The 144,179-nt window shown below is 44.7% G+C and overlaps 1 protein-coding gene across 7 annotated transcripts; it reads left to right on the forward strand.

Moving 5' to 3' along the window:
- The first annotated feature begins 17,268 nt into the window (after positions 1–17,268).
- On the forward strand, positions 17,269–110,753 carry TNC (tenascin C). Of its 7 annotated transcripts, none has more exons than XM_053921293.1 (27): positions 17,269–17,517; positions 49,764–50,357; positions 52,813–54,222; positions 55,476–55,739; positions 56,741–56,856; positions 57,762–57,918; positions 61,312–61,581; positions 62,356–62,541; positions 62,772–62,861; positions 64,540–64,803; positions 70,941–71,213; positions 71,756–72,028; positions 72,619–72,891; positions 75,910–76,182; positions 78,508–78,780; positions 87,896–88,168; positions 93,045–93,167; positions 94,270–94,413; positions 96,528–96,647; positions 98,393–98,536; positions 99,275–99,405; positions 102,635–102,767; positions 104,358–104,509; positions 105,408–105,504; positions 106,345–106,506; positions 108,733–108,896; positions 110,028–110,753. In XM_053921293.1, the coding sequence occupies exons 2-27, from the start codon at positions 49,901–49,903 to the stop codon at positions 110,136–110,138; spliced, it is 6,333 nt and encodes a 2,110-aa protein (XP_053777268.1). In that variant the 5' UTR covers positions 17,269–17,517; positions 49,764–49,900; the 3' UTR covers positions 110,139–110,753. The 7 variants fall into 7 exon arrangements, with proteins under 7 accessions (XP_053777268.1, XP_053777276.1, XP_053777271.1 ...); XM_053921310.1 differs by lacking the exon at positions 17,269–17,517 and adding an exon at positions 86,101–86,373 and having other exon boundaries at positions 49,799–50,357; XM_053921301.1 differs by lacking the exon at positions 78,508–78,780 and having other exon boundaries at positions 17,270–17,517.
- The last annotated feature ends 33,426 nt before the right edge of the window (positions 110,754–144,179 follow it).

Here is a 144,179-nt window from a genome sequence, read left to right on the forward strand (position 1 = left end):
TCAGGTGGGACTCTCTCTAGCAAGCTTCCCCCCACCCCCCGCCCACCTCTCTAGGTCCTCTACTCACTGTATGATGGCACTTGTCCCATTGGACTGTAATCATCACTTTACTTGTCTGTCTTCTCTTCTGGGCTATAGGCCTCAGCAGGGCAAGCTTCCTAGTTCATCCAAATTCCTCACTGCCCTGAACAGTGCTAAGCACGTGTGATCAGTAAATATGTATTAAATAAATGAATAAATATCCTCAATATTATCTTCATCTCATAATGGAGGCAATATATGTTCTCATAATAGATGCTGTGTGTTTGCAAACAAACTGATTATAAAGTTAAATAAACTTGAACATTGTCATTAACTCTTCAGGGCCACCCCAGCCTCCATCTCCCAAGGATGGTAAAGATGGCTCCATCTACCTTATGGGACCACATTCCCTTCCAGAGGGGAACCAGTTCATCCAACTAATTGGAAACAGGAGCTAACAAACTCCCTCTGCAGCTTTAAAGGTCTGAACAGGCCTCCTGACCATGTATGAGAACATGATGAATTTTTCATGCAGCTTTTCCAAAAACAGAAAGGAATCCACTCCAAGCTCTGCAAAAGAAGAGCTCTTGTAACATTTCCTTTTGGGGGGGAGTGGATTTTCCAATACAGTGGGCCCCAGACTATTGAGTGGAAACCATTCCCTCACTCTCTTATTCTTCTCCTTAATACACACACAGATATGCACACTTAAAAGCAGATGTTTGAAGACCTTCTGAAATCAGGGATTGATCCCCAAGAAAAGGTTGTGTTTCATAAGATGTTTCAAAGGAAAGAGACATTGGGCTTACTAAAGGTCAAGAAAGAAGATGAAAAGGGCAGATGCCCAGGCCCTTCCCACATTGTGACATATGGCCATCTGGGAGAAGTTTTGCAAATCTGATCCTGAAATATGTGCGGACGTCACTGTTCATTCTTTCTCTCAGGATGAAGCACAGAACAATACAAGTCCTACGGCAAATGCCTATGGCAGAATACCAAGCTATTTAATGCTGTGGCTCCTTGGTTACGTCACTGAGGAGCTTTCCTATGGTTTTATTTCTTATACGTAAAATGAGCCTTGGATGAATACTGCATTCCTTGGAGAGGGCAGAAAAGAATTCCAAAGATTTCCAAAAAACTTATTTTGTTTCTGCCGTTTTCAGGGAATGATTATGTCATGCTGGTGGAGTACATGGAGCTAGACAAAGGCACATTTTTTAAGCCCGCCAGGAGCTTAACATCTAGGAATTTTTATTAACTCACTTTTAATATGGAACTAGTAACATCTGCCCCCAGTCAGTTTGAGAAGATTCCATGAAATAGAATGTGTAAGATGGTTATAATCCTGTGCCTGGCACATGTAGGCTCCTAATAAATACCATTCGCTTTATACTCTCATGATACAGGCACATATGGAAGCAATTACTTAAGACCCAAGGCAAAGAGGGCAATCAAGAAAGAGAGATGCAAGTAAAATAAAGAGAGGCATTCTGAGCTAAATATTGAGGAATGAGCAGGTGGCATTTGGGTTGAGCATGAGAAGATGAAGTGGCATTTTAGATAAGATGAGAAGGCTATTTTCCCAGAAGTCTGTGTAACTGGAGTGTATCACTTGAGTGTGGAGGGAAACGCTTCCTGGCTCAGCTAGTTACTATTGTGTCATTTGTTAACATTATCAAATCTTTTCCATGTGGCTCTGCTTCCTATCCAAAAATAGATCACAAACGAGAAACTGAGATTCTAGTTCCCAGCACATCCTCATAGTTTGTCTCTTTTTCACACTTGACTGTAAGCTCTTCAAGAGCAGGGACTGGCTTCTTAGGTGCCCCCTGACTAGCATTATATACAGTATTCTCAAATAAATTATGTGAAACAGATAAATCAATGAATTGCTTGCAACATTGGCGGATTCACATAGACCAGTTATCTCTTACCTCAGGGGCTAACTGGGCCTTCTTCCCAAAGAGTTCTATTTTTATTCTACAAATTGGATGACCTAGCCCAGCGCCCAGGAGAGTACTGCTCAGTGCCTTGTCCCTAGCTCCTCATTGTCAGTAGGAGGGAGGTCTTTAGGTAGAAAGAATTGGTCATCAACTGAAAGGTGAGATCTGAGAAACACAGCTAGATCTGATACCCACCAAAATTTTCCTCCAATCTCTGACCATCTCCTCCAAATGCAAGAACAAGCTTCAGAGATCTCCAATGTGGCAGGGACTGTCTAGCTATTCATAAAACTCATCTTCTCACTTCCTAAGGCACCCAGATAAACATATTTCCCAGCTTTCCTTGCAGTAAAGTGTGACTGTGCAATTGGGTTCCAGCCAGTGGAATGTCACCGCTACATTTATCCACATCCCACCCATGCAATTCTCCTTGCTCTCTGCGTCTGCTGGTTTTCTGCAGGTAAATCCAGTCTCTATAGAATCCAAGATGGTAGAGCCATCAGATGGAATGATTCTGGTATCATTGGTTGAAGGAGAGCCAACCTCCTACCAAGGCTTTCTGTGAGCAAGATATAATCTATTCTGTTATGCCGCCAAAATTTTGCATGTGTATTTTCTATTACAGCAACTGTTGCTACCCCAATAAATATACCTTCTATTTTCACATGTGTCACTTGACCCCCTGACACTATTCACTGGGTAACCAGAAGAGCAAGGATCCTGAGAGGATGGCCACAACGAGGACAGATAACATCCATAACATCCGGAGCTTGAGACAGAAGGTGGCAACAGCATGGCCAGGTGAGAAATGCCTGCCCAGGTGAGAGATAGGAGGCACTAGGAACTAATTTCACCTGTCTGCTAAAGAACAATGCTAAGAGAAGATTTAGATCCTTCCATCGCTGCTCCATGCCTGGGAGGTCTTAGATTACCCGTGCTTTCCGCAAAAGATTAGCCCTCTCATCTCTGGTGAGAGGTGTCTAGATTAGTGGGAAAGACCCAGACCTCAAAGAGAGTGAGACATGGGTTGGAATCCTGGCTTTGCCACTCAGCAGCTCTTGCCCTCGGGTGATCCAGCTTTGCTCACCCTCTATTATATCAGCTCTCATGTGGAGATGCTAATCTACATATCACTGTTTTAGAGTTACTGAGATAGTACTTGTTAAACACACACCACACCACTTTAATACTATACTTGTTAAATACACAACACACTAATAATATAACCATTCAGTAATCAGTACCTATTCTTACTCTCTCATGTGACATATTACAAACACCCTCAAGATCTCTATCATTTATATGTTTCCTTTTTAAAAAATTACTGAACACTTGACATGATAAGCAGAAGAAATACACAAACAAAAACATCTAGTCCCTGCCCTCAAAAGAAGATACCAACATCCTTTTGGATGTTTTCTATTTCTCAGCTTTCTTAGAACTGCAAATGAACCCCACTCCTGGCCTGTCCTGAGATGAGTTTGGGTTCTGGAAGGTGAAAGGCCAGCCCAGAGAGCACCAGGCAACTGCGGGTCCCTCAGAGCCGGAGCTGCTGTCTGTGTAATTGGATCTGACCACAGAGAATGTGACTAAGCGAAACCCCATCTGCTGTGAGGTTTCCCTGTATTCCCAGGAGGGACTAGAGCAGGATATGAGGCGGCGGCGATGGCGAGGTGATGGTCTGCACGGAAATGGTGAGATCCCCCATGTGTAATGTGTCTCACCGCAGACCTGTGTGGGTCTCCCCCAGCATGACATCATCCTGGAGCTCACCCGAGCTCAGGTCTGCCCACACTCCTCCCTCCATGTGGCAGGGAACTTGGGCAGTACATGTGTGCAAGAATGTGTGTGTGGTGTGCATGTGTGTACATGTGTGTGTGTGCTGGAAGATATAAACCAGGGCTTCTTAGTCTCAGCACTACTGACATATACGTGCTGAATAATCCCTTGCTATGGGAGCTGTCCTGTGCATTACAGGATATTCCACAGGATATTATGGGAGCTGGGATTTTAACCCTGGCCTCTCCCTGCTAGTTACCTGTAGCACCTTCTCCCCTACCAAGTTGTGACAGCCAAAAGTGATTCTTGTCATTTCCAAATCCCCCAAGGGAGCAACATCACCACCTCCCCCAACATTGAGAACCACTGGCATAAACCCCAAGTGAAATGAATGAAACCTCTTTTTATTAAAGGCAGGGGAGATAATTCAGGAGAAAAATAAAATACATTAATTCTCCAACTCCTTATCTAGTTTGAGAAATGAAGCAAAAGCTGGAGATGTAGTTTGTTTGATCATTTGGATGACATTTGTTCAATTAACAGGAAAATCTATAAGTAATAATCATACCAACTATGTGGCACTTTCTACATCCTAAGTACAGTACTGTTTTATCTCGCTGACCCCTAACAGACCTGAACGTAGGTGTTCCATTCCCTGTTTCACAGACGAAGACACTGAGGGTTATGGAGGCAAACAGTCGTGCTCAGGAGTATGCAGCTCATAAGTAGCTGGGCTGGGATTTTAACCCAAGTTTACACAAGTTCAAGTCCAAACTCAGAGCCACTGGGTTATGTTAGTCCATTATTTTGGAGTTTATATGAAACATCATAAAAATTTCTAAGTCTATGATTTCAACCAATGACTATTTAACGAGACTACATTCAACAACAGCCTAGACAGAAGGTAGGAGGATTTGTGTGGAAGAATCAGACTTTCCGTGCCATTGGTCAAACAAAACTCACTCACCTTTATAAATTAACATGAGACAGTACACAATTAACCCCTAAGTTTGTGAGACGTGTTAAAGACGTCTCAAGTACATGGTATGCTGAAGAGAAAGACTATAGTTTAATGACTGCATTTCTAATCACCTGGCCCTGAATAGGGTGGTCGAAATACCATGAGGTTCCTCAGTGAGGACTTGGAATTGAAAGCATGCACTTGACATTGGGTGGTCCTGGATTCTAATCCCAGCTCTGACACTTGCCAGCTCTGTGGCTTTCAGCAAAGCACCTTGCAGTTGAGAGCTCCTGCTAACCCTCCGCAAAATGGAGAGGTAAATACTCCCCAGGTAGTGGGAACCAAAGCAGAGCATCTCACAGCCATGTGGCTGTTCTTCCATCACACCCATCCCTGTTTGTGATGTATGCTTATTTGTGTATTTATGCATTTAAATGATGTCTCACCCATGAGTCTGAAAGTCCTATGAGACTGGAGACTGCATCTCTTTCATTCATTGCCTGACATAGCTTGACAAAGCACTTGGCACATAGTAGATACTCATTTAAAACACGCTGAGTGAATATTTCCCACCCACCCCACCCCCCGGCATTTTCTTCTAAAGTAATGAGTTTCCTGACACTGGACTATTCAAGCAATGGAAAAATTAGACTTGCTATCCCTCTGTGTTTCTATCACATTGTCCTCTCTCACGGAGACTTTTACTACAGCACACACCCCCTTATTTTACAATTGCCTGTTTCTGTGTCTGTCTCCCCTATGGCACTATAAACTCCTTCTGACCTGATAAATCACCTTTTAATCCCTGTGATTTGGTCCCATTACCTGTACCCAAGGTGTGATACAAGTCTGAGTCCAATAAATATTTGTAAAGACATGATGCCTTAGAGGGCACGCACGGACCAAATTAGAACTCAGACAGAATTGCCACCCTGATATCTTCCAACCTATCAGATCTGGGCTTCAGCATCTAATTGCTGCCAGTTCTGCTCACACAACTTTTAACAACCAGAAACAAAAGATCACGGTTGTTATTTTTATTGCTCCAGACAAGCACGGACAACCCATAATTCTGAATTGAATTAAATTGGCTGCTTATAAAAAGAAAAATTGTGAACCAGATTTTTCATATCCGTGCTTGCACTTGAAAGATGATTAGGATCAACCATTCACAAAACCAGTACCTATAGAGTGCTTACTATGTGCCAGCCGTAGTAATATGCAGCTGTGTTCCCAGCATCTGCTGGTACAGAATCTGTGTACCCTACCCGTATTTATGGAATGAAGAAATGAATAAACTGTTGAGTGAAAGAGTTAGTCAGTGAAAGTATCACCATGCCCTTTTCCTTGCCCACCACCCCCCTTTATTAAACAAGGAAAGCAAAGTGGTACAACGTGCTCTTCCAGAAAACACGGTGAAGAGGATCCTGCGCAAAATGAAAAGAGGTCTGGGTTCTAGCCCACCGATGATACCAGGCCTCATTTGAGAGTAATAATATCAATAGTATCTATCCATAGGTTTGTTATGAAGGTTAAGTGAAGTTAGTATGCATAGTATTATAAGTATGGTATCCAATACACAGTAAATGCTCAATGAACATTAGCAATCACCATTTATAGGAGGTCCCCAGTGGCAGAAATAAAACTCTCCTCTATGAAGGGCCCTTTAGAAAGCAACCCTCCACTCACATGCTTTCCCAGATGTGAACTCAAGAACACCATCCCTTTATCCATACTTCCTGCTCACCTCTCTGGCTCTCCCTGAGCATCAGTCCGCACTATGATAGTCAATATCAGTTTATGACATCTCCTTAGTGGGTGTCTTCCTGACATACCTAGATTCACACATAGCTGTAATATCAGCAGAATACCCACAGAAGGGAGAAAGGGACCCATTGTTCAACCATGGTTCCCAGAACTACAGGACTGGGCTACTTCACTGACCTTCACAAAGACCCTCCCTCACACCAACCTGGCCAGTCTTTCCACTGCAAGAGTAACAGTGGGTGAAGCTGCTTTATATTTAGCCAAGGTTTGGTCTGGAGTTTATCTTCGTCACAGCTTCAGTGATAGTGCTTGGAATGTACTAAGTTGAATTAATATGTAATTGCCATTTTTGTAGGTCAAGTGTAGTCAGTTATCAGCAATTTCATATTAATCACCTATTAGGTTAACTGTGCAAACAAAATTGCAACTTGCTAAAGAGCTAAAGTACTGCCACTTCTTTTAAAATCAATCATTTCCTGCTGATTTCCGCTCATTAAACCAGGCTCCCGGAAGATCTCTCATTGGCAATACTATACTAGCTTACAGGAGTTACTGGCAGAATATACTTCAAAGTGAGCACCCCACAGCTGGTCTTCTACAATGCAGCTGTCTCACTGATTCATCCTGGCCCCTACCCCCTCCTGTCCACGGGGATTATCAAGGCTTCACCATCATTTCCTTATAAAGTATTTCCACGGGGTGGGGGGAAGTCGCCTGTCATGTGCCTCAAATAATGAGTCATGCATCTATACTGAGAGTGCTCCCCATACACCATTCATCTGCAAGTTGAGTCCAATCCTGGCGTGGGCAGGTGTTCGAAAGAATTTAGAAAGCTTTTGAACTTCCCCTACAGAGGCCATTCTCCGAGACAATGTCTGAAGACTTGCTTGGCGGCTCACTATGGGGCTCCTTGGGTCCCCAGATACCACAGCTCCATCTGATGAGATCAGAGAGCAAAAAGGAAACCAAAAGAAAGCTAAAAAGAGACAGGACCTGTGGATCTTGCACAGAAGCTGTGAGGGTGTGGGGAGCCTGGCATGTGTCTGCTTACTCTTCTCTGTCACCTTTTCGTGTCTGTTCTAAGTAGAAGAACTTCAATCTGCATGAAGGATTTTCTGAGCAACAAACTCCTCTGATTCTGTGGGTCTTACAGAAATCTAGACAAATTGCTTCCTCCATGTGAAACATTGTTACAAGAATAAGTGGAGCTGGAGTCTAGCCTCAGCAGGCCACAATTTTCAGTGTGTGGGCAAAGCAGGCAGCTGCTCTGAGCCTCCTTTGCTTATCTCTCACTTGAGCAAGATGGTCAATTAGTTCTTTTCACTTGACAAAGTGTGCCTGGATAAATCTTTGGAGTTAGAGATGAGCAGCTACCCAGATAAGCCTGACACATTATGGTCAGGTTGACTGCGGAATGATAAGGATGTAATGTTGAAGTCCAGTTTTACTCCTCTCTCTGGGCTGCATCACTCAACACTGCAAAGCTCCCACACCAAGAGGCCGCTTCAAAACTGTCAGGCAAATGGTGGAGGTTGCAGCTCCCTCTAATTTCCCATTCTTTCCCTGTCTTCCAGCAATACCTAAAGTCATATTAAAGAACCTTCAACAAGAAGGTATTTGGAAATCTAATGAGATAAAATTACCATGTTAAGGCCCTGTTATACACAAGATGAAGACATCATCACGTTGTTTTTCTTGTATTAGTTTTCCTGTAACAAATTACCACAAACTCGGTGGCTTAAAACAACAGAAAATTATTCTCTTACAGTTCCAAAGGGCAGAATCTGAAATGAGTTTTATTGGGTTAAATTCAAGTTGTCTCCTAGGCTGCTCCCTTCTGAAGACTCCAGGGGAGAATTTGTTCTTTGCCTCTTTCATCTTCTGCTAACTGCCAGCACTCCTTGGCTTGTGGCCACATCACTTCAATCTCTGTTCCCTAATCACAGTGCCTTCTCCTCTTCTGCAGTGAAGTCTCCTTCTGCTCCCTCTTATAAGGTCACTTGTCATCGTACCTAGGATGATCTCCCCATGTCACAGTCCTTAACTTATCACATTTGAAAAGTCTCTTTTGCCACATAAGGTATCGATAGATTCTGAGGAATTGGGATATGGCTAGTTGTGTTGGGGGGGGGGCGGTTATTATTCAGCCTACCACAGTCCTGTCAACTCTATGAAGTGAATTTGCTCATTTTCATTATACAGAAGGAATTTGAAACATTTCACACACTCATAAATAGTATTGCTGGAATTAAACCCAAGTCTGTCTAGTTGCAAATCACAGGCTTCTTTTTTTACACCATTGTAGCCCATAACACTAACAAAATAACAACCTTTATAAATGGTTTCTTCAGTGGAAGCCGAATAGCCCAGTATTTGACATGTGGAGACTTTCTGTCAAACCATGCCCTGGTTATATGACTCTATGCAAGTCCCTTGACCTCTCCTCGCCTCAGTTTCCTCACCTGTAATACAGGCATAGCCTAAGGTGTGGACTAAAATAATATTCATGCTTTGTAATGTCTTTACTGATTATAAGTATTATATTTGCCACCCTGATTTTGCAAGGCTGTGGGTAGGGAAGGAGTAGAGGTAAGCCTGCCCAGTCAGGACCGAGGCCAGCCCAGGGGTGCTTCCCAAGGAGCAAAGTGATCCTCATGCCTCTGTGGTACCAGTCAATCTCTAGGCCCTGTTGGGGGAGACCCTAAGTCTGTGGCAAGTAGTACAATCAAGCTGACTCTGAATAGGAGAGAAATTTCTAGCATCACCTGAAGAAACAGAATATGTAAAGGCTTGGAAAACAGTGGAAGAACAGAATCCTGAGAGCCTGTTATTGAATGAATAGGCAAATGTATTTCTACTTTTCAAAGGAAGTTACTACAATTTCTTCCAGATAAATAATCTTTCAACACTAAACAGTCCTTGAGGAAAATATACATTTCAGTGAGCTTGTGCTTTGGAGGTGAAGGGGAGGGACATCATGTGCATACCAGGATGGAGGGTAGGAGATTTATGAAGGTTATTTGAGAAAATAGAATAATCAGTACACTCAGTTCCCTCAACCTGTGAATCTCATGGCTGGTAACAAAAGCAGCTATATATTTGTTATCTGCTTATGTGCTTTTTAACCCTTCTTATTTTAGTGAGAATATTTCTAAAACATATCTGAGATTTTCTCTTTTCCATCATTTAAAGATGAGAAAATAAACACCCAGAGCAGAATACGTGACCACCATTTTGAGATTACTTAAATGTGACAAGTATAAACATTTGACTAAACGTATTTTCTTTAACCCCAAGAAGGACTCCAAGAAGTATTAGTTATTATTGCACCCATTTTAGAAATGAGGACCTATGACAGAGAAGTTAAGTCATTTGCCTAAGGTCCCATTCCTTTTCATAACCAGTTAGTGGTTGAATTAGAATGCAAACCGCATCCATGCCAGACAGCTTCACAGTCCCAGTGTTAGCACAGACAGACATGGCCATTGCACTAACCCCTGCGGACGTACTGCCCAAAGATGCAAAACCAGAGCCTTTCTTGCCTCAGTAGATATTTATGTACAAATTCCATAATCATTCAGTGCAGTCTATCTGAGTCCAAAAATGCCATCTTTGTCTTCGGATCATTGTTGAGTTAAATACATAAGGAAGCACCCGCCATAATAGGAAGTGGGGTCTGGAGTCTACAACATGGGTTTGGGTCCTCTCGCTGCCTTTTATTAATCATGTGTCTAGGACAATTTACTTAGTCTCTCTATGTCTCACCACCCCCCGTCTTAAAAATGGGAATAATACATGGTATAGTGTCCACCCAATGGGCTCATGCAAACTACTTAATGTGAGCCACTGTTATCTGTCATTGTTCACAAAAGAAATCTAAGAAAAACCAAGGAGAGAAATCAGGAAAAGGATAAATTAAACTTCCTCACAAGCATCTAACTCAGCTGTGGCAAATCAGTCAAAGAAATTCAATCTTTGAATTCAATTCAATTGGCTTCAAAGCTATGTGTTCCCTCTGTGACCTGCATCGAGCCCAAGATTTGGCTCACTCATATTCATCAATGCAGACCAGTAAATATGACCAAAACCACTTTCTCAAGTGGAGTTGTGGGGAACACACAACTCCAGACCTTCTCATGTAGCATTGGCCAGTGCTGGTCTTTTGAACTCCCTTTCTTCCCCTTGGCCTTGACAGATAAGAAGCAGTCTTTAGAAAGTATTAACAGACAAGACAGCCAGGTGGCTTCAACTTCCTTCTCTCCCATTATCCCTACAGAGCCCAGAAATACTTTACATAGAAGCTGGGACTCCTGCTTTCATAAGCACAAAATGGCTATGCAAAGCATGAGCTTTCAGCTGAGATTTAAGAGGGAAATCATAATTTATTATTTTAAAAATCTTGATAGGGCATCAAGTTTGCTGAGCACTTTCTCTTCCAACTCTCACTTGGTCTTACACCAACTCCAGGTGATATTAGAGATAGGGATTTTTATCTGGTTCATCATGAGAAATCTGAGTTTCAGAGAAGGGACATGATTTTCTCAAGGTAATTGACTTTATAATGGCCAAGCTAATTAAACCCAAAACTACTTATGCCTATATTATACTTTTCCACCTTTTCCACCATCCAGCCAATCAGTTGGTCAGTCAGTCATTTCATGGGAACACTAATTGACTTCCCAGTGCTTTGGGATAGAAAGTACAGCTCTTGTCCTTAAGGAGCACTCATGGTCCCATTGGGGAAGTGGATGAGTAAATCAGTGATAACAATAAATGCTCTAGTCATCTAATAAATAGTTTCAAGAAAGTTTTATTGTTTGCCTCAAACATAGATGTAGGCCATCCTAAAATCCATGATATGCAGAAATGCTACTCAAAGTAATTAACAAGTGGCATGTGAAGAAACAGATAAAAAAGCACAGTGCCTACCCTCAAAGTGTTCACGGTCTAATGAGGTAAACAGGCAGTTTATGCAATGTGCTAAAAATGAAAGTCTGGTACCCTGGCTGGGCGGCTCAGTTGGGTGGAGCACCATGCCATACACCAAAAGTTTGCAGGTTCAATCCCTGGTCAGGGCACATACCTAGATTGTAGAAATAATTGATGCTGTCTCTCACATCGATGTCTCTCTCTCTCTCTCTCTCTCTCTCTCTCTCTTTCTCTCTCTCTCTCTCTCTCTCTCTCTCTCTCCCCCCCTTCCCCTCTCTTTAAAATCAATAAAAAACATAACCTAGGGTGAGGATTTAAAAAAAAATGAAAGTCTGGATAAGCATGGAGGAGAAGCCCTTGTCTCTGCATGTAAGGTCATGGAAACTTTCTTAGAACTGCTCTGAAGTAAATCTTGAAAAATAATATAGGAATTAGCCATGTGGATGAATTGGGGGGAGGGTTATTTTAAAGACAGGGCATTAAAGGTGCAAAGCCTCAGAGGCCTCTGAATTACTTCTTTGAATTTTTTACTTAAAATGTTTAAGTTGCTAAGATCCTTACAGATTGTTCAATTGGTAACCAGGACACTGAGAGCCAGAGAAGGGGATGATTTGACTGAAGTCAAACAGTCCATTGATTCAGCATCAGGACTCAACCCAACTTGAAACCAAAGCTCTTTCCATTCTGCCATACTGACCAGGAAATCTAATTATTGGTTGATTACACAGCTGATTTGCTCTACTCCATCAGACAGGGAAGCTCTCCTGTCTCTCACCACTCATTCAATGACCACTGTCCTCTTTGAGGGTTTTGGTTTTTTTTTTTGGTCCAAGGAAAAGTGAGAAGAGATGGAGAAAAAGAGCACTGAAGAAAAACTGGGGGAATCTTCATTCTAAAAAATGCATCTGATTGAGTGACTAGCCCATTGTGTTAGACCAGAGCTCCTTAACAGCTTTGGGAGAGATTTCTGGCCAAGACAGAGTCACGTGGGACTTTTGGATGGGCGTTAGCACTACATGAGTTCAAAGAAGAAGAGGAGGAGGAGGAGGAGGTTGGAAACAGTAAGGGAGTAGGTAAGCAGAGATGGGAAGCAAGGGGTCCTGTAAGAAGTGAATGACAGACTTCTCAAAGAAATAGACACTCAGCTTCCTCAGATAGTATGAGTTCTGGCCAACATTCCACTCACCAACTGATCTATCTGGGGAAAAAATGTATGACTTTTAACAGACCTTCAAGGAAATGGAAATGATCTCACCTGAGGTGAACCCCCATACTCCCTCTGGCCTCCAAACCACAGCCTCCACTAGCAACCTGTGAATGAGGATTGCAAACAAGCAACAACAAAATCAGTCTTTGGCTGAGAACTCCGTGCAGAGGTGGTGTTTACAAGCATTTACTCTGCTCTCTTACGTGGAAAAACGCCCTTACAATACTAAGAAGGATGCAAAGTAAGAGATGGGAGCCAAGGCATGTGGCCTCTGCCAAACAGGAGGATAAATGGGTATTAATCTCATAAATATCCTTCACTGTAATGTCTACTATGATTGGCTTGCTCATTTCTGACTGTGGTGACCGTCTGCATGGGAAGCAGCCATGGTGGCTTTGGGTAAGTCACCTCTCTGGGCCCCCTTTCCTCATCAGTGCAATGGATGTGTTGGGTACAATAATCTAAATTCCTTTTTATGTTCTGTGGGTAAAAAGAAAAGATTTAATTATAAAACACACCATGTCAAACATTCTTCTCTTCCTCAGTTACTTCATTCATTTGATAAACATTTACTGAGCCTCTATAATGCCCAAGGCTCTGTGCTAGGCACGGACAAAGCGGGTGTGGTCACTGTCCTCTGGAAGCCTAGAGTGGAGGAGGAAAAACTAGACATTCATAGACAATTTTACCATCCAGAGGCAATGAATGTCCTAACAGAGTTACAAAATGCTGGAGTGCATGGAAGTGTTCCTCGTGTAAGAAACATAAGGAGCTCCGTGGTGAGGTCAGATCGGAATTGGATGATTAGGCAGAGGTGGAGGTGAGGATTTTGGGTAAGTACAGCATTAGCAAAGGTTCAGGTACTGCAGAACACAAGGTGGATGCAGACCCATTTGCCCAGGACAGAGGCTGCAAAAGGGCCAGGGATGGATGGAAACAAGTCCTTGTCTGGGACCCCTTCCTCAAAAGCCAAAGTAGGACTTAAGATTCCACAGAAGTTTTAGAGAAAACTCTTTTTATAAGTAGCCTCTTTTAAAGACACCTAAGTAAAGCTAGTCATCTCTTATGTACTTTATTGAAATATACATTTATAATAGTTAATGCTTAGCTATATTCTTGTTTATTTGTTCTATTGGCCTGTTTCCTGCCTTGGAGGCCCGGCTGATCATATTTGGCTTTGTTTTCCCTATGATTGACTAAGGCCTTGTAGTAGGCCCCGATCAGTGATTGTGGAATACTACAAGGGTGCAGGGTCCAGGTTGGGACATTCCCAGAAGAAGCTATATTTACCACACAAGTTGTCCAACATGCTTTTTATATCATTTAAAACATACATAGTTGTAAAGATATATTGATTGTATATTATGTTTAAATGTAATCTATGTGCCATGTATATAAACACAGTTTATATGCTATTTATAATAATTTATTATCATTGTATTTTTCCATTATCATTTATCCCCCTTAAACCATCTTCCACCTCCACTCATCCCCCTCTCCCCCTGCAATCACCACACTACTGTCCCTGTCCATGAGTCCTTTTTTTTTTTACTTGATCCCCCCACTGTCCCCAAACAACCCCTCCAGAGCTGTCAGCCTGCTCTCTATTTGTGAGTCTGTCTCTATTTTGCTTGTTGGTTCAGTTTGTTCATTAGATTCCACATATGAGTGAAATCATATGGTATTTGTCTTTCTCTGACTGGCTTACTTCACTTAGCATAATGTTTTCCCAGTCCATCCTCCCTCCAGGGCCACTCTGCCTTCCCTCCACCAGAGCTGAGGGGAGTGGCTATGAGTGAAATTTTGTGCTTTATTCCTTTAAGAAGTTGTCTGCATCTCTAACCATTTCTACTTGGGGGACAGAAATCCCATTGCTTTTCACCACTGGATGTTATGTGGGTTTCTTTCCCAGTTCCAGTACTACAAGCTAGCGAGCCCAGCTTGGGGTTTAGACCCCACACTTCTCAGAGGGATCCCCCCCACCCCAGCCACTGAAATATCCCTCCGGGACTTCAGCCGCCACCTTTGTGGGAACCCAGGCAGCCCTCTTGCACCTCTTCCGTAAGTCCTCAGTTATAAGGCTTCTTTCCAGCTAGTCTTCAGTTGATTATTCAGGATGATTTTTCTATAATTTAGTTGTGATTCCAGTTGGTCCTGCGAGGAGGTTAGTGTAGCTTCCACCTATTCCGCCACCATCTTGAACCTACATATACTATTCCAGTATTTTATTCCCTAACCCAGGAGACCAGCTTGCTAGACTCTGGAAAGCCGAGAGGCATTCACTACTGGTCGAAAGACACAGCCTTGTGCTACTGCAATATGTTTTGGCTAAAACACAGAATTAAAAACTTCCAAAACAAATAGCATTGGAATTAGCCAAAATGGTTCAAAAGTTCAAATGAGCTCTTTTTATGACATGACTATTTATGGGCTTTCTTGCTGTCTGGGATGGTCACTTAAGCAGAGAAGCCTAGAACGCCAGCGCCGGCACCGCCACAGGGGGAATCGTGTCCTGCTTTTTTCAGACGGGGAAACTGAGGTCCCCAGCATCTAAAAATCACAGGTGTGGAGATGATATCATTCAGTATTTAAAATAGGTGGCTAACAGAAGGGTCTCTGAATTTGCTCTATGGAACAAAGAAACATCTTCCATATTCAAATATGGCAGTGATTTTTATACAAGCAGTGTTATAATCCAATAGGGCATTAAAACATCATTTAAGTATCAGCTTACTGAGTTCTTGGGCATTGATGTGTAACAATAGGAATTAAGGAGCCCAGCCCTGGCTGGTGTGGCTCAGTGGATTGAGCATTGGCCTATGAACCAAAAGGTCACTGGTTTGATTCCTGGGCAGGGCACATGCCTGGTTGCAGGCCAGTCCCTAGTCGAGGGAGTACAAGAGGCAACCAGTTGATGTTTCCCTCCCTCCCTTTCTCCCCCCTTCCCCTCTCTCTAAAAATAAAATCTTTTAAAAAATTAGGGAGCCCATTGTTACAATATGACTGCTACCCAGAAGCATTCTCTTAGCAGAGTTATGTTACTTCTCTGAACCTCAGTTTCTTCATCTGTGAAAAGTGTCAGACAGCTCTTGTGCCTCTCTGGTGATTGGGAGGGTGTCATGAAACAGTGTCAATAAGGCACCTTGTACAGCACCTAACATAGACCTAACAAAGGAGGGCCCCAGGGCAGCTACAGGTCCCATGATGCCTCATTTCCCTCCACTGTCACAAAACTACTATGTGCTGTGACAACCTCAAGCATGGGTGCTGTGCCCTCACTTCTTCCCCACTCCCTCAAACGCCTGTGTGCGCCCTGAGGATACTCAGCATGCTAACCACCAGACTCACGGTGACTCACCGCCTGAAAGCAATCCACAGGAGGGAGCAAACGTGCAGCGTACATCTCCGAGGTTAAGTTGTTCCTGCGGGGAAGTGGATTTTGCCACCCAAAATATGTCTCTGTGGCATGAGGAATATTTTAGGCTGATTATTTTTAAGAAACAAAAGATTCTGGGAGGGCTTTCTTTTTTAACCTCCCCCTTAACCGTCTAAAAGAATTTAAAGGACCTGGCCGAGGATGAACACTATCACCAGAGATATCTACAAAGAATATGGGGGCAGGGCTTGGAGACCAAAGTTCTCTCTGTGTCCCATTGTCTCTGGGTGTCCCAGCAAATATTTGTACTTTCATGTCCCTGTGATTTGCTTCCCTCCCTTTGGAAACCCCACTCCTGGCCCTTCTCCTTGGTTCAGAATGGCACAGACTCCCCACGGCCTGACCATGTGTGGGACTCAAACCCCCATGCATACAAAATTAAATTTTATATTCTCCTGGTAATCCAGCTCATGTCAATTTAATTCTTAAATCAGGCAGAAACACGAGGGGGTGGAGAGAAATTTTTCCTCCCCCGGCATAACTTTCCCCCTCCCCCCCATGTGGTGGACACCTTTCAGCACTGAGAATAAGCCTGGGAGAACTTCCCCCAGGAAATGCAGCTTAGAAGCAGGACCAGACACTGGGCACGAACAAGGCCAAAAAGCTGCTGCCCCCAGGGCACTGGGAGCTAGGACAAAGCAGCCTCCAGGCAGCTGGGCTTGGGTGGCTGGCTGTCTCCCACAGGCGAGGAGAGGGACCAATCTGTGCTCCCCGCACTGTCCCCACCTGCTGAGAACTAAGCCTGGGTTATCTGCCTGCTGGCCCAGAGAAACCCAAAACTCCCCAGGCTTTTGAAGGGCTTTATCTCCTCTTTCCAGGAACTCATTTGCTTTCTCAGAGGTGCCACTGAGCAGCTGCTGCCCAGAGCCCCGGCGAGCCCCCGGTCACGTTTCCAGGCTGCTGAGGTGCAGAGCCAGCCCCCCTGATCCCGCTGCCGCTCCCTCCTTGGGCTTCTGTCTCATAGTTAGAAAATCCATTTGGAGAGCAAAGCAAAAAAAAAAAAAAAATCACACATCACTAACAGCTGTTCTGAGTCGGGAGCAGGAGGGAGGGGAGCGGGAATTCCTACTTTCGCCATAAATTGTATGCAAATGGGTTCTTTTCCTGGAAGAGAGCAGGCAGTGAGAGCGTCTTTCATGAGCTAACCCTGTTCCTCCGCTGGGAGGGCTGTTCCTTTAATTCGCCAACTGAAAAAGTGGGAAAGGATGTCTGGAGGCGAGGCGTCCCATTACAGAGGAAGGAGCTCCCTATATAAGCCAGCCAAAGCTGGCTGCACTGGCCACAGCCTGCCTACTGTCCCACGCTCTCCCGCGCAGACACACACGCCGCCCCTCCTCCGCATACAGACAGCGTGGGGTGGCGTGTCTCTGAGAGGCAGCGCACCTGGGAGTCCCGCGGCTGCTGCTCACTTCCAGGTAGTGATTCCATGGAGCTGGTTCCTGCAAGGATCTAGGTCTTTCCCAACTCCGGAAAGGTAAGTCTGTTTCACCTCGATCGCCAGATATCATTATGACATACTGTGCGCCGTCCTAGTACCAAATGGGTTGCATTTTCATAAGCACGAACTTTTCCTTTACCTGCGCCGCTAGGAGCTGGGTGTACCTGGTCTGTTTCCTCTTTGCTCCCTTCCAGTCTTACTGTAGACTTTTGTCTGTTTGTTCTAGTTCTATGACTAGTTACATATGGAAGGAACTTTTGTATAAAGACAACAACAAAAAAGTTTTTATCTGTACTGCTCTTCAAAGGAAAAATAACATTCGCTTCACTCCCTGCCTGGCTGATTTCACCTGTGAATCTTTTTTGTGAGGGTTAGGGAAGTGGAGTGTGCTCGGAGCCTCACGCTGGGTGGGATGGGGGAGAATGACAGGGGATTGTCTTGGACAGAACAATAAAAACTTACATCTAAACAGCCCTTCCCTTACAGTTTTCAGCGTTGTATCTATCCCCTCACTTCACAACACCCACCCCGAGGTCAGACAGGGAAAGGGATGAGGGCTGCGCAGCCACAGGGTGATTCCTAGGCTCAGGTGAGCAGCTGCAGGCTGCGAGGCCAGTGCTGGACACCAGCTTCTGTTCTGAAGGGTGGGGGACTCCCTGTGGAGGCCTCCTGATTTGCTGACCTTTGGACTGGGTACCCGGACATGTCTGGAGTGCTTAGAGCCAGCAGGATTCCTTATTTTTCTAGAGTCACCTTAAGCTCCTCACCTCTCATCACAGAAAGCCCTGAGAATCCAATTCTCCAGCGGATGGGAATTCTAAATCCCCTGGCTGGCTGTGGAAGGAACACAGGGGCTCCTCTCCTTCATTGGTGTGGTAGGGGCTTAAGGGTTCAGGTTTTGAAGCTGGGAATCCCTTTAATATCCCCACTGCCACCACCAAACCTGTGACCCTGATGAAAATGCATAATCTCTGTGAGCCTCAGTTTCTACTTCTCCTAAACGGGCACAGTAACTTCTGCTGTCTTTATAAGAGAAAACGAGTGATTGCTCAACAACTGAAAGTGTGGATCATTATTGGCACTGGCAAAAACTGCCATCACCTTGGAAGTAAAAAGGGGCACTTAGCCAACCTCCAATCATTTCGTGTGCGATCCTCACCCACCTGTCCCCACTCCCTGTTGTTGTATCTTGCCAGGTCTGAGGTGTCTCACCAGGCTGGCAGGTGGGAGTCTTGGCTGTATGTTGCAAGCAGGCGGTTGTGTTGGCACAGGTCGGGAGAGAAGGGAGCTGCCTGGGGCTGGATGTAAATGCCTGGGTTCTGATTCCAGAATGCACGAGGTTTTGAGTTTGGGCATCTGCAGATTCTAAAGCTGTCAGCTGTAACATACGATGCTGCCGGAGAGGGAGGGGGGGCCTCTTTGGAAATGCTTTCCATCCAAAGTGAGACCAGGACCGAGCACCCCACTTGAAGAATGAATACTTCTTTCTCAGGTATTTGTGGACCACCCCCCCTTGCTTTTTATGGTGCTTTTCCATCTGTGCTTTAGAAATGCAACCTGCTGCCCACCCCAGCCAGCTTTCTGCCTTGTCCTGCAATAGGACAAGCCCAGCACAGGGTAGAGAAACCTGCAGCAAGTTTGCTGGCACAAGGTGTATTCGAGTCCTTTGCGGTAGATGTGAGTGAGTGAGCTTTGACCCTGTGAGTTGCAGGAAGGTGACAGTGTTTGGGGGAAGAAGAGGGTGCACACAATGAATATTCTCTGATTTTCTCAGTCTGAATTGGATAAAGATTGAAAGGGGTGCCGCCAAACTTAACAGTTGCTAAAGTTTTTTTATGCTGCATTTGAAAAACCTAGTTTCCCTATCTTATTTCCCACTAACTGTCTCCCTAACCCCCAAGAAGTTACTGACTTTTAGCCCTCAGTGTTGTCATCCATTTAAGAGAGTGACTATCTTAATCTCATACAGCTCTGTGACGCTCAGATGAGATAATATATGGCAAAATGTTGGCACAGTACCTGGCACATAGTAAGAGCTCATTAAATTGGAGGCTTCTCTTGGTTTTATTGCTTATCAATTTACAAGGGCTGGCCCAAGACCAATTAATGTTCTAAGATGTTCAAAGGGTGCTTTGCAAACCCTTTTAGCAGTGAAAATATCCATCAAATGGATAAATTGAGGGCAAAACCCCAATATATGACAGGTAAATGTGGGGCTGACTGGTTTCAAATGGGGGTGGGGGATCAAAAACTCACGCTACACTCCCCAGCCTCTGGAACATTGCCACAGAATCTTGAACTCACCAAACACAGTGAAACATCATGAAGCCAGGTGGTGCGTATTTAGGGTGCAATTCCACACTTTGACAAGGACCCATGCCCCTCCGAATCCCCACCTCTAATGGAAGTCCGAGAAATTCCCCAAGTGGTACAGTCGACCAGAATGTATGTGGGACGTTTAAAATACTAAATGAAAGATGATTATTTTAATTAACTTAATGATAACAATAGCCAAAACCCTATTGTTATCATTATGAAGATAACAATGAAGACCCTACTCTCTAACATACAGGCAGGCCCTTTGTGTATATCATCTCACTAAATAGTCACGTATCTCTGAGAAATGGACCATACCTATTAGACAAAGACATAGCTTGAAAAGCAAAGAGAATGCGTGAATTTTCCTGAGTTTCAGAGGGATGGAGCCAATTTTCAGACCCATGTTCCTCTGGTCCCCAAATCAGAAGCATATTTCGCCACATACCTGCCGAACGCAGCTGTTTCTTGAACTACCTTTAGAAGGAATAAACTTCCTTTCCGACTAAATCTGCCCCTCCAGCCAGACTGTGGCCACCCATAAATACAGCGGTAGCCTGATCATATAACCAGAATGGAATTTGGAAAGGAAATTCAAGCTGACAGAATGAAAAACACATCCCTCTTAATCCTACCCTTTCTAACGCTCACAAAGAACTCAGCACTCGTATTCTCCCCTGCCCCTGGGTTTCTATAGACACACAGCCATGCTTTCTCATAGGGGAAAATATCCAGCCAGCTTAAAACACAAGTCCCTCCATGCTGAAGTCATGTCAGTTTGAAAAGCCAAAGTAGGAAACAAACATTTCGTTGACTCTTAATACACAATCCCTTTGTGACGATACAACATCAAAATAGTTACTGATGAGGGTTACATATTGCATGTGTGATAGAAGGGTTTGCCTATGGTTTCTCAAAATCTATAGTCTAGCACTGTAAGTTATGAATGACTAGCTCCATTTTATGACCCACCCCCAAAAATGAGGCCCAGGGAAGTTAAGTGACTCATCTGAGGGTTTTCCATAAGTGAGGAGCAGAGTTGGCTTTGAACCCAGAGCTTCTGACTAAAACCCTCCCATTCTTTCCACTATGCTGCCTGTCTCCTGGAGTCAGGCGGGGCTTACCTCTTACAGAGCCTTAAACAATGCCTGTCTCTCAGCAATTGGCCAGGATAGTAGAAGAGCCCCCGACCAGCACTGCTGTGTATTGATTTTACAGAATAGCCCTGCACATATCATTTTGCATGGTGCTCAGAAAAGGTCAACTCACGGTAGGGCACTTGTCGGCCTGGAAGCAGAAAAGTTCAAATTTCAGCCCTGGGAGGGAGAAGAATGACATGAGAGGTAGCAGTGAGGTCATTTCTGCTGATTTTCATCGCAGAAAAGTTGGCACCCATATTGCCACTTGCTACAGGTGGGAGCTGACTGGGAAAGCAGGGCTGTCCCTGTCCCTGCGCCCTCTCTGAAAGCCAGGTGAACTGCACACCTGGTTTTAAAGGGGCTAATTGGGTCCTTGGGGCAGTGAACCCCAGGACCATCAGGAAATGGTTATAGGCTCTGAGCCACAAATTCTCTTGTAGCCTCAGAGATAAGGGTTATGATTCAATCACTTCTCACTTTGAGAAGATTACAGGGAATCCCCTTGAATCTAATCTCCAGCTAGGAGGAGATGACACCTTCAGCCTGTGGAAAACATTAGAGGATGTCTCCTTTCCAAGGAGGAAAACCCCTCTCAAACTCCAGGCAATAAATTCATCCAAGGCAAAAACAGCAGTGGCCTCACCTAGGAGAAAAATCTGCGTTCCTACCCGATTATGACCTTGGTGACCAGACTTCTTCTGTTTTCCAAATTATGCCATTAAGCCTAGAAATTGGTTTTCTGTTTTTCTCCCTTATCTCATACTGCCGGCCTCTCCTTAACTTTAGCAACAACCTAGTTCAGCACTTAGTTACTCCCTTTGACCCTGCATCAGTGAATATAAGGAAAATGCTGATGTCGAAAGCAGATTATACATGGAAAATCCCTTCCATGTGTATTTTTAGTCTATTTGTTAGTGAAAATGATAAATATTTCATGCCAAGTTAGCTCAAGTTTTTGACATTTTCTGAAATTCATAGGTCCTTAATTATGCGGCCATAGTAACTCAAATAGCTTTGGCTGGCCCTTTAACCCTCTCCAAACACTGTGTCAAGAGCCAGAAATATTTCGTAAACTCTGAGTAGATTGCTTTTCTTCAGAATGAACCACTGATCCACTCTTACCCTGGAGGAGGTGAGTTGGCTGCTACTAACTTTTACATGAATGAGTCCAAAAAGTTCTTCTAGGAGGGGCCTCGGGGATAATCGTAACAGCTAATATTTATTGAGTAATCTACAGGCATTATGCCATGTAATCACCCACCATTGTTTCCGCAAGTATAATTGCCCCTCTCCATTTAATCGTGGGGAACCTGAGGCTGTGAAAGTTGAAGTAACTTCCCCAACACTACACAGATAGTTCTGGCTGAGCCAGAACTCAAAGCCAGGTCCAAATCCCGAGCAAGTGTTTATAACCAGTATGGTAAGCAAGTCATGCTCCGCACTGTAATTCTATTCACCTTCTGACACCAGAGGGGGCTGGACACAGCAAAGCTAAGAGTCAAAAGCTTGTCTTCCAGACCCTAGCATTCTCTTCCACAGGGTCACCACCATTGCAATCTCCAACTTGCCCCTTCAGATTTCACTTCCTGTGAAAACTAATTAAATAGTGTATGATTTCTAGTGTCATATGTTTCCTCTTCTGAGCTGGAGGAGAATGAAGCCTGATCCATGACTCATCCCACCTACCACCCTGAGACCCGAGCATGGAGGCTCATACATAAGCACACACTGCCTTAGTGAAGCTATGTGCCCTGCTGGCTGGCTCACACTCCCATTTCCTGGTTCCCGCAGACTTCTCTGCTTCTCCTACTGACCTTCGTGCATCAGAACGGATGATGGGCTCCCCCTCCACCTGACTACATGCCATTGAGATCAAATACATCAGTGAGGCAGGAACTGCATCTGCTGAAGCTTTTTATCCCCAGAGCCCAGCCACCTGCTGGCAGGTATCAGGCCCGGGGAAGGTATTACTGAAGAACGCTCTCCTGTCCCAAAGGAAATGGAGCAATAACAGCACAGTACCGCTTTGCTTCGTAACTGTCTCCTATGATTTAGGAAGCATATGCATGTGCCAAATAAGTTTTAACACGTAGGATACTCATAAACTTATAAATGCATAAAGTAACTTCTCTGTGCCTCATTCCCAGGTTCTCCCAGCAACTATGTATTATTTTACACTAAGTGAACTGAGACCCGGAAATGCTGTCACCTGCAAAACGTAGAAAGGGGTAGACTGGGGTTCTTCCCCAGGCCCAACACCCCAAATCATGCTCTTTTTTCACTGTGCCACTCAGCACTCAGGGATGAGTCCCATTTTTTAGATGAGAAAAGGGGTTAGAGACAGCAGGCAACTTGCCAGAAAAATATTTACATTTTTAAAGAGTAGTTTGGTACCAAGATCAAATACTTAACACAAATAAAAGACTTGCCTACAGTGGACTTTAGGTAAAGGGATGCTTTGGAAGAATAGGAGCTCAAATTCCACTCCCCACGATGGGTTCAGAGATGAAACCATGCTTGGTGGTGAGAAAAAAAGATGGCGGAGAGTGAGTCTGAGTGCAAGTCAATATATTTTTGTTCAAAACTCAGCCTACAATTGCAGCGTAGGGAAATCCTGGCTAACAGCTGTGCACTGGGGAACTCTGCTGGGCATGCAGAAGCAACACCGCCAGAACAGGGACCCCAGAGCAGCAGTGGACTCCCTGCCAGCCCAAGTGTAGGCGCCAAGACACAAAACCCCAACAACAGCATTAGCACTAACGCATGTGAGTGCTCCCAGGCAAGGAAGCCATGACTTTCCAACCGGGGAAGAGGAGCTTTGATGCGACAGAGGGAGCCCACCTGATGGGTGCTCAGGAAGTCAGGTGGGCTTGTGTTGGGCCGATACACCTGCAGTGCTTCCCCCAGGGAAGTGGCCTGCTCTCTGAGGTACTTTCCCCCTGGGCCCTGGGATGGTCACACAGAGGTAGCTCGATACAGAGCTGTCACGGAACAGCGATCTAACCCAGCGATTTTCAACCTTGTTCATCTCATGGCACACGTAAGCTAATTACTAAAGTTCTGTGGCACACCAAAATATATATATATATTTTTGCCAATCTGACAAAAAAAATAGGTATAATTTTGATTTACTCACACCAGATGGCTACTATTGTGTTGGCTGTTGTCATTTTTTTAATCTGACAATCTGAAGGAGAAGAGGTCAGTGCCCCTGACTGAACAGTCAGGTATTGCATGTTTTAAAAATTCCAGCGCACTGGTTGAAAACTGCTGATCTAATAACTTACATGTAGGTTGTTTTTAAAAACTCCCCCTAAAATGCATAGAATATTGAAACCAAAAGGGATCATCAGTAATCTCTAAGCCAGGGACTTGGCCACTGGCTTTTGAAAGGCTCCTCAGAGGTGATTTCAGGGTTGCCATGGAGAGGTGGGGAGGCTCGACCTCATTTCAGCTAAAACACCTTTACTTTTATCTGTTCTGTACACCGAACTTCCTCATGAAATGTCATTTAATAAAAGAGTTCTGTAACAACAAAAAAAGCAAGTTTTGTAAATTGGTGGCCTAGTTTAACTCCCTTTATTTTAAGGATGGTGAAACTGAGACTTAACAGAAAGGAAAAGTCTCAGATTTCTTGCTAGTTGGCAACAGGGTCAGGATTGAGTCCTAGGTGTTTTGACTCTTGCTCTTAGAAGCCAGAGACAATACAAAAAGTGTCAGAGTTGATAAATCATTTAAAAAGGAAACATTAACAGAGTTTTATCCTTTGAATAGCTCTGGCACATATCAAGCCAAGAAGTCCTCTGTATTAGTTATCTGCTGCTGTATAACAAAATACCACAAAAACAGTGGCTTCAGACAACACACATTGATTGTGCTACAGTTTCTGTAGGTGAGGATTCCAAGCGCAGCTCAGATGGCTTCTCTACCTCATGGTCTCTCACGAGGCTACAATCACAGGATTGGCCAGGACTGAGGTCTTATCTGAAGGTTCAAGTGGGGAATGATTGGCTTCCAAGCTCACTTATAATGCGCTTGGAAGCCAATCATCCTGTTGGCCGGATTCAGTTCCTTTAGAGCTGTTGGATTGAGGGCCTCAGTTCCTTGCTGGCTGTGGGCCCAAGGCCACCCTCACTTCCCTCCACATGGGCCTCTCCCCCATTGACACTTGCTTTATCAAAGCCGGCAAGAGGGCAAGAGGGCCTGCAAGCAAGACAGGCATCACAATCTTGTGTATTCTAATAGTGCAAGTGATATGGCATTACCTTAGACCATTACCTCTCTCCCACACTCAGGGAGAGAGAGTTACATGGGATGTGCAAAGCAGGAAGCTTATCATTGGAACCATCTCAGAGTTTGCCTGCCACTGCTTCCAACACTCCAGTGTCACTGTTTGCTGTCAGCTCATCAATGTCAAAGTCACCCAACACACCTGCACTTCTGTTGTAAGCAATCAATAATATGGCAGCCACTCAGGAAGACGGTGTCTTACTTAATCTTCCCATCCATTTATAAGGGGAAGCCAGGTGTTTTGTATTAAATGTTATAGCTCATTAGGGAACCACGCTTCCTCTTGAATATCACCCCAGGGCACAATCTTCCAAGGCAAGGACTTCAAATGTATTTCATTCAAAGGCATGACTTGCAAAGTGACCAAAACTGAAACTGATCCATTGCTCTTCTCCCTAACCTATTCCTCTCTTAGCAGATATAATGAAGACTGAAATCTAGGATTAACTGCGTCTCCCTTTCCACATTTTTTAGTGACCTACCATATACCAAATCTTGTGGACTCTTCTGTCTTGACAACTAAATCACTGCCTCCTCATCCCCTCCATCATCACACTGTTCAGGCTGTGGCATCTCAGAGATGGACCACTGCAACAGTTTCCCCACTGGCCCCCCTCCACCAGCCTCAGGTTGTAGAAGTCACATTCCTCCTGAACCTAAAGATTTTCAAATGGTTCTCTTCTGGCCACAGGAAGATTTCAAATTTGCAGCCTGGTGTTCAGTGTTTTCCGTGATCTGGCTCCTGGTCTCCAAACAGACCTGTATTCAGCTATAATTCATGCTCTCCATACCAACCAACCATTTCATGCTTTGTGTGCCCTCCCAAGTGCTATTCCCTCTTTCCCAGAATGCCCTTCCCTATGCTTTTCACCTACTCACAATCACCTTTCAAAATTCGACTCAGAATTCACCTTCTCCAGGTAGGTGAGATGACTCTTTCCTGTTACCCTATTTCACCCCATGTATTTCTCTATCATTACCATGTCATTCTGGAATTGCCTGTTCTCTCATAAGTTAATGCCTCCTGCCAATGATGGTCTTGGAATGAGAATTCTGTATCCTTTTTATCTGCAATTGAGTACAAATGGAATAAAATTAATTTTCAACCACAGACAGCAGTCCTTGCTGTTTCCCAGATTTGGATTTCCCCTTCCTCGCCAGAGTTTGTTCAGAAAGCCCAGACCTTGAGGTTGTTTTCATGTTTGCTTTGCCCTCCAAGCTCTCAACTGTGCAGAGTAATGTCACAATACATGACAGGAGGAAGCCAGCACAGTCTGGGGACAGGAAACCATCTCAGGATGCAAACTTCAAGGAATGTCTTTGTTTTCAGAGGTGACCCCCAGAATCAAAGCAAGCACTGCTTGGGAGTTTGAAAAACCAGTACCAAGGACAGAGGAGGCCTGTCTGGGGATTTGAGGCTGAGTCACAAGAGATAGAAAAATCTGGACTTTATAAGACAGATCTGTCTACAACTAGTGGAAGGAAGGAAAGGGCTCAAGAAAGGAATGCAGACAAAGATATCCCTATCTTAGGACATGGAGAAATTAACAGCCCAGAGGAAGGATTGGATAATAACTAAAAGCACGGCATTAGCATTAGAAAGTTCTGGGTTCCAGAGCTTGCCGTCTGCTTGTTATCTGATCTTGGCCAAGTTACTTAACTTCTCTAATAAGTCTCATTTTTCTCATCTACTGCATGAAAGGAAAAATAGTAGCACCTGCTTCCTAAGGTTATTATGAGTATTAAACAATGAAGTGCAAGTGCATTGCTCCGCACAGAAACAGGCACTCAATCTAAATGTTGCATTACCATTGTTGTTAGCAGTTGTTGAAATGGTTCTTGGTAATAAAACTCCACTAAACAAGCAGTTCCCAAAACTGCATCCTGTGGAGCAGCACTCTCATGAGATGCACTTAACAAGTGTCCTGTGACCGAAAGAGTTTCAGGAATACTTGATATTGTGTCCTGTTCTGGAAATTCACAATTCCTATGTCCATTCAATACGTTCCTGTGTTCTAAGGCTGGAGACACAGTCAAAAACAAGACATGTAAGGTCTTCCTATTCGTGGAGCTTACATGATGGTGGAAGAAGGTAGACAATGAAAAGGAATCCAATAAAGTCATAGTACAATTTCAGATAGATATTTGCTAAGAAGAAATATAAAATACGGTAAGGGAACGGGCAATGACTGGTGGTGTGGGGGCCCTCTTTGAGACAGGGTGGCACATGGAGGTGACACTTGAGCACAGATCTGAGGGAAATGAGGAAATGAGCTTTGTAGGCAGTGGCTAGGAATTAGGGTTTTATCCCGAGTGTGATTAGAAGCCAATGGGAGATTTGGGGTAGAAGAATTCATGATCTGAGAAATCCCATAGCAGTTCCTCTATTTGGCTTCGTTTTACCCAGTATCCCCTAACTTTTTTGGCTGTAAATAACCTTTCCCACAGGACATCTACCTAACAACATCTTGGGATATAGTCTGGTAAATTCTGCATCAGAGCACAAGGCTTTGTAGATTTTAAAAGGACTGTAAATTTGCTCTCCCTCATCTAGACCTACAGTAATAAGCCAAACAAACCATTTGGGCCAAAACAGACATGCCCAGAGCAGGAAAACCCAGCTCTGGAGGAAGAGACAAGCAGGCCGTCACCCTAATTAACATCACTTTTGGCCAAGATGATCAATGAGTACAGCCAGGCTTCAGCAGACTCTGGAACCCCATCTCAGGCCAAAAGAAACTTGCCAACATCTTCCTAGAAGCTAGTAAGTACTTGCAAACAGTACACCTTGGCTGAAGCCTTCTCCAAAGGGGAAGTGTATAAAACTTGAGCTCCCGCCACAGCCTCCGGGAGGAAGAGAAAGGTCAAACAAGTCAGGGCTTACATGTGAACAGCCACCACATTGCTGCAGAAGGTGTAGGAGGTGAAGGTGAAGGGGTCTGCTAGGCCTCTAATCTCTCATTTTACCAAGCAGTGCTGATTTAAGTTTTCATCTTATATACGCTGCAGGAAGTTGCTTGATGAATCAACCCAGTGTGATAGTTAAAAGTCCAAACGCTGGCTCTGCCTCTTAGGCCAGGTGCCGATCCTCCCTAAGTATCAATTTAACTTCTAATTAGGCATAATAATACCCATCTCACCAGGTCGCCGTGACAAATGACCAGATAAATGATGGCATATATAACAAACACATCTAGCAGAAGGCTTGGCACAAAACAGGTGTATAGTAGACTCTAACAAAAGGTCACTTTCCTTTTTGTCTAGTTCACTCTATATTTGGTTTTATACTGAATACATGTTGTCGTCTATTAACTACTATATCCCAGCAAGGGTCACCATATAATGAGTCTGGCCTATTTTTGTAAATAAAGTTTTATTGGAACGCAGCCTTGCTCACTCACTTATGTCATGACTATGGGTACTTCCTCTACAATAGGAAAGTTGAGTTGTGTCAGAGACCATCTGACTGAAAGCTAATATTTGCTGTCTGGTCACTTACTCCTGCCAGTCAGTGTACTGAATCTGTATACATAATTTTCAATCACCAGAACCTAGCAAGTTGGGTATTATTATACTTATGCATATAAAGAGATTGAAATAGAAGTCCTCATCTAGTGAGTCCTCCTCCAAAAACATGCCAAACTGTATACCGGAAGGAAGCATAAAAGAATGCTAGAAGCATTATTCATTTGTGTGATTCATCCCACTTTGCCCCTCACTATCTCTCTCAGGCCAAATTTTTTGATTTTCTGCCATATGCTAAATTGAATAAAACTGTCTTCGTTCTCCCTTTCCTTATTTATTTGTTCATTTGTTCTTCTTTTTAATAGTTTATTTTTATTGTAGTTTTTATTACCATTTATCCCCCTTATACTCTCTCCCACCTCCATCCACCCTTCTTGCTTCTGCAATCACCACACTGTTGTCTGTGTCCATGAGTTCTTTTTCTTTTTTGCTCAATCCTTCCACCCCCAACCCACCCCTGAGAGCTGTCAGCCTCTCTATCTATGAGTCTGTCTATATTTTGCTTGTTAGTTCAGTTTGTTCATTAGATTCCACATGTGAATGAAATCATATGGTATTTGTCTTCTCTGACTGGCTTGTTTCACTTAGCATAATGTTCTCCAGTTCCTTCCATGCTGTTACAAAGAGTAAAATTTTCTTCTTTTTTGTGGCTGAGTAGTATTCCATTGTGCAAATGTACCTTAGTTGCTTTATCCACTCGTCTACTGATGGATGCTTAGGCTACTTCCAAGTCTTGACTACTGTAAACAATGCTGCAATGAATATACAGTGCATATATTCTCTTGAATTTGTGTTTCAGGTTTCTTTGGATATATTCCCAGAAGTGCTGGGTCATAAGGCAGCTCCATTCTTAATTTTTTGAGGTAACTCCTTACTGCTTTCCACAGAGGCTGCACCAATCTGCATTCCCACCAATAGTGCAAAAGGGTTCTCAACATCCTCACCAGCACTTGTTTTTTGTTGATTTATTGATGATAGCCATTCTGACTGGTGTGAGGTGATATCTCATTATGGTTTTAATTTGCATTTCTCTGATGATTAGTGATGTTGAGCATCTTTTCACGTGTCTATTCGCCATCTATATGTCCTCTTTGGAGAAGTATCTATTCAGGTCTTTTGCCCATTTTTGATTGAATTGTTTGGTTTTTTGTTGTTCAATTTTATAAGTTCTTTATAAATTTTAGATATTAACCCTTATCAGATGTATCAGCAAATACGTTCTTCCATTCAGTGGGTTTTTTTTAATTTTGTTTCCTTTGTAGTGCAAAAAATTTTTACTTTGATGTAGTCCCATTTGTTTATTTTTTCGTTTTCTCATTGCCTGAAGAAATATATAAGAAAAAAGATTGCTGCAAGCAATGTCTGAGGTTTTAATGCCTATGTTTTCTTCTAGGATTTTTATGGTTTCAGGTCTAACATTTAAGTCTTTAATCAATTTTGAATTTATTCTTGTGTGAAGCACAAGAAGGTCTAGTTTCATTTTTCTGCATGTATCTGTCCAATATGCCCAACACCATTTATTGAATAAACTACCTTTAGCCCATTGTATGTGCTTGCCTCCTCTGTCAAATATTAATTGACTATGGATTTATTTCTTGGTTTTCTGTCCTATTCCATTAATTTTTGTGTCCATTTTTATGCCAGTACCATACCATTTTGATTACTATGACCTTATAGCAGGGGTGTTAAACTCATTTTCACCAGGGGGCCACATCAGCCTCGCAGTTGCCTTCAAAAGGCTGAAATAATTTTAGGCTGTATAATATAACTACTCCTTAACTGTTAAGGAGTTGAAATTTCATTCGGCCCTTTGGAGGTAACTGCAAGGCTGATGTGGCCCCCAGTGAAAATGAGTTTGATTACCCCTGCCTTATAGTATAGTTTGATATTAGGTAGCATGATTCCTCCAATTTTGTTCTTCTCTATCAAGATTGCCATTGCTATTTGGAGTCTTTTATGGTTCCACATAAATTTTTGGAATATTTGGTCTAATTCTGTGAAATATATCATTGGCATATTGATAGGAATTGCATTGAATCCATAGACTGCTTTGGGTGGTATGAACATTTTAAGTATGTGAATTCTCCCTATCTATGTTATATGCTTCCAATTATTTGTATCTTCTTCAGTTTCTGTCTTCAGTGTCTTATAATTTTCCAATTACTTATCTTTTACATTCTTGGTTGAATTTATTCCTAGGTATTTTATTATTTTTGAAGCAAATGTGAATGGGATTGTTTTCTTAATTTCCCTTTCTGATAGGTCATTATTGGCATATAAAAATGCAAGTGATTTCTGGATATTAATTTTGTATCCTACTATTTTACTTAATTCATTTATCTGTTCTAGTAGTGTCTTGGTGGGATCTTTAGGGTTCTCTATGTACAGTATCATGTCATCTGCAAATAATGACAGTTTTACTTCTTCCTTTCCAATTTGGATGCCTTTTGTTTCTCCTTCTTGTCTGATTGCTTTGGCTAGGACTTCCAGTACTATGTTGACTAAGAGAAGTCAAAGTGGACAACACTGTCTTGTTCCTGATCTTAAGGGGAACACTCATAGTTTTTGCCCATTGCGTACGATGCTGGCAGTGGGTGTGTCATAAATGGACTTTATTACATTTAGGTATGTTCTCTCTATTGCCACTTTTCTGAGTTTTTATCATAAATCGGTGCTGGATTTCATCAAATGCTATTTCTGCATCTATTGATATGATTATGTGGTTTTTATCCTTCATTTTGTTTAAGTGCTCTATCACATTCATTGATTTGCAAATGTTATATTAACGCTGCATCACTGGAATAAATTCCACTTAATCATAGTGTATGATCTTTTTGATGCATTGCTATATTTGGTTTGCTAATATTTTGTTGAGGGTTTTAGCATCTATGTTCATCAGAGATACTGGCCTATAATTTTCTTTTTTGGTAGTATCTTTATCTGGTTTTATAATTAGGATAATGTTGGCCTTGTAAAATGATCTTGGGAGTCTTCCTTACTCTTGAATTTTTTGGAAAAGTTTGAGGAGGGATGGTCTTCTTGAAATGTTTGGTAAAATTCACTTGTGAAACCATCGATCCAGGGCTTTGTGTGTTGGGATTTTTTTGATTACTGCTTCAATTTCACTAGGTGTAATCTTCCTTTCTGATTTTCTGATTCTTCTTGATTTAGTTTTGGAAGATTATCTGTGTCTAGGAATTTATCCATTTTTTCCAGGTTGCCCACTTTGTTGACATATAGTTGTTTGTAATATTTTCTTACAGTCCTTTGTATTTCTTTAGTGTCAGTTGTTACTTCTCCTTTTGTATCTGATTTTTTTACTCAGATCTTCTCTCCTTTCTTTTGACAAGTCTGGTTAAATGTTTGTCACTTTGGGCTTTGTTTGTTGTTCTTTTTCATGTTCCTTTAAGTGTAAAGTTAGATTGTTTATTTGTTCTTTTTCTAGTTTCTTGAGATAGGCCCATAATGCTATGAATTTCCCTCTTAGGACTGTCTTCACTGTGTTCCAAAGATTTCAAGTAGTTTTGTTCTCATTTTCACTTTGTTTCAAGGTATCTTTTGATTCTTCCTTTATCACATTGCTAACCCACTCATTGTTTAATAACATGTCATTTAGCTTCCATGTGTGTATTTTTCAGTTTTCATCTTGTGATTGATTTCTAGTTTCATAGCATTATGGTCAGAGAAGATGCTTGATGTGATTTCAATCTTCTTAAATTTATTGAGACTTGTCTTGTGTCCTAACAAGTGGTCTATCATGGAAAACATTCCATGCGCACTTGAAAAGAATGTATATTCTGCTGCTTTGGGACAAAATACTCTGAAGGTATTGATTAAATCCTTTTGATCTAGAGCAGGGGTGTCCAACCTGTGGCCCACAGGCTACATGCAGCTCAGGATGGCTATGAATGCAGCCCAACATAAAATCATAAATTTACCTAAAACATTATGAGATTTTTTTGTGTGATTATGTGTCACAGTGCATTTAATTGGTGGCCCAAGACAACTCTTTTTCTTCCAGTGTGGCCCAAAGATGCCAAAATGTTGGACACCCTGATATGGAGTGCCATTTAAGGTATCTCTCCTTGTTGATTTCTGCCTGGAAGATCTAGTGAGGTGTTTAACACCCTGTTGAAGTCTATGGGGTGTTAAAATCCCCTACTACGTGTATATTTCTGTCAATCTCTCCCTTTATGTCCATCAAGACATCAAGATTTGCTTTACATATTTAGGTGCTCCTATATTAGGTGCATAAATATTTACTAGGGTTATATCCTTCTGTTAGATTGTTCCCTTTATCATAATGTAGGGTCTTTCTTTGTCCCTTACTATAGCCTTGGTTTTAAAGTCTGTTTTGTTGGATATAAGTATTTCTACCCCAGCTTTTTTTCCTTTCCATTTGCATGAAGTATCTTTATCTATCCCTTTACTTTTAGTCTGTGAGTATCTTTCATTCTGAGGGTGGGTATCTTGAAGAAACATATATATGGATCTTATTTTCTTATCCACTAGGCTACTTTATGTCTTTTAATTGGAGCCTTTAAGCCTTTTACATATAAAGTGATTATTGATAGATATGTATTTATTGCCATTTTATTTTTTAACTACTTTCCTGTTTTTCTCCTTCTCCTTCTTCTTCTCCTTCTTCTTATTCCATGCTCTTTAACATTTGTTAGAATACTGGTTTGGTGATAACAAACTCCTTTAGCTTTTCATTGTCTGGGAAGCTCTTTATTTCTCCTTCCATTTTAAAAGATTGCTGGGTAAAGTAGGCTTAGTTGTAGGGTCTTGCTTTTCTTCACCTTGAATATTGCATGCCAGTCACATCTGGACTAAAATGTTTCTGTCGAGATATCAGATGAGAGTCTTATGGGAGCTCCCTTGTAGGTTACTAACTGCTTTTCTCTTATGGGTTTTAAGATTTTATCTTTGTGTATAGGCTTTTCCATTTTAATTATGATGTGTCTTGATGTGGGCCTCTTTGCGTCCATCTTTTTTGGGTCTCTGTGCTTCCTGGACTTGTGTGTTTATTTACTTCACCAGGTAAGGGAAGTTTTTGATAATTATTTCTACAAATTGGTTCTCAATCCCTTGCTCTCTCTCTTCTCCTTCTGGTACCCATATGATCTATCTATGATGCAGATTTTGTTACACTTCATGTTATCCCAAAGGTCCCTTAAACTAGTCTCATTTTTTTTTAATTCATTTTTCTTTTTGCTGCTCTGATTGGGTGTTTTTTCTACCTTGTCTTCCAAATTGCTCTTGATTCTCTGCTTCATCTAACACATTGTTAATTCCTTCCAGTGTATTTTTTCAGATATTGCATTCTTTATTTGCTGGGTCCTTTTTATGGTTTCTATGTCTTTTATTCATGCTATTGAGCATCCTTATAATCATAATTTTGAATTCTATATATCTGATAATTACTTGCCTCCATTCACTTAGCTCTTCTTCCAGAGAACTCTCTTATTCTTGCATTTGGGGCCCATGTCTTTGTCTTCCCAATTTGGCTGCCTGTTTGTGTTTGTTTCTATGTATTGGGAAGATCTGCAGAGACTCTGGTTCAGACCCATGTCAGATGCTGCTGGTAACTGGCCCTGGGAAACCTGTTGGAACTATTAGCAATCCACAGCTTGTGGCTACCCCTGCTTGGTCAGGGTGCGTGCTTAAAGAACCAACCTAGGCACCAAGGCTGTCTTTTGCCTGCACCAGTCCTGATGGAGGTTCAACTAAAGTCTCAAAACTCCCAGAGATCTACCTCTGCCTGCAGGTTTTCTGTTAGGCTTTATCACTAAAAGATCCTCTGGAGTACTCCTCAGGAGGGCTTAAGCTTCGCAGGGTGGAATGAGAGGGATTCCTGAGGGTCAGGTTATTGCTTTCCCCCAGGCCGATGCATCATGGAGGGGAATGCTCTGCCCAAGAAAATGTCTTCTGCAGTATAGGGAATGACTCAGCACAGGGATCCTGGCCACTCACTCTTCAGCTCTCTCCCCTGAGCCACCAACCCTAGACTTTCCCCACGTGGCTCTGTTTCACCCTGCCCTCCCTCCACTGGAGCCCAGACGAGTGACTGCAAACACAATTTTGTGCATTGACTCTTTAAAAGGGTGTCTGCCTCTTGAGCTATCTCTCCCTGGTGGACAGAAACCCTGCTGTTTTTCAGCAGGCCATCTTTCAGAAGCCAGCTGTTTTGTGGGTTCCTTTCCCCATTCTTGTGCTTCACACTGGGGATCCTGGCTTGGTGTTTAGACCCCACATTTCTTGGGGGTGAACCCCCCAAGGCTGCTGAAATATATCTCCAGAACTTCAGCTGCCACCCACGGAACCCCAGCCAGCCCTCTCATGCCTCTGCACTCCCTACCAGTCTCAATGTGGTGGTGTAGTTTCTTCCATAAGTCCTTGGTTGTAAGGCTTCTCTCCAGCTAGTCTTCAGTGGGTTATTCAGGATGATTTTTCTATTTAGTTCTAATTCCTGTGTGTTCCTAGCAGGAGGTTAGTGTAGCTTCCACCTATTCTACTGCCATCTTGGATCTTGTTTATTTGTTCTTATATATCCATTCTTTCAAAAATAAAAGTTGTAATATCTAGCCCCTTGGAAATGCTATCATGCCTTGACTAATTTTTTGGGAGCCATAGGTTTTTTTTGCAGATAGTACATAGTATGTAGATAGTACATGAGGTCCAATTTTCTAGGAAGAAGAGATGGTTAAGCTCCTCTGTCTGCTACTTCTTACTTTATCTTTCTCTCCAGGCCACATGCAAGGAAATTTAGCTATTTCCAGGGACTTTAAAGATTTTCCCAGACATAGAGTACATTTGGCTTTGTGCCTCCCCTCAAGTTACAAAAATAAATAAAATAGTCATGTGCACCTTAGCTCCCCAACACTATTCTTCCAAGAGGTCTCATTTGAGGAATCTAACAACTCTACATACATCAATGATGTTGTATTTCCCTCTGCTATCTATTGCATAAATGTTAGTTCTTTAAATTGAACAATGAATTTTGCTTCATAAGTTCGGTATCCCTACAAAATGGCATTTGTAACGTGTCAGGCACAGGATAAATGTTAAACGGTTTACCTCAATCTTAGTTTAAATTGCTAGAGAGCCTCCATCCTGAAGCTTCGCACTTAGCCACAGACCACTCATGGGTATACCATCACTCCTGTCCAATGTACAGGGTAGAGCAAAAGTAGGTTTACAGTTATAAGTATGCAAAACACATAGTTTATTTGTGTATTCCTATTTATTAATTATTGCATTATTTTCTGTATGAACAACTATCAACCTACTTTTGCCCCACCCTGTATTGGGAGATGAAAAGAGAAAGAATCTAGGAGTTGTTCTCCATTGTGTGCTATCAAACCTAATCCTGCAACATGCTTCAGACACAAAATAATCAAGTAAGTCTGGGAAACACTCTATAAATTCCCCCTTTCTTGGATATTTCCAATGAACACAAACACTTTAAAACCCTGGAAAACCCCAAAAGCTGTGTAATTTGTTTGGTTTCAAACAGTATTTGGTTTTAAAATAGCAGTTGCCAAGAATGTTTAATTAGGAAATTTTTTCCCTTGCATTAATACCTGTCAGCAGGTTGCAGATTACACTTTAAAAAATGCCACTTAAACAGCTAAATTAAATCAAACTCAAGAGTTAGAAATATCTCTGAATTTCAGGCTTACATGCAGCTCTCCATGCTCTCTTTGCAAGTCATAATGGTCTTTCATGGCTAATATTTATTCTGGACTCTGACCACTGGGTACTTTTGAAGTTCATCCTAACTTGGTCACACAAAACCACCCTTTAACATCATTAAAGGACAGCAGCAAGGCTGATGGGTAGGAGTGAGGTCTCTGACTCATGATCAGTCCACCTGAATTCAATCCCTGCTCCCCCTTTCCAGCCATATGACCTTGTGCTGTGTGAGCCTCAGGTTCCCTATCTGTAAACTGGGAAAATAAAGGAAGCTCCCTCAGAAGTCTTGCAGAAGATTCAGTGAGATAATCCACATTAGATCCAAAAAAGTGGTTCCTGGCACAGGTGTGTTCAATCAATGTTAGTTATTACTGAAGCATTCAAATGGCCTCATTTTGAGAAAGAAAAAAGTAGATGATGAACGTATGTCTGCTTTGCCTGGGATCACATGAATCAGTTACTGGAGTAGTCTTAGTTTTCCCAGAAAGTCCAGTTTCCTGCTTCCAGTCTTAGAAGCGTATTTTCATTTCAGGAGTCAACTTTTATCAAAAGGCATCAAACTTTATTGAACTTGATTCATACAGGCCTTTATAATTGTCAGTGACTCCAACTGGCTCCCTCTGACAGAGGCCTCAGTCAAGCAGCATTCCATTCACTGAAATGTCAGCACGTTGAGATGGAGAAGATTGCCAAAGCTATCTTTTGCTATGCCAAATATTTGGCACATACATCAACACTCCCCCTTTCGGCACCCATAGCAGACATTGCTAATCCATCACAGCATTTTCCCCACTGGAGTCCAAACATGGACAAAGAATCTTTCTCAAAACAGCTCTATAGAAGCCTCATCAGCTAACTGAGGTTGACGCATGAACTAAAACTTAATTGCTATCCCAAACCAATCTAACCTCTTAACCAATACATATTATTGGTTAAACAATATTATTGTCTACTTTAAAATACATATTCAATATTGTAGAGCTTCCTTATTGGTGAGGACAAGAAGGGAAAAGAGAGAAAATGAAAGTAGACACTGACATTTAGTTAGCATGTGTTATTAATATTCCAGGCTTTTATAATCCATTATCCCTTTCACTGTCTCCAACAACCCTGGAGAGATCTCTATTTTACAGGTGAGGAAGCCATAGTTCAGAACAGTTACAGGACTTTGTCCAAGGCAGGTAAACAGAATTTAATCTCACGTCTTCCTGACTACAGAAGCTATGTTTTCTCCCATCTCAGTGCCTCTTTATGGCTTTTTGAAGTCTTTCCAGCTGATAACAGACTGATAACAGCTTAGAAGGCCACCTGTTACAGAGCCAATTTCAGAAAATCTCTAGTTATGGGTCCATCTAACCTGTCCTACCTAGGTAAATCTGTTTAGTTTTTTAAGCTTGGAGGAAGAGCTCAAGAACCCGTTTTCCAATACTTGTGAAAGAGCTGACTAGATTTCTTACAGTTCTGGATGAAGGCCAAAACAGAGGAGGCCTTTTGTTCCATTGGGAAATGAAGTAAAATCTATTTTTGAAACATTTTTCCAGAATAATTCAGGAACCTATATTGATGCCACTTGGTCAGACCACTTTTTATTTTCTTTTCTGTCTAGGCAAGAAATAGATGAGGAAAAGCAAGTGCTCTGCAGAATTTTTATTTCAAAAATTAAAACCAGACCATACCAGGGCAGTTTTGTGGTCTGAATGTATCAATGGATCTAGTCATATTCCATCTGAGCTTTTCTTAGGTACACTAAACCACTAATATGAATCTCAGTATTGTGTCTGGATGGAATATTTCATGGATTAAGATTTGTGGGCTTAATTTGGTTGGTAATGAAACTTCTTTTGGGGAGATGGGAGAGAGGAAACCACGAATCATTGCCAATGCGTAACCCAAACAACTAAGAAAGAAACACTCATTATTTGGGGGGTTTTGTATTTAGTATTGACCATTGGACTTGGGTCTAAAATAAAATCCACAATTAGGTTGGGCAGAAATAATGCTGAATTAGCAATGGACCGTAGGTAGCTAGAACCAAAGGGATACTAGAATTGGAGCCACACATACTTGCTTTTTTTACAGGAGAGTGGATGTGACTTTCCCAAGGTCACCTGAGTAATTGTTAGAACCATGACTCAAGGCTCAAGAATCCTTGGGATATTGACTACAATTTCATGGTAAGGAGCCTGGTCTGTCTTGGCTACTTTCATAACCCCTGTGTTTAGTGTGGTGTCTGGCACAGAGCACATAGTCATGAAATCACCAAATGTGATATAAAAATGAGCTAATCCCAAGCCCTGGTCGGTCAGTTGATTGAAGCGTCATCCCATAAACCAAACTGAAATGCAGGTTCAATCCTCAGTCGGAACTCATACCTAAGTTGTGAGTTCAATCCCTATTCAGGGAGCATGCAGGAGGCAACCAAGTGATGTTCCTCCCTTATATCAATGTTCTTCTATCTACCTAATCTATCTATCTATCTATCTATCTATCTATCTATCTATCTATTTCTCCCTTTCTTCCTCCTTCCCTCACTACCTTACTCTCTATCTGAGAGCAATGAAAAAAATGTCCTTGGGTAAGGATTAAAGAAATGAACTAATTCCAGGAGTGTGGCTATGATGAATTCCTTGATGTATCTTGCTTTAAAAGAGATCACAGAAGAACTAATTATTATTAAGCTCATCAGGAAAATAAAAGCATGTATCCATTCATTAATTTTACGAATATGAGCACCTGCTGTATATGAGTTCAAATCAAGAAATGTGTTCAGCTTTATTTTATTTAATATCAATATATTGTGAATTTACTATGTTCTAGACACAGGCTTGGTGTTGGGTATTGAGAGATGAATGACTCAGATATAGTTCCTGCCTTTATAGAGTTTACAATCCACAAGTAGTCTAACTGTATATACTCTAACGATATAAGGACTAACTATACCCACACTAACTGCTTACAGTCTAAGATAGACACAAGATAGAATTTGATTCTTGCTCTAAAAGAGGAAGATATACATCCATAATAAAGGCACCCCAAATCATTCTTAGAATGACATATGATAGAAATATAAGATCAAGTAATCAGAGAGTTCAAAAGAGGGACCTGAAAAAAACTTCTAATAATAGATTGGGGCGGGGGGGTTATCTTGAAGGACAGATAGATCTGTCCACTGAGAGATAACAAAAAGGGCTTCTTAGGAGTCTTCTAGGCATCTGGAACCCTCTCCCAATAACTGAAATGTAATGGTGTGTCTAAGGTGTTGGTAAGCATGCTTTCTGTCTATAGCACCCACAGGGTACAGACACCTGAAGGCCCTAATTCCAGGCATTGATAGTATTCTCTGTTGAGCCAGGTGACTAGAAGTTATATAGACAGAGCGTGGGTCTGGTCTTGAACAATAACTCCTTTCCTTGGCCCTCCATCACTGAAGGCTCTTTAACATGATGGTTCAGAGCACTTATTTTGGACTCAGATGGACCTGCATTTAAATTTCAACTCTGCATTTAATAGGTATCGGAACTTGCACAAGGTACTAAATTATTCCATGCCTCTGTTTTCTCACCTGTCAAATGAGAATAAAGATACTGCCTTATATCATTTTGTGAACGTTTGACATGGAACAGTTATAGAGCATAGCATAGGCTCTGGTCATTCAGACCAGCACTGAGTGTTGCTCAGACTTGCTTCTGTCTGTCCTAGTGTCTGAGATTTCTGGAATCAGACAGCAGGTCCTTGCTGGCCTCATGTCTCCAGCACCCAGCACATTGTGCAGCATGTAGTAAGTAAACGCAAGTAGCTCTTAAAAGAATCCTAACATTTTAACTCTTGTTGCTGGTTTCAGAGCATGCACCAAGTTCTCAGTCTACAGTGACCCTTAAGAATATCACAAATATTAAATCCAAAGTATGTGGATTTAAAAACAATTTGATTTTGTGAGCTTTCAGGAAAAAAAAGACTGTAAGTTTTATGCTTATAGGGATCATGCCAATCTTTATTGTCATAACCCTCATACCTAACGTGGGGCTTGGCACATGGTAAGTATTCAATAAATACATACTGAAATGATGGATAGTTAGGTAGATGAACAGATGGAGGGATGGGTGACAGATGGATCATTGAAGAAATGTTCCAGGACCAAGAAATCTGGAAATCTCTTAACACAGATGTTCTCCGAAATCCCATTGCTCATATTTCTCTCTGGGGACCCTTAAATTGACCTCAGACTGAGAATTATTAGAAGCCTTTCCCATGCACTTAATTTTGAAGCTTTCTTACTGGTGTGGGGAAAGAGATGAACCTCAATCAAATTTCTTGGACAAGAGGCAGGGTCTATGGGCTTACTATCAGCTTTATCACTAATTAGCTGCTGGCCCTCTCTGGGTGGTTCACTTCTGCTGTTGCTCGTCCTGTACTCTCTCCACTGAACTGGGTGTGGCTGCCTGGAGTGATGGACTCATACCACTTCTAGAGTGGGGCTCCACAGAAGCACATCGGTATGGATTAGAAATCTCTGCCACATGCCCTGGAAGCGTGTGTGTGGGTGTCCCAGATCTGCCATTTCTGGGGTCAGTGACTTCCTACAGTTGCTTCTAAGCCCTGCTCCAGTCTGATTTTGATTCTACTGTATGACCTGATGTCTGTCTGTGTCTATGGAAAGTGCTGAAAATCTGAGCCAGCCGTTTCCCGTCAGGAGCAATGTCTTGAAAGATTAAACCACAGGCAGCCTATTCTGGAGAAAGCCCTGGCTGAGCAGCGTGGACAACCATCCCAGGAGCAGCACTGCCGCTTGGCCAGGGTCTAACCTCCTGGAAAAGAGCTCCACCCCAGGCTCGTGGGCCGGATTTTCTTGCTACTGAATTAGAATAGATAGGCTAAAGGAAACTAGGACTGTGGCCATAGCCTCCTTCCTTTCCTAAGGATTTCAGGGTATCCCTGGTCTTTAGGGCTTCCCCAAAGTTGCCTCATGAATTTCTCATCCTTCAGAGATTAGCCTTCACTGTCTTCTCCAAACAAAAGGCACCACTCCTCACACAGTAACAGCACACACCAGTTATTGAGTTCTCCCTCCAATTAGGCACTGTCCTAAATATTTCCATGTATAATCTCATTTTCTCTCACTTGCAGTTGAAAGAACTTTATTGTGAGGTTGATGTTAGTGTTGCCATTTTACAAATATAAAATATTGAGGCTCAGGGAGGCAGTGTTACATAGCCTCTAGACTGAGCCATATGAAGTTGCCCCTATCCAACCTTTTTTTACCTACAAAAAGAGCAGTTCCACATGGTTCGACTAATAGCAAATGGCAGAACCAGGATCTGATAGTGTTTGACTGACTACAGGGCAGATATTCTCAAACATTGCATAGAATATTCTCTGATATTTTTCCAGTGTAGCATTTATCAGTCTTCCCTGTAAATATCTGTTCACATGTCTGTTTCTTTTACTGGACTCACTGAGAACAAGTACACCTCATAGGCTGGTCTCAGCACTCATTCAACTGATCTCTGTTGAATGCAAGAATGAATGATTTTTAAAATAAATTCATTGTCAGGCCTCTGAGAAGATGGTTGGCTCCACTAGCATCCTAAGTGGGCACCCGCTAAGCCACTACGCTACCTCAATGGATAAATGATTTTCAGTGCTGGGATTCAAACACCTGGGGCTTGGAAGGGTTTTGGGTTGGCAATCAGAGTTTCCTCAATTCTTTTAAGACACAGATTGTGCTGGACTCAGTCAACTATAAAGATCAGATGTCCTTGGAAAAAAATCCACACTTAAGGCTCTTTCCTGGCTCCTTTCTCTTCCTGACACATTCCAAGGAGGAATTTATGAATGTTGGGAAGGACAGGGGGTGAGGAATTTCTAGAACCTTTAAGAATGCCCATGTAAGCAACTCTGTGCTTAACTGACTGTGCATAAAGAAACCCTCTTGGTGTGAGCTGTCTCATGCATTGCCAAAATGATGTGGAAAGAAATTAATCTGGATTGCTAAACAGCAAGAATCTTCCTTGTTCCCCCAAAGCAAGGATATTTCACGTACGTGCCCAAATCAACAAGATAAATATACTCTCTGAGCTACTAAAAATGAAGTTACCAATAACTAATTCTGAAATATGATTCTAGCCCGTTGGAAGTTTTATCTTTATCTAAAAATGAAATTGTTTATTCTCCAGCTGTGACTAAGAAAACAATCCAAAGATTGTTGACTTCTTCAGCCAGCAAGGGTCTTTGTCCTGTGGTGAGGTACCCAAAAATAACCGTTAGTTTATTCCATGCTGCTTCTAAAAAATAGCTACCAAAACATATCCACTGCGGGGTGGGGGGGGGGGGGTGAAAAACTTGATAACAAGCCAAGAGGCATCTTAGAGTATAAAAGTATTAACCAAGAAGCCCCTGGGACGTGGTTGCCGTGCTACTGACTATGGTCTCCCTGTTGAATGAAGAAGTAACTCAGAGTAATGTCCTGAATAAAAATCTATAATGCCCAAACCTGGAGAATCAGCCTATATTGGCAGCATCTAATAAAGAACCAATTTTCATCTTTCATCAGTAATGAAGTCCTAATACTTTAATACCCCTACACCCCCCTCCAAAAAAAAGCCTTTAGGGTCATTGCCTTTATATAGTTTGTTGTTGTTGTTGTTGTTTATAGAGAATAAGCACTATAAGTGTGCCAGGTTTTTGGAAACCAAAGGACTAAATACAGAAGTCTATATTTTTTCAGCAGATGACACTGTGAGCAATCAGGCACGTAGCCTTAGAGAAACCCAGCAGCGCTCACGGGCTCAGCACCAGCTCTTCCCATTGACCCTACATGGCCTCCTCATTGTGGCTCTCCTGACTCATGTGCCCTCCCCTTTCCACTCCCCTCGCTGTATTTTACACCCCAGTGGTATTCCATAATGCTATCTGACCTTTGCCTATGTCAGACAGCCACAAAGAGAAGCTGTTGTTAATATTGTCATCTTCTTCCCATGTATTTCAACTCCATTGCCTTTACTCTTGCTGTTCCCTCTTTCTAGACTTCCATAGGCTTTAAATTATACCCCCTACTACAGTTGTGTCTATCTATGTTTTAGAATTTCACCTGTCCTTCAGGTCCATCTCTTTCAAGGTGTCTTTCTTGAGCATCTCAAAAGAAAGTAGCCTCCCTGCACTTTGACTTTTAATAGGCTTAAGTTGGCCAGTCCCTTTTGTCACCTATTTTATTACTGTTGTAGTCATGATATAGCTCCCTGATTGTTTCATCCCTTCCATACACAAAGTTTGCTTTCTGGTCTGTTTTCTAACTGACCAGCGTTGTTGTTATTGCTTTTATTATCATTAGCTACCATATATTAAGCACCTACTGTGTGTCAGGCACTGTGTTAATAGCTTAATATATATCTTCTCATTTTATCCCATCCTACAAAACTAGGAACTAGACATATGAGGTCTGTCCAGAAAAAGCCCAGCCATTGTTAATGTAACAATAACAGTTTGTGTGAAATCGATGTAATCTGGCAGCCAAAGAGAGTGGACTGGAATGTGCATGTGTGAACAATGACGACTTCACTGTACTAGTCAGTGGGGGTGGTAGATGCCGTTGAGTGAGCATGTGCACTGTGTGGCCATGGCATTCAAAATGACTGAGAGAGTAGAGCAAAGAATCTGCATCAAATTTTGTGTTCGGCTCGAACATTCCTCCACAGAAACTATTCGGATGATTCAGAAGGCTTTTAAGGACAACGCAATGAGTGCAGCACAAATAAAAGTGTGGTACAAATGCTTCAAAGATGGTTGAGAATCTGTTGAAAGCGATCTACATTCTGGAAGGCCAGCAACAAGCAGAACAGTGTGAGAACTAGAAGGTGATCTAGGGATTCCAAAACCTACTGTATCTAAGATTTTGACACAGGATCTTGGCATAAAATTTGTACAGGCAAAATTCGTTGTGCAGCTTCTGCTACCAGAGCAGATGGAACATCGTGCTGCAGTTGCTAATGACTTGATTCAAACCGATACCAATGAACCAGATTTCCTCAGGAAGGTCATAACCAGAGATGAATTGTGGGTCTACAGCTATGATCCAGAAGCAAAGGCCTAGTCATCCCAATAGAATCACTTGGCTCTCCACACTCAAAGAAGGTTTGACAAAGTCACAGTAAGATCAAGACCATGTTAACTGTGTTTTTTGATTGGGAAGGTGTTGTGCATCATGAGTACACAATTAACAAGGAGTGCTACGTCATTGTTCTTTGTCAGTCAAGAGATGCAATATGATGAAAACGGCCACAGCTATGGATAACTGGTGACTGGCAGCATCATCACAACAACACATCCACTCATGCATCACGTCTCATGCAGAGTTTTTTGGTGAAACATCAAATCACCCAGGTGACTCAGTCCCCCTACAGCCCAGATTTGGCACCCTGTGACTTCTGGCTTTTCCCAAAACTAAAATCACCTTTGAAAAGGAAGAGATTTCAGATCGATGAGATTCAGAAAAATATGAGGGGGCAGCTTGTGGTGATTCCAACAAAGGATTTTGCAAAGTGTTTTGAACAGTGGAAGAGACACCGGGAGAACTGTGTGAGGTCCCAAGGTGCCTACTTTGAAAGAGACTGAGGCATATTGTCCTATGTACAATGTTTCTTGAATCTTGTGTCTTCTTCAATAAATGTCTCTTTTTCATAGACCATAGCTGGATACTTTCTGGACAGACCTCATATGTATAACCATGTATAAGATGAGGCAAGTGAGACTCAGAGGGAGAAAGAGAATGTCCACAGGTAGCAGCTACTAAGTGGAAGAGCTGGATTCATAACACAGGTCTATTTCTTCCACACCCAGCTGTGCATCCACAGAATTGTTTAGACTTCTATAGGACTGAGTTCCTTTTAAAACCCTGGTGACAGTGACCAGAGGGGAGAGGGGAGGGGATTATACGGGAAAATAGTGAAGGGTTTGCAGGAACTATTATAAAGGACACATGGACAATAACAAGGGGCAGGGGTGGAAACAGGGGAGGGAGGTGGGGAGGGCCAGGGTAGGGGGGAGGGGTGGGGGGGAAAGGCAGAAAACTGTACTTGAACAACAATTAAAAAAAACAATAAAATTTAAAAATAATAAATTAATTAAAAATAAAAATGAAAACTCTGGAGCAAAGTCGCACAGGGTCAACAGAGTGAGAAAAGTCACGAGTTATCTTTCTAAGCTCTATCAGCTCCCAAGAGAAGGGAGAGGCAGAGCAGGGCAAGATGTTAGGTGCGGCCAAAGTGGTTTCTAGAGCAGCTTATTTGGGGTTTGATTTGAGAAGAATCTCCTGAAGAACTGGAGGCTTTAAGGTATACAGAGAGAGAGAAAAGAAAAAAACTCTTCCATCCCTAGGGTAGGATGTGGAAAAAGGATGTTGACCTGGGGCAAGGAGTTCCTTCAGATCTGAGCCGTAAAGACACTTTCCCACTCGTACCTGGGTATGTTTGAACATGTCAGGTGTGGAAATTATGGTGCACACACATACTTGTTTGTGTGTAGGTGCGTTACTGAAAAGAACTTCCTAGTTCCTGGTACCTCGCTCTGACGTACTCACCCATTTCCATTAGACAGGAGACAATAATGTTGTAACTTTCTCACAGATTCACTTTGACCTCCCTGAGCCTCAGTTTCCTCATTTGTACCATGGGCTTAACACGACCCAGTAGCTCTCTAAACCCATAGTATTCACTAGAACTTCTACAATGACGTAAAAGTTCTTTATCTGCATGGTCTGATATTATAGACACTAGCCATGTCCCTATTAAGTACTTGAAATGTGGGTAGTACAACTGAGGATGGAATTTTTCATTGTATTTAATTTTAATCCATTGTAATTTTAATAACTACTTGTGGCTGGTGGCTAACCATATTGGACAGCACAGCTCTACAGCAATGAATTCAAACTTTTCTACCTCTTCTTAAGCCTTCTGTCTCATGGGGAAATTTTTATGGTAATTCTTCCCCTCCAGATTAATTATATTTTGAGTAGTTCATAGGAAAGGAGACACCTAAAGAGTTTCACAGAAACAATTCACAGCAGTTAATTTGGCTCTAAAAAGTTCTTTTGATAAAGATAGAAAGCGAAGTCTGGTGCACACATGTGTTTTTCTGCATTCAGCAGCAATATGCCAAGACAGGATACAGATCAAGGCGACACGCATGGCTTAGAAATAGACACTTTGTCCTGGATATGTGACCCCAACACTCTATGTGTTGAGCCCGTCCAAAAGCTGTATCTCTTCCTGCTACCTTCCTTTGCAAACATTGACTCGCCTGATCCTTTAATATGTAATCTCATTATAAACAATAGGTATATAGGTAGAGAGAGAGAGAGGAGGAGGAGGAGGAGAAGGAGAAGGAGGGGGATGGAGGGAAGGGTAGGGGAGGGAAGAATCTCCCAGGGTATATATGCTGGGAATTCTGAGAGAGAGAAGTCTCTGCTTCACAACAAAACTCTTATCCTTGCTTTAAAAAAAAGCAAAAAAACAAAACAGATCCGAATAAGCCAAAGAAGTTTCAAGAGTTAGAAGAAAGAAAATCCTGGAAAAAATATTAAGTGAAGTCCATATTTTTTACTACAGATCTTCTCTTTATTGAGCTCTTGCTGCTGCCAAAAGACTACACCATTCCCATTACACGTGTTATGTGTGCACTGCTCACAACAGTCCTGCGAGGTACAGGTGATGCCTCACTCAAGGAAGAGGAAGTGCTTGAACAGTAACTCAAAACCGAGAGTTTGTTTACAAAACCTGTGCTCTTCAACACTATTGTATCTCTTCACCACTATTCCAGCACCTTGGAGCTTGCTACACTCTCAAGGAAGCCCTTTCAACTGGATAATCCAACTAGAAAAATATTTCTCCTGCCGTGCTGAAATTTGTCTTGTCGTAACTAACTCTCTTCTGCGCTCTGAACATACGCACACACCGTGGCTCATTCTGTCCTTTGGGGACACAGGGACAAGCCCACTCCTGCTTCCGCAGGATTTAGACATGGTAACCCCGTCCCTCTCAAGCTTGGCTTTTTCCACCAAGGGGTGAACACACACAGGTCCACACTCCTTCCTCCTACAAGAGATTTTCTAGACCTCCCACTGCCTGATTAGTTCACATAAAGATAAGGATCTTCTGTGCTTTTTAAAGAGTCTCTGTAGAATAAGTTGTTCATTCTCAGATTTTTAAACGCCCTACCGTCCGAACATGATCCTTCATGTCTAACCTAAATATCACGAAGTGCAACCTACAGCAATTTCCCTAGATCTATCCCCGAAGGGATCATTAATCAGCCACTTGTCTGCATGTGACATTTTTAAAGGTTACTATTTGTACGCTATCTTTTACCTCTCCGGCGTAAATACGTCCAGTTCTAGTACATTTCTCTTCATAAGATTTACCCCATCGTCCTTTAGTGATTTCTGCAGCTCCTCTTTGTTCTAGATTCAAATTGCTGCAGAGTTTAGGACTAGATTCAGTGAGGAGGCCAGTCTTAAGCAAAAGGAGGCTATGGGCCTAGACTCAGACTAGGTTTTGTTCCTAGAAGTGCAACAAAATTGCAGCTACATTTTAATGTGTGTCTGCTAAGGTCCTTACATGCTGCGCTAATCTCTGATTCCCTCATGAAGAATTTTGACCCCCATCTTACAAAGGAGGTCATGGTTTAGAGAGGATAAATAGCTTGCCCCAAGTGATAGAGCTAGTGAGTGGCATTTAAACCCAGTTGTGTCTAATTCCAAAGCCGAGGCATTTTCTACCACACTGAAGATATAATGGGTGTTTCCCAAAGTACAAAAACATAGCTCAGCCCACCATGAGTCAATGGGAAATACACAGCCCTCAAGAATCCCAATTCCTTCCTCCAGACAATGTAGCATTTGGCTGTGCTAAAGCACATCTCCTACAGGCAAAAATCCTCATTCAGCCCATGCTCTGATCATTATTACCCTGGGCTCATTGCCTTACAGTCCCAACCAGCAACTCTAATGGCTTTTTAAATGGAAATTTAAGTCATTTAGCAACACACAAAAGTGTTGGCTAAAAGTCCAAAAACATTTCAAACTGGCCCATGGCCCTTTCTCATTTAAAAAAAAAAAAAAAGCTAAGAATTGATGGGAAGAGGATGGGAAGAAAGGAAGGACTTTGTGGATGGCAAAGAGAGTTAATGCAGTTGCAACAGAGTAGGCAATCAACAAATATTTGTCCAGTAAACAAATAAGATGGACCATGCTGGTTTGAGAGAAGAGAAATTGCCAAGTTCTCCTCTTCATAATTATTTTTATTCACTGGGTTTCCCTACCTCACAGATCCACCAATTCTTACTTAGGAAACTAATTTGAATGAAAAAGCATACTCGGAAGAAGTTTTTTGTTTCTCTTTTGTCTGTGTTTTATTTTGTTATTGTTTTTGTTCTGAGCAGGGAGTAGAGGCCCTAAGTAGATATTATATGATAGTTGGTGAAGTACCAAATATCAGTATAATTAGGATGTAGCATGGACAGGAAGTTCTTGATTCTGTGCACAGCTGGTGCTTGCTAAGTCCCCAGTTCCCTGCTCAGTCCTACAGAAATGCTTTTGATTCTATTTCCTCTGCCACCATCCCTGTCTAGGTTTTGCAATGACTTTATGTGGTCATGGAAGAGATGATGACTTGGGGTCATGTTGATACATTTTATCATTGGGAAAAATAAAAGTTGTGAAACCTTTCATAGGATTCATAATCCAAATACCACATCTAACTGACATAAACACTAATTTAGAGTGCTCAAGACTAAGAATAGGACGGGCAAAGGGAAATGTCAACTTGTGAAAAAACAAATAGCCCTCAATTATTTTCTTGAACAACACCCAGTCTATTTCCTAGTAAAAGAGGACTATAAATGACATCATACCATATATAGATTATTCTCATAAGCATCCAAAGCATATTTTAATCAATATTATAACCACCTTAAGTTTAACCTTACCTTCCGATCTTCGCTCAATAATTTCTCAGCCTCCTTTGACAATTCCCCGGTCCCCTGTTGCCCGATTGCCCCCACCGGCGAAGAGCCGTCACACAGATGAGGAAGACAACTCAGCAGAGTAAGAACTGCCTCGTATTAGCGCCTCTCCTCCAACCTCTCTTTGTATCTGATCCTCTTTGCTCTTTTAGAGACCCTGGCATATCAGCACTACAGGGACTGTCGAATGAATACCCAGAGAGGGGACACGAAGTAAAAACTCGCTTACAATCGTAGATAGTCAATAGAGTCAATTAGCAGAAAGTCCTAATAAGCTTGTTGTTTTTCTTTATTTACTTATAGAAGAGAATTCCTTCAAGAAGATCAGGAACAACTGATTTGGATTCAACTCCGTGCTTCCACGTCCCCATCTCTGCCTGAGAGTGAGACACCCTAGGATCCTAGAACCCGAGAAACATCCAGCCAAACCCACCTCCACCATGGGGGCTGTGACTCCGCTCTTGGCAGGCCTCTGCCTAGCTTTTCTCACCCTCACGGCCGATGGAGGGGTCCTCAAGAAAGTCATTCGGCACAAGCGACAGAGTGGGGTGAACATCACTCTGCCGGAGGAAAACCAGCCGGTGGTGTTCAACCACGTCTACAACATCAAGCTGCCTGTAGGGGCCCAGTGCTCTGTGGATCTAGAATCAGCCAGTGGGGAGAAAGAGCTGGCCCCACCACCAGAGCCCAGGGAAAGCTTCCAGGAGCACACACTGGACAAGGAAAACCAGATCGTCTTCACCCACCGCATCAACATCCCCCGCCGGGCCTGTGGGTGTGCTGCTGCCCCTGACGTCAAGGAGCTCCTGGGCAGACTGGAGGAGCTGGAGAACCTGGTGTCTTCCCTGCGGGAGCAGTGCACCATGGGAGCAGGCTGCTGTCTCCAGCCTGCCGAAGGTACGAGCAGGGGCCGGGCCCAGCCCCTCACTGCACAAATGGGAGAAGTGATGAGCATGGCGGGATCTATCCGTTGTTTCCACAGTGGGTTCCCGGGCAAACTAGCCCCACAAGGTGTTCATTACAAAGAGATTTTATGGTCAAATAAACATAGAGAATGTAACCATCTTTATTCTGTTCTTGGTGACAAATGTTTCTCAGAGGAATTTGCAGGCCTCTGAAGTCTTGCTTCAAAAAAACCTATTTTACTTTAATTACTAGTTTCTAAAACTTATTTGACCATGAAATATACACATTCTCTACCTCAAAACTTATGTACACATTGTGAAATTCCTGACCCGAAGGTCATACTCTAAAAGGTACTGACATAGCCCCATTACCCCACCATACAAATGGGAAACTAAGACCCAGAAATAGGATGGGATTCCTCAAGGGTCTGCCTGCGATAAGGGGCCAAGTTAGGACTTAAACCACAGTATTTCACACCCTGATGCTGTTACAAATGCACGATGCTTCCCACAGCAGTACAAAGCCTGGGAATTGGAATAAATGCCCTAGCCGAGTGGCAGCAATGAGGATGCTCACCACTATGGTTGAGCCCCTTTTAGGTACACGGCACTGTAATTCATTACCTGACTTAACCCTCCCACCAGCCCTTTAAGATGAGGTGGGATAGTCCCATTCTGCAGATGTAAGAACTGAGACTCAAAGAAGCTGTCCAGCTGACCCAAAGGGTAATAAGAGACTGCCTGTGTGCTGTGCGAATTCACAGTCTTCCAGTACTACCTGTCTGCATTCTTTATAAAGAAATGTTGTCACTTTGAAATCATCTTCATCTCCACTCCCTAAAGTTGATAAAACTGCAGGAGCTTCAAGAGCTTTAAATCAGAGATGAAAATCTCTATTTATACCACTCAGAAAAAATTACCATAAATTACTAGAGCAAATTATTTTAAGAATAGACCATAAGTGGAGAATACTAAAGACATGCTCTGGCAAAAAAAAAAAAATTTCTTTATGCACAAATTAGGTTGTCTTCCACCAACTCGCTGGCAAAATAGACGAGAGTTGTACAATAGAATGAATTCTAAAAAGTGGGTTGAAATAATTGCCTAGTACCATCCAATAAAAATATAATGTGAGCCATATATGTAACCTTAGATTTTCCAGTAGCCAAGTTAAAGAAACGGAAAGAAACAGATAAGGATAATTCGAATCATCTATTTTCTTTCACCCAATAGAACTAAAGTATCCATGTTTCGGCCTGTAATCAGTGTAAAGATGATTAAAGGATATGTTACATTCTTTTATGCTAAGCCTTTGGAATTGGAATGTATCTGACACTTAACGCACATCTCAATGCCGATCAGCCCGAGTTCAACTGCTTAATAGCCACCTGTGTCCAGTGGCCACCATGCTACACAGCACAGGTGTAGATTCTCACTTTCCAAATAAACTCTTTTAAAAAAATTGCCTTCCTGCCTGCTGTCAGGAAGGGGATAAAACACATTAATTCAACTGTATTTATGTGCAGAGAAAATGGAGTGAGTTCTGTTGCTCCTCCTTGGGTTCTACAGAACACGCCGGTGACTCCTGCAAGTGGAGCTGAGACAGTACATGGACTTTAAAGAGCTGAAGCCATGTCAGCGCTGACCTGTGTTCCTCAGATGCACCACTGCAGCCTCCGGGAAAGAGTGGGGAAAAGATAGAGCCTCATGAGTTCTGTGGGGGCGGAGCCAAATTGCAAGTTGTGCTGACAGAATTAGAAAGCCATGACTTAACTGCCTCATTTCAGTTATAGAAAATTAGAAAGTTTTGGTCACGTAAACCCATATGGCAATGTGAGTCAACCCAAAAGCCTCTGAAAGAGAACATTATGATGAGCACAACAGTCAGCTCCTAATGTCCCCATTTAACCTTGATAGACCCCAGGGAAGTGCTCTGTTGGTCCCATTTGACAGATGAAGAAACTGAGCTCCAGAAAGAGCCTAAAGCCCTTCCCAGAAGCAGCACAGAGTTTGAGTCAAAGAATCAGAACTGGGTCCAGTTCAACAATTATCTCTTGGATGTCTCCTATATACCTGACCTTGGTTGGCCATGAATGTGGCAACAAAGCCCCACAGAACGCATTCCACGAGGCGGTGATCCATAACCACGGCGGCTGTGGGACTATGTGAAAATTGGGTGAAAACTATGAATCCTCTCCCCAGGGGTGGAAACAGACAAACACACACATACCTACAATCCTAAGCACACACTGACTTTGTATGTAAGTGTACAAATTTCAGAGAGGACAAGTTAAGAATTCCTACCATCTGATTTCACACACTAACCTTCTAGTTTTCAAGCCCAATGGGGCCCAAGGGTGCAACCGTGCTCTGGCTGAATTTGATTCTGGGTTTCATGGGTAGAAACTGAGAAATTGGGCTGAGAGCCTCTGTTCTCTTCATTGCAGGCCGCCTGGACACCAGGCCCTTCTGCAGCGGCCACGGGAACTTCAGCACCGAAGGATGTGGCTGTGTTTGTGAACCTGGCTGGAAAGGCCCCAACTGCTCTGAGCCCGAATGTCCAGGCAACTGCCATCTGCAAGGCCAGTGCCTCGATGGGCAGTGCCTCTGCAATGAGGGCTTCACCGGGGAGGACTGCAGCCAGCTGGCCTGCCCCAGCGACTGCAATGACCAGGGCAAGTGCACAAATGGGGTCTGCATCTGTTTCGAAGGCTACACCGGCACTGACTGCAGCCAGGAGGTCTGCCCGGTGCCCTGCAGCAAGGAGCACGGCAGGTGTGTGGACGGCAGGTGTGTGTGCCAGGACGGCTTTGCCGGCGAGGACTGCAACGAGCCCCTGTGCCTCAACAACTGCTACAACCGTGGGCGCTGTGTGGAGAACGAGTGTGTGTGCGACGAGGGCTTCACCGGCGAAGACTGCAGTGAGCTGATCTGCCCCAACGACTGTTTCGACCGGGGCCGCTGCGTCAACGGCACCTGCTACTGCGAAGAAGGCTTCACGGGAGAGGACTGTGGCCAGCTCACCTGCCCGAAGGCCTGCCATGGCCAGGGCCGGTGCGAGGCAGGGCAGTGCGTGTGCCACGAGGGCTTCGCTGGCGTGGACTGCAGCGAGAAGCGGTGTCCCGCTGACTGTCACAACCACGGCCGCTGCACCGACGGGCAGTGTGAGTGTGACGATGGCTTCACGGGAGCTGACTGCAGTGAGCTCAGATGCCCCAACGGCTGTAGCGGCCATGGCCACTGTGTTAACGGGCAGTGCGTATGTGACGAGGGCTACACTGGGGAGGACTGTAGCCAGCTGCGGTGCCCCAGTGACTGTAACAGCCGGGGCCGCTGCATCAAGGGGAAGTGCGTGTGTGAACAAGGCTTCCAGGGCTACGACTGCAGTGAAATGAGCTGTCCCAATGACTGCCACCAGCACGGCCGCTGCGTGAATGGCATGTGTGTCTGTGACGACGGCTACACGGGTGAAGACTGCCGGGACCTGCGGTGCCCCAAGGACTGCAGCCACCGGGGTCGCTGTGTGGAAGGGCAGTGCGTGTGTGAGGACGGCTTCACCGGCCGCGACTGTGCGGAACTCTCCTGTCCCAGTGACTGCCATGGCCAGGGCCGCTGCGTGAATGGGCAGTGTGTGTGCCACGAAGGCTTCGTGGGCAAAGACTGCAAGGAGCGAAGGTGTCCCAGTGACTGCCACGGCCGGGGCCGATGCGTGGACGGCCAGTGCGCCTGCCACGAGGGCTTCACAGGCCTGGACTGTGGGCAGCGCTCCTGCCCCAATGACTGCAGTAACTTGGGACAGTGCGTGGCAGGCCGCTGCATCTGCAATGAGGGCTACACCGGGGAAGACTGCTCGGAGGGTGAGTACCAGGGCTCAAACTAGCAAGACAAAGGCCATACATCTGGTATGTGTTGAAGAACTGTTATATTAAAACACACACACACACACAAACTCTTGGAAGGGGCCCTGGTTATTCAGCTCTTACAGGGCTACCTATTTGAGTCTAGGAGGCTCAGAGAGGTCATGGAATTGTCCCAAGGACACACAGCTAATACATCACAGAGCTGACATTTGAGTCTGCCTAACTCATCTGCACTGAGTTTAACACCCAGTAGCCAGTATGAAGTAGATGAAGTGATAACCTCCCTTTTGCTAAGCATCAACCTTCTTTCCTACTTCCCACTGACATTGAACCAGTAATAAACCAGATCCCTCTATGTGGATGGAAGTAAAAATTCAGCTAAATTGAATGGGCAGTGAGGTTACATAAAACAAACTGTTACACATGCACACTCAGCTAAAGACTGAATGCTGACCACTTATGAGGCAGGCCCATCCCTTAATTCATCTTTTCTGTGCTGTCTTTGATTCCAAGGATGGTGAGCTCCTTAAAGGAGCACTATCCCTGCGGTTAGCACAAGGCATGGTCTGCAGTACTGCACAGTACACACTGGCTGCATGAAAACACAAGGAAGAGTGACATGTCCATGCTTAATGAGGACCTTCTTCATACTTCTCTCATCCACCCATATTATCATTGTCGAAATGGAGAATTGCCACCTTGCGTAAAACTATTCGTAGATAAGAATAAATACATGGCTTTGTGTTCAATGTGACAAGGCAGAGAAGCTGGGTGGGAAGAACCCCAGGCTGGCAGGGAGATGTGAGTCCAAATATGATGAGATGTGCTAAGCTGGGCAAATGCCTCTACCTCAATCACATGTAGAAAGTGAAAAAGTTGGGCCAGGTGAGCCCAAAACATCTTCCCAGGCTTGAAGTACAGAGCAGAGAGCTAATCTCAGGCTGCCCCTTCCCGTGCATAGCCTGGGAAGATTCCCATAGCCTGAATCTGAACCAGGGTCCAGGGAATGGAGAAGTCAGAGGAAACAGGTTACAAAGAACCCTCAAGGCCACATGGCTGACCTGGAACTTCAGCCTGATGGCCATAGATGGCCACCAAAGTTTTTAAAGATGGGTCACAGCAGTCATTCCTCTGTGAGTTCTGCATTTGAGAAGATGGAAGCTGGATTTCAGGTCTCTGTGACTGCCAGTGGAAGAGAGAATTTGTAGGGTACATTACTGACCCCAGCTGTCCTTTCTTATTCCCATCAGTGTCCCCTCCCAAAGACCTCATTGTGACCGAAGTGACAGAAGAGACTGTAAACCTGGCCTGGGATAATGAGATGCGGGTCACAGAGTACCTTGTTATGTACACACCGACCCATGAGGATGGCCTGGAAATGCAGTTCCGGGTCCCCGGGGACCAGACATCCGCCATGATCCGGGAGTTGGAGCCTGGCGTGGAGTATTTTATCCGAGTGTTCGCCATCCTGGAGAACAAGAAGAGCATTCCTGTCAGCGCAAGAGTGGCCACTTGTGAGTGAGCAGAACTACCCTTGGCGGCCTCAACTGCCCTCCCTTCACCCAGTGCATAACTGTTCCCATGAGTTATTGCCTTGCTTTTGCCCCCAAAACTCCATAGCTGTCCTTTCATAGTTATACCAATTAAGACCCTGGAATTCAGTGAAGCCCACTGAATATTTTCTTAAAGAAACTCTACATATACTAACTCATTGAAGTCACAATAACCCTGTAAGATAGGAGCTATTGTTAATCCATTTTACAGATGAGGAAACTGAGATTCTGTGGTTGAGTATCTCATCCCAAATCACACAGTTAATAAGTGGCAGAGATGGGATTTGAACCCTGGCAGTCTGGTTGCAGATTTCTGCTCTTAACTGCCAGATTCTACTACTACATTCCTATGCAACTCACTGTCTATATGTATTTTTTAGCAGTGGAAACACTAGGGTTCAAGTTATTTCTTTGAGTCCAACATCAGTATAATTTTCTTCATACCTGAAAAGCAAGTTGGGCTAGAAAGTGGCCTTTTTTTGCTTAATTGTAATAACAGTGGCTGCCATGTTACACTCATACTCCATGCCAGGGATATGCCCATCAGTCTACATGCAACATACCGCTCAGCCCCCAGTACATCCCCAAGGGGCAGGCATGCTTACCTCCTTCTCTCAAGCGAAGAACCTGAAGCTTGGGGCATTTTGTGCAATTTGTCCAAGTACACAAAATTTGTAATTGAAGAACTTAAATTCTAGCCCAAGTCTGTCTGATTCCAAAGCCTGTGCACATACTAGGTTTAACCATATGGAATTGCCAAAAATTAATCATATGGTTTGTCCTAATACTTCTTTCATACTGCCTCACAGTAGACAGCATCCCAGAAGAACCCTTAAATCTAGCTCGGATGATCAGCCCTTGACTGTGGCAGACATCCACCCTTGGGTTCAGTGGAACAGGGCTGTGTTGCCTCTACCACACATGTTGCCGTCCTTACCTCCTCTCTGTGTGTTCCCTGACAGACTTGCCTGCACCTGAAGGCCTCAAATTCAAGTCCATCAAGGAGACATCTGTGGAAGTGGAGTGGGATCCTCTGGACATTGCTTTTGAAACGTGGGAGATCATCTTCCGTAATATGGTAGGGGGCACAAAGCAGCGGGCATGCAAGAGTCTAAAAGATGGTCAAAGGCCATTGCAAACTTTTATATCAACTTTAGTTCCTTGGTTTTTAGTGAAGGACAAGGCTGTAATTGGCCCTTGTGTGTTTGCATATAATTTCAAGTGACTTTAAAAAGTCAATAAGCATAACACTTAGGGCTGAGAGCCTAGACCAGGGGTGTCAAACTCATTTTCAGTGGGGGCCACATCAGCCTCACGGTTGCCTTCAAAGGGTCAAATGTAATTTTAGGACTGTATAAATGTAACTACTCCTTAACAAGGGGCAAGGAGCTCAGCACTGTCCTGGGTAGAAACTAGGTGCTGGGCTGGATAAAACAAGGTGGAGGGCCGGATTTGGCCCCTGGCCCTTGTGTTTGCCACCTGTGGTCTAGACAAAGACATGTTATCTCTAGGCTTCAATTATTTCTCATAGTCTTGAAAATCTCTACTCAGAGGCAAAGAAGAGAGGAAATGGTCTCTGTCTCAAAATGCCTCTGGGCCTAAAGTACATGCGAAGGAGGGTAGTAGGTTCCTGAGTTCAAGCCCAGGCTCTGCCACTAATTAGCTCTGTGACTATGGGACAATCACCCATAGTCACTCTGCGATGCTGGCTTCTTATTCTATCAGAAGAGAGAGTAAGCCTGTGGCTCCAGAACTGCTTTGGCTCTCACATTCTGTCACTCGACTTGAGTGTCAAAGGGGTAAGCTGGGAACTTTATGAGAGAAATGCACTTGAGAAATGTCTGACAAGATACTACTCGAGTAAATGCTTAGTGGGTAGAAGACAGAATAAAAGAGGAATGAATGAATGTGAAATGAATGAATCGTATAAGTGAAGAGGCTGGTACCTTTTATAGGTCTTACCAGGGGGCCTCTATCTTCCAGAATAAAGAAGATGAGGAAGAGATCACCAAAAGCCTGAGAAGGCCGGAGACCACATATCGGCAAACAGGCCTGGCTCCTGGACAGGACTATGAGATATCTCTGCACATCGTGAAAAACAATACTCGGGGCCCAGGCCTAAAGAAGGTGACAACCACCCGTGAGTATCCCCTGTAATATCGCCAACACCGTGAGGAAGCTGATTGTAACTCATAGGATTTCTGGCTAATAACATGCCCTCTTCCTAGTGCCTGTATCGATTAGCTTTTGCTATAGGAAAACCAAGCCCAAATCTTAATGGCTTAAAACACTAATTCTACACATTGATGACTTGCTGTCAGGCTCCACTGGACAGTTTTTGTGCTCTTGACTGGGCTCACTTATGCATCTGTGTGGGCTGGGGCCTGGTTGATCCAGGATGGCCTCATCCAGGGTGCTGCCTTCCTGCTCCGCTGGTCCCTCAGCCTCCAGGATGCTACCCTGGCCCTGCTCTGATAGTAGCTAACCAGGCTAAAACCTTGCACTAATATTACTTCTGCCCGAACAAATCTCAAGGCCAGTCCAGGTGTAAAGGATAGGGAAACAGGTGTATCTCTCGAGGAATGGAACTTCAACTTCACATTTCAAAGTGGCCAGGATGCAGGAAAATTGAGACCATTGCAAACAATCTACCACATCATCTAATTTACTATTAGCACCAGACCTGTAAAAGAGGCAGGGCAAATATTACTGGTATTATTTTTCAAGAGTAGAAACTGAGACTTACAGAAATTAGATTAATTTAATCAATACTACATGGTCAATACTGTCAGGACCACCATTTTGAGCCAGGGTCTCATTTTACTACATGAACCCCATTACCACCAGCGTTGACTAGGCTCAGGTTTATGTAGAATGTTGCCTCCATGTCTTCAACAGGAATCTAAATAAAATGTCACTCAATCCTAATCATGTCAGAACTTCTTGGGGGTAGAATAGGATTCGGCACTGCTAGATCATTTGACGGGGGGAAAAACATCCAAATTTGGAGTTGTTCTACCAGAAAGCAAAGTTTTAATAAGTAAGTGAATAAATAAATAAAATTATTTTTCATTGCTATTTGATATAACCTGTTTATCTTTTTTAAAAATAACACATGTGCCACCTGCTTAAGGAATTGACTCTTCTTGGCAGGGCACTGTTGGAAAGTTAAATCTTTCCAACAGCACACTGCTGTTGGCTAATGACAAGAAAGAATCTCTTGCATTTAAATACTTGCATACTTTGTCTAGCTCAGAGCCAGTACATACAATTGTCTCCTTTATAAACAAGCATTTCCATCATCCTGACAATGTCCCTCTGTGGTAGGTAGAAGGCAGGTACCAACAGGAAAAAATCATTAGATCATCAGAAAGGCATAAAAAGATCAAGCAAATGCAAGACACACTGAGAATACAAAAGACCTTTCTTTCCTTTTCTTTGTAATCTAAACATGGGAATTGGCTGCTTTATTTTCTTCTTTCTGCAGGACAAACGTCCTAACGTTTGATGTTCCATAATCATATAAGTAGCAACACTGAGAGGCAGATATTTACCTGTTCACTTTGTCGCTACCTGAACGATTTCTTTTGTCTAAAGAACCTTAAGGTTTTGGTGCCAAAACATTTTTGACTCTTTCCCTCTGATCTTTATAGAGGCTGCATTACAACCAAAAACATGAATGTTTTTGAGAGGCCTTTGCATTTAGAGGGAAAAAAAACATGGGCTTTGGACCCAAACAGTCCTGAGTTTGAATGCCAGGTTCACTACTCACTGTGACCTTGAGCGGGTTCCCTTCTATAAACCTCTGACCCAGCATCTGGAAAATGGGTTTATCATATCCTACTTGTGGAGGTGTCATGAGAGTTAACACGTAAATGACAAAGCACTGTGCTGGGCACATGATAAGCACAGTGCAATCCCGGTCTCCTCTCTCCAAGCATCCCGAATCTAGGGAGAGAGCAGTGTCCTCGGCTGAATCCCAACTTCTTTAGTAAAAGAGCCACCAAGGTAAGATAGTAGGTATGGTGAGGGGGCTTGCTATCCCCTGTAAGAACGCGGGACAGGCAGCTTCACTATTGAATTATAGCATCATTTTCGTTGTGCATTTTATGGGCTCATTATCTGTGAGGCAACACTCAGATATCAACAACTGGAATTAAAGAAAATAGATGGTAGGTTTCTCACAGTTAGCTGCGAACAATGCCTTCTTCTCATTCCCCTTATAAAACCAAGCTCCTTTCATTTGCTATTGTTTCCTCAACCAATACTGAAAACACGAACTTAACTACTTTTAAAAATGAAGAAAGAAGGAAACATTGACTGAAATGCCTAGCAAGTCTTCATTTTAGGCATGTACTGAATGCCTGGAATGTTTTAGTGTTTGCATTGAAATTGTTTATGTAATTAAAAAAAATAGACAACACATCAATGACAGAGCCTGACTCTATGCTGGGGATTAAGATAAATCAAAGACCCTTTGTCTGAACGAATGAATGACCCTATCTAAATTGAATAATAAGTACACTTTGAATAAACTGTATGGAAATCTGTTGCAAACAGAAAGAAAATTACACTATTAAAATATTCTTCCTTTTAATTGTGGTAAGAACATTTAGTATGAGATTTGTCCTCTGGACACATTTTTAAGTTTATACTACAGTATTGTTAGCTATAGGTACAATATTATACAGCAAACCTCTAGAACTTAATCACCCTGATTAACTGAAGCTTTTTAGCCTTTGGGGAGGGAATATCTGTTTACCTGATTGTAACAGGGTGAATTAAGGCTTCTCATTAGGAAGTGACCTATAAATGGAATTCTGAAGGGTGAGTAGGAGATTTTTAGATGGAGGACAAGCAATCGTGGGAAGAAGAAACAAAGGAACAGCCAGTGTAGAGGCCAGGAGGGGAGAAACAGCATGAATTGCTCTCAGAGAGCTGAGCAGCCTGCTGTCCGAGCTCCAAAACCGAAGGGTGGATAGAACAGGAGGTGAGTAACGGGGCAGGAGGAAGGCCGTACTGAGGAGACAAGGATAGGCAACCAAGACTTTCCTTCCTGAATCCTTTTCATCAAAAATAACTTTCCATATGCTGGTGAGACAGTCATTGCCTCACTTTCCAGCGCCGTACTTCCAGAGTATTGTCTAGTTAAAAAGGCAAGAGAGGCTAAGTCAGTGTTTTTTAAATGAAGTAGACACTAAGCTTGTTTCTCCAACTTACGAAGACAGTAATGATAATATTAACAGAGTAACAACCACCTTTGATGTGGCTGCCGCGTCCCAGACTCCCTGCCAGATGCTTTGCAAGCATTGTCTCCTTTACTTGGAGAAAAACAACAAACCCCACCAGGTACCTGTTATCATCCCTCCTTTCAGCTTGTCAACCAGGAAATGGAGGCTCCGAAGAGAAAGTAAGGTTGAGTGGTCAATATTACACTGACTATGTGGAGGTGGATGGGGACGGCTGCCTATCTGCTCAGCCCTGGCACAGCCCCCTTGGTCTCTGAAATAGCTCTGTCCTCTGCTGGTCACAGGCTTGGATGCTCCCAGCCAGATGGAGGTGAAAGACGTCACGGACACCACGGCACTGGTCACCTGGTTCAAGCCCCTGGCCGAGATCGACGGCATTGAGCTCTCCTATGGGATCAAAGATGTGCCAGGCGACCGCACCACCATCGATCTCACAGCCGATGAGAACCAGTACTCCATTGGGAACCTGAAGCCCGACACCGAGTACGAGGTGTCCCTCATCTCCCGCAGGGTGGACATGGCCAGCAACCCTGCCAAAGAGACCTTCACAACCGGTAAGGGGATTCCCCTCCCCCTCTGCACTGGGGTGTCTTCCCGGCTCCTTTTACAGCAGGAAAGTAGAAAGGGAATTTTCATTCCTTTAAATTTCATTTTCAAATATTGTACTGCTTGACTGATTAATTTTTCAAAGAAAAAAATACCCAAAATAACCTTTCAAAGCTATATGTGTGTACATACAAATATACATACATATACACATGCATACATGTATGTATACACACACACATTTGCATACATAGAAGGCGCTGGTCTGACATTCTCAGACAAAAATTCTAGTAAAAAAATTTTAAATAGAATTTTTAATAATAAAATAGAGTGTATGGAAAACATGAATGACAAAGATGCCTCCTAACCTCTTAGTCTATGGCATCTTTTTTAATGTACCAAAGTGTCGATCAGTCATTTGATACATATTTTTCAGAGTTTAGTAAGCACTACGTGAGTTATTAGAAGTGCATTGACAAACTCAACAGACCAGTTCTTACACTCATAGAGCTTATTTGTAAGTTTCTGTATAGTTTTTTTAAGCACAAAATCTGAGGAAAGGACGGATGACTAAAGCATCACATATATTAATAATGGGGAAAGGTACCAGATATGTCCTATTTGTTTGGATTTGTGCATCAGCTATTGTGACAGGTATGGGCGCAATTTTGTCGTTTTTCTCCAAAGGTGAGGACCTTTTATGTCTCAGCTCGAGTTGTCAGACTCCCACTCTCCTGGCACCTGGTGTTTTCAATGCAGACGCCCCTTCCTTCCCCACACAGGGCTGGATGCTCCCAGGAACCTCCGCCGAGTCTCGCAAACCGACAGCAGCATCACCCTGGAGTGGAGGAACGGCAAGGCGGCCATCGACAGCTACAGAATTAAGTACGCACCCATCTCTGGAGGGGACCACGCCGAGGTCGAAGTCCCGAGGAGCCAACAAGCCACAACCAAGACCACACTCACAGGTGAGCTCCACACCGCAGACCCAGCCAGCCCCGGGACATGGCCCCAGGTGGCAACCCTCCAAGTGAGAGAACACGTTCCCAGCAATTCCTCTCCCCGGGATGTCAGTCAGTCTGGAGAGCATTCTGAACACTGAAAAATCATAGCCTCCAGGGGAGGGGGCGCATTTTTATGATCCTCTGAAAGTCTTTCCAATTTGAAGCTGAATTTCAACCTCTATGTTCTCTCTTAGGCCTGAGGCCAGGAACTGAATATGGGATTGGCGTGTCTGCTGTGAAAGGGGACACAGAAAGCAATCCGGCCACCATCAACGCGGCCACAGGTGAGGTGCACCTGGACTCCCACCTCACCCCTCCCCCCTGGGCTGCCACTAACAGACACAGGGCTCCTGAGGCAGAAAATCTGCTTTAAAAGAAACAGCAGACGCTCCAGTGACAAAGGAGCCCCTAGGATCATCTAGCCCAGATGTCTAACTCTAAAGGAACGTGAGCTCAGCACACCCAAACGATGCCAACACTGCTCTCTCAGGAAACAGAGCAGCGGGTTTCTTTTTAGGAAAAATTGGAACCAGACCTCATAAGAAATCTACAAACTTTTTAAAGTTCGTAACTCGTTCCATGTTTTTTTTTTAATGCCATTGACTAATGCGAACACATCTGCAGGGTTTTTGTTAGAACACACCTAAGTTTTATTACGTACCCTGGTCATACCAATCTTAAGTGGCAGGAGCATAGGGTAAGTCAGAATTTGCTCTTACCCATTGCATCCTGAGGCTCAGACTTCTGGATAAGGCTGGTGCAGGGCTGCCTGATTTGAAGCCATTGCTCCTTTCTTCAAGGTTTTTCCTTTTTTTCTGGAAAACTTATAGAAAAGAAAACACTTTCCTCTATCTCTCCGCCAGCCTCCTCCTGATATCATGCCCCCAGATATTGTGAAGAAAAGGGAGGCTGGAGTGCAGGGTGGATATAACTCATGCTTCACTGAGCTTCCTCCTTATGCAGGAGCCAGTGCTGAGCACTTACATATTCGTTTTGATCGTTTTATTTTAAGGTAATTGTAGATTCACATGCTGTGAAATAATACAGGGAGACCCACTAAGCCCCTCCCCCAGTTTCCCCCAATGATAACAACTGTTTAATTATAAAACAGTATCACCTGGCTGGTGTGGCTCAGTGGATTGAGTGCCGGCCTGTGAACCAAAGGGTCACTGGTTCGATTCCCAGTCTAGTAGGGCACATGCCTGGGTTGCAGCTCATGTCCCCAGTTGAGGGGCACACAAGAGGCAACCACAAACTGATGTTTTTCTCCCTCTCTTTCTCCCTCTTTCCCTCTCTCAAGAAATAAATAAATAAAATCTTTAAAAAAACCCCACAATATCACCACCAAGAAACTGACATTGATATATTCAGGTGTTGCCAGTTTTACATCACTCATCTGTGAGTGTGTATTACGTTCTATGCAGTTTTATCACATGTAGATTTTTTAATGCCCCTCTACAGTCAAGACCTGGAATAGTTCCATCACTGGCGTCTCTCTCCCTTTTGCATAGCCACGACACCTCCCTCCCCGTCCCTAACCCTTGGCAATCACTAATCTGTTCTTTACCTCTATAATTGTGTCATTTTAAGAATGCTACATAAAAGGAATCATATAGAAGGCAACCTTTTGAGATTGACTTTTTCACTCAGCATAATTCTCTTGAGATCCATCCAAGTTGTTTTTTTGTATCAATAGTCCCTTGTAATTGCTCTTAATTGAGTAACATTTCGTGGTATGGAAGTACCACTATATTGTTTTCAGTCTTCCATAAATCTGACAAGGTAATGTACAATAGCATTTACAAAGCTGAAAGCTGAGACCCAGTTAGGTGAGTCTCCTGAAGCCTCCCCGGCAGTCTACAGAGGAATTTGGGGCTGCAGCCCAGAGCCAGCTGACTTTCAGTCCCAAAAACAACCAGCTTCACAGCCTGAAGAGGGTTCATCTCTGTGTCTTCCTCCCAGATATGGACGCACCCAAGGACCTTCGGGTTTCTGAGACAACAGAGACCACCCTGACCCTTTTCTGGAAGTCACCGTTGGCCAAGTTTGACCATTACCGCCTCAACTACAGCCTTGCCTCAGGCCAGCCGATGGAGGTGCAGCTTCCCAGAGACACTACCTCCTACGTCCTGAGAGGTCTGGAACCTGGGCAGGAATATGCCATCCTCCTGAGAGCAGAGAAGGGCAGGCACAGGAGCAAGCCCGCGCGAGTGAAGGCATCCACAGGTAAGGTCAGCCCCTGAGCTCCCCACAGACACTCTGTTGATTGAGAGGTTGGCAGACCCAGGTGCTAGGTTGTCTTCACACGGGAACACCGGATGGGAAGTCCTGCCACTTTCTCTACTCACAAAGCTTCTACATGCCCCTTTGAAAGAGCTATTCATTTATCTTTTCCTTTTGTCAACTGACTAGGCAAAGTTCCTCTGCTGGGTGATCAATAGTGGTTTTCAACTATTTCTTCCTAGGAAAGCTGAAAGCATCAGGATTTCTGCTTGTCTTTGGTTCTTTTTTAATTTTATTTTGTGCACTATACAGAGTCTTTTAAATTGTTGTCCCCTGCCCCCTTTAGCCTAACAATTAACTTACTTTTTTTTTTCAAGATGACCATGATGTTGGTAATAATTCTTCGGTTATTTTTCATTAAATGTTTCTGTTCCAGGTCTTTTGCTTTCCTCTAAGATTACTGCAAATTTGCATATGGTCCTTGGAGCCTTCCAAAGTACCCTTCTCATTTTCTCTTTTCTCTTAGTCATTAAGAGGTGAATTTCATTGTCCCATGGCAGCTAATCTGACCTCCAGTGTCCCTTCTAGCCCAATCATTCTGTACTTTGTACCTGCTGCCAGACTTCCTCCGTGGCTAAAATGAAAAATACATACATACATACATACATACATACATACATAAATCAGTCCTTCCTATATGAAAAATATGCACATATAATTCTGGCCCCCAGATATAAAAGACATATACTTGGAAAATGTTAATTCTTCAGGGTTTGACAAGTAATAGTCTGTAGTTTCAATTCAATTATTTCTTGAGAACCTACTGAATACATTGTAGTGTGCTGATATTTGAGGGGCAAGTGGGTTATGCACTTGGCATTGTCATTCTGGCTCCCTTGCTCCTGCTCACAGACCTCAGGGAAGGCTAGACATTCAGAATGCTAGATGAAATCCAGTCAATTAAAAGGAAGTGCTTAAGGGAATCAGGAGCCGCCAGAGAAAGTGTCATGGCAGAACTATTACTCCAGCTGGCTCTCCATAAACAGAAAAGAGCTTGTAATGGACAAATTTGGAAATGCCTCTGAGTCTCTGTCATTTATAAATACCTTCACCAGCATATTATATAAATCTCAAATAACAGTCACTTAAGTAAGATAAAAGTTGGTTTCTTCTCTCATAAAGTAAATCTGAGGTTAGGTGATTCAGGGATAGTTCCAAATTATCAGTGACTCCAGCTCCTTTTCTCCTTGTTTCACTATTCTTGGCTTCCATTCTCAAAGTCACCTCCATGTCACAATATGGCTGCTGCAGTACAGCCTTCACATCTATGTTCTAGACAGTATAAAGGAGGGAAAACAAAAAACAAAAAACAAAAAAGGAGTAGCTACTAAATAAGTCTTTGTGGAAACCTCACTAATGACTTCTATTCACATTTTATTGGCCATTCCTAGCTATAGAAAGGTAGTCTTCTGGCTGATCGTGTCGCTGCCCACAGAAAAATGTGGCTGTTTATAAGAAAAAGTGAAAGGGAAGGACTATTTGGCAGGCAAAAAGCAGCCTCTTCAGAGAGTCTAAAGGGGGCTCTGGTGGTCCGTTCTATGGACTGTGCATGGGCTGCTTCCCTCACAGCTCTGAGATGATTGTCAAGGATCCTATGGAGAGGAAGCTTAATCATAGCTAATAGAGGGAGGGGCAGAATAGAATCAGGGAGGATTAAATCCATGGTAAAGAGGTGAATGTTTCAGCTTGTTATAAGGTATCAAGGGATAACAAAGAATCAGAAAAACAAAAAATAGGAAATTCCTCCTCCTCCTCTTGCTCCTCTTCTTCTTCCTTCTCCCCCTCTCTTCCTCTTTCTCTTCTCTCTCTCTTTGCTTTTCCCTGACTTTGACAAATGCTGAATCATAGAGAGTCCCCTAGCTCCATTCAATCATATTACCCTGTAGCCACATTATCTCCTATCTCCAGTAGGGAAACCCAGGCCTCAGCAGCTCAGAGAGATGAAAGCTTCCAAGTGAACCACAGGCTGGGACTACTTTGTCTCTGACTGAAAGCCCAGTTTGGGCCTCCCAAAGGCTCATGATTTCATCTCCCAGGCATGCCTCCTTAAAACTATTTCACAGAAATCATGTTGGACATTTAAAGACATTCTTCATTATAGAAAAAAAGATATATAGTCCCTTTTATTGGTTCTTTACCCATTGTCTCCATAATATTTCTCTATAGCTTTCTCCATAGAATTATATTATTTTGTTAAAAGTGAAGTGGACATTTCTTTCCTTCTCCTGAATTCTGTCTTCCCAAGTCTCTTACATTTACTACAGTCAACAATATACTACAAGTGTGCTCTGTGCTAAATTCTGGGGATGCTAGAGCAATTAAGACAGGTTAGTGCTCTGCGGAACTGACGATCTAATAAACAGAAAACACGACACTCCACTTGCTGTAACTGGAAGGCAGAGAGAGCATGCAGTAGGAGCACAGAATGCCTTTGAGAATCAGGCCTAAAATGTGAGTAAGCTTTTGGACAGACCATAGAGGCCAACAGGACTGTGTTGTGGAATATGTAAAGAAATAGGAGTCCAGGCTCTCCGCCTTTATAAGCATGTGGGAAGAAAAAAGAAACAGGAAAAATGGGAGCTCTTGGGTAGATGTATTATGTGGTTATGAGTCCTGAAATGTCAAAGGACTGTAGGTTCAGACCTCAGAAGAAAGGGACTCCCAGTTCTGCATCACTAGACTCTTAAAAGCAGAAGTCTGCAAAGTGCCACTCATCGTCTGTGGGTTTTACACAGAAGCTGTGGAATTGGCTTCCCTAAAGCATTTTTCCCAGGGAATTCCAGGGCTGTAGCTGTGGAATTGAGCCAAAGTGCAAACCTTTTTCATGATATGGCACCAAATTAAAAGTATGCATAACCAAGCTGCCCATCATATCTGAAGAAAGATCCAAGGACCCTACCACAGGCTACATGACCCAACAGACTCTGACTCTTCCCATCACTCTGACCCGGTTCCCACCATTTGTCCCTTTACTCATTGCCCCATTGTCACCTCGGCCTTCTCACTGTTCCTTAAGTGTGCTGAGCCTACTCCTACCTTAGGGCCTTTACACGTGCTCTTCTTGCTGCCTAGTTACCACTGTTCTCTTAATTCTTCCCATGGCATCTTCCTCATTGCATTCAGCTCATGTATTATCTCAAAAGACTTTTCTGGCCACTAATATAAAATGGTGCCCCCATGCTAATTTACCCCTCCATGCATTCCAGAGTTCCTCTCGACACTTATCTGGCCTGATATTATCCAGTAATTTGGTTTATTTTTCTGTTGTCTGGCTCCTACTACCAACCAAAATGTAAGGACTCTGTCTCTATCCAGCAATGTATCCCCAGGGCCTTGGACATAGGCGAGCACAAGGCATGTGCTTTATGAGCATGTGGGGACCTCAGTTGTTTAAGCAGCTAGGGAACAGGTCAAAGCTTCTTCTTGAGTGTTTTGTTTCTTAAAAATAACCAGCTTAAAATAATAACTTTTCCAAAAAGGCATATTTTAAGGTGGCAAACTACTTACCACTTTATCATCTACAAGATGTTGGGAATCTAAAGATCTGAAGTTGGCACAGCCAGAAATTCCTTCAGGCCAGCTGGTCAACCCACCATCAGCCCAGAAATGGGATTTCGAAATTCTGATTTCCCAGGCCCACTGACATTGTTCAGAGGGTAGATGCCAGGGCACAGCTGGAAGAAAAAGACAACAGCCTTTTCATAAAGAAATGCCAGGAAATTGAGTATGGAACTATACAACAGAAATACTGGGCTTCCTGGGCAGTGAGCCCCCAGCGTGTCATTTGCTGTTGAAATACAGAGTCAGCATTTACTATGGGAAGCCTCTTGGTCCCCACCTCAGCTATTGTCTGCTGAATTTTTATCAATATCATTCTCTCTCTTTTTATTATTCTTATCCCTCTTCTTTTAATTTATCTAGTGATTTTATTCATTGATAGATGAATACGTATCTGACTAGCACTGGTTTAGTGAAGAGGTTTGGGTGGGATACCAAAGGCACCCGCTACAGAAACACTCACAGCATCATTCACTAAGTAGAAACTTGATTTTAAACTTGAAAGTATAATCTTCCTTGATTTACATACCTCCCCCTTCAAAAGACAAAAAGATGGAAGAATAACCAGAAATTTTGGTGGAAATCCCGTTACCGTGTTTCTCACTGAGAAACATAACGTTAGGTGAAGTTACTCTCCACTGTGTGAGCAGATGAAGCAGGATGTGGGGGAGGGGAGCATTGTATGACATAGTGTCACTGGCATATAAAACACTGATTCAAAGAGGAAAGACGGTTCTCATCAGGAAGAGACATTCTCCATTGTGGGTCTCCTCTCCTCCCTCCCTCCATCTTCGCTGCCACAGTGTAATAGATAATCTGTAATCCCTTCCTCCCTGCCCAGTTAGGTCTCTCTCATCTCTCTCACAACTTGGTACCTGAAATTTCTCTCATGGAAAAAAAAAACATGTTTTATGTCAGAATTAGAGAGAGAGTTTTAAAAGCTAGAAAGAGTGACTTAATTCACATAAAGGGGGAAATCATCAATGTCAAGTAAGTTGCTGACCAGCAATTTTGAAAGGAGGAGGAGAAAAAAGAAGAAAATGGGATAAGAAGGAGAGTTTATGAGCCATTGGATCAATTTCCTTAACCATTAAGGTTTTGGTGAGGTTAGATTTGTCCCATGTCTCTTTATGCAAGAGGACTGCTGGGTTATTGTAAAGGGTGTGCTCCTGAGTGTGGCTGTGCTGAAATCCCAAGGTCAAGGATATGATTGTTATATCTGGAGCTCTGCTCCTGGCCTCACAAGGGCCAGTGTGTTTAAGGATGGTTTTAGCAGCCATCAGCAATACATAAATGAACAGGCACGACTACATTCCAATAAAACCTGAATTTCATATATTTTCATGTATTTTGAAGTATTTGTTCTTCTTCTGTGGATTTTTCCCCAACCATTTAAAAATATGAAAACTGTCAGTGTGCCCACTACCAAAATAGGCAGCAGACCAGATTTGACCCCCAGATCATAGTTTGCGACCCCTGTTCTAAATCAAACAAGATTTGAAGGAGTATAAGCTTTGTCAATATGAAACAATTAGAAAGAACAGTCCCAAGAACTTGGAAAAGTCTGACTTCAACAGATTCACGTTTTCCCCTCTGAAAGGATATCTTCAATCCAATTGCAAACTCAGATTTTCAAGTTAGAAGCCTGCCTTAATGGGCACAGAGCTCATTTAAAACTAGCAAACAGTATAAGGCATACATAGAGGGGCAAAGCAATCTTTTCAATGCACTCAAAGAAGTTCTTACGCCGTTGTTTACAGGATCCATTTCCAGAGAAAGTCCTTTCTTCCTGGGTCATGCAAAGTCCATTTAAGCTCAGCCCTGGGCATACTATAGCTCTGAGCTATGTGTGTTCAGACAGGAGAGTTTTACTGCACTTCACACATGTGCTGAGGAGATGCAGCACAGAGCACATCCCATTTCAACCATTTCTCCCAGGGCCTCAGTCTTTCTGTCCGGTAAGGGGCGGTTTTGTACGGATGCATCGCCTTGCTCAGTTCAGCCTTACTTGTACTGTATTGATTTATCTCTCAGCTTCCTGAAGTGGTTTATGTAAACTGATCTGAGCCCCGGAAACTGACAGAAATTCCAACACAAAGAGACAATAATATAGAGGAGATGAAGGAAGCACAAAAAGGCAGGACATCTAAGAGGAGCCAATTTTCTAAAAATACAGGAGGCTGGACAGCTCAGACCAAGAATCCAAGGAATAACCAACAGAGTAAAGGAATAAACTGAAACCAAGAGCAGTAATAACACAGACCACAGGTCAACAGGAAAACACCATTTCCAAAAGACAAGCCCAAATATGCAACAAGGCAAAACAAGTATTACACTGATGTTTCTGTTGTTGTTTTGCAACGGCACCTTTCAGGGACGCATTCAGGGACACGATCGGTGACACACAGCACTCAGGCCCCCATGGCCTTTCAGCACTGGCAGCTGGGGTGCCATTTTGGGGCTCCCAGGAAGCAAGCATTTTGAGGCATGGTTTAACTGACCCCATCTCTGTCATTATTCAGACCACACCCCTGAACTGGAAAACCTCACCGTGACCGAGGTTGGCTGGGATGGCCTCAGACTCAACTGGACCGCAGCTGACCAGGCCTATGAGCACTTTGTCATTCAGGTGCAGGAGGCCAACAAGGTGGAGGCAGCTCAGAACCTCACGGTGCCCGGCAGCCTGCGGGCTGTGGACATCCCAGGCCTCAAGGCCGCCACCCCTTACAGAGTCACCATCTACGGGGTGATCCGGGGCTATAGAACACCAGTGCTCTCCGCTGAGGCCTCCACAGGTACCTCTTACCTTTCTGTTTTTTCCAACAGGAAACTTCCCAAGGATAATCAGATGCAACTTGCTTTTGAATAGACTTGTTCTGCCCCAGGTTATAGCGCTATGGTGTGTAAGAATGGGGAGCCGTGAGGCTGCACAGCTCCAGGGGCAGCTTCCACACTGACCCCCATGTGGACAACACCCTTTGGAGTTCCGCAGATTCCAGCCTGGGGGTTACACTGTCAGCCCCAAAGGCAAGGGCCATCAGCTTCACAAACAGGATCCCTCCTGCTAAGGGGCATTAAGGCATTTTATTTAAAGGAGAAAATTAATCTCCTTGTCTACTAGAGGTTAGGGCTATTCCTTAATGAAATAAAATAACAAATATTTTCCTACACCTTACCCCCTTTGCTCTATTTCTCAAATTTAGGAAGCTGCATGATGCATATTTATCTAAAGAACGTCACTTTTTTTTTTTAAGTCACATAATGCCTGTTCTTGTGCTACAGAGTCCCTGGATCTTGCGTGATTTGATTATTAAACTGGTTCTTTGTCCTTCTCCAGGGGAGATTCCCAGTTTGGGAGAGGTCACCGTGTCCGAGGTGGGCTGGAACACCCTCAAGCTCAACTGGAGTGCTCCGGAAGGAGCCTATGAGCAGTTTTTTATTCAGGTGCAGGAGACTGGCTCGGTAGAGGCAGCCCAGAACCTCACCGTCCCGGGAGGGCTGAGGTCCGTGGACCTGCCTGGGCTCAAATCAGCCACTCATTACAGCGTCACCATCCGCGGGGTCACTCGGGACTTCAGCACAACCCCGCTCTCTGTTGAGGTCCTGACAGGTATTCTAAACTAACTCATTAATTTGCTTCCTCCCATGGTCTCTGCTCAGGAGGGATCAAAGCTCTTCCCTGCTCTAAACAGGGTTCAGCCCCCACCACCTAGGGGAAACCTGTGAATCGCCCCTGCTTCTGTGGCAGGGTCATGTTCCTTACACAGCCAAGTCCGAGTTGTAGCAGGGTAGCCAGTTCCGTGGGAAATTCCACCTACCTTTCCTTTACAAAAGTGAGAGGTGACTTTTCTTTCAAAGCAAGTCTCAGTGATAATATTTAAGAAGTTGGAAAGCACAATTTGCAAGTGTAAAAAGTTCGAGCTCATTTTAAGAACATACCAAAAGACTCCCCAAAGCCCCATTGGTATGTCAAAAATAGAAATTGTGAACAATTCCTAGAACCCTCTTTCATCCCCAACGCATGAAGAGGAAAACCCTGGCTTTAGTGCTGGCTATTTGAGTGTGCTCAACAGCTGCTGTAAAGAGATTATGCATCTGTACCCAGCACTTTCTGGACAACTCATCCCAACCCTCACCAAAATGCCATCCAACATGCAACAGGCTTTTCTAGTAATTCAGCAACTCTATGTCCTTATGCAGACGAGGTTCCAGACCTGGGAAACCTCACAGTGACCGAGGTTAGCTGGGATGCGCTCAGACTATACTGGACCACCCCAGATGGGATCTATGAGCAGTTTGTCATTGAGGTCCAGGAGGCTGGCCAGGCCAAAGAAGTTCACAGTCTCACCGTTCCCGGCAGCCTGCGCTCCGTGGAAGTCCCAGGCCTCAGGGCTGATACCCCTTACACAATCACCCTGCACGGCGAGGTCGGGGACCGCAGCACTCGACCCCTTGGTGTGGAGGTCACCACAGGTATATGACCCTCCCGTCTGACCAGGACTGTGATAGAGCCAGCCTGTCTTTGGAACAGGGAAAACTCCCCATGTGGCAGAGCCTGCCTCGGTGTTGTTGAGAGGCAGCGTGGACACAAGCTGTAACTCAGGAAGGTCTGGGTTGGAATTCCACCTTCCTGGTTGAATATTCTGGGGAGGGGGATCATTTCCTATCTCTGAACCTGCTTTTCTCACCTTCCAATTGGAGATAAGACCTCTACTGCAGAACATGGTCAGGGGCAGTTAGTGCTCAGCAAAGCGCCCATCCTCTAATAAATATTGACCTGCAAACACCTGAATTTATCAGATAGCAACATATCAGAATAACACCAGCATAAATGATAGGGCTGTGGCACCAGAATAAGGTCAGAACTTTCTGGAGAACTCCAATCGTCCGTGGCCTCAGTCATCCAGCTTATAGTCAGGTTTCTACAGAACAACCTTGGAAATGATCTAGTCTTCTTCTAAAATTATCAAGTCTCTCTCTTCTCTAACAGCCACTCAGGGCAGGAGCATTTCACCGAAAGGACGGCCACATTTGACTCCCATGTTTTAGGGGAGGAGAAACAATTCGTCTCGATTTGTCCCCTGAAAATACGCTGCTCCATCTGTTACCAAAAACTTCATACTGGTCGTGAGGTTTCTAGAAACTGCTTAAAAAGGAGCTATGGGAAACGGGCCAGATATTTGCTAGGAAGGTTTTTATGCTGAGCCTTAAACCCGTGATATTTTCTAGGCTATGTAGTGTGTTTTGATAATACCATCCAAGTAATCTAATTTTAAAAACTGTTTTTCTTGTGCACATATAACATATATATTTAGTCTTTGCTAGAAACTGCATGCAATTCCAGAAATAAGAACGGTAATGCTGCAGCCCCCCCAAGCTGGCCAGGCTGTCCCTGTCCTGTGTTTCCTAGAGTAGCGTCAAGCCAAACGAGGGTGAAAGGGGCCTTTGAGGCCTATGTAACCTGGGTGCAGGATGCTAATGGTCTACATCTGTAGTTTGTAAGCTGTTGCTTTTAGCAGCAGAACTCCTTTGTACATCAAATCTTACAAGCAACCCCATTTATGACAATTAAATGACCAGCTGATCTTGGTGAGCTAGGAAGGAAGGCCAGGGGTAAGGGGTGCTGCCTAGACCCAGGGCCCCAACCCAGTTCTTCCAAAAAGATACCAGGTCTATGTGGAACACAGTTTGAAAACAGCCCCTCTAAATGGACAAGTGCTCAGGCTCTTGCGGTAAAATTCCTGCGGCTATTTTCATTTCTAACTTTGAATCCACAGCCACTTCAGCTTTAAAGAGAGAGACTGAAAGATTTCATTTAGCCTTGAGAAGCAGGGGCTTTTTTTTTCATATTTGAATCTAAACTTTCTAAATCAGCAATAATAACTACATTAAGTTCCTTTCATACATTGTAGAAAAATAAATAGCAGGTTCTGTTCTGCACCATTTACCAAGCAATAATCACTTTGAAGTTAAAGTGGGCCCTCACTTCGCACAAAGGACCTTGCTTCCTGATGCAGGCTTTCTTCATTCAGGCGAAAAGTACTAGCAGAAGACAGTGGAAGGGAAAGAACCAGTCCAAGAATCCAGTACAGAACCTTTGCTCAGCTGAGAAAAGTCCAGAGAGAAAACACCAGACTTGTCCAAACCTGAAGCTTTATAAATCCAGTCAGATAGCATGTGGCCAGCAATGAGATGATCTCTTCAAGGTCAAGTAATGAAATGAAGCAGGGAATTCTCTCCAATATAAGAATCCGCAACAGGAAACACTGTTAATTGAACTGAAGGGAGTTGTTTGCCTATGTGCGTCAGAGGCCACTAAGATGCAAATGGGGGATCGCAGCAAAGAAAGTCAAGGTTTAATTAAGGAAACAGCACCAAGTCTATGAACTGGTGCTGACACCAGGCTCTCTGTGGCTTGTAGGGGATGGGTTATTAGGGGGAATCATCAATCGTAGCAACTAAGGGAAGCAGGGTTGTGGGCTCTACTGATTGGTCAGGGGCAGGGTAGAGAGTAGCTGATCATTGCATCTGGTGCTGATGTCAGCTGTGGCGTTGCTCTGTCTGACTTCGAAAGGATGTGGGCAGTAGGGTTGTTCCACCTTCATGGGTCTGGGGCTGATGCAAAACCGAGGTCAAGATGTTATCTTTAGCAGAAACCTGTCCTGCTCAACAAACCTGAGGCTTTGTTCTTTAAGGAAGTTTGATGCTGACCAGAACCTAACTGTCCCCAGGGCTTAATGAGAAGGGAATGGATGAGCAGTATGTGCAGAGGAGGAAGATCTGGTCAAAAGGAGGCAAGTGAGTCATAGTGCTATTAGGGCAAAGCTGGCTTGAATTAAGGAAAACGTCACATTAAAGAAATGAAGTTCCTGTGCAGTTACATCAAAACAATGATGTGTTTGTTAGGCTGCCCCTTTCGTACCAGGCACTCAGTATGCGTCAGGTAGGACACTCAGGTTTATAAATAGCCTCAGTTAATCATCGCACAATCCAATGAAATGGTGCGGTCAGCTCCTTTTAAAGGTGGGAAGAGTGAGGCTCAGAGATGAGTTGGAGACATGCCAAGATTACACAGCTAGCAAACATCAGTGTTGGAATTCTAACCAAGGCCCAGCTGCCTCCAAAGTCTGCACATTTAACCATTCCTACTTCCTCTAGCCTGACCCACAGTCCCACCTTTTCCAATTGTCCTTTAAGCTCTGGCTGTGCCGGCTCAGAGACAAACAGGTGGGTTGTGCAGTGGTCCAGATGGCCTTGTCGTCTCAGGAACGGACAATACACATTTTCAACTCCTGAAACAAAAAGCTGCAGCCAGGGACCAGGGACCACAGTTCTAATTGGAAATACCCAGAGACCGAGAATGACCCCCCCACACACACACACACACACAACAATTCTCTCACCCCTTTCTCTCTTTCTTGGGCTGTGGGACATTTGGTTTCTTCATTTTTGGTTTACAGAATTGACAAAAACCTCTCTGTCCTTCTTCAGAGGAGCTCCCCCTGCTGGGAGACTTAGCCGTGACCGAGGTTGGCTGGGATGGCCTCAGACTCAACTGGACCGCAGCTGACCAGGCCTATGAGCACTTTGTCATTCAGGTGCAGGAGGCCAACAAGGTGGAGGCAGCTCAGAACCTCACGGTGCCCGGCAGCCTGCGGGCTGTGGACATCCCAGGCCTCAAGGCCGCCACCCCTTACAGAGTCACCATCTACGGGGTGATCCGGGGCTATAGAACACCAGTGCTCTCCGCTGAGGCCTCCACAGGTACCTTCCTCTCCACGTAGGTCCCTGCTTTCTCTCCAAGAGATCAGGGAGTCAGCTTCTCTCCAGGTCTGAATCCTTTCCATGTGCCCTGTGGCGGCTGGCCGTGCATGCTCAGAGACCTCCCTGTGGGCTGTGCCTTGGTCCAGGTGCCTTTGCCATCTCAAGAATGAGCGATACAGATGTTACCTTTTCTGAGCTTCAGCTTCCAGCCTCTCCCAGACTTTATCCGCTTAATTCTACAACTCCATCTCTCATCTGTATGGAATGAGGCCTTTCTGTTTTAGAAGATAGCCTGAAAGTTTTAATTCTCCTCTCCAGTGCTTGGATATAACTAAAAGCCAACCCTTCCCCGGGGTGAGTGCTGGTGGAGTACAGATTGTTTACTTTAGAGAGTCTTTTTGCTGGTTGGAAATGGGGCTTTACTATCCTGAATACCTCAAGGGTAGGAATACTGTCATTCTTGCATTAAAAAAAAATGTTTTCATTCAAATGTTTCTTTAGAATGCACTGAGTAAAATAAGGCCACTGAATTACTCTCTGCTGGGCCATTCTCTCAGTGACTGAGTCATTGTTAGAACACCAAAGTAGCAAATAGCTAGAGCAACAAGGGAGGGAAAAAATGCCACACAATTATGACTGGAGACAGTACCAAAGAAAAAGCCATTCATTAACAGAGGCACATGCAGCAGCATTTGAAGCAAGGAACGTCCCAGGCTATGAATGCCAGAGATCCAATACCGTTTTGCTCTTTTAATCAAGAGTTGCTCCCTGGCATGCTGGCCTTTGGATGGCACACTCCCAGCTCAGACCCAGGACAGTGTCTCTTAATTTACTCATCCTTCTACGGAGGGGCGAGGCATTCAGTGTTTCCCCAGGAGCCTGCGAAAGCAAGCAGCCTTGCAGTACTGTTTGCCATTGTCCATCTTCCTAGGGGCCACCATTGGTTTGAAGCTCAGTAGAGGATGTATTGTTTGGTTCTGCATATGCCTACCCCATTTTTAGGTAATTATTGCAACTAAACTTTCATGCAAACCTATGTGTCCTAGCTGGTTCTACCAAAAACATAGCTCCATTTTTTAGCTTCAATCATTTTAGTACCTCTCGCTGGGATAAACATACTGCACAGGCAACCGCTGAGTGAATGGGGACCCCAGATGCCTCAGAATTGCAGGTGAGGGGGCCGTGGATGTACCTGGGGCTCATTCCACCTCATATCCACAAACCATCCCTTCTCAGAAGGCAGGGAAATCACCCTCCACTTCTGATCTTTCCTGCAGATCTTATGGTTTGGGTATTCTTAGTAGTTTTATGGGGTTCCCCCCACTCATTTTACTGATAACAACATTCTTGCTTCTGATGCGTCAGTATGTAGGGAGGAAGGGCCATAATCCCATCTGATCTGCATTTCACCAAATCCATTGGGATGGGAAGGCCTTCTCTTTCCTTGCCAGAGAGAGAGAGAGAGAGAGAGAGAGAATTAGCTTTTCAAACCCTACTTCTGCCTGCCCTCTGCATGTATTCTTCCTGTTGCTCAGAAAAGCTTGTGTAGGACCATCTCCAAGGCAAAATGTCATTTCTTGGCTGAACAGGGTTGCCTGACTGCCTTGTCCTGGCTCAGCTCTCCTGGTTGGCAACGCAAATACTAGCCTTCTTGGCCTGCATAGAAAGCAGTTAAGAGAGGACAAGTTATTTTAACAAAATATGAGAACGGCTGGCCCTTGTCAGAAGTTTACAGAAAATACCAAGAATTACACTGACAAATTGCCAATTTCTTTCAAGTCACAAAATCAGAAGCCTGCAAGTACCATCTTGGGAGGGTATTGGCATCAGAATTATTTAGTTTTCATTTGAATAGATGGGAGCTCCCTCAAGGCAAAAGATGCCTGCGGAGCGAGCCAAGTAATCTTGGTCTACTGAGTGCAGCTCAGGAGACTGGAAGCTGCCAGAACTCCTATCTTTTGACTGGTGGCCAGCATCCTCGAGGTGGGGCTCCCAGAAGCATCTGGCTCAGGCACAGCCAGTCCAGCCGCCGTCACTCAGCACCTCTTCTCACACGCCGGTCTCGGCCAGCCTGATCCTGTGGGGCAGCTCCTGAGCAGGGCAATCTAACTGCCATACCCGCCTTCCCGTGTTTTTCTTTTAACAAACCCCCTTTTCCTCCCTCAGCGGCATTGATTAATAACACTGTTTCATTTCGCCATAGCTCTCAGGTATCAGATCTTTCTCCCCAACTACAGTTCTATTAACAACTTCAATCTTAAAATACAGCCAAATGACTAACTCAAATTTATTTGTTTCTTCTCCCCTACCCATTGTTTTTTTCAGCCAGAGAACCCGAAATTGGAAACTTAAATGTTTCCGACATAACCCCTGAGAGCTTCAATCTCTCCTGGACAGCTACCGATGGAGCCTTCGAGACCTTTACCATTGAAATTATTGATTCCAATAGGTTGCTGGAGACAATGCAATACAGACTCTCTGGTGCTGAACGAACTGCCCACATCTCAGGGCTGCGCCCTAGTAACGATTTTATTGTCTACCTCTCTGGACTTGCTCCCAGCATCCGAAACAAAACCATCAATATCACAGCCACCACAGGTACACGTGCATCCTCCCACTTCTAACGTGCTCTCTCTCCAGGGTCTTCCTTGCAGGGTGAAGCCACTCCTCCTCGCCCACCGAAGCGCAGGCCCCAGTGCAGTAACTCCTCCACGATGCCAGGCGGGAGCACTATTTACACACCTCTCCTCCAACAGCAGCCCAAGTGGTGGATCTCCACTAAGCCCCTTACCCGAATCACCACTGACCAGGACATTTGCAGCATTAAGTAGTTTGGTCCAGATTGCCACATAGAATCTGGAGAAAAGCATTCTCCCCTTCAGTAACAACAACCACGAAAAGCCATAAGCCATAATGACCATTGTCCCTGAGTTAGGAAGACATCCACATCAATCAAAGAGGCCTAAAAAGTCATAATTTTTGTTATCCTAGTATCTTTGTCTTCCTAATGCCTTTGACCTCCTAATACCCAAATATCCTGATGACCTCATGAAATCGTGTTGGTGCTTTGTATTTTTTTTTTCAATTGGGAAAGCAATAAAAAAGAGCAAATCCTTCATCAAATGAGTGCAGGAGGAAACCATGCCACCCAGGACACCCCAATTCCAATGCCACCTCGAAGAGAAAAGACCAGAACATGCCGTCTTGCCCCCAGGACAGAGAGTGTTAGATGGCAAACACAGAAACAAAGTAGTCACATTCAAACAAGGAGCTTGGTTAGCAGAAGAGTAAGTGGCTCCCACTTTAAATTTGTAGTGTCTGAGACACACGTCTTGTGGCAGATGTTTGGTGGCATGCAGCAGAAGGGAAAGTCTGTGGAATTTAGAAAGGAGAGCCTTTTCCACTCAAAATGGCCTTCTTAGCACATTTGGGACAATGCTGTCTCTTGACAGATAAAGTAAGACATCACAAACTGAAAAAAAAATAGTTATGGAATAAAAAAGGGAGAATTTATTCTTATAGTTTACAGTCTCATATTCTGGGGAGCTCAAGAAAAGGATGGACATTGTAGCATCAAAATTATCCATTATAACTGTCACCCAAGGTCGAGGGAGGGTCTGTGTCAATTCTCCACTTTCAGGGTGGCCCACAGAGAAGCCTGAGGGCCAGCAATCTCTCGTTCTCATCTCAGCCACATTAAAATGCAGCAAAACCTAGGGGAGAAAATTAGCCAACCATATATATTTGTTTCTGACGGCTCAGATCTGTTCCAACAAAGGACAAGTTCCCTTACCAGAGGGTAAAGTCTAAAACTTTATGGATTTAGTCTTATGTGTTTTGATTTTGAACCTATAATGGTGTTTTAAATTGATATGCTTTCCTTTTTTTTTTTTTCTCCTTGCTTTAGTAGCTGAACCTCTCCTTAGCCACCTCACTATCTCAAATGTGACCTGGGGCAGTATGTCCATCTCGTGGAAAGCTCGAGAGTCTGCCTTTGATAGTTTCCTTGTAGAGGTTAGGGATTCTGACCACCTCCAGGAGGCAGTGGTGCGTTCTGTGCCTGCGGCGTCCCGCAGTTCTGGCATCACCAACCTCAAAGCTTCTTCTAATTACACCGCCCACCTTCACGGGCTGATGGGCTGATGGGCAGGCAGCATGCTCACACCCTGGTGGTCCAGACAACCACAGGTATTTCCCATGAGGGGGTCTTCACTCTCCACTGAACTTCCTTTGAGGAGCATGCCAAAAATTCCCTCGCTCCCTATTGTTTGTCCTCCTAGTTCCTCTAGCTCTCTCTCAAGTTTGATAGAACCACCCAAATCAGAGCTTTAAAGGTTTTTTTTAAAAAATACTCTCACCCCAAATTAAGTAACTCCAACATCAACCTCTTTTTCCTAAATATTCATCCGCATCTGGAGTTGCTCTGTTTGTACAGAGTTAACCTGACTTGCTTTGGTTGAATTTCTAAACCACCCTTTCATCTGGTCTTGAGTAATTGTTTCCAGTTCCTCTCATTATCATGTGCCTGTGGCCTTTCTAATCAAAGTTTGCCCCTGTCGCACTCAAAGAGGTGTGTGCCTGCTGTTTTTGTTCCTTGGTCATAATGCTCGACACTCTTCCTCTCCACGAAGATTTTAAAAGTGGTGCCACTACCATGTAGAGAAAATATCCTAAAACACACCCCAAGAACCACATGGGAGGACCCAGTGGTCTCATCTTGTCCTTGAGACTTTCAGTTGCCTGCATTCCCTATCAAGAGACTGCTCTTTTAAGACATTTACCCTATCACGCATGTTTTGTCATCCACTGAAATCTGTCACAAAGGTTTAGAGTCTTCCTCTCATCCATCCTCTTTTCCAAACCCTGGTGCATGGAGTGAATATCCAGAGCACTAAATTTTTGAGAAAACGTCTGTCTTTCCTGGAAGCAGGCGGTACGTCAAGAAATTGTTTCAAAGGGTTAGAAGTGGTGGGAGAAAAATATTCCCTGCTTGCATGGAACACTAACTACCATTCTCTTTCTGAGTTTTTTCTTGCATCTCACTGTTCAGCTTGGTTGCACCCTTTGGGAGACAGCTGGCAGTCAACCTGGCCTCGAGCAGCCAGGTCTCATCTAGCATGGTGAATGTGTTGGCACTGCCGGTCTCTGTCTGGTAGCATGAGAAGAGCCCTAACACGCATCCTTAATTCAGGACATGGCTTCCACAGCCAACAGTAGGACAAACAGAGTCCCATTTGGAGGATTTTACCTTTTGTGGGGTTGAGGTAATTTGCCACTGCTGTGGCTGAAAATTATACCATCAAACTGACTGCTAAGTGGGAAATCCCATGCCATTATTTAGGACTATACTGCTTCTGAGCCAGATCCTTCTTGTCCAGAGAGATTTTATGGCATCCGGTTATGCTGTGCAATCATCCAGCTAAAGTTTCTCCAAAGGAGTCCTTTTCTTTCTGCAAGTACAGTAGCTGCAGCAAAACAACCCCTGAGTACTCAGGAGGATTAGTCTGCTTCCTCCCAACCCCAAATCCTCATCCTCGTATCTCAGCCCTGCAGGACTCTTGCCTCTCTCTAGAATACAGTCTGGGTTGGACTTACTTTAATGCTCGTGGTTTTTGGTAAATGTGCATTTGGGAAGCCAGATCATATAGTACATCGCCATCGAAGGTGGCAGCATAGGCCCCCCTACTTTAAAAACAAGTTGCTCTCATCACCAATTGTCTAGATTTCAAGGGACAAGAGAAACTTAACCTTCATGGAACCATCCATCTTTCCCAATTACCCGATAGGTGAATTTCCTAATCAGGAAAATGCAAACACCCATCTTCAAGTTTTTCTGTGATGTGTGCATGCACCAGGTATTTTTTTTAATGAAAGTCATTTTCACATTTACAGTATTGGCGGTGGGATGTTGGTTTTCCTAAGGCATATACGTTTGGGTTTCTAAACAGTATCAAGAATTTGTTTTATATGGGTATTAGCCTTTAATTGGTGCAATCCAAATAGATATAAAGAAGACTGAGTAAGGAAATTTCAGAGTAAATTTTCTAAGGTGCTCAGTGGCACAGTCGCTCCTTGAGGTGTTCAAAGAATATTCCTCATATAGGATGTCCACTGATCAATCAGTCTATGTCATGCTGGGATAAGTAAAATTAAATAGGTTTCTTTACCGGAACCAGCATTTCCGAGTCTCTAAAATGCTAGCCGGTTTTGTGAATCTCTAGGGTGAGAGATAGTCGTCCATGTTTACCACACGTGCTCCGATAGGAAGCTGTCTTCTCTTTGAACACCTTACAGAGCTAAGTAAGGCCTCATTACAAACCTGAGAGAATGTACCCTTAATGCCCTTTGCATTAATCCTGCTGCTCCCATGGCTTGTTTACGCTTCTTCATACATGACTAGCACATCGTCATGTCTACACGTAAAAAGACTGTAAATCTATGCAGACAAAGCAATGGAGCCTAATATACTACCTTTCAGCAAATATTTGGAGTGATTGATACTTTCATGTTCTATGGCTACATTCTGGAGAGATCCACACTGCTTCCTCTAATAATGTCTCTCTCTCTGCCTATGTTCCTTCTTCCTCAGAGCCAGAGCCACAGTTGGGCACGCTGATCTTTAGCAATATTACTTCTGACAGCTTCAACGTGTCATGGAACATTCAAGCTGGGCCTCTTGCAAAGATTGTTATCAATGTTAGCGATTCTCATTCGCTGCATGAGCCCCAGCAATTCACAGTCTCAGGAGACGCACAGCGTGCTCACGTCACCGGCTTGGTGGAGAACACTGGCTATGACGTTAGTGTGACAGGGACCACCTGGGCTGGGGACCCCACCAGACCCCTCACTGCTTTTGTCGTGACAGGTACTCTTTCAAAGGTTCTCACTTGTCTGCTTAGAATTCTTGACATGGGAAAAGGGGGGAAAGGTGATAGACATGCTGAAGAGAAATTGAACCCAAAATACAGTCTTCACTCCATATGTAAACTTCTAAGTGAAGAGAGAGCAGATACTACTTACTGCAAAGAGGGATCTTCCACAGCCACTCTTAGGAAATGGACACAACATGGTCAAAAGTTGTATAAAACTTGCACAGATTTCTATGCTCAGTTTTATAGACTGTCCGATTCACAGTTTGGAAATTCTGGCTAAAGACTGAGTTCTAAGTTCATAATGACCTAGAGTAGGAATTTTGTCCATGAATCCTGCTATGTAAGTCCGTCAGTCCCTAAACTACATGCCCCAGAAATATAATAATTGATCTTTTTCTTCTAAAAAGTATTTCTTTAAAATTGACTTTATAACAGATTAGTGAAGACTCAACCTAGAATAGCACATAAGTCCCTTGCTTAATTTAACCTTACCCATTCCTTAAACTTGACTTCTAACTTCTCTTTGAATTATGTGAAGAAATGGTTTTCTATTTCCTTTCCTGAGATCACCCTAAATCAATGGCAAAGGATGCCAATAGTGTCGATTTACCAAATATCCAGTCTGAAAAACAGGAGAACCAACTTTGCCATCTGGTTTTCACATTAAACCAGAACTCTTCTAGGGCCTAAATTGCTGTCAATAAGATATATTTTGGAGGCAGCATAATGTCCTACAAGATGGAGGACAGTGAGACCGGGCCTGAGTGGTTTCTCACCCTCTCCCACATTCTTTTCAGTTACATAACCTTGTCTGGTTCTTAACTGCTCTGAACCCCAATTTCCCTACTAAGAGGAGATGGTACCCATGGCTCCCTCGGGCAGCCTTGACCCAGAAACTAAGTGGATATGATGAAATTTAACTGCCCAGCATCCAGTTGGGTCCTTCCTGCTTTCCCCCAACACCATGAGGAAAGTGGTGTGCTTAAAAATTATCAGTAAGCCTAATAGAATCAACAGAACTATGCAACCGTGACTTTCCTATTATTTTTAAGAGAATCTTGGACATGTTTTAATGTGAGGTCAAAAAGTGGTTGTATTTTCTGTCTCGTTATCTAATGTAAATTCAATCATTCACACAGTCTTCAAACACAGACCGTGGCAATTCCTTGGTGTGGCATGGGGTAGCCATGACCTGAGACTCTCGCTGCCAGGGAGGACAGGAATGGCCAGCCACAGAGCCCATCAGGCCCCAACTTGTAGCCACTGGCAGAGCCTCCCACAGAACAGAGAAGAAAAGGAGGTCAGGAGAGCTGGGTTTGGGAAGCCTGGATCCAGTTACAGCATTGTCTCAGCTAATCCTTGATTCAAAGGGAAAAGACTGCATTTTAAAAGAAGCATATTTTAAAAAGAATGGGGGGGAGGAACAGGAGGGACTACAAATAACAGACCCTTGATGGACTAATTAGTCCCAACGCCCTCCTTTTCATCAGAACGCGCTGCTTTGATGGCGTGGAGGTGCAATGAAGCCAGCTCTCCAAGCGAGGCGCCGCTTATCTAAACAAAGCTCAGCGACAGAATCTGAGACTCTTGTCTTCCAGACAAGGAAGCCTGTTTGCACAGTACATGTGATTTCATCTTTGCCTTTGATAGAGTTGTGATTCTGGGGAGATCTTTACATGATAAGAAAAAAGTCTCAAAATAAACACCAAGTGTTTCAACATAAGTACAGAAAGTCCAAGCCACAGTAAAATTTAAATCTCTGCGTAGAGGATGAGGACATCCATTTACTTGTTCATTCAGTCACCAAACACTTCTTTTTAAAACATTTTTCTTTACATCCTGTGGATTAGACTGTGGGCATTAGTGTATGGTCATTTATCTCTTTGAAAGTTTCCATTTAGCCGCGATGAAAACAGAAGGCTCTAAATTAGATGCAGCTAAAGCAGTCTTGGCCATAGAATTCCAATCCCCCTGCCTCCTCCGATAAAAAATACATTCACCATTACTGTTTTGTTTTGCAAGAGGGGATGCTTTGGACTTTTGCTAATCCTGCTTATGCCTCAGGACTTGCCAGCACTGATGGAGTTTACTAATTAGATGCTAGCTAAGGGTGTGGAAAGAACATTGAACTTGGAGTCTGATGACCTGAGTTGGATCTCAGCCTAGCCACCTAGTAGATACATGATCTTGGACAAGTCATTGACCTCTGTGTTTCCTTAGATATGATGGGGAAGGGAAGTATTGACAGAAGCTCAGTTCTTATAAGCTCACGCCTCTTGAGAATGCCAAGGTGTGAAAAGAGCCCTTGGTGCCTAACAAGTAAGAGTGCTTGAGATATAGATGTTGGTGAATGAATGAACAAATGCTGATGGCAGAACTTACAGAAGCTCCAGACATGTCCTTATCCCCTAATTTTATCCAGAAAAAACAAATATCAAAAGAATTAACAAGTCTTAGTATTCTTTACTGGCCATAACCACAATTTGTTAATTTTGACACATGAAAAATCTTCCTCCCTTTATCTCAACTTAAGAACATGTGTCACTCATTGGCCGAATTGACTTGACTCCAAATGTGAGCTAGAAGTGGAGTAGAAACATATGAAGTATAGCAAAAAGGAAATATATTTGAAGGGGGGGTAAGCTTATTTGCTTTAAGGCCAGAAGACAGTGGAAAGTAGAGAAAGGGCCCAAACTCAACATGAAATATCTGATTTTATAAGAAGTTCGCGGCCACTGGAGTCAGACACTGCTAAAAAAAACCTTGCCCTATCACACACTAGCTTTGTGACTTTGGCCAAATTAATTAATCTCTTTGAAGCTCAGTTTTCTTACCTGTATAATGTGAATAGTATCTATCTCATAGGTTTATCATGAAATTTACACAAGACACCATCATCTGGCACCTAATAAACTCCTCCTAATCTGCAAGCACACCACACATTTAATGGGCGACCGGGTATCTGTCAGTGTTTGCGGAGACTTACGCTATCCCAGCAGAGTCAGCGCTGCTAACCTGCGTTGTTTTCACTCCTCCCTTCTTTCAGAGGCTCTGCCCCTTCTGGAAAACCTAACCATTTCCGACATTAATCCCTACGGGTTCACAGTTTCCTGGATGGCATCGGAGCATGCCTTTGACAGCTTCCTAGTCACGGTGGTGGACTCAGGGAGGCTGCTGGATCCCCAGGAATTCACACTTTCAGGAACCCAGAGGAAGCTGGAGCTCAGAGGCCTCATAACCGGCATTGGCTATGAGGTTATGGTCTCTGGCTCTACCCAAGGGCACCAAACGAAGCCCTTGAGGGCTGAGATTGTTACAGGTATTTTCATTCAAGTGAGCCGTTTTCTTCTCTTTCTGGTTTCCTACCATGTAATCCATTGACCATATCACCATGGTTTTAACATCCTTGTCCATCCTTGGCCTGTTCTTTTATGCTCCCCCCACCACGTTCTCCCTTGTCTTCCTTCTCTAATGAGCACTCCCCTTCTCCCACCCCAGAAACGAGAAGGTCGAAATGTTGCCACTTGGTGTTCTAAATCTGTTAGACCACGTCTTATCCATAGCTCTTGTGTGTTTACTCCACATCACCTTCCCCTGTGTTCATCCTGGCTGGTCCCCAGCTGCATTTCAGCCTTCTCAGAAGAAATATACCAATGAGTATGTTTCAGAAACTTACAACATTTACCATCTCCAAGTTTCAACTGTAATCTTGACAAACTTACCAGGTGGGCTCATCATTGCAAAACCGATTATCAACTTACTATGTCGGTAATCACTAACATCACGGATATTCTTCAACATAGACTAAATCCATAATTTTCTCAAGACTAGTAATTCCTAGAGAAATAGAGCATTAACAACCTGAACCTTCAAAAAATCTGTGTTTCCCAAAGTCTTTCTAGAGACCGTTACTTCTGTGGAATATTCAAAGGTCCTACATGGTGAAGAAGTTCCATGTTCAAATAAGTTTTGGAAACACTGACTGAAACATAGTTTAAAAGGATCCTTGACCACAAGACTTTAAAGTACATCCTTATACGCATGTGTCTCTGCAGGAGAGACTTACCCAGGCAGTATTTCCCAAACTTACTGGACAGTGGATACCTTTTAAGGAAGAAGATCAAACAGAAATAGTTTGCTGTGAGTACACTTTGGGAAACACAGCTGTAAATTTATGTTGACGTTGAGTTTTGTCTACTTCAGGCAATTCAATACCTTGAGTCCAAAGTATTCAGCACAAGAGTTTCTAAGCATCAGTCCTACGATCTTAACACTTACCTAATGGTTAAAAAAAGCAAGCAAGTCAAAAGAGCAGGAGCCTTCTTTAGTAAAACAGCTCCAAGAAAAAAAGCAAGAAGATCATAACATTTATATCATTTGAAAAGCCATTTTGCTCATGATCAAGGGAAATATAATCAGCAGTATCATCATGGGCAGCTCTACAGATCGTTAATGCTAGTTTATTTGTTTTTTCAAAAAGAAAAGAAAAAGATCTCATGGCGGATGGGCACTCAGCCACTGGAAGACAGAGAGCAAATGTAAACAAGTTACTGGCTTTGAACTTGTTTAATAATGCAGGGGAGGGCCAACGTTGAGTCCAGATGTGGATTTATAGAATTGCTTTTAGACAAAACTCACATATGCACTTGGTTTGTATTAAATGTGTCAACACCATCTTTCCCTTCTCCTAGGCCTGCTAGACTTTTTCACGTTGAATAATTTTACTTTCGGTGTCTCAGGATGGGGCCATCACTGCATATTGATATCCCATTGGAGAGAAGCTTGCACATGCTGATAATTGATGTTGTCTTTCCTCCTTCCACTATTTTCTCCCCTTCTAGAAGCTGAACCAGAGGTTGACAACCTTCTGGTCTCAGATGCCACCCCAGACGGTTTCCGTCTGTCCTGGACCGCCGACGAAGGGGTCTTCAACAGTTTTGTTCTCAAAATCAGAGATGCCAAAAAGCTGTCTGAGCCCCTGGAAATAACCCTCCCTGCCCCCGAACGTACCAGGGACATAACAGGTCTCAGAGAGGCCACCAAATACGAAATTGAACTCTATGGAATAAGCAGCGGAAGGCGCTCCCAGCCAGTCAGTGCTCTAGCAACAACAGGTACCGTACAGAAACAGGAGAGAACAGAGAAAAGTCACTACTTGGGGTCTTCTTCTCACAGGGCTAAGGAACTTACAGGAGCTCTGGACGCAAGCTTCAGATCCTGGCGGTCTCAACTGTAGACGGGGAGACTGGACAATTTGTCTGAGCCTCTACACAAAAAAAGTATTATGTCATTTATTTACTAGTGTTGTGAGGATTAAATGAGATAATTCATGGAAGGCCCAGAGCAGGACTGGCCCATAGTGAGGGCTCAGCAAGTGAGATATATTTATGTATTCATTATTGTCATTCATACATCATCATCATCATTACAATTATCACATTTTTTTCATTCCAAAGATTTTTCCTTCTACCCCTTATCTCATCATTTTTTATCCAGAGATACACTTCCTTGTTCTTTGGTCAAATGTTTAAATTATATTATGTGTAGGGGTAATGGGGAAGTAGTACCTCCAGCTATAAAAATTAATATTTATAAAATGCTATGTGTGAAAAATCAGTACCATGATCAGGAAAGAAAAAGAGGAAGCTGGCATGGTTAAGGCCTGCTGCTCCTGACACGCACTAATTTTATTCAATATTTATAGTGACTCTAAAGGACACTAGACGATGAAATGAAAACCCTATTCCATATGAATTCTTTCACGGAAAATAAAGGAAGATGGTTAATAACACAGCTAATAGTAATAATAAGACAAAAGCTAAGAGGACTCTTTAGAAGGAAAAGACCTACAACAGGTGGGGTGAATTTCTTCACAAAATTGAGAGAAATAGACAAACATAGCCTTAGCTAGAGATGGCTGCTTCAAAGAGGAACCAGAGGACAGAATCATCAAATCACAGAAAGAGGTAAAGGGACCAGAGAGATGATGCAGCACAGCCTCTTCTGTTTGTGCGTAAAGAACCCGAGGCCCAGAAAGGTCAAGTGATTTTGCCCAAGGTCACACAGCCAGATTTGGGGTAGAGCCCAAACACCAGCTTATTTTAATACTGTTAAATGTAAGCCTGTTGGATGACAGATAACCAAGGACTATACTGGGGTGGGCAAAAGTAGGTTCACAGTTACAAGTACGTGCAACACAGTTTATTCTTGTATTATTATTTATTTATTATTGTATTATTTGCTGTACGAACAACTGTAAATGAACTTTTGCCCACCCTTGTACATACTTTCCATCTGGGGCAAGTATAGAACATAACACTAGCCAAAACTTCTTCATCCAGAGATGGATATTTTACTATGTCCAGTTTCAGGACCTAATGAGCTCCAAAAAGCCACCTGTAGAAATCGTAATCAGTATTTGTAGATGTGGAGGAAATGCTGAGAGCCAGGCGGTGATTCGGCGAGGGGGAAAACCCTGTTCCTTATTAACAGGGACACCCTCTCCCGGCTGCAGCTCCTGGTCTCCTCCCACTGTGGCTGCCCATGAAACAACTACAGATCAGAGGCAGAGCCCGATTCTGACCGTGGTTTATAAACACTGGTTTTCAAAGTTTACTTCTAATTACTGATTTCGTTTTGTTGGACTTTTTTTCTAGAGGCTCGGCACTTTCAAAGCCAAAAGGAGAATGAATAATCATGGGTGGTTTTTATTTTTTAATTTTTTAACTTTTTTAAGAACAAAAGATAGACCCTGCTTTTTTAGAAGGCCCTCTCTTTGATTTCTGTCTCTGGGGCCTTGTAGTTCACACAGAGGCTGTGTGTGTCGTGTGTCTGCACGCCTGTGCTCTGGTACTTAGAGGGAACAGGAGAGGTAACTGGCGTCAACTTTATAAAGTTTCCCTCTTTGTTTTTTCATCCTTTCTCCGCCCTTTCTTCTCTTGCACCATTGTAAACCTTCTCTGTGATGCCCCGTGCCCATTTTTCCTTATGAAGCTGCTGCAGGTCTTCCTCTTACCCCTCTGAGCGCCTGACGGCCAGCCCCTCGTGCCCTGGTGGCAGAGGGGGAGGCTAGAGGCCGTGTAGCCTAGTGGTTAGCCTGCAGTCTCTGGGTGGATTCCCTGAAGTCTGATCTGGGCTCTATGTCTTACCAGCTGAGTGGCTTTGGGCCAGTCTCCTTTTCTCTCTGAGCCTCAGCCCCCTCACCCGGCAGACAGAATTTACCTCAAAGGTCAGCCATCAGGTTTACACGAAAGCAGATCACGAATGCAGAGTATTTAGCAGAGTTCCCTTGCCACTGTAACAAAATTAGCTATTAACACATTATTATTATTATTTAATAAAATATAACGTACTCTAATGTAACAACATGATATTGGGTAATTTAGTATATATTTTATTTTTAATGGGCCACTTGGTTCAAAATTAAAAAATTACAAAAGGGTTAGAGTGAAGTTTCTATTCTATGTCCCTTCCCCCCAGCTGCTCTATCTAGAGGAAGCCAATATTACCACTTCCTTCTGTATCATTCCAGAAATATGCTATACAAACAGACAAAATTAGTCATAACTCTGCATTCTCTTCTTCTACCCTTTTTTGCCACAGTGGTTAACATACCCTCTATGGTACATGTTGTTGTTGTGTGTGTGTCTGTGTGTGTGTTCCTTGCTTATTAATAGATCTCAGAGATGACTACATACACATTAATTTGACCATTTCCCTACTGATGGACACTTAGTTTGTGACTTTTTTTCCTCCTTCTATCCATCATTCCCTGCATTTCCAATGGGACCTCTTCCCTTCTGTAGTTTAAGCCACTTTTTCATAATAGCCTTGGCCCCATGTGGGACATCTGGAGCCGCCAGGAGCTGCTTTGGCCTCTGGGGAGTTCAATGACTACATGTCTCTGAGGACCCCCCAGAGGGGCCCCAGAATAGACCAAAAATAGTTCAAAATCCATCAACAGAGTAAGATGATTTTGTCATTCTTTTCTGAAGGTTCCTTAACCTGTCCCACTGGGAGTCCAAGACATGCACCCCTGCGTCCAATGGGGGTAATCAGTGCCCCTCTCCCTAACTCCCAGAACATGCTCCCTCCCACCCCATCTCCCTTTCCAGCCAAACAGCCTTTTACCCCCCCTGCTCAGTCCCAGTTCAGATGCATTTGAAACCGCACACCACAGTGTCGCAATGTCATTGTGTCTGGCGGCCTCGGTCAGCGAGTCTGCAGAGACGCTTGGCTGTCCTCCTGTCCATGAGAAGCAGGCTCTTCATGCCGAAGGAGACACGCTACAATGACAAATAGCCTTCCACACTTAGCTAGGTCTGCAGTCCAAAACTATCACACATGGACCCTGAAATTCCAAAGCTCCTTCACACTCAGGAGTGCATGATGGATGAGGCTGCTGATGTGTATGGTTGCTAAGATAGTGCTGATAATATTGCCATTTTTCAGATGGAAAAACTGGGGTTTAAAGAATTCAGCTGTGGCCTCCAGGCACACCTTCTCAAATGGGCCAGGACCTACATCAATGAAGTTTGCAGGAGAGCCTGAGTTTACACACCTGCCTGGGTTTTTTTCCTTCAGCTGGCCTCATCTAGACCTTTCCTGGGGGCCACTTCAAAATCCAAGGTGGCCCGTGGCAGAAAGAGTCACATGGGAAATAAAAGAAAGAGAGGGCAAATCATGTTTACTGAATTCTTACTGCATGCCAGATTCTGCGCTGGGGCTTTATACCCATTATATCTGCGAATCCTCAGAACATTCCTCCCTGAAAGTGGGCACCATTTATCACTGGACAGCCGGAGCAGTTGAGGCTCGCAGCAGTGAAGGGACCTGCCCCAGGTTGCCCAGGCTCTCTGTGGTATTTGGACTATCAAGATCTTGCAGGCCCCAGAGCCCTTGTGGTTTCCAAAGCTCTCCCAGCAGAGGGCAAAACCCCAGGCACCACAGAGTCTGGGGGTGGCTACCAGGTTGCAAGAGAAAGCTGTAGGAGGAGAGAAAAAGAGAGAAAGGAAGAGAAAAAAAAAACACCCTCTTCAGAGTGGTCTGTGGGTTTCAGAACTTAATGATCCACGTGGGTTGGAGAGGGGAAAAGATGAAGTGAGGTCCCTGGAGACCTGAAAATTGTTTCCTGAATTCTCTGGTTAAGCATGGTCAGCTAAAGAGGTCAGAAAGCTACGCCAAAACATACAGGGAGAAAGCCAAAGGACACTGGGTTTGCAGGGGGAGATGTTTATGCAGCAGGAATGGGCCCCTGGGCGTGGCTTTCTCCGCAGGTAGAACTCATGTCCTTGCTGTGTTTGCTTTGGTGATGGGCCCAGGGTTACTCTCCTGGCTCTGGACCTCCATCCAGTTCTGGGAATGGGTTTGCCGAGGTCAGTTTCCATGTGAACATTATTTTCAGGATCCTGGGGTTGTCCTCAGTTCTAGTGCCCAGTCCTGGGACCCAGAAAGGTCACACCACAAGAATGTTCATTGGAAAACCAACCAAGCCTCAGTTTACTCCTCCATCAAACAGCTAATCATACCTCCTTCTCGGGGTTTTCTAAATGAGAGTTAATCCTTATTGCTAAGGATTAAATTGCTAAGAACTATGCCATTTGTCAGGTCTTGGTATCATTTAATAAAAGGAACTAGAAAGCCAAGATTTCGGAAAACAAATGTTAAAAATCCCGAATCAAAGGAGGTTGTATTTCAAGCTGGGAATCCACTTACCCACACTTCCTTTGATGTCAGCCGAGGTGCGAACATTCTTCTTGAATAAAACCAAATGGCAGCTCTACAGCCCAGGGCCCTGAACCTGAATGAAAAACTGGCTGTTTCCATCAAGGCAACTTGACCTCGGATCGCCACATTCTCCATCCGAAAGGCTTGGCCCAGAGACAGACTAGGGGCTGAATTTTCCTGGATAAGGAATCCAGAAAGAATCTTTGATGAGCAACATAGTTACCTAACAGTTTCTGGGTTTCTTCTGTGTTTTCTGCTCGACAGCCATGGGCTCCCCAAAGGAAGTCATCTTCTCAGACATCACTGAAAACTCGGCTACTGTCAGCTGGATGGCACCCACTGCCCAGGTGGAGAGCTTCCGGGTCACCTATGTGCCCATTGCTGGAGGTAGGAGACTCAGCGAGGCCACAGGAAGGAGGGGCCCGGGGGTCTGTGTAGAATAGTCAAGAGACCCTGATCATTCCTGTCCTCCCAACCATCTTGATGTTGGAGACCATCTGGATGGACTTCATTGTAAAGTGCCATGAAGTCCTAGGAAGAAACTACCATGGGAGGGTCACTGTATGAAGGTCTTTTCCAGCCCTAAAATTCTAAACATCTGTGAGAGAGAGATGCCCAACATTGTGTTCACACAATGACAAAAGACACGGAATACATTGGCCTTTCTCTTTGAGCATGCTCATCTGAAAAGCTGGTCTTGACCTGGGTATATGTGAGGCTTTTGCCCTTGGGCCCCCAAAATCTGTCTGTCTCATTACAGGATGGGAAGTTGTGACTTAGTAGAATTGGGAGTTCTAGTTCAGAGCACATGGGCTGTAATAAAAATGACCATGGAGGAAGCACAGTCAATCTGTCTAAAAACATTCTGGCAGGTAGTGAGCTCCCTGTTAGGGGAAGTGTGTACAGAGAGAAGGCTTGACCACCTCTTCAGAGGAATGCTGTAGCCTCTCTATGAGGAGTTTGACCAGCTGATGTCCAAGCTCCTCACTAGTCCTCCAATTCTAAGAAATATAAATTTTGGACTTTTTAATAACTGTAAGAGTACAGACTTGATTATGACCATCTCCTCTTCTTAGAGAGTAGAATCCCTGCTGATAAGGGAGCCTATATATGCCCAACCTAAAACAATGGGTTAAGTATGTACATGTACATCACATGGTGAGCTTCCCATATTCTTTGTGAGAAAAATAAATAAAATTTGCACAACATGACAGCTCTCTACCAAACAGAAATTTGCCATATTTAACACATTGTGACTTCATGTTTTTTCCTCTCCTGGCTTGGATTTTGGCATCTGCCTGGATGGAAAATTACATTATACAAAAAGTAAGGCCTCTTCTCTTGTGCCAGAGGGCAGGAGCAAATGAGAAGTCAAGAAAATGGCACTGGGTATGGTGTCATCTCCAAATCGATATACCCATTCTTGGGGCAACAGTGAGTGCGTTTCGGTGAGGCTCCCCAGCACCAACATTGCTTTACTGTGTTCCAGGTACACCTCAAGTGGTCACTGTGGATGGAACCAAGACTCGGGCCAGGCTGGTGAAACTCTTACCTGGATCCGAGTACCTCGTCAGCATCATCGCCGCAAAGGGCTTCGAGGAAAGCGAGCCTGTCTCTGGAACCTTCACCACAGGTGTTGTAGTCGCCTTTAGCACTATCACTCGTGACTCAGCAGCTGGGAAAATGTTTCCATTTAGGAAATCTTAGTGCAAAGTGGACTGGATTTAAAGCATCACATGCCTCATTTCGGGCCCATCCCCCTCCTCCTATGGGCTGGGGAACCTTAATTTTATCCTTAAACTCTCTGGACCTCTGTTTCCTAGGGCCATATGGAAGACAAAGGCCAAGTTGGGGAGTCACACTGAGCTGGGTCGAAATCCTGGATTGACCATCTCTAGATACATGAGCAGTCAATTCACTTCTTTAGGCTCTAGCTTCCTTCTCCATGAAATGGGTACAATGCTGCTTCCTCTGCTGTAGGAGTCACATGAAACAATATAGGTTAAGCATCTGTATATAAGATGACTGTGTACAATCAGCCTCCACCCCCTTCCCCACCTGGTGCCAGCAAATCACAAGGGTCCTTTCAAGCAGGTGCTTCACACAGACGTGTTATGGTGACAGCTACAAAGTTACCGCTCTCAACTGAGCAGCCACTGTATTCCAAGCACTGTTACTAATCCCTTCGCATTTAAACCATTAAAATGGCTATTGTCACTCCCATTTTACAGAGGAAACAACTGAGACCCAGAGCCCTATAACTAGTAAATGCTGGAAACCAATTTCAGCTGAGGTCAGTCTAACTCTGTGTTCTTCTCAAATAAAGGATTGTTTTCCTGTTATAACCTGATTTGGACAGCCCACAGTGAGGAGGGGGAAATAATGAATTGCATTGAAGAAGAATGAATTGGGAAATTTCTCTTCAGGCAGCCATGTCTCTAAACAATTTATCCTTTGATATATGAGCAATTATCCAGTATATTCCATTCAAGGATGCAAAGAATGGGCCTTGTAGAAATTTTAAAAATATCCTAATAGCCTCAAAGAGTTTATAACATGCAATTAAAACATCCCATCTGAACTCAGAGTCCCGTCCATCCTGTCACACAGGCCCTTATTGCCCCCATAGAAATTGTCCATGGATTCTCCATGGCAGCAGACAGCAAAAGCTGGATGCCTTTCTTCCCAAGGCACCACTGTCCTTGCCAGTTAAAGGAGACTCTGTGCAGGCATGATGAAGCAGGAAGGGACTTAGAGCGGATGATGTGGGCCCCCCAAACGACTTGGCCACTCCTGACTGGCAGGCTAGCCTTTGCCTCTCTTGGGACTCAGGCATGTCATCTGCAAAGTGAGCTCATGACAGCTGCCCTCAACCCTCCTGGGGCTGTTGTCCCGAAATAATTGAGGAGTAAATGGGGATGCAAGAGGAAAATAGTCGCATGTAGCTTGGTTTCTAAAATAGCGGTGTTGGGGAGCAGCAATGGTCAGTCAAACAGGCCAGTGCCCTGTGAACATCCACCCTTTCCCAGAACAAGTCATTGGGAAATCATATCAATGACTCCAAGTAACTTAAGTGGCCCATTAGTAACACCACCATCACTGAGCACTGTCCCTAGCACACACACACAGTGCCAGGTTCATCCTTAAAAGTCTCCCTTTGACAGCTGAAGGAAGTGAGGTTTGCAGAGGGACAGGCCACACAGACCCCAGACAGAGAAGCCAAGGCGGAGCCCAGCCCCCGGCCCCCAGAGCCCAGGTCCATGTCCTCTACAAGCCACCTAACCAGAGCTCTCACTCAAACCCCTGAAAAGCCTCAGGCAGCCTTCATTCCACAAGTTTCCTGTGTTTTTTTTTAAGTTCTCTCCCTTTGGGAAGTGACAGGAACTATAACGATAACCCTTGTCACGTGTTAGACCTTTCCATTTTATACAGCATCTTCCCACCTATGACATCATGTGACAATCAGAATAATACTGGGGATGCCACCAGACAGAATGAGTGTCCCCGTTTCACAGACAGGGAAATAGAGACCCAAGGCAACCTGGCCAGCAAGGGAAGAAGTCCTGACTCAAATCCCACTCATCCTGGCTCCCAGGTCAGGACTCTAAACCCTCCGTGTGGCTGACACTGTGTCCCCAAGCAGGAGTCCAGGAGCAGGGTGGGCAGCAGAGGGCTGAGAGAGCTGTGGTCTGAGGTCCTACCCCACGATTGCCTATCTCTCTGACACATCACCATCTTTCTCTGCAGCTCTGGACAGCCCCTCTGGCCTGGTGACAGCCAACATCACCGACTCAGAAGCCTTGGCCATGTGGCAGCCAGCCATCGCCCCCGTGGACAGTTACGTCATCTCCTACACAGGGGAGAAAGGTGAGGTTGTGTCCGAGATGCTCCCCGCTGTGAGGAGTCTGTTCTACTGAAACCCACCCCATTCTCCCTTCTCCAGACACCTTTGGTAAAGGATGACAGAAATGTGTGGGGAGGCTGGAAGGCCAGCAGTATCCCTGTGGCTCTCCATTGCCACCTCAGAGCAAGGGCTGGGGTGGGGGCGAGTGAGTGTGGTGTGGTGGGGCCTGGTCAGGGGGTGGCAAGGAGGCCCTGCCCATGTGTCTCTGGCCATTGTCAAAGAAAAGACCTTCCATGCTGTGGTTTTGTCAAGAAAGTCCAGTTGTCCATTTAAAGAAAAACTAAAGGGAACCTCCCCGGCCTGTTCCTCCTCTCCTGTGAGGGTCTCCACCTGCCAGCATGAGCCACACTCTCTTCCTCTCTAGGAAGCAGCTCTCATCTCTTACAAAGGAGTTCAGAAGCTTAGTCTTAAATAGGCTGCTTCAGGTGACACTGGGAGCCTGGGCTTCCCAGTGGCCACAGAGGGGCCAGTGGCAGCAAGTTTGAGAAATCAGAAGTTATTGTTCCTTGTCTTTGCAAGCATCTTTGCTAAGACACTCAGCTGGCAAATTAAACACCTGTTTTATTAAATTCAAATGCAAATAAGAGAGGGGAGAGAGGTTCTTTTCCAATGAATGAGCCTGTACTTTTGTAATGAGCTCTTCTAGAAAAAATGTTACTATATTAATCTCAAAGCATATGCAAGTTTTATATTTGATGGTTCAGTAGGGTTTTCCTTTGAGTGACTGGAGTATAAGGCACCCTGATCTGTGTCTGGGGCCTCTGAACATCTGAACTCAGGCCTGGGCCTGGCACCCACTTGAGAGAGTTCTTTGTGAGGACAGAGCCCAGGGCAGGGAGTGAGGAGTAGGAGAGGTGTGTGCATTTATTCGTTTTATTCTTCAATTTGTAAATATTCTCTATGCACAAACTCTTCTGAGTCTGAGAAGATGGTGTTGTCTCACCTAAAATATATCAGAATATAGCTCACGGGAATCATGGAAATTTTGGGTGTTTAGGAAAGAGCCTGGTCTGGAAGTGGTGTGGGGGGCTCATAGATGATGTGGTAGGGTGGCCAACTCATTCCAATTTGCCCAGGACTTTCCCCGTTTTAGCACTAGAAGTGCCACACCCTGAGAAACTCCCCAGTCCCTGGCAAGCCAGGATGGTTGGTCACCAGCGATTAGGGAATGAACACACGTACTTGGGCGCTGGTGTTTGGTTTCTACCTTGGACCTGACCCAGTGGGTCTCAAAGGCAGAACCAGGCTCTGGCGCATCTGTTGCCCAATTGTTGGTGGTCCTCCAGCCTAACGACTTGACAACATTTGTCAAAGTATAAAAGCTCATGTAAGTAAGTAGAAAGGAGAGGGACAACAAGCCCTGAGACAGATTAAGTGCAGGCAGCCCGAGGCTTAAAGAGGTTACGGCACCACTCCTCCAGCTGTGGCTGCACCATCTGGAAAATCCTCCTGACCCCGTCCCCGTTCCCCTTCCTCCTGATTTGGTGCCTGGAAAAATTCAGTCTCCACACAATGAATCCTTTGGGAATGAGGTGAATGCTCGAGAGAGAGAGAAAGGGGCATGAGTCACTTCAGGAAATCCAAGGTGCTTCTCTGCAGGGTCAGTGAAGGTGCCTGTGTCAGAAGGAGGTGTGTGCGCCATCGGCCAAGTCGCTGGGGGCTCAGCCCAGCGGGGGTAACCGCCTTGGTGTGTGTATTTCACGTGCAGTGCCAGAAATTACAAGAACCGTGTCCGGGAACACGGTGGAGTACATGCTGACCAACCTCGAGCCGGCCACGGAGTACACGCTGAGGATCTTTGCAGAAAAGGGGCCCCAGAAAAGCTCAACCATCAATACCAAGTTCACAACAGGTACAAAGACACCAGGAGCCCCTACCTCAAACAGTCCCCTCTCCAGCTTCCGTCTTCAGGGGGGTCCGTGCAGCAGGTGCTGACGTCCGCCATCGACTAAAGCCCCCAGTGCCCACCCGATCGGGACCTGAAGAAACACACGCTTCCTTTTGAACTGAGATGCCTGTCCTCCTGGTGGACTAGAAAACCATTTTAAAAGAAGAGTTTTTAAGTAGAAAACCAGCCCCCACTGGCCCTCAATCCAGTATTTAGTGATCCATGTTCTAGGCAGGGAAATATTGTAAGAGAAAGATTTTTCAGGCAAGTTTGTCGAAATGTCTGTTGGGTTTTTATACATTGAGATCTTTTTGCAAACTGTAGCAAGCAGGGAAATGGAGGAAGTGTCCTCTCAGAAGGCATGAACACCAATATCAGTATCCATCTGTCCTCTTTAGGAACAAGGGACGTCGGTGATATGTTCACAGCTGTGTCTTTCTCTCCCAGTCCCACCAAGGCCCATCAAGGCTGTGTGGGGCTCAGGAAAACCTGGTCCCTAGGATGAGATGGAGCCCAGAGGACGTATGTCTTTGGAGATTATATGGCTCGATATCCTCACTTACAGATGGGGAAGGCTCCATCCAAGGTCATGTAGGGCAATGGTTAGAAAAGGACTTGGACCCAGGCATCCAGACACCCAGCCAGGGATTTTTGTCTTACACATGCTGACTTATTTACTATTGAATGTCTTATCTTCTCCAGACCTCGATGCTCCTAGAGACTTGACTGCTACTGAGGTTCAGTCGGAAACTGCCGTCCTCACCTGGCAACCCCCCCGGGCACCTGTCACCGGCTACCTATCGGTGTATGAATCTGTGGATGGTACAGTCAAGGTAAGTTGAAGTATATAAACAAGTCTCCACTGCTAGCTGAAACCTTTCTATTATCCTCAAAGCAGGGAAGAATTATCTGGGTGTGTTTCTCTATCCCAGTGCAACTAAGAAAGTGGAAAAAAATTAATAGGGACTGGATGCCATGCCTTCTGAATCACATGCCCCAGCCTCTCTCGTTTCCATCAGACTCCAGTTTTGGTAGCCGGCCAAGGTCAAGAACCACTGCTCATAGGACTTGAGAACAGTGTGGGAGCTGGATTCTTGGTCTGTTAACATTTTGTTGAGCAAAGGCCAAAGGCTTCTTCTGCATTTTTGCCACATATACGTATATTACCTCCCAGAGGGCATCTCACTGTTGTGTGTTTGAACTGTGTATCACTGTGGTCTTAGGACATGAACCATAAGTACTGTCCACAGAAGGGGTTCATACTATTTATTTCTCTACCCAAGAGCTTTTTTCTTTTACTTTTTAATTTGAAATAACTTTAGACCTTCACAGGAGTGAGATTTTCCCAACTTAACCTTTAAAAGTTGTTACTGAATTTTTAATTTCGGTCACCATATTTTACATTTCCGGGATCTCTTACTTATTCGCTATACATTCATCTGTTCCTAGCATATAGTTCACATTTTGTGCGTCATCTTCTCTTTATCTCTGAGAATGTACATTATTGGTTTTTTATTCTACAATCTGCATAGTGTTTCTTCCAAGTTCTTTTCCGTTCCATTGGTTTGGTTTGGTTTAGGTCTCCATCTTTCATGTTGGAGCCTCCCACCCCAATGTCTGTCAGTCCTTTTGCCCTGGAGCCAAGAATGAAACAGCTGATTGGGAATTCCAGTCATACAGACAGGGCCTGTCAACTATGGGGCAAGTACTCAGCAATTTTTGGGGGGGAATCCCAAGTATCAGTACTGTAAGCCCTTTCTCTTGAGCAACTCAGTCTCCCTGGAGGACCCTCCAACTCCTGTAAACCAGGCTGCTGGGAGCCCAGCTGGAGAAAGAGCGTGGGCCCCACTGTGCACAAACCTGTTTCTGGTGTGATGCCTCGGCCTCCCCTGCAGCTAGACCTGCTGGGTTGGGACCCAGAGACCCTTCCCTGGCTCAGCCTTTCCAGAGGCTAGACTCAGCCTTCCCTCTGGGCCGGGAAGGACCATGATGCAGACTGTTAGAGCTGGGGGGTCCTCCTCTCACACAAAGCTTTTAAACAAACTTTTGTTCAGCCATGCCCCACACTGACCTTCAAAGGCATCTTTGCCCCTGCATGCATTCCATTCCTGAACTTGCCGGGCGCTGGGGCATTCATCATCAAGCCTCTGACGGCTCTGCCAACTCAGCCCCCAGCATTCTCCATTCTGTCCCTCAGTTGTCACTCCACTGCACACTTTCCATCTACCGGGATTCCGTTGGCACCATGTGCCTGGAGCTGTCTCCTCTGCCATGTCCCTCACTTTGTGGGTTTATACTTTATGTCCCTTCACGCTCATTTTAGAGCACATCAGAGGCCAGTAGAGATAAACTGACATGTCCGATCTGCCACGCTCAGCCAGAAGCGAACACACACTTCTAGTTACCATCATGGCCCTGCTTGGAGATGGTTGAACAACAAACTAACTCCCTGCATGAACAGATGCAAGTCCCTTGCTTCCTCTGGGTGGCAGTGTTCACATCTATAAAATGAGTGCACTGGACCCACCTGTCTCTAAGGTCCCTTCCTGGTCAGGCAGTCCAGGATTTGGGGTTCACCCAAAGTCATGAGTCTCATTTCAGTCTATCTTAGTTGCTTAGAAAATGACTTTGCACAGCAGCGTAGAGAGCTCATAGGTAATTGTATCCCCAAGTAATTCAATGAACCCAGCTTTGTACCTGATCCTTCCCCAAGGACCAGAGCTGGGGGCCACGCAAAGGTCACTGGGTCACTAGTATCAAATGGGCACTCACCCTGGTTTACATTCGTGCATGTCCAGTTCCCAGCTTTATGTGATTTACTCCAGAAAATCAGCCTGGTGTAAGACAGAAGAGTCCTGGACAGGACATTGGGGGACTATCCTCTGCCACCAATAGATTATGGAGAGAGAGCAAGTCTCCGAGCTTCTCTGAAACCCCACCCCCATTGGAAGAACCAGGATAACTTCACCTGCTGAGTTGTGAGGATGAAGAGAACCTTCCAGGGGCCTCCGCACTGACTCATTACTGCCTGACCCCAGTTGGCAGTGTCTGCAGACTGTACAGAGCACTACTGTGTTTAGTTAGCGAGGAATGTAGGTTGAATTCCAATCCCAGACACCAAGGTTGTTTGCTAAAAGGTGACTTCCCAGGCATGGGAAGCTAGAAAGAAGATTTGAAAAGAAAGAGAATTTCTTGCAGATTGAAACCGATCCCCCTCTCTGGACAGCAGCACAGTGGCCAGTCACAGACTGCAAGCGTGGTCAGCTTGCGGACGGACGTGTGCCGCAGCTGCAGGCATCTGCCTCGCCGGGAGACCTTTGCTCTAGAAGACAGGTGCGCTGGGTCAGCTCAAGTCTTCACACGCCCTGCCTACCGAGCACTTGTAATCACCTCCTGGCTGAAGGGAGCCCCAAACTGACTGGGCTTCAGAATCATCTGGGGCGTTTCTTAAATAGGCACCTGGCCAGGCCCTGCTTCCAGCCCTTATGATCCAGTCAGTCTGGGATGGAGCCCAGGTGTTGCATTGTTTTAAAGCTTTCCAGAGGGCTGTGAAAAAGAGCCGTTTTTAGGGACCACTGATGTAACTGTCTCAAATTCTAACCCTTTTGTCCTTAGTGTAATTCACCTTGCTACCAGATTAAATTGGGCTCGTGTCATAAACCTTTTAGGAATTTCCATTTCTTAGAATGATGAACTTTCAATTCCATAGCATGGCATTTAAGGCCCCTTGTCATCTCGTCTTTTCCTACCACTTCTGTCGCTCCCCCACCAAAAACCAAGGACGGCTGAGGCAGGTTGTTGCCTTTTCATATTATTTTAATTAGTTCTGCCTCTTCTGGCCCCAAGACCTTTGCTCATGCTGCATTTCCCCATCTCTGACATCTGAGGAGTGAGCATGGAGCCTGGCACAGACTGGGACCAGTGGGTTCTTGTTGAATAAAGAAATAAATGGGGGTAAAAGGGAAGAAAAGAAATAAATGGATGATTGAATGAATGAATGCATCATCTGTACCCAAGGATTTATGTGGCCAAAAGTTATTCTATTCTTTCTTCTGCCCTTAGGAAGTCATTGTGGGTCCAGACACCACCTCCTACAGCCTAGCAGAGCTGAGCCCATCCACTCACTACACAGCAAAGATCCAGGCACTGCATGGGCCCCTGAGGAGCAAGCTGGTCCAGACCATCTTCACCACAAGTAAGCAGCTCAGGGATCAAACTTTGTGAGCTGAACCAACTCTCCTCTCTTTCTCTGACTGCTACATTAAACCTTTCTACCAACCTCTGAAAAGGATCAGTTCCCTGCTACTACCTGAAAGTCCAAGGAATGTGGGTGCAAGGGATAACGGGGCTCATGGCAAAAGAGAAGGGGGGTCAGTAGTGAGAACGTCTGGACTCAATCCTCATCTCCACCACTTGCTCTGCGTGACTTGGGAAAGTCACTGCCATTCTACAAGCCTCCGTTATTCCATCTATACGATGGGATTAATAACCATCCCTTCTGCACAAGACCTTTGTGAGGGTCCTTGTGTCTGACATCCTAGCCCACTGTGTGGTCCATTCTCAGGGCTCACTGTAAGCGTGGGGTCCCTCTCCTTCTTTCTCAGGATGTCAGCATTTACAAAGCCTGTCCAGATTCAAAACTGCACACCGTCTCCCCACCAAGCTGGTGCGGTGGGCCAGGAATACCACACCCAGTTTTTGGTGGGGAAACAGAGGCTCCCAGAGACTCCGTGACCTGCTCAAGGCCACACCATGAGTTGGAGTCAGATTTGGGCTCAGGTGTTCCGGGGCCAGGGAACCGTCTCTGCACCCTGCCACTGGGTGTCTTCTGCAGATGGCAGAGGTGCAAGGTGTTCCATTGATGAATAAGAGGAAGCAGCCATTCCTGGGAAGGGAGGCGCCTTGGAGAGCCTTGAACCTGCTCTTCACACTTCACTCTGGTCACTCTGCACACACTGCTGAGGGAAGTGCACAGGCAAAGGTACCTCTGCCAGAACTTGCGCCAGGTGCTGAGAACACAACAATATCAGTGTACCATAAAGATGCTCTCAGAGTAGGGCTGTGAAATAGACAAGAAAACAGCTAATGTGCAATCTCAGGTGAAGATAAAGTACAGTGGTCCAGTGAGGAGTCAGATCAGAAAAAAACTCCTCTGGCCATCAATTCTCGTGCCACCTGCTAAGCACAGGCCCAAGATGGTCTGTATCTATTGTGTTTTTAATATTTTGCATCACATTATCGCACCACATTATTGCACTTGGAGATTCCCCAGGCATTCTCATGTTCCCCCATCTAAGATTCCCAGGCTCAGGGCAGTTAAATGCCTTCTCTGGCATCCCAAGGCAAGGAAAGGGCAAGTGGAGGACTGGAACCCTTGTCTTTGGTTTCTGAATTGTCTGATGACACTGAGATGCCCTGCTCCACAGTGGGCCACCTGCAGGGCACTAGGAACCCAGCCATCCCAGCCAGTACCCGGGTGCTCATCGGGTGCTGCCTGGCTGCTCCAGGCAGATCAAGGCCAACCTCTCATGTGCCTGTCCCAGTGACTTAGCCCTCCTCCCGCTGCCATCACTGACGGCTTCTGTCAGTCTGAGGGACCGAGATGGATGTGTCCCTTATATCCATAACCTCTATGCCTCGTTGCACCCTCTGACCCCATCTTGCATAGAAGGGAACAACGTCTCAGAGAGAGTAAGTCATCCAGCCAAGATAGTAGTGCTGAAATGTGCAAGCTCCTACCCCAGGCCTCTCGCTCTGACAGCCACCCTTTCCTCTCATCCTGCAGTTGGACTCCTGTACCCATTCCCCAGGGACTGCTCCCAAGCAATGCTGAATGGAGACACGACCTCTGGCCTCTACACCATTTATCTGAACAGCAATAAGACCCAGCCTCTGGAAGTCTTCTGTGACATGACCTCTGATGGGGGTGGATGGATCGTGAGTATCACCGAAACCTCAAGCAAGGGACCTGGGGGCAGAAGGCACATGGGGCGGGAGGGGCACAGGTCCTCTCCCTGCACTCTGACCCCAAGGTGATGAGGCTTTGTCAGATGGCGCCTGTCACACAGAGACATTCAGGGGTTAGCTCTTAAACCAGAGACTGGGAAAGAAGTTGCAGGTTAAAAAACAGAAGAAAATCATTTTCTTGTGATTTACCTCCTCTGATCTTCAGCTCTGTGATGCATAAATATGACAGTGGTCATAAACCCACTATGTGTATTAATCAGCACCTGCCCCTTACTAGGCACTGTGCCAAGAGTTCTATATGAATTATTTCAATCTCTACCATGCAATCTGAGTAGTATTTTTCAATTCATAAACTTTATTTTTTTATTGTTGTTCAATTACAGTTGTCCCAGTTTTTCCCCCATTGCTGTCCCCTGTCCTGCCCATCCTTCCCCCCACTCCCTCTGTCAACCCCCACCCTGTTGTCCAAAGACTTAAATAAACTCTATTTTTTAGAGCAGATTTAGGTTTGCAATAAAACTGAGCACACGGTACAGCGAGTGCCCATATGCCCCAGTTCCCGAGTTCACAGTCTCTCCTACTATCCGCATCCCACCCCAGGAAGGTGCACTTGTTACAGGGATGACGCTGCATTGATACATCGTTACCAATCAGAGTTGGGTGGTCCCTATTAGTCCCTATTCTTCAAGGGAGGACACCAAGCCTCCGAGAGGGGAGGTGACCTGCCCAGAGTTACCTGGCAAACTAGTGGTGGACAGAGCTGGGGACTGGTGCTTTTTCCGTAGTCTGAGGCTCCTCCTCTCAGGAAGATGCCTTCTCCCACCTTCAAGAGCTTACGTGCACCCAGCTTCACTGGTTATGTTCACAGGTGTTCCTGAGACGCAAAAACGGGCGTGAGGATTTCTACCGAAACTGGAAGGCCTATGCTGCTGGCTTTGGGGACCGCCGAGAAGAATTCTGGCTTGGTAACGCAGCCCTGCATATCTGTGTCCCCAACATCCCTGTCTGCCCTCCTTGTCACTGTCCCAGCCCACAGCAACCTATGGGAGAGAAATGGATGGGGAGGAGACAGCTCTGGTGGTAGACTCAGAATTTCAACTTCTCAGTGGAAAATACTTCAAATTCTCTGGATCATTAAAAATAAAAATCTGGTCAAGGGAGAGCCAACAGCCAGGCCTTAAGAATGAGCTTAGCCTTAAGTGATTCACTGAACCACTTATAGACTTGTCCTTACTGATACCATTAACTGCTTCTGTTCTGGTCTCCCAGGGCTGAGGTGCGCTGTTTATAACCATCACCTCTAAGCACCCCCACAAGGTACAAAATCCCCATCTTGCCCATGGATCTAGCCAACACTGTAAGCATTTGAGCTGCAATTTGAAATCTCCCAAGCCCACATTACATCCATGCACCCACACAGCTGACGCTTTCCCACAACCTGACTGCAGAGGGCACTGTCCTGTGCACCAGCGCCTGGGGGGTGGGGGGGACGGTGGATCCTGCTGTCATCCATTGTCCTTCACTCGTAAGGAGCGTTAGAGTTTATAGGAGGTTTTTCCACTTACCTCCTTTGATCTGCACAATACCCTAGGTGGTTGGTAGGGCAAAGCTTGTCACCCTGATTTTACCTGAGGCCCAGAAACACCATCTGTTTTGCCTGGCGTTGCACCAGCAAGGAGCAAGCCTGGGTCTGAGTGTGATGCAACTCTCCTTAGCGTTCCCAGCCGCTGCTCTGACGTGGTGGACTAGAAGTAATGGCCTCAGTCACTTGTGCTCCCACATCAACCCCTGCCTGTCGTCCACAGGGCTGGACAACTTAAACAAAATCACGTCTCAAGGGCAGTACGAGCTCCGTGTGGACCTGCAGGACCACGGGAAGACAGCCTATGCCGTCTACGACAGGTTCAGCGTGGGAGATGCCAAGACTCGCTACAAGCTGAAGGTGGAGGGATATAGCGGCACAGCAGGTAGGAAGCCCCAGGACCAGCTTGTGTTTTCAGCTGCTTCCTCCGTTCATCATCCCGTCCTTCATGAATCCCTCCGTGAATTGCATCAGCAAATATGTGAATCCCTACCGGGGGCTAATCCGGAAGAACTGCTGTTGAACAGGATTGGGTAGATAGATATTTTGGTCACTGAAACCGGTGGGACACAGAACAACCAGGACTGATCTGTAGCCGCCATCACTTAAAATTATATTTCTTATCCATTTTTAGATATCAGTTTTAGACCGACAGAAAAACAGTCAGCGGCCTTACTACTCACGTGAGCCAGTGCTTCTCAGTTTACTGTGTGCACGTGACCCCCAGGGCAGCCTGGGGATGTGCAGTGCTGACATACCTGGAGTCAGCGTTTCTTCCAGGTTCCCTGGTGATGCCGCCCCCTGTGGGTAGTGTTGCTGGTCTTGCAAACAATGCACTCCATCCCCCAACTGCTTCGATCTCTTCTAAGACATCCCTGTCCTGGGGTCATCCCTGTCACGCATCATCCAGATGCAGCCTCACCACTAGCTCTCCAGCAACCTTTCCGTTACTTGTCTCATCTATAACCTAGTTCAGGTCTTGAAGATTTCTTTGACTTGAAATGACCTTTGCATAGTCTTCTGGCTCCACTTTAGAGGAGAAATGAGTAAGGAAACATATATTCAGGGCTACTAGCTAATACCCTCTTTCACTGGTATTCCCCACACATTATCCCCATCTAACTCTCACAAAAACCATGCCAGGAAGACACAGGGGAGAAAACCAAGGCTCAGAAAAGCTTGGCAATTTGCCCAAGATGAAACAGCTCATAGCAGGTGGGCCCAGGGCACAAGCCTGGCTGCAGAAGCTGTTCTTGTAAGAAGGTGGATCAGGTCTGAGAATGTGCCCATTCCATATCCCCCATACCCACTTTGCGCGGCTCTCGGTTATGTGTATGAAAACAGAAGAGAGAGATGCTGTGGTACATATCCGACCTCTCTGAGCCCTCCAAGAAAACATCTATAAGGGGGGAAAAAAGTCTCCTGGTAAAGGTTCACCAAAAGCCAGGCTCAGTCAAAGGAGTGAGGGAGCTCTTAGAGAAGAGGAAGACCTGGGGGCGAAAACTGTATTTGTCCTTGCATCCCTCAAAGAATTCTGACATTTTACTACCTGGCAATAAATACCTCTTTAGCTGAGATGTCTTGAGGCAAAAAGGGTCTAGTTACAAGGAAGACAAAGACACTGACTGAGCCGCAGGAATGAGTGAAACTCCGGCCACCAGTCTCTCCGAATTTCCTCCTGAGAGGAGCTGGGATGTGCCCCTGCACAAAGGCAGCCCTTACAGGGAGCATCTCATCAGCTCCTGCCTGCCGTGCTCATGCTCTTGGCAGCTTAAAAGGGCATCTGAGCCCTCTGACAACTTGCTCCAAAATACCAGGCTCGTGTGCCGTGGCATTTCATATTTTTATGCACAGCATTGACCAGGTGGGGAGTGAGGTACACAGGAAGGAAGGGCGCTTAAATTTTCCTAAAATTCAATGTATTGAATTACAAAGTAGATTCCCAGAAAGCTCTATCTATACATGGACTTCTTGTCTAAGAATCAGGGAAGGCTGGTCCCATAAACACTATGAAAAATAACTATATGATACAAAGGCTATTTGGTGGCATCTAATATCTGAGGGGTTTTGGTTTTAAGTATGGCTCTAAATATTTGTATTTGGGGAAAGCATTCTTAAATGCAGATTTCTCCCATCACTCAGTGAGCTCCTTTATGGAAAGGGCATGCAAAAAATCATAAAAATAACAACAATCCTAACTATTTGCTCGGCACTCTACCTTTCTAGCGTACGCCTTCATATATGGTCCCAACAGCACCCTGAGGTGGAGAGAAGCAATATGCTGGTTCCATTTTTTAGAGGAGAAAACTGAAACTGAGGTTCAGCAAGAGGCTTGACTTGTTGTACAAGGTCACAGCTAGGGAATTGGAGAGATGGGACTTGAAGCTGGACCCTCCAAAGCCACCCACAGCCCTCTTTCTACCACATTATGCTGCTTCCATCAGAAATGCATCCTTGGGTGACACTCATAACCCATCCAGTCCCATGTGTGATCCTAAATCTGGGCCCAATATTCCAGGCCGGCCCACCCCAGGACCCTTCCGTTGTCACCCCCGGTTCTGCCCTTCACAGCCCATAGGGATCTCTCAGGTGCATACTTTCTCTCTCCCAGGTGACTCGATGGCCTACCACAATGGCAGGTCCTTCTCCACCTTCGACAAGGACACGGACTCAGCCATCACCAACTGTGCTCTGTCCTACAAGGGGGCCTTCTGGTATAAGAACTGTCACCGTGTCAACCTGATGGGCAGATACGGAGACAATAACCACAGTCAGGTGAGTGGATTGTGAAGGCCGAGGGCCAGGCTTGGGAAGCTGCTTGGGGGTGAGACTGGGAGGCAGGAACCTCAGGTAAATGGCGTGTTTTTCCCAGCTCCGCAAGCAGAAACTTCAGTGGCAATGCAGATCAGGTGAAATCATAGAAACAGCACGTGTCAACTCTTGAAGTTCCCGAGGGGAACCACTGGTCAAGTGGATTCCAGAATAGAAAGCTTTTCCCAGACAAAATCTTTAAACCCCAGAAGGAGAGCAGATTCAGTGGAGGCTGTCCAGGTGGAGCGGGGCAAGCACAGGTGTTTCCTCTGTCTCGTCACGTTGCCGTTTACACGTCCACTGTGCCCATCACTGCGTCGCCTTCACTGCCTTTCCCCCAACATCAGTGTAGTACAGTCTCCCTGAAAAAGAAAAAAGCCACATGCCAAGAGGAAACCACTTTTTCCATCCTTCTAACCAATTCTGGAAGAAGGATGAGACCGTGTGAAAGGCCACCAAAGAGGGACGGGAGCCCGGCCCTAACTCTGACTCTGCTCTAGCTGTGACAGATCCTTTAACAAATTCGTTTCATCTTCATAGCACCCTTTCAAGGTTGGCATTGTCAGGCCTTAAAAAAAACAGTGAAACTGAGGCCCAGAAATGTTTGATAACTTGTTCAAGACCGTTTCTCTCTCAAGCAAGAGCACTAAGATTTAACGCTATATGCCAGGTTCCAAAATGTGTTACACCTGTGGTCTTTCTGCCATTCCACACCAACCCCTATTAAAGTACTTTGTAGGAATCTTGTGAATTATAAGCTCTCCTGCATGTGGCTACTCAATCCTGTAACGTCCAATCAGGATTGAATTCCGTTAGCACTTTTCCTAATGGTGGCAAGTTTCATCAGCCGCCACTTCGTTTAAAGATGGCAGATCAAACCTCAGTGGCTTTTGACTAAAGTAAAATAACTGAGTCGGATCCTGCCAGCCCCTTTGAAAGTTTTCACTGCACAGATCAATAGACAGGAGACAGGAGACAGCTGTGAACTACCAAGTAGCCATGCTGAAACAGAACCCGCTCCGTCGACTAAGGAGCAACGGTCAGTGAACACCTTGCCTGATGGAAACCAATCTGGAGGTCTTCTCTTTTTTGCAGGGTGTTAACTGGTTCCACTGGAAGGGCCACGAACATTCAATCCAGTTTGCTGAGATGAAGGTGAGACCCAGCAACTTCCGAAATCTCGAAGGCAGGCGCAAACGGGCGTAAAATTCAGGGACAACTGGGTGAGAGAGGTGTAGGGCCCAGAGGAAGACAAGAATTCTACCAAAGTATCAATACAACCCATCTAACCGTCAAGCCACACCCGGACACTTGGCAGGAGTTAACATTGACCATGGAGCATCGGGGCCACTGGCGGGAGCGCTGGCCTCCGCACTCCTCCATTCCTCCCTTCGCACCAAAGACAACAGTCTCCAGCAGGTTTCTGTTTTGTTGTTCGAGTCAGCAAAACGCTCCCAGGGACAGCAGCACAACGGTTTCCGGTTTCCCTTCTCGTGGGCGGCTCTGGGAATGGGAGAGGGGTGGGCTGTACAGTGGTAGTCTGTTTTAGAGTCGGCTGTGTTTTACACAAAGCTGTGTAATTAATTATCACTATTTTTGTTAGCAACAATTCAGTGTGTCATTGGGAGCCATGCCTGTTTTTTACATTTCCTACTGCAGAACCCAGAAAAGCAATGCCGTTTCCATTTTAAGGATGTAATTAATGTTATTAATATAATAATGATGATGAAAGCTAAGGATTTTTAAAGACATCTTCCTTTCCAAAACACACGTGGACAGTACCTGATTGTATTTTTTTTAATAAAAGCACAAGTACTTTTAAACGGAGTTGTCGTTTTGCCTTTCATTGCTGAGCCTGAATCCCACCAACACAGGTGCGTTTGAACAGAGGGGGTGCTGGAAAGCAAAGGTGGGGAGGGGTGTGGTCATGTGGGAGATGAAGGGCCAGAAGGGAAGGAGACACATTTTTGGACAAAGTTGAACAAGGTCGGAAAAAGCTTACAACCTAAGATTCAGCTTCTTCCTCAGTATTTCCAAGACCAGTCGTTTATGGGTTAAAAGATGTTTTTACACCCATTTTCTAAAGTAATCTCCTAACAATTTTATGCCATAGGCGAGGTGAGAATTGTTATCACGCAAGAGTTAAAATTCCCAGAAGCAGAGCTGCCTGAGTTCAAATCTTGGTTCCACCATCCCCCCATTCCCTAACCTCTCCATGCCTCGGTTTCCTCATCGGTGAAGTGGGGATGCTCATACTTCTTAATTTCAAAGCGTTTCTGTAAAAAATAATGATATTATCCATAGAAAGCCCTTAGCATGGTGCCTGGCATATATTAAGTACTAATAAACATTAGTTATCATACTATTTCTTTTTAAATTTTATATATTGATTTTAGAAAAGAGAAGGGAGAGACAGAGAAGAGAAATGCCAATTTTTTGTTGTTCCACATACTCATTCATTCACCGATTCTTATACGGGCCCTGACCAGGGATCAAACCCACAATATCGACACAATATCGGCATAGGTAACCAACTGAGCTATGTGACCCGGGCCTGCTATTACTTTGTGAATGAAGATGGATCGGGTTTCCTGGAAGCACAATGACTTGTCTGTGGCCACGTATCCAATTAACAACAGAAGGAGGATTCAGACTCTGGCCCCAGGGGCCCTGCTCTCCCGGGCCCCTGGTAAAGATCTCTCCTTCCTTAGGAAAGGGGGGCCACGGTGACAATGTGCAGGTTGCAGAATGAGGAAGGTCAGCTGGATCCTTCCTTCATAGGATCCTACAATCCCCAAGTTTTAAAACTGAAAAGAATGCCTGTTAAAAATATCTCCTTCTCCCCTACTCGAAGCCCCCTGAAAGGGCAGGCCAGTGTCCCCCAGCCCCGTCCTGAATACATCCGTAATGGGGGAAGCTCACTGCCCAGGACAGCAGACCTGTTTGTACTCAGGGAATGTGAGTCAACCACACATTGTACATTTCTCTTTTAAAACAAGGGTGTTGGGAGGATGGGGAAAGCAATTGCCAGTTCATTCCCTTAGGAACTTTCAGCAAATTGACTTAGTTAATGAAACAGTTTGAGCTGATAGGCCTCATTCAAATGGAATGTGATGGCTCAGAAGTGAGGATCAGAGGAATTTATGGCTCTGGCCAGACCTCTTGCTGCTGAGTTTATCATGCTTTAATAAGTACTGTCATGTTATATACACAATTTGCTGTTCCAGATCACAAGACTTGTTGCCTGCAATTCAGCCATAGCAACACTCGCTTTGCTCCATAAACCCAAACAAACTGGTGCCCTGCAACCCCCAGGCCTCAGTGGGAGCTTAACCCTCTCCTGCCTGCTGCCTTGGAGGTCTCTGAACTCCAGTCCCCTCCCCTCCCCAGAAAGAAAGATACAGCTAAGCCAGTAAGGTATTCCCTAGAAGCTGCTCAAGAATCAAATTCTGATTCGTGAAGAAGTCACATCAAACAGGAGTCTTTCACTGTGGCCTTGGGAAGGTTGTAGGTGCCCCCAGAACAGCCCGAGTTCATGACATTCTGTGCTTCACAGCTGGTTTCAAACCGCCTACACACCCCAAGCTCTAGTTGAGAAGCCCTGGTCGAAAGTGCAAGGTCACCACATCTCGAAGGTATTCCAGTCCAGTCACTGACTCTGTGGCTTCATTCAAGCAACCGCCTCCATCCTGAAAGGTCTCCTGAAATTCTACTCCACCCTCAAAGTCCAAGCCCACGTCCGACCCCAACCCTCATGAAACACTCAGTAGCTCTCCATTGAGAATTAATTTCCAGGGTGTTTGGTCTTCCTTTTGCCCCTCCCTATCTGCTCGCCTCCCTTCTCCCTGCATTGTACCCTCCAAGGCCCCCATGTGTGAATTATATCAATGCACTTCCCTGCCTGGGGCTGGGAGCAGTCAGGGTACTTATTTTCCTGCTCTATCTCTATAGCATCATGGTGGGCTCACAGTTTCCCTCACAACAGAGATACAGAGCCAGTCAACTGAGCGTCTCCACGCAAGCCTCCCACCGAGTTTCAGATAACTGCTCTTGCCCCTGCCCCTCAGGCCCAGAACGGTCTCTGCACCTCAGCTGCTGTTGGACCTGGGGAACCTTGCTAGCCCATGTGGTTCTCCCCGACCCTGCCCGCACCACTGGAAACAGACCCCCTCGACTCACACCCACTCCTGTGAGTCGAGAACCACTCAGAACCTCACCCTCAGAACCACTCACAAGGCTGCCCACTTGCTTGCCTCGCTGTCTATTCACGCCTCTCTCCCTGCTGCAGACATTGGTCAGCTAACACCTTCCCAGCATCCAAACTCCTTTCTAGTTTTGGAGCATTTCCCATTGGGTGAGGACCCTGCCCCCCACCATGGAAGCCAAATGGAAAAATACTCTTTTCTCCTCCCCAGGGCAACCAGAGCGTAGGCACATAATTTAGGCTTTGCCTATTGGATAACTGCAGAGGGACTTTTACTTAGCCTTGAGCAAGGAATGCAAACCAAGGAGTCCGTGAAGCTGGCTTGCCCACCTTCACAGTATTGACCACACAGCTCCGTCCTCTGGGACTATGATCTATCCTGCCTTCTCCCCTTCTCAGCTTGTCCTTTCCCATAGCCACTCTCCTTCCCACCACACCTTGCCAACCCCAGAGTATCCGGAGTTCCTGTGAACTGTGCTGATTGGATCTCTCCTCCCAGGGTTGTTCATTTCCTTTCCATTTTAAGTCAGTAATGAGCACCCCACATGCCCAGCACTAAGGGAGCAAAATAACCATATCCCCACCCTTGTGCAACCTCCACACAGGGGACAGGATGGCAACAGCCACCACATCAGACAAGCCAATGGAACACTGGAAACTGAGGTCATGCCGTGGGAGCTAGTACAGGACATGATGGAATATCCATCAGGCCCCGGACCAGGAAGGCTTCCCTGAGGAAGGGCATTGGAATCAGGATCTGCACGATAAGGAGGAGTTAAGCAGGGGAGGAGGCAGGAGAGGTAGAGGGCAGAGTATCTGTCTCTACAGGCCCTGAGGCTGCCAGGCTGCTCGGAAGGAAAGCCAGAGGCCCAGAAGGAGCAGGGCCACCCAGTCCTGCAGGTAGGTTCCTTTGGTCCAGAATAAGGATTTGGGTATTTTTTCTAAGCGCAATAGGAAGTTACTCAGGAATTCTAAGCAGGGAAGTATTATGATCATGTTTTTATGTATTTTTTAACCATCTTTTTGTGGCAGTTTGGATTCGGGCGAGGAGGTGCAAGATGGGAGAGGCTTACATGGAGGCCACGGCCGGAGCCCAGGGAAAAAGGTTTGTATAAACGTGGTGCCCTGAGGTGCAGCGTATGATTCCAAGAGAGGTTTAGAAGGTAAAAACCATACGACTTGGGCCATCCAGAGAGCTTCTCCTTATCCACACCCCTGTCCCTGAGCTGCCCTCCATTCCTACAGTGTGTCTTTCCCAGCCATGGATGTTATTGCAATTAGGCCAGACTACTTAGGGATCTGGGGAGCTACAGTCAAGGCCCCATTAACTCCAGGAGCAGGGAGGGCCGCAGGGTCCTGGAGCACTAGGGCGTCGCTGTTCGGATTTGGGTGAGGTGGGAGGGGGACTAGAGGAGCCTCATGCGAGGTTACCATGGTTAGAATGAGGACTAGGCTGTGGCTGGATGAAAGGTTGAAGGTGGTGCAGAGCCTTGCCTTGAAAGCTTTGTGTCCTCAAAGCACAGCTAAGAATTTCTGAAGACGTTGAAGGTAGGAGTGACATAATCAGCATGCTTTTTAGAAAGCTCACTCTAGCACTAGAAAGGCAACCTCCCCCCACCTGTGTCCCCTGGTCTCAGTGGGTGCTGGGATCCTCCAAGGCACACCCTGCCCCGATGTGAACGGGTGTGATATATCACTGGCCAGCAGAGGGCTCACTCTCCTCATCCTTTTTCCTCCCCCAGGAGCCCCGAAAATGAACTGAAAGCTCAGACGGGAAGCAGAAGGATCTGTCCTTGATAATTGCTCCAATCCCAAGACTGGAAACTGGAAAGATTTCAGTATATTATAGGAAACACACACACACACACACACACACACACACACACATTGAAAATAAGTTACCGCCACATTGTCCCGGTATATTGTAGTCACAGGCTAAGAAATGTGTTTCAGAGCAATAAAATGACTTCCAAGTTCACTTGGCCTTAAAGTTTACCAGACTGAGAACTGAAACGTAGGACTTCTGCGCCCATCAGCCACAGAGCCCAAGGAGCATCATCTCACACATACCCTCTACCCATTCTCTCACTCGGTACACACGGAGCACCAGCCGTGTGCCAGCTCCCTCATCGCACTTTACAGTTTGCAGAGCAGGTGTGATCGTAACAACTTCTCAAAGCAATCCTCTTTGTAGTCAGAGCTGAGCTTGGCTCCTAAGTTTCGCAATTACCGAATGATCTTGGTCTACTCGCGTAATGTTTCTGAGTACCCCTAAAAATGAGAATGAGGAGGGCCTACCCTGAAGAGAATGTGTGATGATTTAAAAGAGAACATGGACAGGGCCTGGGCAGGAGAAAAATGCCAGCACAGGTTTGTCTCTCTAAAGTTGTGAGACCTTTGTACCAAGTTGAGCGTCTGGGCGCAATACTTAAGTCTTCCAGCAGATGGCAGTCGTCCCCAGCTTTAGGAAGGCTCTAAAAGCAGAGCTCCTTGGGAAGGCGTTGATGCGGACCTTCGATGTCAACGGGGCTCCTAGACTCACACTTTCAAGGAACACCATCACTTCCGCTTGAAGCCCTCCCTCCATAAGGGGCTCAAACTCTGTCCAAGGCATGGCAGACTGCTTCTGCATTTCTTGTCTCCCCTCTCCACAAACCCTCTGGTTTATCACTTCTTGCAGAATGTACATCTGGGTGGGGTGGGTAGGAATGTCGGGCTGGAGGGAGAACAGGGACAGGGTTTCCGGTCCATGTGTCCAATCCCCACTCAGATTCCTGGCAAGGAGCACCAACCCCCCATTCTCTGCCATGTTCAATGGCCCCATTATATTAAAGTGCCCCCACTAACTTACTTTTGCTTTTGACTTACTGTTGGTTGCGAGGCCAAGCTCACACTTTCCTATTGTCTACACTAGTTCCTTTGGCTTGCCCCTGGGCCCTCCGAGAAAAACTTCTATTCTCCTTTCCTATACAGCTCAACTTTCTAGCCCAGAGTGAGGCACACCTGGAGATAGGGACTACTTCCTACTGCCCTCGGTGTTTTTTACTCTCCCTTCACCTCTAAAACCTGGTTACATGGTGAGCCACCCCAGGTTATCCTGAGCAGCTTGGGAAGCATTGAAAACAAAGTCAAAGGCCCTGTGTCCCAACACTCGCCCCCAGAGCCAGTCTATCCCCCCCCCCCCCGCCCCAGAGGGTTGTAGAGTGATCCTCTTGCAACGCTGAGTTGAGTCATCTCATTCTGCTGCTTGAAACCCTCCAGAGCTTGCCATGTGGCTTAGAGCAAAGCCCGAGGTGCTACAGTGGCCCCAAAGCCCTCGGGGACCTGTCCCCGCATTCTTGCGGGACCTCGACCCCTCTCTCATGACGCTCTAGGCACACCGGCCTGCCCGCTGTCCCCAAACCCGGCAAGCCCTTTCCCCACTGCAGACCTCCACCTGGAGCGCTTTCCCCCTGATGCGTGCGTGGCTCCCGTTCATTTCCTTCAGGCGTCCTCCCAATGTCACCTTCTCAGCACCCCGCAGAAGCACACACAGCACGCGTGCAAAAACGCACGCACACAAGCCCTGTGCCCAGTACTCTTCTCTGTTTTTCTCCATAGCACGTGTTTCCACCAGATATGCTACTGGCTTACTTATTTATGGGTGTGATTTCTAGAAATCGAGCTCCGTGATGACAGGAACTTTATATGTTTCCTCTCTGCCGTGTCTCCGGCCCCTAGAATAGAGCCTGCTCTAGGGCTTCTCAGTCATTGCATGTTAACTGACCGCACGGCCAGACCTGGGCGGAGAAGCCAACAGTCCTGACTAGCCTCACTTTACTTTCTATGCAGTGTGTCGAGTGCCGACTCTGCTCCCAGATCACCACTGCAAGCAGAAACAAACACACTCTGAGTGGACACAATTTTCCCAAAGCTGCCAAGCACTCTGTGGATTTGAATTCAGTTCCCACTCAGCCACATCATTATCGCAACGGGTCAGAAACTAACGACGTGATTTAAAGAAACAGCAAAGGGCCCCAGCTGGCGTAGCTCAGTGGATTGAGCGCGGGCTGCGAACCGAAGGGTTGCAGGTTCAATTTCCAGTTATGTCACATGTCTGGGCTGTGGGCAGGTCCCCAGTGGGGGGCGCATGAGAGGCAACCCACATTGATGCTTCTCTCCCCCTTTTCCTTCTTCCCTTCCCCTCTCTCTAAAAATAAACAAAAGATCCGGCAGGACGTTCAGAGGGGAAAACACCATAAACGTCAGTCATTTGAAAGACAGAAGAGTATATGTCCAGCCAAAATCACTCCTCCGGGGACTTTCCACACATGTGGTCTCTTGGACAGCATCCTTCCAATTCTGGACAGAGGCCCTACCACCCCACCCTACCGAGAACCATCATTTCTCAAGGACTGGTGGGAAGTGAGCAGGATTAGCTGACCTGCCAAGCCTTTTATTTACATGCACTAATTTGAAAGGGTTCCTAAGATGATAGGGACAGAAATACTCAGAGAGCATTTCCAGGTATGGTAGGAACACCACTACACTGGATTCGCCTAGTTGTGGGTTCAAGAGCTTCTCCGAAAAGCACCTCTGCCTCCCAATATAAAATGAGACTGGATCATCCCCCACCGCATTCAGCTTCTCTCTGTAGATCAGGGTCTGGCACAAATAAAAATACACTCTTATATTACACAATCTTTTATTACAAAATCATAAGCAGGTAATTCTGTAACATAACAATTTCACACTGAAGCACACCATATGACATTTTAGGCAAAGTGTTCAAATAAAAACTATAAATTATTACCCTACCCACCACACTCAGGCAGGAGTTACTCCTGCCAAACCCTGTGTTTCCCCGCACTCAGGGCCCTCTGGGAGACAGACACACAGTGGACTCAGCTCAAGGGAGGCTGAGGACCACACTCTGCCTGGACCTCTTGCAGGTGAGCCTCAGAGTCCGGTTGGGAAAAGCATCTATCTCCAGTCAAAAGCCCAACTCCTAGGTGGCAAAGGACAACTCAATGCCACGCAGAGTTAAGAGTTAACTCCAGAGCCGGGTGCAAACACCACGAGGGTGCAGATGCTGCTGCTGTGTTCGCACTGCCTCCCCAGGTCTACCCGCAGTTCCTAGTGCTTGAACACAGTAGCTGCCCAGTCTCCCAGAGTTCCTAGTGCTTGAACACAGTAGCTGCCCAGTCTCCCGCAGTTTCTAGTGCTTGAACACAGTAGCTGCCCAGCTGGGGTTCCTTTATTAAGAAGTCAGTTCATAACAGCTGCCTGCGAGTTACTGGGAAAGACGCCGAGGTCACAACCAAGCCCAGTAAAAAAGAGAGAGGGGGGTACTCAATTAATAGATGTCTTATTAATATATTTGTAACATACTTGTTATCCTTAGAGGGTGCACACTTAGACAATCGGGATAGTGAAAAGTCTAGAAATACCACCTCTCTGGGGAGAATAAAATAGGATAATAAGCAGGGACGAAATCTCCGAAGGCCTGTCACAGAAGGAAAAGAGAAGACGTGTCCTGCTGGGTGACAGAAAGAAGAACTCGGATTCAATGGCGAAACCCACCGGGGACAAATGGCACTCAGGTAAGGAAAGAACTCACGCCGCCCGCAGCACAACCAGGCTCTCGCAGGAGCAGTGGTTCTGCTACCGGAGGGCCCCTCGGTCTCGGTGACGTAAGTGGAGCTGTTGTCACGCCCCGAGCAGCCCTAAGATGGACTCACTCGCAGCTCTGGTCCGGTTAGTTGTTTCATACAAGGTGTCCAAAGTCTTTCTGCTCCAGGCTTTCAGTCTCCAGCCTGAGACGCAAAGGCAACAAAAGGGAAGGAAATTATGAAAGAGTTAAGAGCCCACGAAACACAGATGTTATTCTTAAGAAGAATGTGAGCCCCTGAGGAGACGGGAGGTGAAATAAAAGTGTTGAGTGTTCCTCTGCCCAGACTCCAGAGCCCTTCCTCCATGGAGCATGCTGGGGAGGGGCCATGGCAAGCTAGCAAAACCCTAAACCTCCTAAGAATTGTAGGCTTAATTAGTTTCTCCAACGCGAGCTCCTTACAGAAAAAAGAAATCCGCAGCCCCCACCGTGACTTACTGCCAGAGAATCTCACTGCCTCCTGGGCTACGGGAACCAAATTTCACTTTCTAACCTTCCCTCAGGAAGTTGCAGGTGTCTCTATAAAGGAGATCTGAAGAGTAAAAAGAGATGCTGTTATTCAGCTCCAGTCTCAGTCACCACTTAACTCTATTTCCCACTTCATCTAAACACCAACAGCATTCACGTACCATTCAAATGGCTTTATGTACAGCTTTATGTAAAGCATGGGGGGTGTTTTTTAGTCCTTTTTTAAAAAAAATTTATTGTTATTCAGCTGTAATACATGTTTTAATACTAAGGTCTGAGGTTGATTATAACAAGACCACTCGACAGGGAGTCAGGAAATTGACTCTCCAACGGGACTCGATGGGGGTTGGGGCCAGGAATCGTTTCTTAGCAAACTCTGTATCAGCAGCCCCTGGCAAGGAAGAGAGCAACATGCTGAATGAAATATTGAATCCACCACTCGGTGGTTCCGAGCTCTGGCTCTGCTCCAGAACCAGCGGCACTGCCTTGGTTAAGTTACAGGACTTCTCTGAGCGTCAGACTGTTTCCACTACAAACTGGAAGTATAATAGCTACCTCGTACGATTGCAGTAAATGCAATTATGTATGTAAAGTGTCCCAGAGGGTGTCTGGCACAGAATAGGTGCTGAGTGAGTCATGTGCTCTCCCCCCCTATTCTCTAAAACCATACTTCACACAAAGTAAATGACCAGTAAAGTTTGCCTGGATGATCAATAGGTAGAAGTAAGATGAATGCTGTCAGTTAATTTAGGGAAGCACAGACAGGTGAATTCATGAGCCTGTGTTCAGGTAGCCACTCCACAGAAGAGTTGGGGACGGAGGGAGGAAAGGAATCTAAAGTTGGAGTATATCTCTGCCAATTGTGAGAGGCAGCCAACACTTGTATTTGTCTTTTGTGGTTCACACCACGACTTCTTTGCTGGCATTTTGGCTCCAGAAAGCGAAGTCTTCAGATCTTCTAGCGGAGTCACAGAAGTCACTCCTTTAATAGATTTTCATTAGTGGAGCTGGACATACAGACACAGTGCACTGTACTCAGAGTGATTTACGATTCAAGGAACCCCGTACCGCATTCTCATGGCGTCCAGTCCCCACTTCCTGTGCCCGAAGAGCTTATCGCTGTGAATAAACGTGTGCTTGATGCTATGATCAGGAAGCAAAATATATGTCATCGATATGTTTTCTCCCTGCCTTCCACGCAAGGAGACAAGGGCAAGTTCATCGCCCGCTTTCTCCAGCCATCACGGTTCAGGTCTGTGTCTGCTCTCTTTTTCATCCCTGTGGTTCGATTTTACTTTGTTTAATCCATAAACCAAGGCAAACCTTTCTATATAAAGGTAAGATAACAGAACATTAAAAACAGGAAACTGCACGTCGATTCCCCATTTGGACTCCCCTAGTTTGAAAACAATCACTGACGTCCCTGCCTCAGATTCAGCATCTTTAAATGGGTGATGGTTCTTAAGTAACAACATGCAGCACTTGTAACAGCTCCAGATACATCCCAGGCACTGTTATAAGGGCTTCCTGTGTAGAAACGCACTTAACCCTCACGGAAATGTTATGGCGGAAGTATTATCATGTATCCACTATACGGAGGAGGCGCTGAAGCACAGGAAGGCTAGGTAACTTCAAAGCCCACTATTGAGGAGGCACTTTATTTACTGCAATTGGGATTAAAATGAAATGCTTTATTTAGAGCCCTATCATATGGGAACCATGAAGATGGCTGTACATGTAATTAATACACTGCAGATGCTGGCAGTGGGGCCAGCCACCCCGTACAGACACCGATGTTAATGATAAGGAGTAACTGCAATTTCTCTTCCATCATTAAATTCCTCTATCAGGAACTACGGAAACTGACTATAGAAACAATGGAAGCCAAGAGGTTGTTTATGGCTGTAACCGGGTTCATGGAGAACAGATCTGTAAGGCAAAGGGGCACGCACACTGTTTTCTCTGGCGGCACGGCAGACACACCCCTGGGCCAGTGCTTCCTCACCTAACCCACCGAGGCAGGGACCGTGAGGTCCTTGTGAAGGGAAAGCCTGCAGCCCCCGCTCCGTCCACAGTCTGGAAGGTGACTCACACTGGATTCAGACAAGCTGGTCCTGCGGAGCTGGTCTCATGGAGAAGTGGCTGTTCTCACCTGTGGCCTGAAATGGAAGGTAGTGCCTAGCTATTCATTTTCAGAGTCTCCAGAATTCCAGCATCCACAGCAGGCTGCTTCCCCTTTGGGCCAAGACTCAAAAAAAGAGGCTCTTTTAGGTGCAAAAATCCCTTCACTGTCAGTTTTGGAATGAGTTGCAGCCAGGTAAAAATGCATCATTATTGAGGTATGCACTGAAATCGTCACTTCTCCCAACCTTTAAAGACATCATCAGTGTGGCCACAGTGAGGAAATGGAAACCAGATACAGAGAAGTGCCTGAAAACGCCAAAGCAGGACCAGGAGGTGCGTCTTGTCCATTCCCAAGGGAGCCTTCTGCCATTGTTGGCAGCAATCACACTGGACGTCCCGGTCCCCCTCCTAAGTCCCCACTTCCTGCAGCTTTATTAACTTCTGCCAGTGGCTTACCTTGCCTGCTGTGCCTGACTCTGACTTCTTCCACCCCAACACCTGAGAGCCACCCAAAGCTCTGGCACTTCTTTGGCACCCATTTCCCGGATTGGTACTGGAATTTGACCTTCTTGTTCTGCAATTACTCCACTCCAAGTCTGGTGCAGGCCTTATTTGAACAGATCCCAACATCCAGACACACTCACAGATTGGTAGGTCTTAAGCTACACTGCTGAGGCTGCAGAGGAGGGTCACAGGGAGAAAACATCACAGGATGGAATAACCACAGGCAGACTCCTTCAAATAAGACATCAGAAAAGCCTCCTCTAAGAAGATGGCATTTGGACCTAGAGCTTTCGTGTGATCCAGGGCACAACCCAAAGCGGGAAGCAGCTTCCTCAGTAAAACGGCTTCCACAGACCTCATCCCTGAAGATGGTGCCACTGCAGGGGACACATTCTCTTTCAAGCTCAGGCCCCTAAGTCTCTCCACCTCTCCGCTTCAAGGCTTTCTTCTGAGCCTGGGAAGCCCACTCAGATCTAACTCAGGGACATTTTCAAAGTGGGAGGGGGAGGCCCCTGGGGACCCTTGACCAGTGAGGGACAGGAGCCCTTGGTGAGTGTTCCAGGCTCTTCCCTTTCCCCAGGACAACCCCACAGCGCGCTGGCCATGCCTTCCCACAGAAGCCCAGTGGGAACCTGACACATAGCACACACTGGCCTTCCTCTTCCCTGTCTGCCCCTGCCCATGCCCTCATGCCTGCATCCTGGGATCACCTCCCAAGCCCTTGTCTCAGGCTCTGCTTCGGGCCCGATGAACTGCGGAGGAAGCTTTCTGTGGCTATAGTGAGAATCAGGAGTGCTGCATATAAGATCAGGTCCATGATATCAATACCAGCTGGACAGTGAAAGGTCATGGAAAACTTTAGATTTCCGAGTTCACTGCCTCGGTGCTCAAGATGGTAGAGCCCATGCTGGTAATTCAGCCCCCGAGTTCGGGAGGCAGTGGTGGCTGGACACGTGGCCTCACAGGGGTATATGAAGTCTCTGAGCCTCTGCTAAGCAAGCTGAGATTCAGGGAAGGAATTGGGATGGGCAGAAAAGGGACACTGAGGCAAAAGACTGTTCATCAAAATGGGGCCACTAGGGAAGCCACAGGGGAAGTTCTGACTCAACCCTTATGCAAGTGCCCAGAAGTCATCTCTAGCACATTGGATATGGCATGAAAATAACCGCAGCTTTCCTGAGTGCTGCTTATTTTCAATCTGCTAAGCAGTTTTCATAATGAGCTCATTTAATTGTCAAAACAACCACATAAGTCATTCTCCCCATTTTATAGAGGAGGAAAGTGAACCCACTAAGCACTAGAACCAAGACTCAAATCCAGAGTCATTGGATTCCAAACTCCATGCTCTGGCCAACCTACTACCCTACCGGGGTCCAACAGTGATGCAGCCCAAGTTCAAGTTCAAGGTCAACAATTGACCCTGCAGATGTGAGTTCGCTGGCTGCTGGCAGGCGGGTCTGGGAGAGATAGGAAATGATTCTCGGTGTCAAAGTGCACCCATAGCCTGGGTTCACCAGCATCATCTGGAGAGAGATGCTTCCTGTGCCCGAGCCTCAGAGCAGCAGTGACCGTGTCCTGTGCAGTCACACTGCAGCTATCCTTCCATTCCTGAAGAACATGCCTCGGATTTGTCATCTGCCTTCAGGATCTGAAGGGGGAGGACTCCAGGTTAGGGAGGGCCGTCTGCAGGGCACATTCCCACTTACAAAACGTATTCCAGAGCTTGAAGTCATGATGCTGAGGATGAGCAGAGCAGGCTGTGTGACTCCCATTTCAGAGAGGAGCAAACAGGGTCAGAGACGCTGAGAGGCAGGAAGGACAGTGCCATAGAAATCTCAGCCTCTGGCCGTGGAGCCAGAAATGCCTGCTCTAGCCCAAGCTCTGCCCCTGACTGATACTGACTCAGCATGGACTCACTATCCAGCCTGGATACGGACTTTGCAGGCATGTTGGAAAAGGAAGAGATCGGGATAGAAGGAAACTGACTCTCTGAACCCCAGAGAGCAGAGAGCAGACTCACCGGTGGTAGCACTGGAGAGTAATGCAAGCAAGCAGTTAATTTTTAGCGTTTTTCCACTGAGCACATGGAGTTGTCTGTTCCAGCAGTCAGCCAACCCTGGTCAGGACAGTCCCTCTGCAGTCAAGGCGACTTTCTCCTCTGACATCAGTCCAACAGAGTCAGCATCCCTTGGAGTTTCCTTCTGCTGCTTTGCAAGCTGAACTTCAATGAATATACATGCCTTGGTTTCTGGGATGTCCCTTCCTGGTTTGAGTCTTTCCAGTGCCCTTGTTCATTAGCCCTGAAATCAGTGAGATGGCAAAGCTGTGTATCACTCAACTTTCCTCCCTGTTGGAGGAGAACCAGCCCCATCAGCTAATCCAAAACCAGACTGAAGGGCACCAGACCTGCTCACAGCAGACCTGGTACTGACCTTGACCTGGTACTGACATTAGCTTGGCTTCTGCTTCACTATGGCACCTTGAGCACACTTCTTCAGCTCCTTGGTCCAGCTTTCCCATCACCAGAATCGTGGGGCTGGACTCACTGACACAAAGCATCCTGCTAACACTTCAGGATTCTAACATATAGACTCGAGAGCCGAGAGAGAGAAAGATGTCAGTTAATTAGTCAAAGCTACGGGGTAATTAATGAAGGTGATTTCCCCAGACTCTGAGAGAAAAAAGATTTGATTGAATGGAAGAGGATCATCGAAGCTGATATCACGTTTATGAAGACAAAACACCAGGCTGTTCCATATTAGCAAATCCTGTTTGAGACGTAGCAGAAGAGAGTGGAGTGGCCACAGGCTCTGGATTTGCACAGACCTGCGCTCAAATCCCCCTTTTACTCCTAACTGACTGTGCGATGACGGGAATTCGCTTCACCTTTCTAAGCCTCGTTCTATCACTTGTAAAATGTTATATCTCAGAAAGTTGTGGTAATTAAACAAGATAATGAGGATAACATGCATTGTAAGTTGTGGTAGGAAATTCCCTTGACTCTCGTCACACTGGCCGAGGGAGGAGGCTGGCTTGGGAAAGCAGGGGGAGGAACGAAGGCATTTCATTCATTGACATATCTATTCATTCATCTCAACATTATGTGTCAGGTACTGGCAAAATGGAGATAAATAAAACATAGCCCCTGACCCCAAGGAATTCAGCGTCTGAGCGGAAAGATTCCGTAGTGATAACTACCTCACCCAAGTACAGAAAGACAGCACTCCCACTTTTAGAAGCCCATGGAAACAGGCACAGAGACGACCAATGAAATGATGGCTATAAATATAAAAACTAGGGGGGGGAATTAAATGTCCATCAAAAGGAGAGCAAATAAATTAAAGCATGTAGTTTCATTGAGATTTAGTGAAAATGCAGTTATCAAATTATGTATACAGTTGGCTACATTGAATTAGATTTTAAAACACACAATTTGTACTTTCCATGGATGTGCATTTGTGTGTGTAAAAGTATTTTTTTTTAGGCGGTCTAGAAGAATCCACATCCAACTCACGAATCTGGCTGCTTCTGAGGAAGACAGGAAGAAAACGAGCCTGGGGGTAATGAGCAAAGGGACAATAATTTCACCTGTCACATTTCACTCATATTTAAAAAGACTAGAAACAAATATGACAAATTAATTTGGACAGTGGTATTATATGTGATATTATTCTTAATATCTTCATTTTTTGAATTTATCATAATAAAAGTATAGCAATGTGTTATACAAAGAGTTATGAAAATGCCCTTCTCTTAACTGCCTAAGTTGACCTTCGATGCTATCTGGGAGTCAGTATGAAACTTTGAAGAAATGAAGGCCTGGTTTTTCCTCCTGGATTCGCCACTTATCAATAGAACAAATGTAATCACACATTAGCTCTGAAATGTATTGCTTTCTCTAATGAATCCAGTTCTCCATGCTAATTAGTAGATAAAATGTGGACTTTAAATTCTATGTAATTTACATTTAATTTGAGCCAGTAATTTAAATAGACCCTTTAGGAATGTCTCAGTCACTCTAGAAGAAAAGGTCCAACACCCAGAAGAATGACTTCCTGCTTGCCATCCCCAACTCCAATCCAAGATGCTGCCTGGGTGTGGTTAATGCCACCTTATAATGGAAGCAAAACACTGGAGGGTTTGAGACACAAAGCCAGTTAGATGTTGATGTCAGAACACCTGAATCTACCTAGTTGCAGACTGACCTGCCTGTCCTTCAAGTGAAGTCTGAAACAGGTGAAACTGGAGGTCTGCTGAGTTTCTCTCTCTTTCTCTCTCTGCTTGGGCAAAGCCCAGGTGCTCTCTGGCTAACTGAGCCCCACCACCTCTAAGCCTTTCTGAGGGCTGTTGTGAATCCACTCAGCTGCAGCCCAAATGGTTTGTTATCTCTGCAGCCTTCTCCACTGAACTACCTTGGTCCTGCTATGATGGACCTTCTAATCAGTACCTCACCCCAGCACCCAGCTATCCGCAGCACCCAGGCACCAAGGGCAGCCTGAGAGAGCTAAACCTCCAAGCCTCCCAAAGCCTCATAGAGGCTACGCTGCCACATTTATTCTGAGATAGCTGCCCTGACATTAATGTGACATCCTGTGATGCAGCCCTACCTGGCAGCTCCACAAGCAGAGAGTAAAAGCAGTAACCACCCTGTGTTCTGGATGTTTCTTTCTTTTATCTAAAGCATTCCCTTTTTTTGGTCAACTGCCTTCACAGGATGATTCAATCCCCTCTCCTTCTTCCCTCCCAGTCTTCTCCGTTTCATAAAACCCTAGGCTGGCAAAATGGTTAAATTTATGTGTCAATTTGTCTTAAGCATGGTACCCAGATATTTGATCAAACATGTCTGCATTTTGCCATAAACATTTTTTAGATGAGATTAACATTTAAATCAGTAGACTCTGAGTAAAGCAGATTGTTCTCCATAATGTGGGTGGGCCTCATCCAATCAGTTGAAGGCCTGAAGGAAAAGACTGACCTCCCTTCAAAGAAGAGAAAACTGCTGGCAAACTGCCTTCAGACTTGAGCGACAACGTGAATTCTCTTTGGGTCATCCTTTTCTTCTCTATAAAGCCCACTTTGCAAGGCTATGGTTTTACTTGGTAAGTCAAGTACCTGTCCTCTGGGATAATAAACTTGAAGGAGGTAGGAGGATGCAGGGAAAGCATGGCTTAATGGGATAAATTTAAATTTGGTATTAAAAAATTTTTTTGGTATTAAAAATTTATCGCTATTATTCTACATGATCTTGGACAAGTCTTTTCACTTCTCTGAGCTTTTATTTGTCCCACAAAGTTGCTCAACTAAGCAAGGTATTATCATTACCATTAACAGTAATATTCACTTTTAGAGATGCTACCTCACACCAGTCACAATGCCAAGTTCACCTGGAATTGTAAGTGGTGGAGTTTGAGGTTTTGCAGAGGTGGGTTTTGAATAAGTCAGAGTTCAGGGGCCACAGTTGGGGTTGTATGGGGTGGGTGTGCACAAGGTAAGTTTCAATGGCCTAACCATGGCTGGGCTATGAGATTCAGGTGGAGGGTAAAGCTGGGACCAGCCTGTGGTCCGTTATGACAAGTCCAGTGATTTGGGGGCAGTGGGATGACAGTTGAAAAACAGAGTAATGACAGCTACTTCTTCTTCCCATATCTATTGTCCCAAAGGATGTGATCCCAGTAAGTTTGGCTTTGATTAAAAAAAAAAAATCTGTGCTGAAACCAGATTTACCTTCTGCCCCAGCCAGGTAAGGAACAAATGTTCTAGTAACTTCACCCATAGCATCCGAGGAGGATGGGAAATTCCCCTGGAAGCCCAGAATAAACTGAGGCCAAACTCTGGGCTTTTTCTGAGCAAACATTTAGAGAGAAACCGAAGTGATGATGCTGTAGAAGAGCCAGCGGGGCTGTCCCCGTGCACAGAGGCAAGGCTGATGAAAACACAGGGATTAGTACAGATGAATCATTGCCAGTCCTCTCCTGAGAGCATTTGCTGGTGGCAACCCAATAAATACTAGCTCTCTGAAAGCGCTGACAAGTCACCCACCAGGCCTGGGAGTTAGAGAGATGGCTTCAGAACTTGGTGGGAGGAGAAGCAGGCAGTAGAGACACGGAGGCGTATCCCCCTTCCAGAATTCATGTTCCTCCTTTTGGTAAGATAATTTCCTACTCTTTCTGAAGTGTGGGTGATTCTAGAATCTAGATGAGTGGTGCCCACAATCCTGACCTTCCGCACCTCCTGTGTGGGTGGGAATTCATGTTCCTCTATGACTTCTGCCCTTGACAGCAAGGAGCAGGATGCTCTACCTGCCGGGCAACTTAGGAGGCAAGACGGGCAGCTGCCTTGCTTTTGGTTACTGACAGTGAGGATAAACTGAAGGTCTCTGTAGCACTGCCTTAGACAGAATCTAGGGCGAACAGAGCTTCAAGAAGTGATACTCCATTCAGTATCTTGACCAGGGTGGTGCATAAACAAACCTGCACATGTGATAAAACATATAGAGCTAAATAAATAAATATACACAGCAAATGAGAATGAGTAAGACTGGGAAAATATAAACTTTGAGTGCATTCTATCAATCTCAATATCCTGGTCTCAGTATTCTATCATCTATAGTTCTGCAAATTATTACCACCGGGGGAAACTGGGTGTACAGAATCTGCGTGTATTTTTTAAAACAGGTTTATTGAGATATGATTCACATACCATACAAGTCACTCATGTAAAGTACGCAATTCATGGCCTTTAGTATAGTCAGAGTTGTGCATCCATCAACACAATTTTAGAACATATTGATTATACCATAAAAAACCCGTATCTTTTACCAATCATTCCCAAATTCCCTCATACCCCAAGCCCTAGGTAACCACTAATCTCTTTTCTGTCTCTATAGATTTGCCTGTTTGGGGTAGTTTATGTAAGTGAAGTCATATAATAGGTGGCCTTTCGTGACTGGCTTCTTTCATAGCTTTATTCCAGCATGTATCAATCATTCATTTCCTTTCATTGATGAACAATATCTTATTTTAAGAATACACCATGTTTTATTTATCTGTTCATCAGTTGATGGACATTTGAGTTGTTTCCACTTTTTGGCTATTACTCAAAATGGTTTCAATTCTCTTGAGTTTCTCCCTGGCAATGAACTTGCTGAGTTACATTATAACTCTGTTTAAGTTTTTGACAAACTGCCAGGCTGCTTTTTAAGTTTATTTTTATTGTATTTTTTCCATTACCATTTATCCCCCTTATACCCTTTCCCTCCTCCACCCACACTCCTCCTAGTTGCAATCACCACACTGTTGTCCACAGCCATGAATTCTTTTTTTTTTGCTTAATCCCTCCACCTGCCAACATCCCTCCGACCAGAGCTGTCAGCCTGCTATCTATGCGTCTGTCTCTTTTTTGCTTGTTTGTTTAGTTTGTTCATTAGAATCTATATTATGAGTGAAATCATATGGTATTCATCTTTCTTAGAGTGGTTTATTTCACTTAGCATAATGTTCTCCAGGTCCATCCTTGCTGTCACAAAGGGTAATTTTTTTCTTTGTTATGGCCGAGTAGTATTCCATTGTGTAAAAGTACCATAACAGCTTTATCCATTCATCTACTGATGGACACTTGGGCTGCTTCCAAATCTTGGCTATTGTAAATAATGCTGCAGTGATCACAGGGTGCATATATTCTTTCGAATTAGTGTTTTGGTTTTTTTGGATAAATTTCCAGAAGTGGAATCGCTAGGTCATAAGGCAGTTTCATCACTAATTATTTGAAAAAACTCCACACTGCCTTCCGTGGCGGCTGCACCGATCTGCATTCCCCCCAACAGGGCAGAAGTGCCGGGCTATTTTTTAAAGCGGGTGCACCGTTTCACATTCCTACCAGCAGTATATGAGGGTTCCGGTTTCTCCACATACTCTCCAACACTCATCATCTCTCTTTTTAAATCATAACCATTCCAGTAGAGGTGAGGTGGTATCTCATTGTGGTTATTGTTTGCATTTCCCTGATAGCTGTTGAGGCTGAACCTCTTTTCATGTGCTCATTGGCTATTTGCGAGTTTTCTTGGCAGAAGTAAATGTCAATTCAAGTCCTTGCATAATTTTTAATTAGGTTATTCATCTTTTTATTATTGATCTCTGTATGATGGCTTACAGTTTCATATGAGTCCACTACAATGATCTTAATACAAATTTCAACTTAAAGGAAGGACATTGGGGAAAACCAAAAGGAAATTCAGGGGGAAAAATGAAGCAGTATTTCACCGAAGACAATACACAGAGGGCAACCAAACACATAAAACACGTTCAGTAACATTAGCCATTGGGAAAAACAAATGAAAACCACAGTAAGATACAACTACACACCTAGCAAGATGACTGCAGTAAACATTAGTGACAAAACCTAACATCCGTGAGGATGCAGGGAGCCTGGGTTACTCGTATATTCCTGGTGGGAGTTATAAAATAGCACAGTCACTCTGGAAAACGGTCCGGCGGTCTTTCATGAAAACAAACACGAAACTACCACACAACCCAGCAATTACACTTTTGGGCATTTACCCCGAGCCATGAAGACTTAGGTTCACACAAAAGCTTGTACTTGATTGTTCACAGCGGCTGTATTTGTAAGAGCCCCAACGTGGAACAACGCAGATGGCCTCAGTTCCACGGAGCACTACTCAGCAGTAAAATGGAGCTAACCACTGATGTAACAACTTGCCTGAGTCTCCAGAGAATTGAGCTAAGAAAAAAAAAAAAAAAGAAAGAAAGAAAGAAAAAAAGAAGTTATCACAAAGTTAAATACTATACGATTCCACTTATGCAACATTTTTTAAATGACAAAATTAGAGAAATGGAGAACAGATTAGAGGTAGCCAGGGGTCGGGGATGGGATGGGGTGCAGGAGACGGAGGGGGTGTGACTGAGAACAGGCAACACCAGGGATAGATCTGTAGAAATGGTCCATGTCTTGATTCTATTGATGTCACATCCTTGTCGTGATTTGGTACGTCCATGTTTTGCAAGATGGGAGACTACACCAGATCTCTTGCATCTCCCTACAGTATTTGTTATAACAGTGAATCTATAATGATCTTAAAATAAAAGTTTAATTAAAAAAAAAAAGAAAAACACAGCAGCTTCACTGATCGACTTACAGTCTTACCAATTATTAATTGTGTGATTTGGGACAAAATAACATTGTCAGGTTTCTACCTATAAAATGGGGATAATATCTACTCATATGATTGTGATAAAGGTCAAATGAAAATAAAAGTGAAAGAGCCTATAACTAACAAAACAACTACTGTTACTACTGCAACTATTAATAGAGTATTCTCTGCCCTCAATTTATATCCCTTGGTGGGTGCCAGAGTGTCAGAAATGTTCACTCATCATTATTTGATTTTTCCACCGCTAATGTAGCCACTGTGAAAAGGGTAGTGGAATACATTAATTCCTACTCAGGCAGGTCGGTAGGTGGTTGCTGACATGAATGCTTTAAAATGCTCAAGATTGGAAGGAAACAGGACAGGAGCTGGGCACTCCTCAAAGCCTCTCAGACAGAAGGAGCAGGAGACAGACCAGGCTGGACTTTTGGTACCTGGAAGTGGGGACCTGACTTACCTGTATGAGTATAACTTTACTCTTAACCTTGTGGTCTAGGGACAGTTGCTTCTCTCTGCCCGCTGAACGGGAGTAAGCATCCCCCCTCCCCTGCAAAGTTGGTAACATGAGGCAAGTCAGTATTTCCCAAACTCCAGACCCTCCTGCTCCAGTGTCCTCACTTCCACCAAGTTCACTTAAACACCAACATTGTCACTTATTTACTATTTTTTCATTAAACAACTCCCTTCTTTACTCAAATAACGTTAGTGTTAAAGGAAACAAAAGCAGGTAAACAGTTGTTCACATTTTAACATGCTTGAAAGCAACAAGCTTCTTACAATCAATGGTGTACGATGGTTTGATTAATAAATTATTTTTAGTCCTACTAGAATATATAATAATGTTTTATAATCAGTAACATTTTAGGTTCTATTAAGTATGAATGTCACTTCATTAAGTAGAAAACCAGAGCTGCTTATTAAAAATAGAAGGAACCATTTAAATACACGTATTTGATTAAATTACATTTTAATTACATTTCCAGCATGATTAGATTTCAGCTAGTGTGCTGCCTGAAAATATGTTACCCTGAGGCTTGCCCCAAATCTAGTAAAGAAGGGAAATGCAGTGAGCAAAGAGGGTCGGAAATGACTTACTAGCACCAAACTGATAGGGTCTTCACAATGTCACAAACAGCAGTATGTCCTTCCATTTTAGTAACAGTCACACTATGCACACCTAAAACTATCTCCCTTAGCAGCCAGTGCCTGCCTTTAGAAAGCACTGAGGAAAGGCAACGAGTCCCCAGCAGACAAAATCTGCCTCATTGCTTCTGGGTATTGGAAGCGATGCACTTGCCACTCCTAGGGGAATGGAGGACAACAGCGTGCTGGTCCACACCGAGATGCTGTGCAGCAGATCCAAATGTTAACCAGAAGTACATCCACTCACGTGGACAAAGTCTTAAAGTAAAATGCTGAGTGAAGGAAAAAGAAACTGAGTAAGAGATATATCACAGCATCACACAAGTAAATGAAAAGCATACACATTCACCACAAACACTACACATTTAAAAATATATACACATATTCTTATGATGGGGAGGGTGGGAGAAGGGACCAAGTGTGCAGGGAAGAAAAATAATATTCATAAACTAAAATAAAACAAGAGAGGCTGTTGAGACCAATGATGATTCTGTGCCCTGAGATGAAGTATTTGAGTAAGCCAAATAGCCATATAAAAATATGGATATAAATGTAAAGCTCGTATCAGTATCACATTGGTATACAGTAGGTACTCAGTGAATGTCACTTGCTTGCCTGTAGGGTTACCTACAAAAGCTGTCTGCAGTATCGTCAAGAATTCCGAGTGGTACCGAATTCCCAGTGACTGTCACTACGTAGATGTCACATGCCCCTTAGCAGTTCCCTGTAGAGTTCTTGGTTCCCCGCCCCTATCCACACACACACCTCAGACCACTCCAGTTCAGGATGACCCACTACCAATAACCGTCCCTCCTCCATCACCAAAGGGTATCTAAAGCCCAGCTGACTGTCCTGAAACAAGACTCACAGACCCTAAGAGTCGACCCAAGGGAACACTGCATGGGGATTGAGTCCCACTGTCCCATTGGACAGACAGGCAACTGAGGCCAGAGAGGGGCAGAAACCAGATGCAATCACACAAGGAATAAGGGGCAGTTCTGTAAGGAGAACCAGGTTACTTTCCTTTCACATGCGGGTACATCCTCCCCCCACCCCCACGGTCTGCAATGCCCTTTACCTGACTTACCCATATAAACCAACAAGGACTCTGAGATAGAATTTCCATTCTTGAAGGGGTAGATATTTGTGCCTAGGGTGCAGCTCACCAGCCGCTGGGGGACTGAGACATTAGGAGGTCAGGAAATTACCAGGAGGGCAATGATAAGACAGGTGATAATAGCCAATGGTGTCATTTCTTAATGCCATTACCACTAAAGATCATCCATTCCCTGGAAGATAAATAATAGTCAGGCCTGCGGGCTGCCTGGCATCTCTGCCCCAGAGTGTGGGTTGCAGATGTAACAAAAGTGATGGTCAGGGTGGGGGCAGGGGCATAAGCCATTTTATGAGAATTGTCTCGTATTCCCAAAGTACATACTATTATCTCCTTTTTACAAATACTAAGAAACTCAGAATGGCTAAGTAGCTTGCCAAAATTCATAAAGCTAGTAAGGGGCTGAATAAGGGTTTCTACAGAGTGTGTCTCCAACACCTTGGTCTCCCCACACTTTTACCCCCGACCCCAGGGCTTCCTTATACATCAAGAAAATATGAAGCTTTAGAGAAGAGAGAGCTAAACTTTGAAATGGGGTTGAATCAAGGGGGGTTTCATGTGCCTCTATCACCGGACATGGGTTTTAAATGAAGGATAGGATTTCCTCAGGTGGATGGGGGCAGGGCAGTTTTTGTGGGGTGGGTGTATGTATAGCAAAGGCCTCCCACTAGGAAAGCACAGTGCGTGCTTGATGCGCCATGCGGGTGGTTGGGTGAGAACCTCTGGCATGTGAAGTGGAATGTAGACAGGTCTGGGTGAAGCTCAGCTCTGTACAGACAACGGAAGAGCCAATCATCAGGTGGATTTTAAAGTGGGGCATGGCCAAAGGCATCCCTCATGCCTCCCAGAGCCTCCAGCGAAGGGAAGGAGGGAAGGAGGGGTTACGAACACAGATTTCGGGGCAAACTGACTTGAATTTGAGTCCTAACCCTGCCATGAATTAGCTGTTATGTTGGGCAAGGGCTTATCCTCATAGATAACAATCAGAACAGGCCTGGCACATAGGAAATGCTAAATATGCTTTACTGATGATAGTGAAGAAGATAATGATGACAACACTGAAGGTGGAGGAGGAGGAGGAGGCAGAAGAGGAGGGAGAGGGAGGAGGAGGAGGGAAAGGAGGAGGAGGAGGAGGAGGAGGAAAGTTTACAGTCATGTAGAGGAGAGGGTGGCTCCATGAGTCAGGACTTACGGGAGTACAAGGAGTTGCTAAGTTGTCCAACTAGAAGGATTAGGACAAAAGTTCTGGAGATGTGGTCAGGAATCTCTCCATGGCCAAGACTCTTGTCTTCTGCTTTGTCTGTTTTATAAATATTCTGGTACCTTGCTGGATCTGTTTTTCTTAAAAAACAACTAACATATATCGAGAAAGCCCACGTGCTAGTCACTACGCTAGGCTCCAGAGGCCCCAAAATGTATTAGACACGTCCCTACCCTCAAAACGTTTACAGTCTAGTGGGTGGGGTGGGGAGGGGTACAGACATACAAGCAATGACCTACAGCAGAAAAGCCCACCAGTCTGAGTGCTGGGATGAGGTTCAGTAAAGAGCTGGGCACTGGGGGTTGGGGTTGTGGGTGGGGGTGGGGTAGAGGTGGGGGGTGGGGAGGTGAGAGCACTTCTGAGGTGCAGCTTTGACTCACTGAACCTGAAAGAAGATGAGGAAACCAAGTTCGAAAAGAACAGAAACCGGGCAGTTCCACAGTTCTGGGTAGTAGGAAATAACCAGTAGTTTGGTCCACGTCTTGGAATGGGAACAGTGCAACTCTTCTTCCATCTTTGTCTCTTTTGCTCAGGATTCAATTTTCTGAAGTTTCATTCTTTGGTTTCATGAAGGCAGGACATCAGGATCTTCTATGGTAGAAGGTTTGTTCTGAGAGAAAATTCATGCAGGGTTGTCAAACACAGAGAAAAGATATAAATTACCAGGAAGAAATAAATATCAACTATACCTCGAGTACACACAGCTAGTTTACCACCCACTCTCCTCCTATCTGGTTCAAAGAGACAAAGTGCCCAGGTTTAAAAACTCCTCCTCCCTTCCCCCAGACATCCTTTCAACTAGGAATAGATCCTAGAGTAAGACCTAGTTCTGGCCATTGAGATGCAGGCAGAATCCGGTAGGTGGAGCTCTAGGTGACCCCTTGGAAAGGCCATGCCCTTTCAGCTGTTGTCCTTCCTTTCTTTGCACCTGAACATAGTAGGGATACCTAGAGGAGCAGCAGTGATTCTATGACCTGAAACTGAAAGCAGTCTTCTAGGGCTGGAGATGGAAGGGTAGTAGGAAGGAGCCTGGTTCTCAATGACTTCATAAAACTCTTACTTCATAGGAAGACAGATTGAAACTCAAGCAGTTGGACCCACATTACAATTAGTTTAATAAGTGTTTGTGGTAAGGGCTTGGGGAAGGGTGGTCTCCTTTCACTAGAGGTTAGCTCTCAAATGACCCTCTGCAGGAAGCCTCTCCTGACTCCCAGGAAAAATCAGGACTTCCCCATTTTACAGGTTTGTGGTTCACCAGTCTTCTCCCACTGGGCATTACCCCAATTATCTGTGCCACTGTTTGTATAATGCTTGCATCTATTACCGGACTGTATTTATGTCTATGTTTATATCTAATCTGTATCTTTATCTATATCCATATCCGCATTTCCATCCACTTATCTATCTATCATCTATGTATCTAAATCACTGTATCCTTCATGTCCTGCATAGTGCCTTGGATAACATAGGTCTTCAAATCTTTGTTAAGAAAGGGGATGCATAAATGCATAAATCATGAATAAATGACAAATGAAAGCCATTAGTTGAGATTGTACCTTCAGGTTCCTCAATCACCTTTATTTCTACTAAGAAAAGCAAGAGATGAATGAACAAATTGGGAATCCCTCAGTACTTTGTAAGAGGGCAGACACCTCCGAAGATTTGGGGGCTATGAATTATCTGTCCAAGGATTTCTCCAGAACACTGCCTGGCTTCTCAGAGTGCACATGAATTCTAAGGGCCTGCCTGTTTTCCTCTTCAGCAGAGCTTGGTGGAGAAGAAACTGGTCTCGCCTAATGTCTGAGCATCTGTGGGGTGTGATGATCGAGGTTCATGTTCTGTGCCATTTCCCCAGTGCACCTTCTGACTGTCCCCCAGGCACCACTGTTTGGTCCCTTCCCACAGCTCTGAGTCAAGACCACTTGTGTATCATGCATGTCAAAGCCACATCAGAGGCTAGAGCTGAGTTGCCAGGTCTACGCTGAAAGTCCTAAGAGTCACAGCTCAGGAGGCACGGAACTCCTGAGGCCGCCACTAGCTCCCTGGTGGACCAGGTACTTTCCTAAAAACAACACCTCATTCAGCTCTTCCTGTGCTTTTACTGTAAACTCTTGGTTTATTACGTACCCAAGAGGAAGGACAGAGGGGAAGGAGAGACTGAGACAGACACAAGGGAGATTTGATCTGAAAGAAGCAGAGCACATAGCAACAGATTCCTATCTGTTCAGAGCTGTGAGGGACAAGCCCCCATTAAAGAGGCAGAGACTGAGGCCCAGAAAGGGAAAGTGATCCCGGAAGTGGCCCATGGTCTAGGAAGCCAAGAGGACAGAGATGAAAACCTGTGTCCTAATGTTCTGTCCAGAGCTCCTTCTACACATCTGGACGGCCACTCACTGAGACCCCTCTAGAACCCAGGTCTTTGGGACTAGGGAGACCCTCCGGAAGAAGAGGCAGCTCTGTGCTCTGAGGACCAAGCATGCTTGTGGCATAAAGGTGCACTTAGATATAATCCACCTACCGAGTGCCCATCACTGTGATGGGCATCTGAGGGAACGCAGAAATGAAAAAGCCTCAGGCTCTGCCCCCACAGGGCTCCCAGTCCAGTTGAGGAGGCAGATATATGTGCTGCTTGATCCAACCTAGGCAGATGGGAGAAGGGTTAGAGTTGCCCAGAGGAAGGATGCAAGGGTCAGGATGGAAATCCACAAAGGGGTGAGCAGCGTGCACTGGAGGAAGGCCACCACAAGCCGAGAGAGAGACCTGTGTAGTAAAGGCATCGAAGTGGGGAAGTCCATGGTGTAATCCTGGTGAGTCACCCTGTGACTGAGGCTTAGCCTGTTTGTAGGGAAGGGAACAGTTGCATAGAACTGACTAGGAAGACAATGCCAACTAGCTCTGAAACCTCCAAAGCCCGGTCTCATTCACATCTGAGTGCCCAGCACAGGAAGAGCCAGGTACCAAGTGAATGGAAGTGGGGCCTAATTCTGAAATCTTCGGGCCTTAATGAAGCGTAAAAACATGTTACCAACATCTTCTCTTACTACCTGGGAGTTTGTGCAGAAATCCCTCCAAAAAAACTACCTACAAGGAAGTACCTTTCAAATACCCCATATTCTGAAGCATAGAAATTCTACAAGAAGTGAGAAAGTACAGGTAGGTGGTCAACATGACTCCCTCACTTACCTGCTGGCTTTACGAAAGGGCTTATAATGAACTTATCCAGAGGATAAAGAAATCAAAGATCTGGCACATTTTTAGAGAAAGAATTCACTGGAGTGTCTGATTTTCCTCACCCAGATGAAGTGTGCAAAAATGCCCGGGCTTCTGGGTGTCATTGAAGAGAACGATTACTCTGGAGACCAAGTATGGTTTTTGGCCTGGACCAGGACCTGGACCAGGACCTGGACCAGAAAGTATTATTAGTGCTCTTGGGAAAAACCATCACCGGGCTCTGCAAGGCAGAGTCACAGGGCTGAGTTGCAACGGGGCCCTGTGTAGCAGGGAGAAGCAGACACTCAGAATGCCATGTTCTCTCCAGGCTTCAAACTCAGAAAAGAACGGGTGGTCCCCATCGAACTGAGTGAGCAGCTAAGGTTGGTGAGAAATCCGGAAAGTGCAGGAAGTCTGAAAAATAAAAATAAAAATGAAATACAGCATTCGTTTCTAGTGGGTATGTGAGTCCGCAAGCAATAATGTGTGACCCGATTCATACTCTGAGCAGGTCAGAGGGATTGTCGAAAAATCTTTTCCTCACCCCATCAAACTCTGTTTCCACATACTCTCTCCAGTTTGCATTTCAAAAGTAAGAAAAAAAAAGTAAGATGTCACTGCCTAAACTCATCCCTACCCACCACCCAAAAATGGCTCAAAAAAAAAAAAAGCCCAAAGAGATACAAGGATATTTAGTTATTTTTGTGAAATTTCATGCATGTGTCACTCAGTTAACATTGGAGTATGACATTCTTGGATTTGATTCTTGAAATCAAAATGTGAAGAATGGTAGAGGGAAAAAAATCAGGAGCACTTAGCCCTAGGAACTGCCTGATATTAAATGTAACTCATTTCTGTGATGATTTGTATAGTCAAGCATTTTACATAGTTAGGCATAAATTCTGCTCATTTCTTTTTGCCTTGTTTGCCCTCTGCCCTCTTGCCACTTGCACTTGACATAAAGAATTTACAGCAGGGAAATCTAGCACTGGTGTTGTCCTCCCGTGCTGCGGCTGACCTACAGATCCCAGGTGTCTTTCCTTACGCACACAGAGTAAGGGCCAATGGGACTTATACGGCTGGCTGTCAGTTCTTGCCCTTCTGTCGATGAACTGTGTAACTTGAAGCAAATTCTTTAAACTCTTGGAGCTTGTAAATGGGCGCGATCGCATAGACACTATACTGTGTGTCTTTGGGCACTATATGAGGTAACACTACTAGAACATGGTGGGCACACAATAAATAAATAGTGGGTGCAGAAGATGTGTGCAGAGAGGAGATCTCTCTGCTCTTCCTCATTCCTCTGACTCCTCCATGGAAAATCCAGTTGTGGTTTACATGCTAGGCATGAACTGTTAATGAGGGATAGTGACAACTGCCGAAAGCTCTCCTGAACATCCCTCCCAGGAATGCTCTCAATGGGCATACCTAGCACCCACACAGCCCTGGGGGAACTAGACTCCCAGGTTGGGGGCTTCCAGCCAGGTCCCTCGTGCTATGCCAGGCCCCGGTATTCTAAGATAAGGTGGAGATCCCCAAATGCCTATATCTCTGCCTCAGACAATCCCATAGAGCTAAACAACCCCAGCATTTAAATTGGGTGTTGGCTGATAATCCATGTTAATATCAAAGACACATTTAAACTCTTTCTTAAACATATTTATCTCCATTATATATTTTGGTCTTTACAACAAATTCGTGGGGTTCATTAGGCGGGTACAAGTATCTCACCTTTGTAGGAAAAGAAACTGTAGTCAAAAGTAAAGCATTTTGTTCATCGTCTCAAAACACAGAGCATTCTTTACAGTGACCTCAGTGACCTATCAAGGCACTGAGATGTCAAGGGCAACTCAGTTTGGACATCTGCCCATGGCCTTGAGGATTAGTAATAACATTAACTTTAGTGCCTAATCATTACATCCTGTCATATGGCCCCTGGTTTACCTATCCCATCTCACTGCTGAATGCATTCATTAGTAGCCACGAGATTATTAAAGAAACATGGGGGGTAGGGAGACAATCCTTTCGAAAGTAATACAATCCTTTCATTCATACTTCAGATTAATAGTTGGTACAAATGATATCCTCCCAACTCTGTAGCAGTTTGTGCTAGTCTTTCTGAACCATGCAGAAGAGGGAGGGTCCCAACACCTAAGTCTTTGACTTGGGCACGTTCTTGAAGACAACATCCCAGACCTCCCTGTATAAAGTAGAAAAGAATCATAGTAACATATTATTTCATCTAAATTATAACAGCAATTACTTTGTTGAGTAGGAAGACATCTTTATCAAGAAAAATTTAAGTAGGGAAATTTATAGAAATGAAAACCCGTAACTTCACTGTGTCTTTTGCAATCCAACATGTTTGTTAATACATGTGTTTCTCTCCTTTTCTTTTCTCTGTGTTTATGAAACTTGCGGCCCTGACTGTACTCTGCTTGCACCCACACCCCTTGGGCAGGAGAATTACGAACTCTCTTGTTGCCTCCTTTTTACTTAGTGCAGTGTGGGCACACCATGACCAGGAATCTTGTCCAGCCAAAGAAGAAAAAAAAGCATTTGTTTCAAAATTTCCTCCTGGTCTTTTTCTAAACACCACTGGGCCCACACTTTATGATTATAGGCCCTTCTTTAAAAGTAGACAGGCCCTGGGGGACTGCCAGTTTCCCATAGAGACCTCCATTTTTCAGGCAAAGTTGAGTTTCTATTGGCCATGTAAGGAAGAACACCACTTTGAAAGAGTCAGTGTGTCTCAGAAAGTAGATGTCAAGGATGACATTTATAGGGCCTGAGGATCCAGACTTGAGTGTCTCAAGCAGGTCTTTGTCATAATAGTTTAGGGTTGGAGGACTCGAAAGGCTGGAGTCCTGAGGGGAGCATATATGGGTTGTCTGATAAGCAGGAGGGTTTGCACAGCTGAGCAATCTATGGTCCTGAGAAGGGTAGTGTTTGCCCAGATGAGCATCCAGTTGCCCTCAAGCAGGATAAATGGGTTCTCTGAGGTGCCTGAGGTTATCAATGACATTATTTACTGGTTAGAGCTTTATCTTCCTGGGCAAGAATTTTCTGGAACAACTGGTAGTCACATGGAGCCTCAGCTCCCATTCTTGATCACTGAGCCTTAGGATTGCAGGTATCTCTATTCAACAGGAAACCAGAAGATGGGCCAAGAGAGAAGGGACTTGTCTGTGTACTCACAGTGCCCAGATCCCATGGTGGGAAGAGATCCATGCTGAGAATTTTCCAAGGAGGGAAATGCCTACTATGCACATAGACTGAGCTGTCTTAGAAAGTTGATATGTGTTAACATGAGAGTATGAGGATGTGTCTGAGTGGGGTGTGGGGTGTGTGTGTGTGTGTGTGTGTGTGTGAGAGAGAGGGAGGGGGCGGGTGAGAGGAAAATTGGGAAGAATCCTCAATTTCTCCTCTTACTGGCAATAATAACTTAATCACCAAACTTGGCTAATCACCAAATGGAAGGAGGGGGTGAATGATTTATCCCCCAAGGGGACATTAGGCAACATCTGGAAACATGTTTGCTTATCTCAGTTGGAGAAGGGTCCTGGGATGCTGCTCAGCATCTCACAAAGGACAGGACAGCCCTGCCTCTGCCTGCAACAAAGGATCAACCAGCCCACAATATCAAGAGTGTAAAGGTTAAGAAATCCTCAGGAAGACTCACTCTTCCTATGAAGGAGGAGGGGAAATCAGGGATCAGAACACAAGGCAATGGGGACAGGAATCATGAGAGGGCCCTCTGGGAAAAAGGCAACGTAAAAAGAGGGCTGAAACCATATAGTACACATTGTTAGTGATCTCTTATGGTTCAACTTTGTAGTGAAGTGTTTCCCTATATCATTAAATATTTTTTGAAAACGTGGCTTTTAGTGGTTTAACAGTATTACACATGTGCCTCTACCATAACTTTTTGACAATTTCCTTTTTTTTTTTTTACATCCAGAGTGTTTCTCATTTTCTAGTGGTGTTAGTAATAGAGCAATGAAATCTTAAATAAATAGATCTTTGTGAATATCGTATTGTTTCCTTCAATGCTTAAACATAAAGTTGTTACATAAAAGGAACTGGATTCCAGAAAGATGCCTTCACATGCACTTCCACCAGCAAGGATAGCGAGCTCCTGGAGGTTTTTCCAACATTTCCACTAAAGGCTCATTCACCACCATATTTCTACCCGATTCTTCTCATTTCTTCTTCCAAAGAATGTGTCTATTTACTACACATGTCTCAACCCTCCAGATCTCAATTCCCTCCCTGATTTACTAGTAGCCATGAAGTTATTAAAGAAATGTGAGGGGGAAGAAGTAATTATGACCCTTTTCATTCATACTTTCGACTGACACTTGGTACAAATGACAGACTCCCAACATGCCAGTAGTTTGTGCTAGTCTTTCCTGAGACTCAGAGGGCCCCAACGTTTAAGTGTTTGACTTCTTCGAGACTTCCTTGAAGAGGATATTCCAGATCTCCCCACATAAAACAAAAGACAATCATATTCACATATTTCATCTAAAATTATAACAGTAATTACTCTGATGAATAGGAAGACATCTCATTAAGAAAAAAAACTTAAATATGGAAATGTGTAAAAATAAAAAAATGCATAATTTTACTGTGTTTTTCTTTTGCAGTCCAGTATACTTATTAGTATGTTTGTGTTTCTAACCTTTTCTTTTCCCTCTGCTTATAAAACTTGTGGCCTTGACTATTATTTTATGAAATTATAGGAAGTAGTTGGAAGTTGAGAAAGTAATCACTTTCTAATCATATCCTAGAAATGTGAAATTTTAGATTTACTTTAATGTCCAATGATTTCATTAAAAGAAAAAAGAGAGAGACAAATTGGTAAGCATCTAGTATACCACCCCAACCTTCAGCTTTCAAAATAGGCAAAGTCAGGTCTAGAGAGCAGACAAGATTGTTAGCCTCCCAGTCTGGAGACCTACATACAATACAAATCCTTTATTCTTGGTCCAGTGCTTTGTCTGCTGAGTTCATCTTCCTAAAGATAATTATTTTTAAAGATACCTTCACACATTACATTTTTACAAGTAAGGAACTGGTCCTCAGAGGAATTAAGCATCTTATTCCCAGTGATGTAGCTAGTAAGTGGTGGAGCTGAATTCCAACCAGTTCTGCCTGACTTGGCTGGTGGGTATATGTATACTAAGTGCATATTCAGGCATCTTTCTGGAATCCAATTTGGTAACATGTTTAAAAAGACATCTGGTTAAAACTCTGATGGCCCAGAAAGTGAGTAGTCTATGATCAATTATCTGTAGGAAAGCCTCAGGGGAAAAGGTAATCTTCTCATTCTCACTCATGTAGACTAGAATCCTAAGTTAAATCCGTATTCATTAATTAGCAGAGCCCCTTTGTACTAAGTAATGTGTGTGCAAACAATGGTGCTACTGTTCTAGTAGACACAACCTGTAACTGTATTGTCTTATGGCCAGTGCCCACTTGTGGTTATTGAGCACAGGAAATGTGGCTAGTTCAAACTGAGATGAGCTGTAAGTGAAAACTACACACTGAAATTTGAAGAAGACTTGGTATGAAAACAAATGTAACATATCTTATTAATACCTTTTGACATTGGTTCCATGATTGGGTTAAATAAAATATACTATTAAAGATATATTATTAAAATACATATATTAAAGTTTATTTCACCTGTTTCTTTTGCTCTCCTGTGGCTATTGGAAATTTTAAAATTTCTATGTGGACTTCTGGCCAAGATGGAGGCATAGTAGGTAGATACACTTTGCCTCCTCACACAACCAAAAGAAAGACAACAACAAATTTAAAAACAAAAAACAACCAGAACTGCCAGAAAATCGAACGGTATGGAAGTCTGACAACCAAGGAGATAAAGAAGAAACATTCATCCAGATCAATAGGAGGGGCAGAGATGGGAAGCCAGGGTAGAGAGGATGTGCAGCAAGGTGGCGGCTAGAGGACAGGGCAGGTAAGGCAGCAGCTGGTGGACCGAGTGAGGCAGCAAATGGAGGAGCAAATGGTCCCATATTTGCGTGTGGATAAACCAGGAGGAACAACTGGGGAGTGAGACAAACAGCACAACCCAGGGTTCCAGCACAGGGAAACAAAGCCTAAAAAAATCTGACTGAAAAACCTGTGGGTATAGCTGCAGCCAGAGAAACTCCCAGCCTCATAGGAGAGTTTGTTGGAGAGACCCATGGGGTCCTAGAATGTATACAAAACCATCCACCTTGGAATCAGCACCAGAAGGGCCCAATTTGCTTGTGGGTAGCAGAGGAAGTGACTGAAAGCCAGAGGAAAGCTGAGCAAGTGGCATGGTTCCCTCTTGGACTCCTCCCCCACATACAGTGCCACAATGTAGCAAAGTGGATTGCCCTACCCTCGCAAA

Source organism: Desmodus rotundus, chromosome 1, assembly GCF_022682495.2.
Source record: "Desmodus rotundus isolate HL8 chromosome 1, HLdesRot8A.1, whole genome shotgun sequence".
Classification (NCBI taxonomy): domain Eukaryota; kingdom Metazoa; phylum Chordata; class Mammalia; order Chiroptera; family Phyllostomidae; genus Desmodus; species Desmodus rotundus.

Excerpts from the sequence above, each read along its gene's own strand:
- TNC (XM_053921310.1), top strand. The coding sequence starts at position 49,901 with ATGGGGGCTGTGACTCCGCTCTTGGCAGGCCTCTGCCTAGCTTTTCTC. Across the intron at positions 71,214-71,755 it reads CTCCGCTGAGGCCTCCACAG|GGGAGATTCCCAGTTTGGGA; the intron begins GTACCTCTTACC and ends GTCCTTCTCCAG. Across the intron at positions 72,892-75,909 it reads TGGTGTGGAGGTCACCACAG|AGGAGCTCCCCCTGCTGGGA; the intron begins GTATATGACCCT and ends GTCCTTCTTCAG.